Below are 144,179 nucleotides of genomic sequence, written 5' to 3'. Positions count from 1 at the left end.
ATTACTTTCAAAGACAAAAATTTCATTATTATCAAATCTGCTTCAGTCGTGGATGTTTGACTCTTTGTTTATTATCACATAAACAAAAGCTTTCTGAGTTATCCACTGAGATGATTTAATGGGGAAAAAATGTGCAGCTTTTTGGGGCTGAGCATATATACAGTACTAAGTCAAATGGAGTTCATGTTTTTTAAGCACTTTTTGTCATCTCTGGTGATGGATTATGCTTTCCAGGCTCGGTACATTTAAAGAAGAGAAGCACTGATCCGTGACCAACCAGTTGGAAACTCAAAAATCCCATCTTTTTCCAATCAGAAAATGTATCAGACTAATTAAAGTCACATTACCAACGATCTTTCTCCTGATAAAGGCACACAGCTAGAAGATTAAGTGATGTTTTTAAAATGAACTCAGTAAGAGCACACTGATGTAAAAAAATAAAAATAAAGATAAAAAAAAATCCTTAAAGGGAAGTTTTGTTTTTGCAATGTATAGACCTCTTGGCAATAAATAATAAAAAAGGAGAAGGATACAGCAAATCCATTTTACCATTTTAGAAATGCTGGTAGCCTATTGGAAATCTTGGAGTTAATGTAAAAATCTTCATCCTTTCAAAAATACATATATTTATAGGCAGCTGTTTTAGTACTACACATGATATGCGCTAAAATAGAGCACCAAAGACAGTTTAACTATTGGCAACTATTTGCAAATTTTACCAAATCTTAGAAAAAATACTTTTCTCTCTTGCGGGGCGATGTCAATTCTGCTCCAAAAACTTAAAAAGGATGGGTTTTCATGCCTTCAAAGCAGGTAAAACTCCTTTTTACAGCCTTTCTTGAAAGCTGTATTAGCATGTTTAAGCACACCGATAGAAACTCAACCTTAAAATTCTAATCAACATGTTGTCTATACTCCCCAACTATGTTTTGTCCTCCTTTATTTGATCAGTTCTTAGGTTGTGAGTAAAATCCTTTGACTGCGTTTGATCTCTTACTTGTCAAATACTCCAGGTGAGATTTCTATCTCACTGCTGTAACCCAGTCTGATGTGTTTCTTTGATGTTTTATTGATGCAACAAAGTGTGTCACATAACTCTGCAAGAGCTCTGATATTAATTATTAACATACTGATGCTAAGCCCTGACAACAATCCATATAAAGCTACATATGGTGGAAGCCAATCTTTATCAGCCACTTACATACAGACACATCATTCCTTCAGACTAAACACCAGCCTCCTGAATCTGGGGCAGCAAATTCTCCCATGATTCTCACATTTGCATACCAAAAACAAGAACAAACCCTCTTCCACCCCCTGTTTCTTTTTTTATGTGTGAACTGTTTTTGGCCCTGTGCCAGAGAGCGAAGATCTGCTTGCGCTTGTTGTGGCACATTTCCTCCTCAGCAGAGTGAACCCCCCACCCACCCACCAACCCACCCACAGACTCACCCAGCCTCATCCCATCATGCCCGTAAAGGGAAACAAAGCTGGCATATCTCTTTAATGAGGTGCAGAATTGGGGCTGTGTGGAAATGAGCTCTATTTTCTGCACACACACATTGAAATTTAGCCTTTTTCAATCTCAAAGGTCAAGCCTTATTTAACCCAAGTGCTTGAAATAATATATACAAAAAGGGAAACTTACAGAAAACAGAATCCTTCTTGGCGGTAAGGCACAGTGTAAAAACGATCTAGAAATAAGCAAAAATTTCTTAAATTAAGTGTATTTACTCTTAATTTGAGTGGGTAAATGAAATGCTTTGCCAATGGAATTAGTATTTTTACTTTTAAAAGAAAGATATTTAGATAAAATGCACTGGAAATAAGACAATGCAATTGTGTTTTCTTATTTTAAATGTAAATTGTCTTGTTCCATTGGCATAATGTGTCTTTTACCTGCTCAATCCAAGAACAAATGCACTTATTGTAGGAAAAATAACTTATCTAGATTTCCATTTTTTTCCAGTTTATCCAACATATTTTCTAGACTGAGTGGTAATGTGCTGATAAGAAAATTAACAACCCTTTTTCAAATGTGAGAATAGCAAAACCCAGAATCTAAGCTCCCTTGGGATCAGCCTCCCCCACCTGGGACCCAGGACCATTGCCATCCTCTCATGCACAGGGATAGCTCAGCAGGGATGCAACCAATGACACATACATCCCTGTTATACAGCCCGTCTCGTGTCTTTAAGAGAATAATCTCTTAACTTAATTACATTTCTGCATCAATGCATATAAATTCAGTAGGTACGAATTTCTCCAGGGACCCAAATTAATCTAAATATCCTCCAATGCTTTTTTTTTCCTCTTTTAAAATGAAGAAAATGTTACATATTTTCTCTAGCTTGTAAACGTACATTTTAATGCCTTTTTTGTGCCAAATGGCTGATTGCAGTTGTGAAGAAAGAAAAAAAACCCTCATAGCACTTGAAGACACAAGACCATCAAAGATCTAAAGAGCTAAAGAGATGGCCCATTTCAGTCTGGGAAAGTAGGTCTTCTGTAGCCTGCAGCGCCTCAATCACTGCTTCCACTCACAATGTGTGCAAGCTTAGATTTGGAAAAGAATAGAGCCCTGCGCTCCGTCCTTCCTCTGGGCACCAGCATTTTCACTGTGCCTCCAACTCCCTACATGTGTCCCTGTTAGAGAGGGCTGCAGTCTCTCTCTCTCTCCTTTTCTCTTTCTCTCTCTCTGTCTGCTGATGCTCTGTTCTTGAAACAATAAAAGAGAAGCTGCGCCTCAAGTTCTAGAATGCTGTGACTGAGACAAAGACACAATATGTTCTGCTTTTCCTGATATGCTTCTAAAACTCTAGTTGGAATCCGTATAATGTCTTGTAAATATATTTGCACAATTTAAACACTGCACTGCATTCAAGTCTTGTCTTTTAGTTCATCCTTCCTCATTTAGTTCATTTGAACTCATTTAAGACCATTCGGAAGAGAATTTGAAGGTTACTCCAACGCAGCAAGGAGTCTCAAGAGGTTCTGTGACATTCAAACAGCTAAAATAAAAAATAAAAACACTAAGAAATCCTCCGCTGAGCTCTGTAGTGTATTTGTTACCAAATGCATTCAAGTGAGCAAAAACCCCTCATCAAAGCTGCTTACTAATGATCCCACTCCTCTTTTTATAGACTGTGGTATGAATGTTCACAAAGAGTGCTCGGCTCAGGTACCCGACGACTGCAAGCCCAACCTGAGACACATCCGCAAGGTTTACAGCTGCGACCTCACAACATTGGTAAAGGCCTACAACACAGCCCGGCCCATGGTGGTGGACATGTGCATACGAGAAATCGAGTCCAGAGGTTAGTTTTTTGACTTTTTAAACACAGATTAGCATTTTCTCTTGAATATTAGCACAGTCATATCACATCTACAAACATTGAATTGTTTTAATTGGGATTTTTATGTTATGCTTACTTTTCAAGTGGAAGGGAAATTCAATACCCTACTTTTGTTCAACACCTCCTACTCTGAAAAACTAAATAAAAGCTTCCCCACAGGATCATCCTGACCCCAACATGTATATTTGAATTTACTGCATTGGCCAGAAAGTTAAATTTTGGTGTTTAGCTGACCACTTTCTCCAAATGGTATTTCCCCTATTAGGGATGTGGATTTTCTGAGCATGGTATGACTTGCGCCATTCAGACCTCTCTATCATTTAGGCTAGATTTGTCAAGCGCACACCTGATAGTTGCTAATGTATGTATTTATACCTAGATTTAATTATACCTAAGTCATCTCTTAAAGACTTATTTCAATTGAAGATGTATCAGAGGAAAGGGAAAAAGATCCCTGTGATCCATTGATGTTATAGTTTATTACAGTCTTAAAGCACCAAAGACTTGCTTTGAAAAGCAGTACAAAGACAAAAGAAATATATTTATTGTTGAAAAATTTGAATGAATCCCTATACCTGTAGAAATGCATCACATCTTAACATTTAATGTTTAAAAGCTTTTAGCCTCTGGGTAACTTTAAAGCTTTTGCTGCCTTGTGTTCATTTGCTATCAAACAGCTTTCTTTCAAGTGCAGTGTGTGTACCCTTTGGGTTGTAGTGTTTAAAGTCTGATTCAATTACCAACTAATTTGATGTTTTTGTTTGCAAGTGGAGGCAGAGAGGAGTGATGAGATTGCTGGTAATTGCAAATGTGTAATGAGGAAAATATTACTCTGTTTCCTGCTGCCTTAGCTGATTGCGTTTCAGTTAAATCATTCAGGGAAGTCACATTGTCTGCCCTCCAATGTCTGTCTGTAGCTAAGTTTGATTTATGTCTTTATTATTTTGCTCAGTGATGCAGAAAACTGTTTCCATGCAACCATGTTTTCTTCATTGCGCAACACTGAGGATGTTTTGTCTTTAATATTAGTTCCCAAATTAGACATGTGTGTTAGGAGTGTCTATGTCTCTCCTGTCGGTATGTCTGACAGTTAAAAGCTGTGCTTTTTTTCTGTGTTTTTTTTGTAAGGACTGAGATCAGAGGGCCTCTACAGGATATCTGGGTTCAGTGATTCAGTGGAAGAAGTCAAGATGGGATTTGATAAAGGTCTGTCTTCTTTGTTTTATATATCAAGTTTAAGTGTCAGGTCAAAGATGACACTTGAAGACTCTGCCTGTTTGCATGTCCATAGAAATCAGATCTCTATGGATTAAACATAAATTGACAGGATTAGTGTCCATCCAGAAGAGGAGATTCTGACATCTCCCTCTCACGCAGGATTTCACTGTGTGGACAGACGGGAGGGGGCCTTAGAGGGGTCACACTGTCTTAGCTGTGGGCGTGTTGGGATTCAGTCATCAACTTAGTGAGAATAAACCTGTCGTGGCTGAATGCAGTTTGAATTTTAACTGTTAGAAAAACCAAGCAGCAGCGGACTGAACCCAGAGCCAGATCGGCATGCAGGATATCATCCATGACAGAGTGTCATTCCAGCTCACAGCTCTGTGATGCTCAGTCTGCCAGCACAAGTAGGCCATGCTCTCCTCTGGAAAGCATACATAAATGAGCCAAAGTCAGAATTAAACAGGCCAAAGGGATGATAGCTGATACTTTGGAAGAAAAAAATAAGAGAGAGAGATGAAATTGGATTTCTTCCAGCAACCATAACACAGTTTCTTTACTCCTCAGTTCACCCTATGATGTGAAAGTGCTGATGTGAGCATTTGCAGAGCGAGCAATCTCGTTTTCTCACTTCCATCTACCTTGTCCTATCACACATCTCTGCAGATGGAGAGAAGACAGATATCTCAGTGAATGCCTATGAAGACATCAATATCATCACAAGTGCACTGAAGCTATATCTCAGGGATTTGCCTGTTCCTGTGATCTCCTACGACGCTTACCCCAGGTTCATCGAGGCCACAAGTATGTCACTGTTTAAGAAAAGCTGAAACACACAAACATTATCAACAAAGAAAGCTTTTATTTTCATTTTACATTTAATTTGCATAAGAATAAGTACAATCTTTGATAAACTGGCTTTAGGAAAAAACATTAGATGGGTGAAATAATCTGTTAACTAAGGAAATGTACTGGTATTGATTGATTTTATTACAGACTCAAGGTCCAATATACATTAAAAGAAACAGATACACCAAGAAAAAAAAAAGAATAAAAGTACAACAGAGAAGGCGCCTACCCCTTCAGGAGGCAATTATACTGGTAGATAGCAGAAAGGCAGAGCTTCCTTCCTAATAAATCTGTAATATTAGATTTCCTTGCTAAGATATTTGCTGCATTTCTATAAAAGAATTGCATTTATATCTATACTACAGGATGTACTGACAATAGACAGAACGCAGTTGATGTGTTGTACAGAACATTTACAGCTATTGGTAATTTTCAGCTCTAAATCCTTTGTTTGATTTTTTCCCTATAAGCAAAGTTAAATTTAAATGTGATCGACTAGATATAAAAATAGCAAATTACACAACAAAACACATAAATATTTAGAACAGTAAGTTAAAAAAAACTAAAATGATGCAAAAAATCTAAAATGAAAAACAAAAGCATACATCCCCAAATGGGACCTTTTTATCAGAACACAAGGCATTGCACGAAATGTGGTTGAATCAATGCATTTATTGCCTTTTCCTTTTCTTTTCAATAAATAATTAATGCTGACAATGCAAGTTGCATAATGGTGTTGGGCAGTAAAACCTGTCTTAACTTGCTCCAAACCAGCGGGCTCTTATTATATTTTCCACTCCTCTTTACAAATGCTTTAGGCGGACAACAGGAAGTACTTACATTCTTCACTGTTTCCACTGGGGTTAGAAAGTTATGTCTGGACATTTCAAACGCAATAAATTATTTAAAATGCAGGGTGCCTCAGTTACCAGGTGTCCTTTACTTTAGCTATTCATTCATGCCAAAAGATTATTTTTCCCTTTTTAGTTCTCCTTCCTATATACACTTTTCTTTGGGAGTGCTACATATGAAAATAGTCTAATTGCCACATATTTTGTTTATTGCATCCCATTTGTATTTTATTTTCAATCATACAACTCTTTCTATAGGTCTTAAGATTTCATAAAAAGCATGCAGAATTCAAACTAGTCAATTTGCAGAAACCCTTTAACAGCAGGATTTGGAGTTTTTTTAACCCTCTAAATAAATGAGCGTTGTCTTCGCTACATCGTCATTCCCAACACTGCATGCCCATGCAGGATAGAGCATTTCCTATTTTAAGTTTTGTGCATCCAAACTCTAAATGTTGATAGTATATCAGTCTGTTACAGGCAAACGGTCCTCAATAAAACACAAGTTCAAAATATTCTGATTTTGAATATAAATTGTTGACTATTTAGGGTTGTTATTTTTATACGTTCAACCACAAAAGTAACATCTGTACAAATAGGTGTTTGTCTGCCCTCTGTGAGTCGGTGTTTTACAGAGCATCACAACCTCAGGAGGGCCAAGTTCATTTGTTTATAATAGCAACTTTTATTTCATTTTATATGTGTTCAGCAGTATGAATTTTGAACAGATCTCTTACTTTCCTTGTCGAATATCTGATCGAATATCTGATTTTTGAGAATCCTGAAAATTTTTTTAAAGAGAAAGCATCACTAGGTTTCTGTGGTATCAAATCTGTTCCCCGGGCGAACAGAAAAAATAATTATTGATCAAATGTTTCTGTTCAAGGAAGGCAGGGTTTCATTTCTTTCATAGATTTTGTACTTTTCTAAATCAAAACTTCCTAAATTCAGATTTATTTCATTCATCAGTTTTAAATTGAAAGTTGAGTATTTAAAAATTAATGTCTGCTGTATTTTGATTCTTTTCCTTTTTTAGTATTCTACTATGGTTTAGCATGCCATTGTTGCGGCCTCTCTGTGGGTTTCTAAATGACTATCGGACAACATATCTCTTTAATTAAAACTATTATGTAGATGTTTTGAGCCACTTTACCCCTCGGGCCCCTGAGCTGCGCCCCTTGAGTCCCTTTCAATAATCTTTGCATGCTGATCACGTCATCCTCTCCATTTGGCAGAGTTCACAGATCCTGAAAAGAAGCTTGAGGCTTTCCGGGAGGCTCTCGCTCTGCTGCCACCATCACACAAGGAAACTCTCAAGTACCTCATGGCCCATTTAAAAAGGTGAGTTATGCAAGCACACCATGTTATAGCTAATAGACAGAATGAAGTAAAAAAAAAAAAAAAAGTTTAATTTCACTACCACTGACATGGAGGTGTATCTATGTCTATCTGAAATATTCCAGGGTTACACAGAATGAGAAATTTAACCTGATGAGTGCGGAAAACCTCGGTATTGTCTTTGGCCCCACTCTCATGCGTGCACCCAACCAGGATGCCATGACAGCACTGAACGACGTCCGCTACCAGAGGCAGGTGGTGGAGGTCCTCATCAAAAACGAAGATGTGCTCTTTTAAGCTCTAAACAGGACATTTGAGACAACATTTTGCAACTTCTCTTTTGTGTAAAGACTTATTTTGTATCATAGTGATGGGTACTTTTTGAAATGCCTTGCATATGGACTAACATCTGGTTGCAGATTATGCACACTACACCTATTTCCTGACTCCCCATTTTTGTCGGGGTTGCTTTAGAAGTTGATAGACCAGCATGCATGGTGCAAGGTCTCTTTTGACTTGTTGTAATTTAGCACGTGTTCAGACTGTGATTTTGCTTTAGTCGTGTAGTAAGTAATTATTATCCATGTTCCTTTTTACATACTTTGCAGTTATTTTTGTGAAACGTTATACATCTGGATGTATGAATAAGCTACTAAATTTTCTTAGGTGATTTTTTTATGATGCTGTATTTTTTTATCTCCTTGATCGTTTGTAAGTGATCCACAGTTCTTAGTTGAATCTACTTTTTGTCTGTAAACACTGGTGCATTTGCCTGACAGTTAACGGTGTTATTGTGCTATAAAAAAAAAAAAACTTTTTGTGAAATTAATTTTGTACTGTAATGTTTTCTATACAACCTTTGCATGATCACTTTAATTTATTAAACCACACTTTGACAAACTCCTCCTGAATTGTTGCCTTAATAAAGAATCATCACTTATTGTCAATAAAAGACATATTTGTTGTTTCTGTTTTTTTTTCTCTTTATGTTTTCCAAGTATTATATGTTGGTCTAATGTTTCTTTGATGAGAAAAAATACCCTGCTTAAGGAAAAGTTAGATTATGTGCATTTTTTTATCTATATGCCAATAGGTCACTCTGGTTCTGTCATGATGGGTTCACTAAAGGAGACCCAGTTATGCAGAACACCACTGACGGACACAAGGATGAAAAGTTGAACAGTTTATTAAAGCACTAACACACAGAATGTACTGATTCTGGTTCCAGTCTGGGTTCTGGTTCACCGGAGTCTGCGTGAGAGACAGCACAGTAAGTGACTGTTGACAGGGTTTGATTTCCACGGGTTTACTGTCTGTACCTTGAGGGTTCTTGAGGTTTACTTTGGGAGGGTCACTGTTGGTTCTGGAGAGGGGTTTGTCAGCAGAGTCCGTTTGCTGCTTCAGCGTCTCACGTCTTAGCTTGAACAGACCTTGGCTTGGTTTCCCAGCTCTAGTCCTGAGCTGCTTGGGAGTTCTCTGTGAGTCTTCAGGGTTTGGCTCAGAGGGTCGGCTCGGCAGGTTAGCTCTTCCTGAGCTTTCAAGGAGGAGACACAGGTTTCCTGGAAAACAGAGACAATAATTAGAATCCAGACTGGATTCAAAGTCATGGAGATGCACTGAGAATCTAGGCTTTAGCGCTGACCAACTGGAGCAACACTGCGGCGTTGAGGCAAGGTCTGAAGACAGCTTATATAGTGGATCCTCTGATGGTCTTGATGAGCTGCAGCTGTGCAGGAGGCTCCCTCAGAGGATCCACAGCGGACTCTGCTGGAGAAAGATGGAATCTTCTCCAGCTCCCAACAGTAACCCCCCCTTGACCGCCCCTTGGCGGTCCGGAAGAGGTTGATGGGCAGGAACGCTCGTACTCCTCGATGAGTGCTGGATCGAGGATGTACGAGCCTGGGACCCACTGGCGATCCTCCGGTCCGTAGCCCTCCCAGTCGACGAGGTACTGCCATCCGCGACCTCGTCGACGGGAGTCCACGATGCGGCGCACTGTGAAAGCCGGATGGCCATCGACCTCCAGGGCGGGTGGTGGGGAGTTGGACGGTGGGCACAGAGGGCTCGAAGAGACGGGCTTGATCTGGGACACATGGAAAGTGGGGTGGATCCGGAGGGACTGAGGTAACTGGAGACGAACAGCTGAGGGGTTGATTACACGAGAGATCCTAAAGGGTCCGATGAATCTTGGGGAGAGTTTTCGAGACATCCCCTTGAGAGGGATGTCTCGAGTGGAGAGCCACACCTCCTGGCCCTCAGCGTACTCGGGGGCGGGACGTCTCTTGGCGTCGGCGAAACGTTTTGCAGATGCTGATGACTGATTGAGTGTGGCAATGGTTTCCCTCCAGATCCTCTGGCAACGGCGAATGTGATGATTGACGGACAGCACCGATATCTCTCTCTCATCTGCGGGGAAAAGAGGTGGTTGATATCCGAGACTGACCTGAAACGGGGACTGTCCAGTTGATGCAGAACGGAGTGAGTTGTGGGCATATTCAATCCACGGAAGGTACTGACTCCAATCCACGGGGTTGTTGGAGGTGAGACAGCGGAGGGTGGATTCCAGTTGTTGGTTCATACGTTCAGTCTGGCCGTTAGATTGAGGGTGGTAACCTGACGTTAGAGATGGTTTGCAGCCGAGAGCTGAACAGAAAGCCTTCCATACCTGTGAGATGAATTGAGGTCCTCTGTCCGAGAGGATTTCCTGGGGTATACCATGAAGCCGGAAGACATGCTTAATGAGTAGCTGGGCTGTCTGGAAGGCCGTGGGGAGTTTCCTGAGGGGAACTAGGTGGCAGGACTTCGAGAAACGATCAACAATAGTAAGTATGGTGGACATACCTCTGGAGACAGGGAGACCGGTGACAAAATCTATGGCTATATGGGACCATGGACGCGAGGGAACAGGTAGAGGTTGAAGCAGGCCCGAAGGAGGTTGGTGTGAGGCTTTGTTGCGTGCGCATGTTGGGCAGGCCAACACATACTCCTTAACGTCCTTATGAAGCGTGGGCCACCAGAAGCGCCTGGAGATGAGAGCAACTGTCCTACTCACACCAGGATGAGCGGTGAATTTGGCGGCATGCATCCACTGGATTAGACGGGACCTGACGGAAGATGGGACAATTGTACGATTAGGCGGACCGGTACCTGGGTCTGGTTCAGTGGCTAGGGCAGAATTGATTAGATCCGTTATCTCCCAGTTGACCACTCCAATGGTGCATGATGCTGGGAGGACTGGTTCAGGAGTCTCAGGATGATCGACGGAGTAGAGACGAGAGAGAGAATCGGGCTTCACGTTCTTGGATCCGGGCCTGTATGAAATGATGAGATTGAAGCGAGAGAAGAAGATTGACCACCTGGACTGGCGAGGATTTGCCTGTTTGGTTGACTGGATGTAAGCAAGGTTCTTGTGGTCTTTCCACACGAGAACCGGATGCTCAGCTCCCTCCAGCCAATGCCTCCATTCCTCCAATGCCAGCTTAATAGCCAGGAGTTCACGGTCACCCACGTCGTAGTTCTGTTCGGCTGGAGATAGCCTACGGGAGAAGAAAGCACACGGGTGAATCCTTTGATCTGAGTCGAGCCTTTGAGAGAGAACAGCTCCAACCCTGGAGTCTGAAGCATCCACCTCTAGGATGAACTGTTTGGTTGGATCTGGTTGAATGAGAACAGGTGCTCTGGAAAACAAGGATTTTAGTTTTTCAAAAGCTGTTTGAGCCTTGGGGGTCCACTGAAAAGATCGTTTGATGGAGGTTAGTGAGGTTAAAGGAAGGGCGGTCTGACTGTAATTCCTTATGAACCGGCGATAGAAGTTGGCGAAACCTAAAAACCTCTGTAGCTGCTTTCGGTTCTCTGGAACTGGCCAGTCCAAGACAGCCTTTATTTTGTCTTCTGAAGGTTTTACCTGGCCGCCCTCGAGCACAAACCCCAAAAAGGTGACTGAAGGTTGATGGAACTCGCACTTCTCGGCTTTCACGAACAGTTTGTTTTCCAGTAGTCTCTGTAAGACAAGACGAACATGTTTCTTGTGTTCCTGGAGGTCCTTGGAATAAATGAGAATGTCATCAATGTACACAAAAACAAATACATTGAGGAAATCTCTGAGAACATCGTTAACCAAAGCCTGGAAGCAGGCAGGAGCGTTTGTTAAACCGAAGGGCATCACCAGATATTCGAATTGACCCAAGGGTGACTTAAAGGCAGTTTTCCATTCGTCGCCCTCACGTATCCTAAGGAGATGGTAGGCGTTTCTTAAATCCAGCTTGGAAAACACTGTTGCACCCTGTACAGGTTCAAAAGCAGAGGCGAGAAGAGGCAGTGGGTATTTATTTTTAACTGTGATCTGATTCAAACCTCGATAATCAATACAAGGTCTCAGGGAACCATCCTTCTTGCCCACGAAGAAGAAACCAGCGCCCAATGGAGAGGATGAAGGGCGAATTATTCCAGCAGCTAATGATTCGTTGATGTATTTTTCCATTGTTTCTCTTTCGGGCTTGGAAATGTTATACAATCTGCTGCTAGGAAGAGGTGCACCAGGTAAAAGTTCAATGGCGCAATCGTATGGTCTGTGTGGAGGTAGGGACGTCGCACTGACCTTACTGAAGACAGGGGCTAAGTCATGGTACTCGGAGGGAACTGAAGAAAGGTCAGGAGAGTCCATCTCCCCCCCACCACTAGGAGGCCCCACCATAGAGGCAGCAGAACGAAGGCAGGTTTCGTGGCACGTAGTGGACCATGATTCCAGAAGACGTTTAGTCCAATTAATGTGAGGGTTATGCTTCTCTAACCACTCGAACCCGAGGACCAGCGGGGAACATGCAGAGGGAAAAACAAAGAAAGTTATAGTCTCTCGGTGGTTACCTGACAGAAGTAGCTCGAGGGGCTGGGTTAGGTGGGTAACACGGTGGAGTCTTTTCCCGTCTATGGCGGACACACTGAGAGGCTGAGAGAGAGGAACGGTTTTAATCTGGAGTTGTTGGACGAGGTTAGAGTCGATTAGGTTACGCTCACAGCCTGAGTCGATGAAGGCGGAGAAAGAGAGACTTTGGTTATCACAGAAGAGGGTGGCAGGCAGCAACAAACGAGGAGATTTTATTGTATTTATTTGGCCCGCCAGACTCCTCAGATCCTCTGGCGGGCCCCGGCTTTTGATTTTGCCGGGCAGGAGGCGATGAAGTGTCCACTCTCGCCACAGTAGATACATAACTTACTTAGGAAACGCCTCTGTCTCTCCTCTGTAGTGAGCCTAGTGTGTCCCACCTGCATTGGTTCATAATCCCTTTCCCCCGAATGAGAGGCTTGAACAGGCAATGGTAGAGGCTGGGGCTTAGACCTCTGAGTGGGCATCTGCTCTGTAGAGGGAGAACACACAGTCACGTTAAGAGAGGCAGGAGAGAAATTACTCTGCTTCTTAGAACTGTTTCTGGCTCGAATCCTATTATCTAGTCTAATGGAGAGGCGAATTAAATCCTCGAGGGAAGCAGGCTCATCGAGGGTTGCTAGTTCATCCTTAATCTGTTCATTTAAGGCCATGAAGAAGGCTCCCTTCAAGGCGCTTTGGTTCCATCCGGAAGCTGCCGCCTTAACCCGGAAGTTTATTGAAAAATCGGCCACCGATGAATTTCCTTGTTTTAGGCTGAAAAGGGCTCTGGAATCAATAGCCTGGTCAGTTTCTTGATTAAATACCTGGTTAAATTCTGAGATGAAGTCTGAAAAATAGCAGTTTAAACTTTCGTCGGAAGCAAATCTGGCCTGAGCCCATTCCAGGGCTCTTCCTGTTAACTGAGAGAGAATAAATGTTATCTTCTTTAGGTCCGTGGGAAAACAACCAGGGGAGTTCATGAAAATCAGACGACACTGAAATAAAAATCCTTTGCAGTCTTTCATCTTGCCAGAGAATTTTTCTGGTAGACTAGGGCGGAACTCTGATGACGTCACTTCTGGTGACCTCGGAGGGGGAACTGGACCCGGAAATGGTTGTGGGGATGGGGTAATGTTAGCATTGTTCAATCGACTAGAGAAATTACGGACTAGATGATCTTGAAAATCAATTCGTGAATTTAACTCACTCAGAGTTTGAACTTGTCTGTGGATTTGGGCATCCCGCTCCTCCAGTAGTTGACGGAGATGTTCTGCTGGGCCTTGAGTTAGGCCGCAGTGTTCTGTCATGATGGGTTCACTAAAGGAGACCCAGTTATGCAGAACACCACTGACGGACACAAGGATGAAAAGTTGAACAGTTTATTAAAGCACTAACACACAGAATGTACTGATTCTGGTTCTGGTCTGGGTTCTGGTTCACCGGAGTCTGCGTGAGAGACAGCACAGTAAGTGACTGTTGACAGGGTTTGATTTCCACGGGTTTACTGTCTGTACCTTGAGGGTTCTTGAGGTTTACTTTGGGAGGGTCACTGTTGGTTCTGGAGAGGGGTTTGTCAGCAGAGTCCGTTTGCTGCTTCAGCGTCTCACGTCTTAGCTTGAACAGACCTTGGCTTGGTTTCCCAGCTCTAGTCCTGAGCTGCTTGGGAGTTCTCTGTGAGTCTTCAGGGTTTGGCTCAGAGGGTCGGCTCGGCAGGTTAGCTCTTCCTGAGCTTTCAAGGAGGAGACACAGGTTTCCTGGAAAACAGAGACAATAATTAGAATCCAGACTGGATTCAAAGTCATGGAGATGCACTGAGAATCTAGGCTTTAGCGCTGACCAACTGGAGCAACACTGCGGCGTTGAGGCAAGGTCTGAAGACAGCTTATATAGTGGATCCTCTGATGGTCTTGATGAGCTGCAGCTGTGCAGGAGGCTCCCTCAGAGGATCCACAGCGGACTCTGCTGGAGAAAGATGGAATCTTCTCCAGCTCCCAACAGGTTCTTACTAAAATATTACTGCGTCCTTGCTGAATCTGTGTTTTAGGCTTTCTTTTTGCTCAGTTCAGAGATATGATAATATGCATGTATTCAGCGGGTAAATTAGTAATCCAGACAAGCAAGTTACCAACTTACAGCAAAGTTGTACAAATTATGAAAAAAAGGCACAGATCCAGTGTGATGTGTAAAAAAAATGTTTACTTCCAATCGGGATAAGACTCAACTAGCGCTTGGAAAACAGTATGAATGCTGGTGTTTATTGTATCAGTATCTAAATTTGCAGAGGCATTCAGGTGTAGCTGCAGACTTGGATGTGTTAGGAAAAATCCCTATACTGATTCTAATGAGGGCAATACCTAGACTTGAAAGCTGAACTACAAGCAACATCAATAGATCAAATAGATTGATTAAAATAAACAGGGGGTAGTTATCTGTTAGCTGCTAAAAATCTGGAGGATTACTCAAGATCAGAATCAATACAGGGTTTATGAACTATCCCCTTACAGAAGAAATAGCAATTTAATCGGTTTAATTTGAGTTAATTCCAATGGAAAAGTTTTTAATTGATGACATGTTTTTCTAATTATTTGATTGAAAAACTTCTTACCTTGATGCTGTGTCCCTGTTCGCATTTGGAAGAAATGGGAAGTTTCTTTTTCCTCATCTTTTATAGCGCATGTGCACTTTAAGGCATATACACTATATTGCCAAAAGTATTTGCTCACCCATCCAAATTATTGGAATCAGGTGTTCCAATCACTTCCATGGCCACAGGTGTATAAATTCAAGCACCTAGGCATGCAGACTGTTTTTACAAACATTTGTGAAAGAATGGGTCGCTCTCAGGAGCTCAGTGAATTCCAGCGTGGAACTGTGATAGGATGCCACCTGTGCAACAAATCCAGTCGTGAAATTTCCTCGCTCCTAAATATTCCACAGTCAACTGTCAGCTGTATTATAAGAAAATGGAAGTGTTTGGGAACGACAGCAACTCAGCCACGAAGTGGTAGGCCACGTAAACTGACGGAGCGGGGTCAGCGGATGCTGACGCGCATAGTGCGAAGAGGTCGCCAACTTTCTGCAGAGTCAATCACTACAGACCTCCAAACTTCATGTGGCCTTCAGATTAGCTCAAGAACAGTGCGCAGAGAGCTTCATGGAATGGGTTTCCATGGTCGAGCAGCTGCATCCAAGCCATACATCACCAAGTGCAATGCAAAGCGTCGGATGCGGTGGTGTAAAGCACGCCGCCACTGGACTCTAGAGCAGTGGAGACGCGTTCTCTGGAGTGACGAATCGCGCTTCTCCATCTGGCAATCTGATGGACGGGTCTGGGTTTGGCGGTTGCCAGGAGAACGGTACTTGTCTGACTGCATTGTGCCAAGTGTAAAGTTTGTTGGAGGGGGGATTATGGTGTGGGGTTGTTTTTCAGGAGCTGGGCTTGGCCCCTTAGTTCCAGTGAAAGGAACTCTGAATGCTTCAGCATCCCAAGACATTTTGGACAATTCCATGCTCCCAACTTTGTGGGAACAGTTTGGAGCTGGCCCCTTCCTCTTCCAACATGACTGTGCACCAGTGCACAAAGCAAGGTCCATAAAGACATGGATGACAGAGTCTGGTGTGGATGAACTTGACTGGCCTGCACAGAGTCCTGACCTCAACCCGATAGAACACCTTTGGGATGAATTAGAGCGGAGACTGAGAGCCAGGCCTTCTCGTCCAACATCAGTGTGCAACCTCACAAATGCGCTTCTGGAAGAATGGTCAAAAATTCCCATAAACACACTCCTAAACCTTGTGGACAGCCTTCCCAGAAGAGTTGAAGCTGTTCTAGCTGCAAAGGGTGGACCGACGTCATATTGAACCCTATGGATTAGGAACGGGATGTCACTTAAGCTCATATGTGAGTCAAGGCAGGTGAGCAAATACTTTTGGCAATATAGTGTATCTGTGGTGAAGCTCAACTTTCTCACGGCTGTTTGTTGAAAATGACAGAGGATCGTAAGAGAGAAAGTTTTACAAAATTCATGAGATGACAAGAAAAGCCTCAGAAGAGGCAGATATATCCCGGGATGTTGTGCGCAGAGAAATCTCCTCGCAAAGCATTATGGGATTTGCTGTCACAGCGGCCGGTTGTCGGCAACTAATAACAAAGATGGCGCACGCACCGCACTCTGAAGGAGGAGTTACGTGACCAACGGGGAGCAAAAAGTAGTTATCATCTGTGTAAAATGGAGCCTAGGCAGAAGTTCAACTGGGGAAACTAATTGCTCGCCTATCCACCTATGACACAGCCAATCAGCTTTGAACCACACCTCCATGAAAGCCAATCGGCATCCAAAGTTCATCTTAAAAGGCTTTCGATCTGCAACTCGTCTGCTACCTAGTGCGCAGACGGCGGTTGAGCTGTGTGACTTCATTCAGATGACCACATTTCAACCCACCTCTAGCCAATCCTCCACCATCGTAGCTAAAACATCATCAGAGTTTCATTACTCCCGGACTTACTGCATTCCACATCTTATTTCAACTAGTCTAGCAGAAGGCCGCCATGCTGACCCTGGTTCTGCCAGAGGTTTCTTCCCAGTGGGGAGTTTTTCCTCTCCACTGTCACTACATGCTTGTTCATCATGGACAGGTTCTCTCAACCTGTGTTATCCAACTGGACTTCCATCTTCCAGGTCCCTGAGTGAAGCTCTAGTATCAGCTCAAGCAGTCCACTTGATCTCCCCATAAAGCTCATCATACCGTCTCGCTAACCAGCAGTCTACAGACTGACCAAATTTATCTATCTCCACTCCACCACCAGTTTCAGTCCTGGGGAGGAAACAGCCCTGCTCTTTACTCCTGTTCATGCATATCTATCAAAATTCAGCGTATGTTTCCTGCCGTGGTCTGAGCGCCAAAGACCAGCTAATTGTATCAAAAAAATTTCTTCTAATTGTCTGTCCTCTTTGTGTCAGTTTATCAGATCGAACTGTAATTTAACTGAGTTTGCTATTAAGTCCACAGTATATTTCCCGCTCTATATAGTGATAGAGGGATTTAGGGGTTAGGGTGGACATTCGGGCACAGTAAGCTTGTATTAGCTATGAGAACAGCAACTTTGAAACAGAGCGTGCACGAGGAGAAATGGGCGTGTGTATGCTCTCATGCGCATATTATTTTTAAAGTGGACAGGGCTGGTCTTTTAAAAAAATTGGTGTATGTTCAACAGATATCACAGATGAATGTTCATTGAATCATTAAAAGAGTTTGTATTGTGCTTTGGAGGCCCGTAAACATACCGAAACATATAGATAGATATAGATTATCACACACAGATCTGTGTTTCCAAGCAATCATTTCAGCACACTGATGAGATTTTTTAACTTTCAGCTAATAAAAAACAAAACAGTTCAGATCAAATATTTAAGTTAGACCAGTAAACACAATAACTACATGAATATGGGCTTATTGAATACTTAAAGTTGTTATATTCTAAATGTACTCTTAATCTCACATTGAGTCTGAATGGAACACATATCCTAATTTATTAAATAAATCCATAAGTTTCTGTTATTTATTTAATAGATTTACATAATGCATGGCAAACCCACTCAAGATAAATTTAAATCCAATTCATATTTAGTGTCACTATCTTTTGCATTTGGATAAGCATTGAGTCCTACAGGAACCCTTACAGAAAATCTTTGATTTTAAAGAACTGGTTAAAAATTCTGTGGATGGATGATACAAAAGATATATTTTTTTATTTTTTTGCAAAGCGTGTGTTCTCTTACTAGTCTAAAACTAATTTTGTATTTTGGAGAAAACTACACAGGAAATCAAAATGTCTGATGGTGTTGACATGATGATCTGAAGCCTCTTGCTGTGCCTTATGAAACCACTGAAACCCTTGGCTCACAAAGCAGGACAATGCAGGATGAACACTGGCTGCTGTATGAATAATAGGAAATCAGAACAGGGTTAGTTTAAAACAAATTTTTAACCTAAAGATCTACAGTAACCTATTGGTATTTCTAAAACTATTTATGCAGCATCTAAACACACAGGTATTATACTGAATATTTATAAATATAGCTTTCCAGAAGGTTTGTGTCTCAGAGGGGACTTTCAAACTGCTGGCAAATGCGACCCAAATCCAATTTTTTGGTCGACATATAAAATCTTTTCCCCTGCAAAAAAAATCTGATATGTGCTACTTCCATATGTTGCTCTAAATCGGATCTATATCTGATTTAATATTAAAGCTTTTGCAGTCTGCACTTTCATTTTGCATTTCATCTGACTTTAACCTTATAAACCAGGCTCTCATTCATACTGACTCCTCTCCATCACAGCAAGAAACACATTGTAACATATTTTAATAATCTTTTTAGGTTATGATTTGATCATAATACTGTTTACATCTTAAAATAACACAGAGATGATGATATCTGATATTACTTCTGTAAACAGTGCTCTGAGTTTTATCTGTGAAATACTCAGACTGTATTTAAATAGCAGTCTGAACGACTATGTAGAATAAAATCTGATATCATCAAAAAAATGTATCTGAGCATTAAGATTTGCAGTGTGGATGTAGCCAAGACGATCAGGTGCTTTGCTTACTATATATGTCTTCTCTGCAGCTTTGCCCCGCCCCGCTCCGTCAGGCCTGTGATGGGTCAAGCAACTCAATTTCCTCACGTCCCCAATCTTTTCAATCAGCCAGCCACTCAACCACAAGCCTCATTCATCTCACTTAGTGACAAATGACCATTTTGGCAACATTTGAATTAGAAAGACTTGGTTTCACCCCTCCCCCCCCCGTCCTTTCCAATCAACCACTCAGGTTACCTGAATTCACAGCATTTAAGGACCAGTTTTCTGAGTGTGCTTCATGTCTCACATTTTATTGTGCTCAGATGTTTGACACGTTTGGTGCTCTGATTAAAGCTGACTGAAAGCCCAGATGCACTGTTTCCACCCTCTGGAGGACTGTACCTCATGTGTTTACATCTGCCCTAGAAATGATTAAATGTTCAGTGAATCTAAATAGAAGCATCAATCTGCAGGGGGTTGATGAAAACTGGACCCATTAGAGGTTTAGGCCTCGATGGAGATTGGGAGGATTAAAGAGCTTTTGTATGGGATATTAAAATGTTCTTTAAACAATGTAAAAAACACAGCACTGTAACATAAATAAGTAGATTACAATTCTGTTCCTTTAGTTTCAAATATATATATTTTTTATAGTGAAGGTTTCCATCTTCAGTTCTTAACCGCCAGAGAGCGTTCCAGCTTCTGCAAAGCTCATGCAAACTGCTGATTAACCTCATCAACATGTCCCCTAGCTTTGCCATTAATAAACCACTCATTTAATTCAGGTGTGTGGATATATATCTAAAACGTGCAGGACTCCAGCCTTTGAGGACTAACTACTGACAGCACTGTGCTAGAATCAGAAATAATTCATAATTAACTATTGCAGTCTAACTTCTCTTTCTGCCCGGCCATGTGTAGCAATGTCTTGAAGCTCTCTTTCAGGGCTAAGCAATATTTTATTATCAAAGTAGAAGGGAGACTTGTAGTGTTTAGTATTGCCTCAATAAACCTTTGGCACCTACATTACATTAGTGCATTTAATAACAAATTAAAAATAAAACCTTCTGATTAAAAAGCTAAAACTCAATCATGATAAAAAGCATTTTGTGGCTGTTGTTGGGAAGAAATGTTTTTAGAGACATCTTGTTTTAACATAGAAACAATGCCGGTCTGCACCACCCCAAACTATTTGATAAAATATTTGATATTACTTACATTTGGTGGCTTTTACATTTATAGTTTATGTCAAAGCAGCCATTTGCCACTTTTTTTTTTAAATAACAGGAAGGCTCAACCCTCAATTGATTGCTTTTTGTTTGTTATATCTCCAAAAAAACACTGATTTGGTCTTCCCACCCGAACAAAAAATTCAACGCTGGCCTCTAAAATTATTTCAAGTAGAAAAGCAGCAAAACATATAAGTCCTAAATCTGATGATACAGAAAAATAAAAATTAAGGAAAATAATATTCGTTTACAATTTTTTTTTTTTTACAGACTAAAACAGTACGGTTGTGTATTGTTGTTCAGCATGAAGAATTTTAATAACATGGCAGCACTGTTGAATGCATTGAATAAAACAATCCATTATAATTTGACAGAATAAGAATCTTATTTTAATGAGCAGTAGGTCATGACATTTAGGTAAATGTTCTCATGGATCACAGGCTTTTATGTTTACTCTTTTTTTGCCATCTTGCCTTGAATAATGCACATTTAATGCACAGTATATTAAGAGACATGGAACCACAAGCCTGGGAGATGAAAGCCACTGATAGCTTTATTACCATGATTAGCCTCTTTTTGCATTTGAAGCGCATCTTGGATATAGACAGAATAAATTTAAAATAGATGGGGGAGGCTAAACGGCTGGATAAAAATCCAATTTTGCCACACAATCACCAGAGACATGCCAGGACTTGGCTCACGTTAACTCAATGTGATGTGGTCACAACACCAAAGTGATTAAATGTCAAGGCTTGATCCCTGTAGAAACTGGAAGCACTGAAATTTGAGGCTAAAATGTTGAGCAAAAGACAGTAAGAACAACCATCCATCTACCTATCCATCCATCCATCCATCCATCCATCCATCCATCCATCCATCCATCCATCCATCCATCCATCCATCCATCCATCCATCCATCTATCTATCTATATAGAACTAAAAGTTTATGTTTAATCTGTCCCCTCTGTGTTGCAAACACCCCCATCATCACCAGCTACACCATATGTTATCTCCAACACCACTGCTCTGCAAGAACATGTGCATTCCCTCTGGTCCTCAGGCACTGGTGTCTCTTTGCGTTAACATTTGAGTAACCTCTTGTTGACGGGTCTTCTGTTAATGCCTGCAGTGCCAGATCTGGCTTTGAAATTGTTCTTGTGATCAAATGAATGATGCTAAAAATCCACCAGGAATCTTGAAAAACTACTGGAAGATATATATATATATATATATATATATATATATATATATATATATATATATATATATATATATATATATATATATATATATATATATATATATATATATATATATATATACACTATATTGCCAAAAGTATTTGCTCACCCATCCAAATTATTGGAATCAGGTGTTCCAATCACTTCCATGGCCACAGGTGTATAAATTCAAGCACCTAGGCATGCAGACTGTTTTTACAAACATTTGTGAAAGAATGGGTCGCTCTCAGGAGCTCAGTGAATTCCAGCGTGGAACTGTGATAGGATGCCACCTGTGCAACAAATCCAGTCGTGAAATTTCCTCGCTCCTAAATATTCCACAGTCAACTGTCAGCTGTATTATAAGAAAATGGAAGTGTTTGGGAACGACAGCAACTCAGCCACGAAGTGGTAGGCCACGTAAACTGACGGAGCGGGGTCAGCGGATGCTGACGCGCATAGTGCGAAGAGGTCGCCAACTTTCTGCAGAGTCAATCACTACAGACCTCCAAACTTCATGTGGCCTTCAGATTAGCTCAAGAACAGTGCGCAGAGAGCTTCATGGAATGGGTTTCCATGGTCGAGCAGCTGCATCCAAGCCATACATCACCAAGTGCAATGCAAAGCGTCGGATGCGGTGGTGTAAAGCACGCCGCCACTGGACTCTAGAGCAGTGGAGATGCGTTCTCTGGAGTGACGAATCACGCCTCTCCATCTGGCAATCTGATGGACGGGTCTGGGTTTGGCGGTTGCCAGGAGAACGGTACTTGTCTGACTGCATTGTGCCAAGTGTAAAGTTTGGTGGAGGGGGGATTATGGTGTGAGGTTGTTTTTCAGGAGCTGGGCTTGGCCCCTTAGTTCCAGTGAAAGGAACTCTGAATGCTTCAGCATACCAAGACATTTTGGACAATTCCATGCTCCCAACTTTGTGGGAACAGTTTGGAGCTGGCCCCTTCCTCTTCCAACATGACTGTGCACCAGTGCACAAAGCAAGGTCCATAAAGACATGGATGACAGAGTCTGGTGTGGATGAACTTGACTGGCCTGCACAGAGTCCTGACCTCAACCCGATAGAACACCTTTGGGATGAATTAGAGCGGAGACTGAGAGCCAGGCCTTCTCGTCCAACATCAGTGTGCGACCTCACAAATGCGCTTCTGGAAGAATGGTCAAAAATTCCCATAAACACACTCCTAAACCTTGTGGACAGCCTTCCCAGAAGAGTTGAAGCTGTTCTAGCTGCAAAGGGTGGACCGACGTCATATTGAACCCTATGGATTAGGAACGGGATGTCACTTAAGCTCATATGTGAGTCAAGGCAGGTGAGCAAATACTTTTGGCAATATAGTGTATATATATATATATATATTATTTTTTTTTTTAACCTAACTTCAATTTTTTTTTTATCTAGACTATGGAAACTTGCCTGTTTTCAGTCCTCTGCATAATCACTTTCTTGCCATAAATCTATGTCAAGCATGTTTGTAAACATGAGATTTAATCCAGCTTTTCATAAATAGGTTAGAATAGAGAGAGAAATCCTGCATTTGTAAAGCTCTCTGGTTTGATAACACTCATCTCATTTTATCAACCACACACTTCATTTTTTTTACAGCTGTTGTTTTATAATGTTTTGAGGCTTCCTACAAGGTTCATCCAAATACTGAACCATTTAATTTCAAATGAGCTTTTATGAAAATAAATAAAACAAGAACAGTGACAAAGCTCGTATCTCCTGTTAAGAGGAGAATTATTAACCTGATTTGTGTGTCTAATTAATTTAGACAATGCGACCTTTGATTACTTATTACACAGATTTGTTATATGCAGATCAATGTATTTTGAGGATTTATTTTTCCTAATTTTTATAATTGTTTAAAGTAGACAGGACAAATCCAATTTCTCTGAAAATTTGAACCTAAAATAATCATCAAAAAAATATTTTTGATATAGAATGTAATATTATGGCCTACCATTAACTGTAGCTTTTCTGCCTGGCTGTGTGTGCCTTTTGTATCTCTGCTTCTTTCTGTATCTCTGTTTCTGTCTCCTTGAACCCCAGTCGGCCTTGTCAGGTGGCCGATCACACTGATCCTTGTTCTGCTGGAGGTTTCTTCCTGTTAAAAGGGAGTTTTTTGTCTCCACTGTTGCTACAAGCATGCTTGGTGTGAGGGATTGCCTTCGAGTCAATCAGTCAATGCAAACAACTGGTTTTCCTTAGAAAACTTTGAATCAATTTGACTGTATGTTATGGTTGAATTGTAAAGTGCCATGAGATGACATGCATTGTGAATTGGTGCTATTTAAATAAACTAAATTGAATTGAACTTAATCACAGGTGAGCCTGCTGACCCTACAGGTATTTAGTGAAAAATTAGTGAAACTCTCTGAAAGGAACGGGAGCTAGAAATATTGCCAACAAACCAGCTGGCTGTTGAGAGAGTGCAGTATCCAGGCATATTAATGGAAAGTTCACAAAAAAAAAAAAACGTGATGGAAAAATGTGCAAAAGCATCAGGGATAAATGCAGCCCTGTAAAGAATGTAAGGCAAGGAGTTCAGAAGACATTCAGTGTGAACTACAGCTGGAGTGATTTGTTTGAAAGCCACCACACTCTATTATCACACAGAGGTAATGTAGGGAGTATCTTATCTGGGCTTAGAAGAAAAAAAATCTAGCTTGTTTGTCTATGGCTAATCTAGGATATCATCTCCAAGTCAGAGCATCACATTAGAGAAAGAGATCATTTAATTTTCTTGAGGTTCTGTTTGACTTTTCCTCTTCTTCATCTTTCCTGTTAGAACTATCTTGTCCTACCAGCTCATATTGCAGGCCTGGTTGCTTTCTAGTTCAGTTGCAGACTTACCCTCCAACAGATGGATTTTATCAAGTCATTGCAGTCAGTGATGGTTTGAAGAGTCGTATCAGCTGCTCCTGTTGGTTCACTTTATGTCACAGTGCAAAGTCAGCACAGCTGTCAACCAGGACATTTCAAAGCACATCCATCCCTCTGCAGACAGGTTTTATAGAAAGGCAGATTTTATCTTAACAACTGTCCACATTGCCAGAGACATCAAAACATTCCTAATTAAATGTTACTATTAAAACCAGGGTAATACTGTGTATACTGGTCTGATCTAAACTGCATAGAGGACCTATTAGGAATCTACTGCTAAGATGAAACTTAGAGACACCTAACAATGCAGATGACCTGAAGGCCAAAGCAACTCAGACTTCCATTAAACCTCAGAAGAACCAAAGATTGATCTAAATAATGCGGCTACCTAAGTTTTGAAAAATAAGGTATTGAATGTTAATACTGTAGAGTGCATGGAAATAGTAATCTAATTTTTCTATGTTAAAATCTCATTTCTGTTGGCTTATTGTGCTTTTCTAAATTTTAAAGTGACTAAGTTGTTGTTGTTTTTTTAATTGAATCATAATCATTTCAATGAAAATAAAAAAGAATAAACAAAAACAACATTTGAAACATTAACACCTTCCATTGTCTAATGGAATGACACAAGAGGGAAAAAAAATCCTTCAGCATTAACCAACAAAAAAACAAGACATGTAAGTCTTTAGGTGCATAGAGCAGATAGCTTGCAATTAACTTCCTGGTTAACTTCATACAAATATGTCTGTTAAAAGAAATGGATGCCCAATGCACTAAATCTGCAGGTAAGCTTTTTTTTTAAAAGTTGATAAAAATGCAACTTTAATGCATTGTCTCCTCAAAGAAACAATGAAGCAAGAGGAACAACATATATTTACTTCAACAAATTTTCCATTTTGGTATTACTGTTAGGTCTCCTGCCAGATGGCAACAACTTGAAGACAATGAAGAGGATGAAAAAAGTTTTTGTAGACCTGAGGGGCTTTCTTGTGTATGATCTGTACAATTTCTAAAATGGGAGCTTTTTTCCCAAGCCGTTAATCTGACTGAGCTGATTGAAAAACAGAAAACATAAGCCGCTTGGGTAACTGTTAACATGTATTGTGCAAAAGTATGTTTTAGTGTTTTTTCTTTGTTCACAAAAGTCTTCAGTTTCAAATATTGTTATATAATATTCAAGATGTCTTCTTAGTCTTGTTTTTTAGGCTTTGTTTTTTAATTGTCAGTTGACTCTACATTTGGCTAATCCATGTATTCAATCCTGTTTATCAGACTAACTGTCCTTGCATCTGCTGCAGTAATTTCCAAGCTTATGTGCACATCTGGCAATGTTCCTGGTATGTAAGGCCCGCCTCATTACCCAGAGTCCCTCTGTGCTGTCATGTCTGAAAGCAAGCCTTAGCTTTAATGTATAATACATCACTCGGCCCCAGTCTCTGATATGGCTGCTGACGGGAAAGTGTGGAGGAGGTGCCAGCTCAAAAAGATGCTCTTACTTGGATAACAGCAAGACAACATGAGCACATCTAGGCAGGTTTTCCTGTGTAATATATATTCTCTTAAATGACTTTATTAAATCAAATAGTATTCTAATTCCTTGTTTGCAATTTTCTTATACAGGGAGAAAAGCACTGATTTTGTTTTATTAATTGTGGGTGTGTCAGTTTTTGGGGGGGGGAGTCTTGATTGCTGCGATCACAAAAAAATAAAGTAGAAAACATCTCCCCCTATTGGTCATTCAAAGACATTGCATGCTGTATTCTTAATATCAAGTCAAAATTGTTATTTTCCTTATAAATGTGTTGTCATATACATATTTTTTTTTTCAATTGGTAAAGTTGAAAAAATATTTGTATTCTTTAAATCCAAAGCTGCTATCTCCTCCTAGTGAAAACATAAATCTATGCCTCATGATCCCATTTTATTTATTTTTTTGTCATATTTTGTGGTTTTTCTTTTCTATAACATTATAGTACTTTTGTTATTTTTTTGGGATGTACCACATGATAATATTCAATTACTGAAGAAGACTGTCCAGCTACATGTATTTCTAAATGAGCTTGTAGAAATTATTTTGTGCTTCCTCTTTGACATGGACCTTTGGGCTGGGATCAACCATCTATGTCCTGTTCTGTAAATATGCACAGGTGCAGCTCAGTGCACGCTGTTAAAATAAGGTGTATTTATATCAATACTCAAGAGGCTTAATTCATCACAGTATGGGCCATATTAATTTGAAGAAAGTTATGTAATGACCATAGTCTTACACAATCAAGACTGCTGACATGTATACTTCCTATTTCACTTCTAGTGAAAAACATAGTCACTAACTGATGCTCTGGACCGCATGTTGAATTTGTAACAGAAAATACGAAGTTTGTACAAATAACAAGAGACAGATAGAACCAAATCAAACTTACCCTCAATATAGATTTTTTTCCTGCTACTTTTTGCTACCCTTTATTTCTCTGCCATCTAGTGGCCAACTCTCAAACATATCCGCCTTTGTGTTCAACTGTTTAGTCCTCCATATATTCTAATGGTAAGCATTGTTTTATATTGCCACTGAGTGTAAGACATCTGGAATAAGATCAAATGAAATAGTAATATCATATCTGTGATTTCTGGCGGTTTGTTGATTTTCTGGATCTCATTAGATATTTAGTTGAGTTGCATGTATTGTTAAACTAAGTGCAGAGGTCTGGATTATTCAGATGACATGCTATGTGGAGTTTTCTAATTTTTCATTAATTCATGTTTATAATAGGGAAAGGTTTAAATGTTTCTTATAGCAAATATTATAACTGAGGCACAATTTAAGTAGAATTCCAAAGTAGAAATCCAAAGCAACTCTTTCTTTCTTTCTTTTTCCTGTATCTATTTATATGGTGGTGTGTTTAGCCTTATATATTTACATAAACAATGAGTTGATGCAATCAGCTGGTTTTCCTTAGATAAAAAAACTTTGAATTAATTTGACTGTATGATCTGGTGAACTTTAAAGTGCCTTGAGATGAGTTGTGTATGTGTTGCCTTACACAACATGTGTTGTGTATTGGCGGTATACAAATAAACTGAATTGAATATTTAATTCAAGAGTAATTTTTTGATATACCAGAAAAAGGTGGATTAGATCACTAGTTAGTGAAATTAAGTCACTTTTTGTCTCACCAAAATTGCATGCTGGTTACATGATGATAATAAAGACTACTAATTCTTAATTATTGAAAACTTAGAAAGGAACTACTATCCAAATCGCATTTTAGCATAAAAAGGTGGTGCCCCAAAGGCTTAAAATATTTGCACAAATTATTTTGGGTATTTTATACTTTTACATTTTTTTATTGCTTATTATAGTTTGCTAAATAGTTTATTCGATGAATTTGTAATTCTAACTTTTTGTTTTAATATGTAACTTTCAAAAACCCTTTCAGAGAACTGAGTTCTTTTCATGCTCTGACTCTACTTCTTTTCTCAACCTCCACAACACTTCCCTTTTTAAGCACTGCACAATGTGCCATAAAAGGTTTTCCATGTTTAGCAAAACCTCACAGTCATCTGAGCACCAACCCATTTTTGCAAAGCTTCAAGCATGAAATTAGTCTTATACTTTTTGCAAAACCTTCCATGATAAAAAAATAAAAAAGTGTCTAATTTAGACAAAAAAATTACTCATAATTTTGATGTTTTTAACATTTAAGAGACACATTTCAAACAACTGCACCTATGACCCAACTGGTTAAGCATCCTTCAGATTTCAAAACATCCTCATCCAAAATGACAGATTGTGGGAAAGTCAGCAAAGGAAAAGAAAAAGCATAAAATGGATTCACTCAACACAGAGAAAGAGAAGATGCAGAAAGAAAAGGAACTAACTTCATCATGTGGAATAATTTCATCATATGATGAAGTAGGTATTATACTAAGAGAGACCTGACCTGCAGTGTTCCTTTAATTCTGGTCCTAAAACATTACATTAGCTATAAAAAAAACAACAAAGAAATAAAAATAAAAAAACTGGTTCAAATTACAAGTTTTACTGCAAGGTGCTGACTGGAACAGGAATTTTGAGAGATCTTCCTCATATTTTTTACTGTAGACTCACCTGATCCTAAACTTTACTGTTTGTTTCCTCAAATGTTTCCTGATTTCATTACAAAAACAAAACTTTAACGTATCTCACTGTAATGCCCATGCTGTCACACATGAGGACATGCTAAAAAATAGATATACTCATCAATTTGCAGCATTATTTGTAGATTGATGCACCGTTTTTGTGCATAAATCCAGTAGTCTTGAACAAAGTCAAAGAGCTGAATCTGTGTTTGATATGATAATGGAAAAAAGAAGTCTCTTTCATTTTGCAAAGGATTGGATGGGTTTTCAAAACTACACCTGAGAAAACATAATACAACTATATAGAACTAACATTACAAATTCAAGAGGTGAAACATTCACTTGTTAATACCAAACAGTACTAAAATGCTAATCACAGAAAAAAAAAGAGGATGCACACTTTTTCATTCTACTGTTATTCTCTCCATGTTGATATGTTATGATATAAGTTCAACTTCAATTCAATTCAGTTTATTTATATAGCGCCAAATTCACAACACATGTCATCTCAAGGCACTTTACAGTTCAACCAGATCATACAGTCAAATTGATACAAAGTTTTCTATCTAAGGAAACCAGTTGATTGCATTGACTCATTGACTCAAATACAATCCCTCACACTAAGCACGATTGTAGCGACAGTGGAGAGGAAGAACTAGGCTCAGTGTGAGCGGCCATCTGCCGAGGCCGACTGGGTTTCAAGGAGACAGAAGCAGAGATACAAAAAGCAGCTGTAAAAGGCGGCCCCGTCCAGGAAACACACAGCCAGGCAGACGAGCCCAGAGCCAGCTCCCATGCCAGAGGACGAAGGGAGCTCATCCACTCAGTCACGGTCAGAGAAACAGGACTACACTGGAAAACAGGCCGATCTCCAGCATCTATAAACAAGGGTGTTGATGGAAGCAGCATAGCTGATGTTTCTTTCCAGGATGCCGTCACAGCCAAACAGTAACAGACGAGGCAAAGCTACTCTGAGGAAAAGCAGAGAGAGCAGAACGTTAGAGATTGAACTAACAGATTCTGCAGAATAGGAGATAGAGAGAGAATGAAGCAGAATGATGAAATGGGGGTCCCTATGTCCTCCAGAAGTCTAAGCCTATAGCAGCATAACTATAGAGATAGCTCTGGATAACCTGAGCCACCCTAACTATAAGCGTTATCAAAAAGGAAAGTTTTAAGTCTAGCCTTAAAAGTAGACAGGGTGTCTGCCTCACAGACTAAAACTGGTAGTTGGTTCCACAGGAGAGGAGCCTGATAACTAAAAGATCTGCCTCCCATTCTATTTTTAGAAATTCTAGGAACCACTAGTAAACCTGCAGATTGAGAGCGAAGTGCTCTGTTAGGAACATAAGGAACAATCAGATCTCTGATATAAGATGGAGCTTGGCCATTTAAGGCTTTATATGTGAGAAGGAGGATTTTAAATTCTATTCTTGATTTAACAGGAAGCAAATGAAGAGAAGCCAGGATAGGAGAGATATGATCTCTCTTTTTAATTTTCATCAGAACTCTGGCTGCAGCATTTTGGATCAGCTGAAGGCTTTTAACTACAGCTTGTGGACTTCCTGATAGTAAAGAATTACAATAGTCCAGCCTTGAAGTAACAAATGCATGGACTAGTTTCTCAGCATCACCCCTGGACAGGAGATATAAGTGGTTGAAAGTGAACATAAAAGTCAATTTCTTGGACTCAAAATTGGCCAATAAAGTTGATCCTGCTTTTAATTACACTTTTCTGGATAATTTCCACACATTAACTGAAAACATGCCTCATATTCTCAAAATTCTACATACAATTCCAAAAACATGCACATAATCTTCCAAACTCACCAGTTCTCCTGCAAATTTACATTTATTTTTATTTATTTTTTTTTTATTTAATTTTTTTTTATTCATTCATTTCATTGAATACAAAAAACAGCCTATCAAATTTTTGATATACTAAAAAATAAAAAATACACCTACATATCCATCTGTATACATTACATACATATATACACACAGACATACTACATATGTATTTCAAAATTTTAAAACAAAATGAAATGAAAGGCAGCAGAAAGAAGAAAAAAAATCTTATAATATCTGCCCCTTTTTTTCTCAGCTCTGAAACTAAACAGGGAAAAAAAATGGTTATCTTCTGCAACAAAAACAAAGTCAGTCGTCAATCTCAACTAAACAACGATAGTATGAGCTCTCTTTATACTATTTCATACTTCTTCAAGAATCCAGTCTTTAACATTCTCTTAAACATGTGCAGTGATTTGACATTTTTAACATCATTTTGTAGTTCGTTCCACAGTTTGACTCCTTGTATCGAGGTACATCGTTCTTTCAAACTGGTTCTGAATTTGGGTTTCTTAAAAATCTGTGTCCCCTTAAGGTTATAACTGCTCTCTCTCTTTGCAAAGATGTTTTGAATGTTTGAGGGTAATGTATTTAGGTGTGCCTTATACATAACTAACAAAATATTATAATCAACTAAATCATAGAATTTTAATAACCTCAATTTACAAAACAATATATTGGAAATTTCACTTTCAAAACAAAATACATTTCCAATCATCAAATGAATGTACATTTGTAAGAACTGTTTGAACACTGATGAGCTAGGAATAAATCACTGTGAGGAATGTAAATCAAGAAATTGACCTTTTCATTTCAGGGTTATGTTTTGTGCAGACCGTACATTAGTGCTGTAAAAAATATTCACATTTTTTTTTTTTTATTATACTCCCAAACTCAAAAGACACAAAAACAGAATAGGTTAGGGGGTTGGTGCACTAGTTACATTGTGACTGTCCGTTCATTGTGCCTGAAGTACCAGTTCATGTGTGTGAACAAATGAAAAATACAGTGAAACCGAAGGCCTCACATCCTCATGAAAACTGTGCTAAATGCTTAAGATTTTTGTGAAGTGTTTTAAGAGGAGAGCAGGAATTTAAGGGGGTGAGAAAAACCGTAAAATGCCATGATCTGTCTTTCTCCAACACCTTTGGTAAATAATAATACCGGAAAGAAGTGATTTTAACCAGACTTAAGCTTCTGACAATCAATAACAAGGTATTCCTTTTACTGCATTTTAAATTTTACTGAAAAGAAAAAGAAAATAGAAAAAGAAGAAAGGAAAAACATTATTTAATGTAACAGAGAAAACAAGATAGTCAACCAAATAATGGGAAGATTACACAAGGACAAATATGAGAGGTGTAGATCTATTCACACATGGAAATTATTGTTATTTATTCATTTATTATTTATTGTATGGATCTTTTAACTTAGGTTACAACTTTTTGCAAAGGAGAGTTGGTAAGAAATACAAAATTAAACGTAATAACCCAATGAAATCTGGTCAGTAATTTTAATTAGATTTATTTTATTTATTTTAGATTTAATTAGATCAGAGCATTAAGGTTTATCAGTATAGTTTGAGGTTTTAGACACTTTCTATAGTTGTCAAACTAAAAGTAAGATGCTATAACCTGTCTTCTTGTTATCTTAAACTAATTTCTTATCAAGCATATTTTACTTTCAGCTTTCCAGTCATCTTGGTTGGTCTGTCAACACTTTGTATATTTTAGGTAATTTTGGCAATTTTATACTTTTAAATAGTTCATTGCTTGTTGTAATGAACCATTAAGTCGTTTTTTCAAATTATTTTTAAAGAACTTTTTTTTATCAACTTCGTTTTTTTAGATGTGCTATTTAAATGTATTTTGTCATTGACAAATCCATGTCTAATTAAGAGGCTGCTTTATTTGACTCTAGGTTAAGAATTCAAGAAGAGAGTCTTTAGTTCATTTAAATATATATATTAAGGTATAATTTTAAGGGTGAAATTAAGAAGGAAATCCATTTTGAGGTTTCACGCTGGATCTGAAATAAAGGTTTACCGGATCATAATGATGCATCTTTTGGTGATTTGCAGTTTTCAATTTAAAAGTTTAAGTAGAAGCGCACCCTCATGCAACCACGTTTTGCAGCTTCCTGATGTTTATGTTTTACTATTGATTTTAAGAGCAGAACTAGGTAAGATATGCCTTATTAAAGATTTAAATAATAATAATAATCTAACATGATAGTTTTCTAGATCTCAAAAACCTCGAATTGCAAAAGTTTCTTGTTTCTGCAAGTTTTTCCTCCACCTCAATCAGCTCTTTCCTCATTCATCCACTTCCTTCTCTCACTGTCCAGCCAAGCCCTGTCATCTTCATGTTCTTCAGAATCGCTCTGTTATTATTTGTTACCCGATGAACTCAGGTAAAATCACGTGTTAGCACACCCTGCAGCTGCACCTAACCAGGTGATTCATAGGTGTGGTCGAAAGTTATAAAAAAATATATATTTTTTTACTTATTTTTTTTAAACATAGCGACGTGTATTTATATACAGTTTTATTATTATTTTTTTTATTTATTATTTTACCTGACATTTTTTTTTTTAGATGATTTGAAAACAGCTATTTGTCTGTAATGCTCCTTGTTTTCCAAGCGCTGTCTATCAATAGTTTTATAACCAACTATGATAACACATAACAGGTTACATTGGTTAAGCCCCGCCCCTCTCACCCTCTGCGGAACCTGATTGGTTAAACTATGTTGACAAATCAGAGATTACGAAAAGCTCAGGCAGTGACGTCTACTAGTGACTCTGTATTTAACGGTGTAACCACGCTAGTTTGCTTGCTTTTACCCACTTTGCTAAAGGACTTTAGTAATTCAGCTCTGTTTTGTGTATTTTGGCTCTTCGGGGAAACATTAACCGTTAGTTGTAACTCTAACACGGCTGTAATATGTAGCATGGGGAACATAAAGGGCAAAGCAGCTGTCAAAACGGTAAGAGTGGGAACACCCAACGGTTGAAATAATCTCACAGATGTACAGCGTCGCTTTATTTGTTGGTATTAAACGTGCAAAGATGAAGCGCTACGCAAAATGCGGTTAAATAGATTTAAATATGATTTAGGGAGAAGTTTAAAGTGCCCTCATCTTTCTTTCTTCCGCTTTCAGTGTCAGACGGTGCTAATGTGTGACCCACTCCTCACTCGCATGACCACGGATCAGTCCTAGTGGAAGACAGACCATCATCATCATCAGTGTGATGGAGTTAGCAGGCGGATTTAGCGTGGAGGGGAGCTCCAGTCCCCCCGCTGTGCCCTCCACCATGTCCATAGACAGGCTGCTGCCTGCTCTCCTGGAGTGCTTTGGGATCATCCTGTGCGGGTACATCGCAGGCAGGGCTAATATCATCACCTCTACTCAGGCCAAAGGTTTGGGAAACTTTGTGTCAAAGTTCGCGCTCCCCGCGCTGCTGTTTAAGAACATGGTGCTGTTGGACTTCGGTCACGTCATCTGGCCCTTCCTGTGGGGCATCCTAGTGGCCAAAGTGTCTGTGTTTTGCATCGTCGGTGTCCTCACCCTGATAGTGTCCAGTCCTGATAGTCGCTACAGCAAAGCGGGTCTCTTCTCAATATTTGCAACCCAAAGCAATGACTTTGCTTTGGGCTATCCCATAGGTAAGTGCTTTTTTCTTGTATTAATATGAACCTTATATTAATTTATTTCTCATTCTAAAGAAACAAACAAACAAAAAATTCAGTCAAATAAAGACAATGATTCAAGTAAACAAAGTTAACTAGAAATTTTAAATTAGCCCCTAACATGATGCAGCCACTACCATGCATGGCAGTCAAAACAGTTGTTTAACATTTAAAAGTTGTGACTACTTTTAGTAAAACTCATTATTGTGGTCAAGTAACTCAGTGTTTCCATTATCTGCACATTTCCATATTTTTGCTTAAAAGGCATATGGCATGTGTGCACAGTTGTAAATGTCCCTTTGCCAGCTGCCGGTTGTATAGATGCACAGTGTAAAATTACTGGACTGATGAGGAGTTGGTTTTAAATTCTTCCCCCAAAATAAACGGGAACGGTTTGAAACTTTTCCACCAGACATTAAATTAAAACAACTGATAAGCTCAAAGCAATTAAAATGGCTCAAAGCATTTTAAAGGAGCTAAAGCAGTGATATTCATGTCATTAAAGGATGTATTCTAACTCCTCACCTTTACTGCAGATGTCATTTTTAAACGCAAAATAATTGTGTAAATGAAACAATTCAAGTAAACAAAGTGTCATCTAATGTAATAATTGAGCCTATGTTTGCCTGACAGAAAAACAGAAAATACGTGGCCTTTTTTTTCTGCAGGTTGTGACTCAGTTTAACAGTTGGAGCAGGATAAACCTGTTTTCAGTTCTTATTTAAAGTTGAGGCAATATTTCCATACAATGTCAGTTTTTTTTTTTTTTGTTGCCAGTGGCTAATGCTTCTGTTTCATTTATTGCTTTCAAACTACTTCTAAAATGACATTTGTTTGCTTTACGTCTCATGGATTCTCCATGTTTCATTCTAATACATATATTGAAGTCATTAATATGGGAGAGTCGCATGAAGGGCTTTGTTCATTATGATTTTTATTATTGTCGGTAAGAATTGCTAGTAGATAAAAGGTTTAGGAAGGGAATAACTTTGAAAGTGGCTGGTAAAAATAAAAAAAGCTTTTTTTTTTTTGCACACTTAATCACTTTTCTTTCTTATTTGAAGTTATTTTTCCCAGTTATTATCATAGTTACAATCAGTAAGCGGTATTTGTCCTTATGTCCTTCAATAGGAATGTCCCAGTCATAATGTATATCCTGAATATATAGAGACTGAAATGATTAAAATCAGACTACACATATGGAAGATTACTGTTTAAAGTGCAATTAACAACAGTACATCTGATCAGTATTTTGGTCAACAATATGTTTTTTTGTGTTTTTACCAAAATAACCCAAAAGGCAGTGTCAATAGATGTTTAATTGTCTATTTGCACAAAGATAAGTTACTGTTTTTGCTTCATAAAAGGAACTTTTTCTCTGGGTTTGTCTAGTTTCATGATACTTATTACTGTTCTTCTCCTTGCTGGTGTTTTGATCATACCAGGTCCAACAGTCTTTCTAAAATAAGGAATGTGCATTAACGATATCATACAGTTTTGTAAGCCATATACATTCAAAGTGACCTTACAGAAATTGGCTATACAAATTGCAAACATGATGCTAATCCTTTCTGATTTGAATAAAATAGCTTGCCATTTGAGAATAAAATGTATTCAAATGACTCCCAACCCCTGACCAATCAGCTTTATTTTATATTTATTTGGGTCTTGAATTGGGCATCATTACTTTCCACTTTAAGGTCAGCAGTGATCTTGCTCTTTTTCTTGTTAAATGTTTTTCTTTTTCTAGGCAGATGTGTACTGATGTGGATTGTGTCTTTAATATGCTGTATTCTTTACTATACTTTTTAACTAAAAATAACAGAAAATATTAGTGAAACTATTGTTTTACCTTATTTCTTGACTCATATGCCTTAATCTCTGTCCACAGTTGAAGCCCTCTATCAAAGTACATACCCAGAGTACCTGCAGTATATCTACCTGGTTGCACCAGTGTCCCTGATGATCCTAAATCCCATCGGCTTTGCCCTATGTGAGATCCAAAAGATGAAGAACCAAGGAAACCGCCAGCAGAGAAAGCTGGTGATCGTGGGACATGTAATCTTTCAGGTCTTAAAGAATCCCATTGTATTCATGGTCATCGTAGGAATCATCGCCCACTTTGTCCTGCACCAGAGAATCCCTGCTTTCATGGCTGAGTTCATAGATGGCTTGGCCAACTCTTTTGGTGGAGCAGCTTTGTTCTATTTGGGTCTGACCATGGTGGGCCAATTAAGGAAGCTGACCAGATCCACTGTTGTGATGCTGATTTTGCTCATTACAGCAAAACTGTGAGTGGAATTTGATGGACCTTTTGAAAAAGTAGTACTGCATAGTGTTTCAGGGCGAGTGAAGTAAAGTGCTTCAAATGTGTTCTGCTGTTATAACGGGAGGAATGACTCAGGAGTTTTTCAGACCACAAGTAATTACAAAACTTCATGTTGTGGTCTAGGAGCATGTAGCTTCTTGTCATCTGGTGTATATGAGTTGCTTAGCTCCCCTCACTACACTATTTATTTATTTTTTATCAATTTATTTTTTGGACTTCCAGGTTGGTAATGCCACTCATCTGTAAAACTATGGTGGATCTTCTGGATAACACCAGCAACACCACAAACCACTCCAGCCTCTCAGATTATGCCTTTCTTTACGGAGTCTTCCCCACCGCACCAAGCGTGGCCATCTATGCTGTCTACTATAACACAGAACTAGAAGTTGTGAGTAACTTACTATATGAACAGCAGCTTTTTTCTTATTTTTCTTGTTTGCTTTTTTCCTCTGCTCAGTAGTTTTCTGAACATGTGCTTTGTTGTGGCAGGTGACTGCTGGGATGGTGATCAGCACTTTTCTCTCAGCTCCCATAATGTACGTCTCAGCCTGGCTGCTTACCATTCATTTAATGGATCCCCAGTCTTTGATGAATTCCCTTGAGACGGTCAGCTTTAACATGAGCATAGTGAGCTTAGTGGCTCTGGTAAGTCATTGTGTAACATGCACAGACTTATTCATACACTGCTTTTCACCAGACTTTCTTCAGTTTGATCTTAGTTTTTGTAATGGATAATAAAGTTGGTTTAATAATTAGACCCAGTTTACTGTATCCATCCATTTCTCCTCTTCATCCACAGTAGCTTCCTTTTAAAAGACGTGATGGATATTTATAAAACATGTCTTTTTTAAGCTTTAAAAGACTAACCGATCTGTCTCTAAACGGCTCAGCTGTTCAGAGGGTGAGTTGCTTCTCTGATGGTTCACTGAGTCAGACCAACTTCCCTATTCTCACTTTCAGTGCCACATTTAAGGAACTACAAATATTGCCCTCAGTGGTGAAAGCTGGCTTTGTGTTTTGCCTCTGTGTATAATTTCACTGTTCCACTGTTATCAGAAAAGGCTTATTTCCTTATTTCAATTGGTTCAAAATGGATACTTTATCTCCAATATATTAGAAGAAAGCTTTAAAACTTAGGAATTGGAAATTGCGGGGAAAAAAAGAACAGATAATAAAGCCAAAGACTGGGGATGTGTGGAACTATGTACTTAAGCAAAAGGGCTGAACATTGTGACAGAATGTGATGATTTCTAAAGATTTCTGTAGATTATCGGAGGAATTCAATGTCATCACCAGACGGTAGTATGTTAGATACCTAGCAGACCAGCACCCTAGAAGGAGTTTATATGTACTATGTAATGCCACCCTGTCTCCACATTGGAGAGCGTCTGCTTCAGGTAAATGTATAAATCTAAAAATAAATACAAAAACTGGCAGCAGTAGGTAGATTATGTGATTCATACACATATTCTTACAAGCACTGGCATTAAAACTAGCTTTTTTTAAGCAACAATTACATCAGAGTGAGCTGTCTATTGTTTTTGTTAAACAATATACAGTGATTGAAACCAAAAGTCTCAATTTTCCACCACTCTGTTCTTTTTTTTTTACTGTACCTGGCACAAAGCAGTTAAAATAGAGGCCCCACCAAATAGTTGTTTTTTTTTTAAACCTTTCTTTAGCATATGTGGTATTTGGCTGTACAATATAATTTCTAGCCAATGTACTGTAGGTGATGACAGCATCAGAGCTGCTGCAAGTAAGTCAAATAATGAAATGTAATTTGTTCATATGGCTCAGGCACTGAGGGGAACAATGGCCACTTAATCTAATTGTTGCTTTTAGACATTAATGATGTATTTTATGAGGTAAAAGTTTCCTCTTGTAGTTCAGTAATGTGATCTTATGGGGCCTGTGAATGTTTGCTACACACAGAGGGGACTAAAGTAAAGACCGGCGTACTAGAGAAACTTTATGTTCACAAATGACGCCTACAGTGGCCATGATGGCCTGGCTACTGACTGTGGGACAGGAGTTTGTCTTCCTGTGGCATGAACTTCTTTGTGTCTTCTATCAGTAGCTTAGGGTGGTCCATCCCCTTAAGTAAAATTAATTAACCAGCGCTAATCTCTTCAGGTTGTGAGTTTAACAAATATTGCTCACTTAGAGTGTCTTTTGGTGAAAATGATTCAATCCTGCATTCATGGAAGCCTCTTTCTATTTTAAAGCGGCAAAGCTCTAAAGGCTCTTTTATTTTTTAATAATTCTTTTATAAATTGGAAATTGTATAACATTTCTATGAAATGCAATGTTTTGAATCCAGCAGAAAACAATTTAGTGAGTGTAAACGTCTGTGTATAGCTAATTAGAATATTTACTTGTCCATTTGTTCCCCCCACCAGTTGTGGACAGTTGCTGTCATGTTTTTAAGTAAAAAGTTTAGACGGCTACCTCACGTGTTTACAGTCAACCTGTTCCTGGCACAGGTAAGCTTGCTACTAAGCAGTATTAGTTTTATTTGTGTTTCCCTCTGAAATAAACCAACTTAATAACAGCAGATGTCTTTAACAAAGTCTTTAACTGCATGGTTGGTGCTGTGGTTTTCTAGCTGTTAAGCTGCATTGGGATGATTCTGTGGAACTTTGTGGTGAAGGAAGACAACTTCATCGCACAGGTCTTCACTTTCACACTGCTGTCTACGTCACTCTACAGTAGTTTCCTGTGGCCAGGTAAGCCCACAGCACATTTGGGTATATGCAGAATCCTTTCCACTCCCGAATTAGAATTTGTTTGTTTTGTAATGTAAATTTTCTTTGGTTTTAGGCTTAATAGCACTCTCGATTGTTCTCTTGAAAAAGTATGAGGATCTGAAAGGAGCATCTGGTGGCCTGGTCATTGCGGGCTGGGGGTGAGTCACTTCTCATTCTCAGGAAATCCGAGCTTTATATCAAAATATGACAGAGTATGGTTTATAAAACATGATCGTACAAGCGTGTGTTTTCTCAACCTCTAGTTGATCTATACTCTATAAAGAAAACAGGCCTAAATCCATTAGGTTATATAAAAGGGATGTAGAAAATGTGGCAAAAACCCATCTGTCATCCAATTAAAAAGAAAATGTAAAAAAAAAAAAAAAGATGTTGGGGAAAAAATTTAAGATGGAGGACTCCTGGTGGTGACATGTAGGGAGAGGACGCACATGTGGAGGATTCCGTTTAAACTTTATTCATCATTGGTTTTTGAGTTTTTATTTTCCAGCCAAAATTTCAGCATTATCCCCTTTGCTTGTTTGCATTTGCAATGAAATGAGCAACTTTAAAGGTTCTAAAACATCCAACACTGTGCAAACTGCGGTAACACCTGCAGCTGGGCAGCTAGTATCATTTGCACCTATCAACCAAACACCTGAAAAGACGGCTGTAACTCCTGCAACACCTGTAACTATGGACCAACTGTCACCTTAATTTGCAAACCAGAGAGCCTTGCTCAGGGAGGATTTTTTTTTTCTCTAATTCAAAACACGGTTAGACCAATACAAGGTTCCCTGGATTTACTGCAGTCAATTATCAACTCATTCTAGAGCCGTCTTACCACTGTGAAGTTGTTACACTTCTGTATTTGTTCAAATACATGCTTTGAGTCACTCGTGCTCAATCGAAAAAATAAATAAATATGTATATATACATACTTAAAGATAAAATCCTTTCACAGGATCCCTTGTTTGGTGACATCTATGCTTCTGCTCTTTGGTGAAAAAAGGCCTGACGCTATTGATTTCTCCTTCTTCTATGGGAAACTACAGGTACAAAAGGCAGAAACAAATGCGTAATAATTTTTTTTGTAATTATAGCAATTTTCATGAGCTCTCAATGTTGTTTGTTAGATAATCTGCACCACAGTAGTGATCAGCTTCAGCATGCTTCTGGGAGGAGGCTCTTTGGTGTGTCTCAGCAGAGGAAGCTGGACCCAAGATGAACAAAACCAGGCAGGAAACTCTTCATCTGAAGCTACACAGGATCAGGTGACCGAGGCAGAACCAGATGCTCGGACTCTCATAGAGGCAGGAAATGGAGCCGGTGGAGGAGGTACTTTCTATTGTGAAAAGGTTTACAATTCTTTATTTATACAAGTCATCATTTAAATGTCTGAATGGCTACTTGCCATTGTCCCAGCAGGTAGATTAAGTGCTATGACTGAAAATATGTAAACAGTCCCCTGACCATTAATGGAAAGCAAATGGCCAAAAATATAGATATGATGGGTACTAATTGAATCCAATCCATTAACAAAAAAAAAAAAAGGAAAAAAAAGCAGTTTGATTATTTTATCATCATCTGCCGTGCAGTATTTGAGCATATGACATTTTGGTTGCTATGTATTTAAATCAAGTTCAGTGAACACAAAGATAGGACAAACATTATGATGGTAGTAAAAGAGAGAGCAGGGAGGAAAATTATTAATCACATAAGCAAATATTTAACAATATTGTCATGTTTTTTTGTACCATGGAGCCTTACAGTGTTTGTTTTTTCAATGCAAAGTAGTTCATGATGGTGAAGTAGAAGAGGGACTGTTTTCATATAAAAAAGTATGGCAGTTGTGTTAAACCCTCTTTACTCTAAAGCTCCTAAATAAATGAAAACCTGCTCCTAGCCATCATATCTCCCTGTGGACCACAAAACCATAGTCGAGGATGAAGTTGTGAAGAAAATTAAAGCAGGGTTCACAACAGAGTGCATAAATCACTTTCCTAAAAATATATAAATAAATTATTTTTTGGGTGTGTGTTTTGGACTGTTAAACGGGAAAGATGTCTGGTTGCTGTAAACAATGTTTGTACTGTTTTTTGTTAGTAATACAGACATGAATAGAAAAATTTTTTGTGTTTTGATTGCTCTATCAGAGTGTGTCAGATGTGCCTGTGCTGTAGCCACGCCCATGCCTGACATGATCATCAGCACCAATATGAACAACACCCCAGCATCACTCTCAGGTATTTTGTACTGACTATTTTAAATGCACCAGCTCTCCACAGGGAGGCATTTCAGACCTAAATCAAATATTTCTAATATATTTTATGAACTGTTAATGCACATTTAGGGCAGCCTTCTCTAGTGAGTGGCAATGACAGGTTATGTTCCTGTGCTGCCCTCTGCAGGTCAGTGTGAGAATGGTTGTGCATCAACAGACTGCCTCCTTGCTCGCATGGATGAGCTCCAAGAGGTTGCAGATAGGCAAGTGGTCCGACATGTGCTCCTGTGTCTCCTCCTGACAGTCTTCCTTCTGGCTGTAAGTTAAACAACCAGATCCTCACCAACCAGACAAACAAATGTGCATTTTCGATCTCTTTTCAGAGGAATGCCTTAATTTTAAAACCAAAATAAAAATTCTTATTTTTTTTTTATCCATTTCTTTTGGGTCAGTAAAAAAGTAACTGGTTACTAGTTAGAAGTGTTTCAGTCATGGAAATAAAAATAGGATCTAAACTTGGTAAAATGGAACATTTGACTCGGATTATGGGATTCCTTTCAGCCGGATCTGTATACATATCTGTACCAGATAAAGCAAGTGATCAGCAGATTTTTAACATTTGTCATGTTCTCCATATAACAGAACTTTTCCAGCTGTCTGTGGTTGCTTTACAACAACCTTCATGGGAGACTCTACTTGGAGCTTCAGTTCTTCTGTGCCATAGCCAACTATGGACAGGTTAGTCTCATCCATAAAGAGTAAATCTGTCGATCATGTAGATTGATTCTCTCATAGAAGAAATAATACTGCTTCTTGTTGTTAACAGGGATTTATCTCCTTTGCTCTTTTTGGGCTGGACAAGCATTTTATTTTACCACCATTGAAGAGGTAATGTATACAATAATGCCTTTTTTTTGTATTTTTTATTTATTCTTTTTAAGAAAGTTACCCTTCTTATATTAAGCAGAAGTTTCCAACTAATGTAAGACTTTAATGAATTAGTTTGAAAGATTCTTTAAACAGGTTTGAGTGATTTTATTTATTTATTTTTTAACATACCCCTGTACAGATAAAAAAGAAAGATGTTACCTTTACACCTTACAGGGTCCAAATTATTCACATACTAAAATATATACATACACACTCCCATTTGAGGAAAAGTCAAGCTGGAAATGGATCATTCTCGTTTTGTAGCCACCCATGATGTACTGCAATAATTCCTTCCGATATTTTGCTGCTGTCTTTATTAAAAATGTTGTAGATTATTTCAGTCAGTTTCATGGTACAGCTAATAGTTTTTAATGGAGTTCACATCTTGGCTTAAACAGACCTAGTCACATATAAAACTACTTACCGGTAAATAAGCTTATATTAACAAATGCATTTTAATCTCCAAATTAGATTATGTAAGCCAAGCTTTCATCCTCGGTGTTTACTTGGTCCTTTTTGAGCATGAAAACAATTTTGTGCACTGCGACTGATGATAATATATAAATATTGCTGTAAACCATCCGTCAGCAGTACCTACTCATGCAACCATCAACCTAAAAATGTTTTCCAAATGCTCCCACAGCATCTCCCCCCACTTCATTGAACACCAACATTAACCTTGTACTCCAAGTGCTTCTTCTGACTTATCCCTCTTGGCATCCATTATTGTTTTCTACTTTTTTTACACTTGATCTTTTTCACACCTTTGCTGGGAGTTTCCAACTCACTTGGCTCCATCACTTTCTTGTTTACTCATTGTACCTCCAGTTACTGTAGGTAGTCCTGTTATGGTAAATTCACCAAAATCATTCACTGTTTGTTTAATATATGGAGTAAGGAAACTGACTAAAACACAGAACATTTAATAATTTGTATGTGGAGTATGTAACTAGACCCCTTTTTAATTTAACTGTATTTCATTTACACTAAAAGTGGTTTTGATGCATGTCTTGAATCGTTTGCCTGTTGGAAGGATCTCCTGATTGATTGATCTCAAATAATAAGTTAAATACAGTGTTGGACAAAATACTCAACAATTTTACTTGAGTAGAAGTATTCATACTCGTAGTCAAATTTTTTATTTACTACAAGTAAAAGTTACTCGCTCAAATATCTACTCAAAGTATTGAAGTACTCACTTTTGAAAATACTTAACTTTTCAAAAGTACTTTTATCTAGAAGTGCTCAACAATTCAAAAACGCAAATTGTTTTTTTCCCCCCTAATCTCTACATTTCTGTATTAACTGAGTAATTTAAAGAACCTTGTAACTTTCAGAAACTACTTGATGTATTGTAGTGTAGCACTACTCTGCTACAGATTCTACACTACTTGTAACAAAGGATGAAAATGCCACAAAAAAGAACAGCCAATTTAATTATTATTTAAAAAAAAAAAAAAAAGTTTTATCATGACTCTCCTCACACTTTCACTATGGAATAAAAGGTTAAGGTTGAATCTATTACCAAAAAGAAACCACAACTTGGATTTGAGAACTCTTCCTATTGAACAACTTGGCCACATGGCAACAACTCGAGGCTTGATATTACCAATATGTCTGCCTTGAGTTTCACATTTGTGGAACATCATTAAATATCTTAAACAGTGGTGTCCAAATTCAGTCCAAAGGGCTACTATCGTGCATGCTGAAACTGCATTTCAGGAAAGAAAAAGGGCAACAGTGGATTACAAAGCTCAGCTGAGCCAAAAGGAACAAGGAACTAGCAGCATGTAGTGGAGTAGAAAGTACAAAATTTCACTTTGAAAAGTAGTGGAGTGAAAGTTATAAGTTCCCAAAAACCAAAAAATAAAGATAGTCAAAGAAAATGACTTAAGAACAATAATCAAGTAAATTTACGTTACTTCCCACCACTTGTTAAATGTCACAAGTAATGCACCTAGTTCATTCTTTTGCCCACTTTGTTAGATGCACTATCACCACAAGGAGCTAGCTGGGCTCTCAGCATGATGCTACCGCTATCGTACTTTACAGTTGAAAAGAGGTTTTGGTTTAAAAGCTTCATCTTGTCCTCTCTAAACATACTTCTTGAAATTAGGACCTTATAGATTAAACGTAGTCCTGTCTGACCATAAATGTAAAAAGTTGATAAATAAATAAAAAACCGGCCAATTGGATCTAAAGGGGCTGAATTTGAGGCCGGTGACACTATATATCTGAATAAATAACTCTGGCTCACCATAGATGGTAACACAGCATCTTCCTGTTGATGACAGAGCCAGCCTTCTGTGGTTTCTGAACATCCTGACCAATGGTGATAATTTCAGTGGGAGGGTTAAAATTTTAAAACAATCTCTTAGGATAATGGAGATTCATGATTACTTTGCATGACTTATTTCTTCATTTAAAAAAAGTGCCTTCTTTTAAAACGAGTCAATGTATCTTCCAGTGTTTGGTGTGATAGTTTAAAATGAGCATGATTGTTTTGTAAATTGGGGTGCTTGTACTTGATGCCAGAGAAAACAAACAATGATTTACAGTCATTGCCAATCACTGATTGCCAAAGTTATATAGGAAAAAAAAACTTTAAAGTAGAAAGATTAAGTAAATGTAAATATATCAATGTTTAAAACTTGAATTTCTTTATAAAGTTTAATAAGTGATGTTTTTAATAAAAAGATGAGCCCATGTATTTATCTTTTTAACTGCATTTACAAAAGCACATGAACGTTTAAGAAAAATGCTTGAAATAAAACCGCAAATCAGGTAACATATCATTTAGATGAACATATTCCAAAAGTATTCATAACAATGTTGGTATTTCAGTGTGTATTTATATAATTTACAGTAGCTCTACTTCAGTGAAGTGTGGGGATACAGGGGATACTAAGGGGATATACATTGACCAGTTCAATGTTTTTCCATGGTGTTATCATTTACCTTGTCTGCCATGAAGTCGGAGCACCCATCAATGTCAAATTAAGTTTTTTTTAGTCTAATGAACACCCAAAAATCTGCTTAGACTTCCCTGTAAATCTTAGCATCTACTTTTCAAACAAGTAGTTGCTACGTTTGTGTTGAATCTGTCCTGTGGTGGCTTTTAAATTGGGCCATCCAGGGAGTTTCCTAGGGCAGCATTAGAGAGGAGAGCAAAGGAGCACTAGACAAACACAAAATGTACAAAATTTGGTCTCATGCTTAAACAGTATTTTGCTGCATTTTAATCTTATTTCAAATGTTTTTTTCAGATGCTTGCAAGATAAGTAGTGCTAATGTAAATTTAGTGGTCCCATCCAGGCCAAAACAAAATTGATTAAAGGCCCAAAAATTACTACAGACGTTCTTGCCACTGATATATGTATACATCTGATGGGAATGGTCTTATATATATGTATTATGTGTACATTAGGAGGCTGCCTTTAAAAAAAAAAATTTATTCTTTCAATTGTTACTAAGGTTATACAGTCGCTTGTATGGGAAGAAGAAGCGGGAAGAGCCGGAGCAAGACTTACCAGATGAAATCAGGACGACCTGTCTTCAGTTCACCAAATACCACAAACAGCAGTGTTGTCATGATATTGTTAAAAAGAGAAGGTGAGAGCTGCCTTTTTCTGAGGTTGACTGAAAACCATAAATGCATGTGGTCTCTGGTGTGTGTTTATGAGACATCATTGGTGGTTCTCTCCAAATCCCAGTAAAAGCATCCCTAAATACTGATTCTCAGACAGCGCTTCTAGAGTGTTTATGATCACTTGGCTCCTCCTGTGTCTGTTCAAAGCAGCAGCCCTACAGCTGACCACTTTTTTTTTTTTTATTGTTCCAGGTGTGGAGTGATGACCAGGCTGGACTGTTTCCTCGGCTGTGAGATGGTGGATTGGCTTCAGCAGGTGGGCTTGGCGCAGGACCGTGGCGAGGCGGTTCTCTACGGGACACAGCTGCAGCAGGGCGGCGTGCTTCAGCACATCAAAGAGGAGTACAGCTTCGAAGATAGCCAGCTTCATTACTACTTCACTACATAAAACCAAAGCATGGCAGTTGACTCCGATTTTATTCCCAAAGAGCGACATTTCAGTCAGATGGAAACGTCTGCTTAGTTTGCACACTGTACAAAGCAACTGTGATATTTCAAATGTGTTTAATGCTTTGGTGGAGATATAAAAAAAAAAAAAGGGATACATTAAATAAGGGGAATTTTATTTCTAACCAGCTCAGGTGTTTTATCTAACATTTCTAAAACAGATTTTCAGCTGCGTTATTTAACTTTGTCTCAGTTCAGACGCTTATGTTTTCTGATCTTAGTTGCTCAGTAAGCCCTTTTAGTGGACATGATCAAAACCCCTTATTTGGAGGTGAAACTGGATGTGCATGCACTGTAATTATTGCAGTTATCCTTGGTTGTGTGGGAATTACTTGGTTTTTAGGGGCTTACCAGTCTGTGAAGAAGAGCACAAAATCCCTTGGTATATTTTCATTTAATATTTATGCAGTTGTTGCATATCTCTTACCACTGTGACTAATGATGCACAAAAAAGCTAAGCTTTCATTGCAGGTAAAAATGCTGCTATCAGCTGAATGTATTCAACGTAAAAACCTATGCAGACATTGTTGCTCCTATATAAAAACCAACCATAAAAGCCACTTGTTGGTCCTCGGGCCCTCTAAAGTGCCTCTTACTTAAAGTTAAAAAATGAAATAGAAATGAACCAAAAAAGGAAAGCAATACCAAAGGGATATTTTTAGGTTCTGCAGACATTTTCATAACATATTTACTGATTGTCGTGACGTCTTATGAATCCTTTTATGCGGTTCTGCTGCACATTATCTGCTTCATTTTATTTTTGATTGCCTGAATCTAAATAGAAATAATTCTATCCTCAAAAAATGTTTTTGTTCAGAAACTTTTTTTTTTTTTTAAGAAGCAAGGTCAAAAGGGTCTGAAATATAAAGGCTGCTGACCCCGTCCTAAAGGGAAAATAAGTTTAACTGTCCAACATTTAACTACTAATTTTAATTTTTATTACCAAATGAAATGCGGGTATTGCTGCTTAAAAATCTGCCTTCTCTCATGACTGTGGGAAGAGTTTACTAGTAATATTGCCAGTATCTGAAAATGTACTTTTGTAGTGTTTTACAGGCCATGTTAGCAGTGTTAATAAAAGTTAAATATTTACTATATTAAACTTTTTTATAGTTGGACATAAACCGGACCTGGCAACATTACAGAATGCACTGAAAGTCTTTCATTTTGCACAGTTTAAACCACTGGAACATAAGAAAATTGGTCCTTACTAATTCAGTATAATCTTACAGATGTTAAGTTTGACCATAACATGCTTGTATGTGTTAATATAAGCAATATAAGTGTTAAATATTTCATTAAAAGGGATATAAATCTTTTTTTTCTTTTTCACATTATGCATTGGTTTTGCTGTATTTCTTTTAGCACATGTTTGCAAAGTCTTCATATTTGTGCTAAATTGTGCTAAGCTCCCGGTCTGTGTTTGTGATTAAATGTCTGGTGATTTAATTTAAAGACCTGGATTGATTTAAGCTGAAGACCAAAGACGATCAATGTCTGAACGGACGATCTGTGATAATTGTTACCTGGTAGAAAAAGGCTTTGAAAATGCTTGACTAACCTCCATTAAATAATAAAATGTTAATTAAAAGGTTATTGATGCCATTTTATTTAGGAATTTCAAATACAAAGATTTGTGTTAAATTGTCCTTTATTAATTGTTTTGTTGGAAGTTGTTTACAAATCCTTAATAAAACTTCCAGTTAAACCTGGCGTGTTTTTTTTCCCCCACATCTGCAATGCAATAATTACCTTAAATTACCTAAAATATACATGTTTTTATCTATACAATTAGAACCACAGGTTTACTAAAAGTATTTGTTTTACAGTGCAGGATTTATGTTCATCTCTGTACAGTGATTTTACTTAGTTCATCCTAAAGGGCCTACAGGAATCGGCAGAGGGCTGCTGCCGTTCGTCATGCAGCCCTCAACTTTTGCTGTAAACACTCATCTCCTTCAGCACACATCCAGGGAACAGGTTCACCAACATATCAGGCTGCTCTATCCCCACCTGGAGAATATTCTCCATCTCCTCAACCTTCTCTTTCTCAAGCTGCCTCAAACCTTCAGTGATCTTCTGTCCTCTCTCCTAAAAAGAAAAAGGATATATTGTAAACAAACCTCTCTTTGGTAAAGAATAAGGTCAGATTGTTTTGTCAGAATTATTTAGGGTGTTGAACCTTGTAAGATTCCATGATGGCGGCGATCGGTTCGTGCTTGACAAACAATGGATGTTTGCGATCCGGTTTGCTCTGGAAGCGTGGCTTCTTCTTTGCTGGATCATCTGGACCAAAGCTTGGGGATGACGTCTCCCCCAGCTCGTGAACGTTCTTCACAAACACGAACGGCTTGAAAACTGACCTGTTGAGGAAAGGAGGGACAGTAAATCTTCTGTAGCTGCAGTGTTTTCTCCGGATGAGCTGCAGCCTGCCACCTCTCAGGGTCCGGAGTTGCGGTGAAGTAGTGAACCCCTGGCAGAGCCGGATCCCTGGGTACCACAGACACCATGCTCCCTGTTGTCATGAACATGCCCTCCATGTTGATCCCACTCTCTTTATCTCGCAGAATATCCATCATTGCTTCTGCGGTTATATGGCCTTGGAAAAAGAAAATTACACTGAAACGTTTTTTTCCCTGTCACACATTTTACCTTACCTTAGTGACTTTTAGAAAAACCAACCATTTCTCTTTTCCAGCAATCTTTTCCCCTCACAGTAGCGAGTCCCAGCAGACTCTATCCTGGCCGTGGTCAGAAAGGAGTAGACTGTAGCAAAGTTGAACTCTGATTCCCCGTCCCACCAGCCTTTGCTTCGAGCATATTCCCTCATTTCTGGATGCTCCTTGTCTATCTTTGTGGTTATTCCATACTGGTTGGAGATGTTCCGATATCCACCTGGAAAAAGGCATAAAGAGATATTTGCACCACTGAGGATACAGTTACAGGTTCTTGCAGGAAAATAAAACCGTATTCCTTAAAGATTATATCTGTGAGATGAATATAAGTGCTTGCAAGAGCATCCAGTTTTTTATCTTTTGGAACATATTTCTACTAAGCCTTTATAGAACCTTAATCAAGTAGTTTGTCATGTGTTACCTTACAAAGAGACCTTTTTTTTTTATTTAAAACCACACACCTGATGGTATTCTAATGGGATTTAAGTACTGGACCAATCAAAGTTTCAAGGTTTGCACATCTAAAGGGCAAATTGTTACAAATAAAGTTCTACCACAGATTCTCATTTGTATTTAGGTCCAGACTTTGACTAGAAAATGTTAACTCATGAATACCATATAATCTAAACTATTCACCAGAGACTTTTTGCAGGTTTCTTTCCAGGACTGTTCTGTATTTACATTACCTTCCACTCTCTCGGCTGCCCAGTACTTCCCAGATGTTTCCAGCAGCCAGGCCTCTTTCCTGTCTGAGATGAGGAAGCTGTTGTGGTAGGTGAATCCACACTGATCCTCCAGACATGGGCCTCCCTGACCGTACTTCTCCAGCAGCTCGGCGATAACGTCAACAGCTTTCTCAGCCGTGTCAGCTCGTTCAAGACCAAGTCTGTAAAACAGCAGAACCACAAATCCGTCTTCTACCCATTGTTTCAAAAACCTGACAAGAATGAGTTGAACACCTGTGTCATTTTACCGTCTTCATTAGAGCTATTAAAGCTACTCAATGCTCTTAGGCTGTGAGCACCAATTTGGTCAAATAGTCAGGAATCTTGTCTTAGCTGCAGAGAGATTGTTTATCTTTGGTGTTTTTCAGCTCTTAAGTTGAAAGGAACAGCAGTTCCCAGTGAATAAGGAATGCTTAATAACAACTTTTACCATTAGGAATGGTGTTATGTTAAGCATTTTCTCATAGGCTGAGAAGAGTTTGCAAAGGTTGTGAATTATTGTGGACAAGCCCGTTCTTTTCAAATGTGAATAAAAGCAGACAAATATTTTATCCACAATGACACCTCTTGCAAATCGTCTCATTTTCATTTTAGAGAAGCTTATGTCATTGCTGGTGTAGGAGCCTGAATTTATACTTTGCGATTTTCTTGGTATGCGTTGTGGTTAATGTTTTGTATTTTGTTTTTCTTGCTAAATTAACTTTTCTTGAGATTATTAAATATTTTTGGGAATTCATATTAATTTGGGGAATTTGGGTATTTAGCTATTGTTGTTATATTGTTATTGCTTTCATTACTTCTTTGGTTTAAGATTCAAACGTGTCACTTTTTAAAGATGATGCATCATGGGAGTTTGGTGGTTGTGTATCTCACAGATTGTCGCCCTTATTTTTTGTAATCATGTCTGGCACCCCTTTATCCTATCTACTCACTAAAAAATGTTTAAATGCAATTACGTCTCTGTGGATTTCTTGGACAAATCATCTCGACATCTTGTCTTTGGAAATGTTAATGGCGCAGCGAGTCAGGCCGGCTTCACTTATTTTTGAACCCTAGAGCTGGTATAAAACACATTTTCACTTTGAATAAAAGTAGATAACCATTTGCCAGGGGTATTCACTGCTCGGGATCGGAGAATCTGCGAACAGGGCAGCTTATTTTTCTTTAACACAGTAAGAAAAAAATAAAACAATGTTTATTTTTTCTTTGCCTTCACAATTATGCAGTACTTTGAATATTATTGTGACAAACTCATCACATTTAATTGATAAAAGAAGCAAAGAAAGGGATAAGACTAATAAAAATATTTGCATGGTTCTACTGTACAACTAAGTTCCTGACAAAGAGCTGAAGAGATTATTCATTTTACCTGACAAGGTCCATTCCCAGCAGAGCCTCCTCACCATCAGCGCTCTCTCTGCCCCAAACTGCCTCATTCCCAATGCACACCTGATGCTCGTTTGCACCCATCTCAGCCCCCCACAACCATGCTGGCTTGCTCAGCACAACTGCATAGGTATGGGATGCCTGGTCGATCTGGATGTATGTGCACTTAAAAAAATAGCATGAGGTTAAATAAAACATGTCTGATACTCAGTAAGTAGCAGCCATGAGAAACCGCATGTCTCCTACCTCGACCTTCTCATCTGGACCATAGTCCATGGGAGGGAAATAGACAACCTCCTGGACTTCATCACAGGGTCTGTCTGAGTTCTTCCCGAAAATGATGCGCTGCCCCTCAGTGGAAGGAGGCAGAGCCACGAAGGTGTCACAGGAGGATGGAAGCATTTCAATCACAGACTAGTTGGAAAAATTGTTACATTTATCACAGAGCCATCCTATCAACATTTAAACAAACACAATCACTTAGGAAAGGCAAACGGAGACTCCATAATACCTGGTCGGTTGTCTGGCAGCTGTCAGTATCGGTTTCTATTCTTGCTTTGCTGCAGGATTTCAGGTTAAAGCTCCAGGCGTTGACACGGAAACAACACGGTCACGTGACTAAAACACGAAGTTAGGCTTAGGATCGCAGTACCTTCACGGAGCCCAGATCTACCGGAGATTTTCATTTGAACATGTAATTAGTGTTCTGAACAATAGTAACAAACAGAGATAGCTAATAAAACAGACTGCTATAATTATAAGCTAAGATTACTTAATTAAAATTTGGTTAATAATTGATATATAAAAAATATATATAATACATTTACATTTTAATTAATTATATTTTCCCGTCATACCTTATATTAAGTTGAAGATATTAAAAAAAAATATCACAAGCCATATCACCAGCCATATTGTAATGGCACGTGTTGATGACGTATTTTGTATGAGACGCTCTCTCACCCTGAAACGAACTTCATTTTAGCTTTGCGGGTTTGTTTATAACCGAAGGGAAGCTAAGCTGTTTGCGACTCCTATAGCTCAAAGTAACGAAAAGGTTTTCGTATTCTGGTGTTGAACAGCAACCATGGGGAAGTCATTTGCTAACTTTATGTGTAAAAAGGATTTTCATCCTGCTTCGAAGTCGAATATTAAAAAGGTATTCGCTGTTTTACCCTAAACGTTAGCATTATGAGGCTACATAACGTTAGCTTAGCTGTAAACGTTTCACTTAACAGCTATAATAAAGTTAAAAATAAGTACGCACTAGTTACTGGTCTATATTTAATGATAGTGATTATAAACCGGAATTATCTACTGATATTTGGTGTCAATTTGATGTTATATTAGTTTTAGGAATAATGGAAGAGGTCCGTGTTACAGCAGATGATGAACATTTTCTTCGTAGCTTTTAATACAGACACTATTTGAGTCGATTTCAAAAGTAGAGAAACTATGTAACACTAAAATTATATTTCGAATTTTGTAATTACCTGATATTTATAACAGTGGCTAATCAACCATGATTATAAAAATAAATATAGGCCTAGTTGAGTTGTACATTTTGATTTATTTAATTTTTTTAAGAAATTGACCCTCCAAATTCACACTTTCATAGGTGAAATAAGAAAGTTCTTTTTTTTATAGAGTTCCTTTTCAAGGATCTGTTTTTCTTGTAGGTATGGATGGCCGAACAGAAATTAACTTTCGATAAGAAGAAGCAGGAAGATCTCATGCAAGCATATTTAAAAGAACAGGATACCTACAACAACAGGTTAGTTGTGGTCTTAAAAAAGATAAGTGGAAATAAAAACCTCCAACTTTGTATTTCCAATACCTTGGTTTTTGCTCTTAAAATAACCTACTGCACTGTTTCTCCTTTTTTAACCTGCAGGCTGTTGATGGGAGATGATCGTGTTAAAAATGGACTCAACTTCATGTATGAAGCTCCGCCTGGAGCATCAAAAGGTAAACTATTTGCTCTGGGAAGCTCTTTGCTAAGTTATGAACTGCTTTACTGTTAAGGTAAAACTGTGTCTAATGTGTTTTCTTCTTTCTTTACTTCTCCATAACTTGCTGACCTGCAGAGGAGAAGAAAGAGGTACATAATAAAAGAAAATACCTAAAAGTTAATGTTAAAACTAAGCCAGAAACTGGTTAGCATACATATGCATGTGTTGATATACTTATGTCACTGTGTTTTCATTACTTCTAAATAAGTATTATAATCATAACCTCTGTGATACACTTTTGACAAGCAGCAGTTTAGCTAAAATCCTTCCATCAAAAATCCTACAGACTATTGTCTTCTTTGCAGTCCTATACATTTTCAGTTTATAAAGAAAATTCCTATAGGTCCTGCCTATTAAAGTACTTTCTACTGGTAAAATTAAATCATATCTGTTCAGAAAAAAGTAATACAGAAGGGTTTTTCTTCTTAGGAAGGTGAGGAGGAGTGCAAATTTGAATGGCAGAAGGTGGCTCCTCGAGAAAAGTAAGTACTAGTTTCTGATATTTGAAATTTAAATGGTAGAGAGTCAGCATTTATAACTTTTAGAATTGATCTTGTCTTGTTTTTTTCTCCTAGGTATGCGAAAGATGACATGAATATCAGAGATCAGCCATTTGGTATCCAGGTAAGAGAGTTTTCTTATTTTAAGTAGATTCACTCAAATGATTATTCATATAATTTTATAGCAGCTAGATGTCTTGGGAAACATTTTAATAACTTCTTTTTATTATCAGGTTATACATACGTTTGTAAAGAGAAAAAAAAAAATCTCAGAGCTCAAACCAGAACTAAAAATGAAAAAAAAAAACAATAGCAGAGTTTGAGAAAAGGCTAATGGAGGCAAATTAAAAGGGGTCCAAACCAATGACATTTTGTAGGTTCTGCTGTTATCTTTTATTTGTAAATAAGACAGTTTTAACTTTGAAGAGATCTTAGAAAAGGAAACCAGTAACATTACATTTATTTTTATCACAGTAGATGCATCCCAAACACAGACCACCCCTAAAAACCTGCACACACACAACCCTTTTCCATTGTCTGCCCTTATTCCGTTGGATCGGCTTCAGCACAGTCAAAGGCTACGTTCACACTGCAACCTGAAATGACCCAAATCCGATTTTTTTTTTTGCCCATATGCGACCTGGATCTGATCTTTTCGTTGCAGTCTGAACAGCACAGAACCGATTTTTTTCCAATCCGACCCAGGCCACTTGGCTATGTGGTCCTGAATCTGATACAAATCTGATCTTTTCAAATGCGACCTGTGTTTGAACGGCCAGGTCATCCGACCTGAACGGCATTAGTAACCGACTTAGGACGATATTCTGCTTCTTGCTACACAGAAGCGGCAAGAAAAGCAAATACCATGGCGGACGTTGATGCAGAGAGCAGTGTTTTTTTAACCATCTAGACAAGATCGAGGTGTTAAGGTTTTGAAAGATCGCTAGATGCTCTACAGCACAATATCCATGTCTAATTCCGTAAACACGAAGCGCGCTGGCTTGTGACGTCATTGTGTTCTCTGCTGTGCATGTGGAACACTTAAGCTGTATGAATGTAGTTCACACTGGAGATCACATACAAGTCGCATATATTTGAAAATGTGAACGGCTACGCAAAAAAAAAATCGGATTTCACAAAAAAAATTGGAATTTGGCATCAAGGTCTGCAGTGTAAACGTTGCCAGAGTTACCAGGGGCAAACTGACCTGACTGAGTGTAAGTATAAAGAGCAGGAAAAGGGTGTTGGGCAGCACAGATCCTTAAGCGGTATTCATTTTTTTCCCCCTCTTTCATCCTTTGACGCAGGATCAACACGAGTCACTGAGAATGTCAGTTAATTATGAAAAGCAATGATACCTCAATTGCGCTTTGGTCCTGGTGCAGGTGCATTCTGTGGGCTTAGAATAGTCAGAACCAATACATTTTTACTTGTTAGCTTTTTATTGTGTTTTTGACAATAACCAAAGTAAAACACCTTTTTTGTGTTGTTGATTTAGGGAAAATATGACAGTTGTACACATGTCTAGTTACTACCACCTCTGCATACACATGAATAAGTCTGTTTGTTGAAGATAAAAAAAATAAATTACAGCATTATCTCTCCTGCCTTAGACTAACAAGTCATCCTCGAACTATAAATAAGAAAAAAACAAATTTTTTTGTGCTTTTAAGTTTATTTAATAGAGAGATGGTGCTTGGTTGAAGCAGGTTTAGTGGGCCTTTTAGAAATAACATGAAGTCAATCTGCACTAGAATCTGAAAGCATATTTGGTATTTGTGTGCGTCGTTTTTTAAGATACACTAATTTGACAGAGACTTGATTTAATAAATTTTCCTTTGATCGCCCCTAATAAAAAATTTTAATACCTCCTAAAAATATAAAACTTGAAATACCCTAAGACGATTGTCTCCCAGACACGGCAACATACTCATATCAGCGCAGAGTGTAGGAACAGAGAGAGGTCAGGGGTTTAAGCTTTGAAGTAAAGATGGACATGATCTTTTAATTATTTGATTTTGGTTTGGGTTAAAAATTTGAATTTTTTTTAGAGCTTCTGCAGCACATCACACCAGCAAGAAATCAGAAAAGCCCTGATCCTAATCCTCTACTTTTTTATTTAGAAGATGGATTTACTGGAAGGAGCTAATTTATTCAGACACGCTCAGATTTTTGGAAGTTGTTTTTGTATAAAACTAAAGTCTTCACTCTGTTCTATTGTGCTTTACAGGGAGAGCTTTTCTCCTGTTCTATCACGCTATAATTAGAATATAATTGGATTGTTTCTTCTTAATCTTAATCTGACAATAAGATCAGTCAGTATTAGAGTTAACTGGATTCATTTCAATTAAATTTAGACTTTTTTAAAAATAAAGTGTAACTGTTTGTGTTATCAAATGCTTTAAGGTGACAATTGCTGCTATGTAAATGAACTAAATATGATACTTTGTTGGTGAAGGTGCGCAACGTGAGATGCATCAAATGTCACAAATGGGGTCATGTGAACACTGACAGAGAGTGCCCGCTGTTTGGACTGTCAGGGATCAATGCCAGCTCAGTGGCCACAGACGACGCTGCAGGTATTTAATCAAGGTTTAAATGTCCTCGAAAGATCTTGTTGTTGTTTTTCTAAATAAGCATGCTTTGGAAGAATTCAGGCCACTGTAAGCTTTATTTTTACCTAAAAGATGACGGCACAAGTATAGGCTGGTAGGGAAGAGTTTAGTTTGGCTGTAAGAATGAGAAGCCTGATCATGGACTAGCCTTTTCACCCTGAAGGAGCTTTTGTCTGTCTGGCTTCTTGCTGCACTTTCCTCCTCGCCTCCAGCTCCAGCTTTCCTGCCTTGGGCTGATTCTGAGTTCTGCAATCAGCGAGTTGAGTTGTAGAGTAATAATGTTTACCCTAGGAGAGTCCAGTCAGTAGGGCTGATGGCGGAGTGCTGTAATGGTCCCCCTCCTGTGCCAGGAGAAAAAAAATGTAATTATTGTGTATTCTCATTCCCTTAACTGCTGCTTTGGCAGAGAATGATATTGTATGATTTGCTTAGCCGGAAGTGGAGTGAGTTGATTTGATGTCCCATTCTGTTAACAAAGCCTTCCCTGAAATTCACACTGGGGAGATATCGGACTGTATGCGTTCCCACATCAATGAGACTCTGAGGATGTGATTTGTGCCTACAGGCCCGTCGATGCACCCCTCCGAGTTAATGGCCGAGATGCGAAACAGCGGCTTTGCCCTGAAAAAATGTGTCCTTGATAGGAGTTCCACTATTTGTGATCCATCACAGGTAATCGTCTCATCTTGGGGTGCACAAGACAACACACACACACATACACAGTTGTACACCCTCAAGAGGGACAGAAATGTGTAGTTCAGTTTACTGCAGGTGTATTTATAAACCTTGAATCTTTACCAACTTTGTAGCTTTTAATCTACAAACTTCCAATCTATTTTAGAGGGATTTTTATAGAGATCAACACAAAGGGATGAAATGGAGGTTTTTAAAAGTTTTTTTTACAATTAAAAGCAAAGAAATTTGCCCAGTATCCCTCTTTACTCTGACATTCCTGTAGGATTCATCTCATTTATAAACGGAGTCTGTGATTTTAATTTTGGTGAAAATCCAAATGTTCTGTGTAGGCTTCAAACAGCTTTATGACCACCACCAAATGAATCAGACAAGTCGATGAGAAAGCTGTGGAGAAATCTAAAGCACGATTATAGTATAAGACAATCTCCTAAGCTGCAACATGTCGCAGTAATGATTTAAAACTGGAGAGACTGCTGTTAGCTCAAACTGGCCAGCCGGGTTTAATTTAAAAAAGAAATGGACAAGAGGCATTCCACTTGCTCAGGTGGGAAAATATGTTAACAGGACATTTCTTTTCTTATTGGTCAAGAACCATTGATTACTGAAGTAAAACCATATTCCTGTTTGTGCTGTGGTATTTAGGTGACACTCCCCGTATTTACTGCTATAAACTTAAGCTAAGAGACACATTTTCACACATTTTCTGTAATTGTGTGTCAATTTATCCCTTAATGTATCTAGAATATGTGTAACTTTGTGGTTGTAACATCTGATGATGCTTTTGGAAGTTATCCTTACTTTTACTTAAATTCTGCTGAAATATCCACAAAAAATGTGTTTGATATTTTTTAGATTTAATCCCTACATCTACAGTTAGATTAAAATGCTTTTACTTCCACAGGAATATGTTGCCAGTGATGAAGAAGAGGACCCTGAGGTGGAATTTCTAAAGTCTTTAACAACGAAGCAGAAACAGAAACTGCTCAGGTGACAACAATTTAAAATTTCATTTGCCGTTTCCCTAAACCTTTGAAAATATGTGATAAATATATAATAAAAGATGAATAACAACCTTACATTTTCCCTTCAGTATAGTCCAATCAACCGTAAGCTTATATTAAAAAGATGTATTCACTATTAACCAGATTTCTTTTGGGGGGAGAAATAGATTTTGACTTTGCTGTGTTTTATTTTTTGTTAACTTTGAAAGTATTAGGTAGAATGGTTAGATTTTTTTCTAATACATATTAACTTTTCTAAAGCTTCAAATTGAACGTCTGCTTTTTCACACATTTTACAGAAAACTTGACCGGTTGGAAAAAAAGAAGTCCAAGAAAAAGAAGAGCAAAAAACAGAAGAAGAAAAGCAAAAAAAAGCATAAGAAAAAGCAAGATAGCAGCGACAGCTCCGATAACTCCTCCAGCAGCAGTAGTGACAGCGACTCAGGTTCAGACAGTCAGGGCAAGTCCAAGGGCCAAATGAAGAAGAGGAAGAAGAAAGAAGAGTCCCGGCGGGATGACAGTGAACAGAACGAGCGAAGAGTCAAGAGTCAGAAAAAGGCCTCCTGTCACAGAAGCAGGTCATCGAGCCCCCACACTGGACAGAAGAGGGCTAAAGAGGACTCTGGAGATTATACACAAAGAAGGACAGAGAGGGGAAGGAGCAGGAGTCGCAATCGCAGCCCCGACAACAAGATCAAGCTGGAGGGAGGTCAAGAGAGAAGGAGGCACAACAGCAGGGACAGACAGGAAGTCAGCATCTCTATGGCTGGATTGGAAAGAAGTAGAAGCCGTGATAGAGGCAGGGAGGACAGGGGTAAGGACAGACGTCACAGTGGAGACGGCGAGAGGAGCAGAAGAGGCACAGACGGAAACAAAGGCAGAACAGCTGATAGGAGGAGCAGAAGCAGAGAGAGGAGAGAAGAAAGAGAGGGTCGAGGAAGAACCAGGAGTAGGAGTAGGGACAGGCGGGAGAGAAGCAGAGATAGAATTAAAAGGAAATATTAACATGCAAATTCCGATTTTTTTCCCCCACATTTTTAAAAGCAAAGATATGCTTTTTTTCTTTACATGACTGTAAAATTTTGGAGTTCCTGTAGGATCCTCGTTTGAAATGTATTGTGCGCAAACTGCGCTTTCGATTTCCTCCACTAGGGGGAAGCCATGAACAGAAAATTACATTAAGCGACCCATCGCGCTCTCATGGTGTTTTAAATAAAAAGCGACACATTATTCACTGGTGCAAATAGCTCTATTTGTGAAGATTTGTTGGATTTAGTTTTTATCACGTGTCCAACAGGAAAGACGCCTTTCTGTGATCTATTCTGTGCTGTTTTTTCTTTTATTTCTCACCCATATGTAATAATTAGACGGCTGTTATTTCCTCGAAAATAAAAATACATTTGAAAAAGTAGACTCTTAATTCTTATTCTGTTATGTTGTTTACAAATCAAATAATGTTATCAGAAAATTTAGGATAAGTTATATTATTAAATAGCAGGTAACTGACATCAAATCAACTTATAAATACATTATAGTCTTCGAAATAAAGAATTTTATTCGTTTTGATTTACTATTTGACGCTTTTTTTTTTTTTTTTTTTTTTTGCGTGGAACAATATTTTTTTCCCCCATCTGGACTTGCTCTAAAAGAAAAAAAAAAATACAACAAAGGTTGTAGATTTTATGTTGAGGTCATAAGATTATTTTATATAGTCTTTTTAGCCTATTTATTTTTGAATTGAAAGAGCTTCAAAAATATTTTCACTCTTAAGAAATCATTTAGTTTTTAATCACTTCCCGTTGTCAAAATTATACAATGTAGGCCTACTTTTCAAAAAATTTGTGTGTCTGTTATTTTATGTATTTTTGATAAAAAAAATAAATTGAATGCCTAATGTCATGGTTTTACAATCTGGCCCTCTTCCTTTAAAAATCGCAGTTCCACAAAAGGAAATGAAAATAATTTCCCTCCCTATTGCCTTCTGCTCAATTTAACATCCTACTTAGGGGGGTAAAAAATTGAGGCTTGTCTGGGTGAGATGCTCTTCCATGATGTATTCCCAGTCCTGGATTCATGCTGTAATTATTCCCCGTCTCTCTCTCTCTTTTTTTTATTCCCCCGTTTTTTTCTTTGGGAGTCGGACGCTGCACTGGGTAAGCACAAAGAAGTCAGGGAGCATCCTTGAACCTTTTCAGCGAGGGGCCACTGATATTCAAATAACACGCAGGGGCCATTTGACTGCGGCGCGCAGAAAGCATTTAAAATGCAACATTTGCATTTGACTTTTTGCCCCCTTTTTTAGTCCCTTTAGTAAAAAAAAAAAAAAAAAAAAACATTCCCATTACATTTTCCTTTCAAAAATAAAATATAGGATACAGCCATAATTCTCAGTAGCCTATTATCGATTACTATGCAAATTAAAGCAGTTAATTTGCACAATTAAAATAGAAAAAAATTAAATAAATCGTGGACTTTTGTCAGTCAAGCCCCCCGATACAGTAAAAATTAACAAAAGAAGTCTCGGAGATTAATTAGATATTTGATAAGACATGCATCCCCTAATGGTAAATACAAGACACGTGCTCCAAGTCATGATTAATACCATTTAACAAGATTTTCATTTGGCCATGAAATGTCTTTTCCGCAGCATTAAACATTAATTTATTCCATAGGGAAAACATGGGAATAAAGCATGTTTTAACAGCTGCTAAAAAAATTGTTTGTAATAAATCCTAACAAATAATAAATATAAACTCTGCATCACACGGCATGTTTTAAACATGTTTTAATTACGATAAATGAAGGTCTTATACGTGTGACTTTATACAGGTAAACATTTATATATAGATAATTATTTTTTTTAGCAAAGAAATAAAAAAAGATGATTAACAGAAGTTTTAAAAAGCTGTGTTAACATACATATCCACAAAAGTGCGTCGAAAAGTAAAACTCCCTGATTTCCAGGATAACAACACGAAGAAAACAACCAGAGCTTATAACATTTACATGAAAAATAACACACTTTTTTTAGTTTTTTTTTTTAGTTTTGTTTTTTTAGTCTTCAATATACAACACTGTCCAGGCAAAGTTCAAACAGGGTTTGGCGCAACCTTTTTTTGTTGGTTAATTTTTTCCCCCTCCAATATTCCTACAGTAAATTATTTTTTTCTTAAGGATGAATTTACTAAAGACAAACTCATCACGCCAGAGAAGAATATATATATATGTATATATATTTAAATTTTTGCAGTTGCTCCTGGAAATATTTTTGTCCTCCCTTTTTTTTTTTTTATTGGACCCGTTTTCATTGTGCAGTTTATTTAATAAGCTGCTGTCGTTTTTGTTTGTTTTGGAGAATCAAGCCCTCATGGTTCATCATGAGGAGACGGATCCTTAACTGTGATTCTGGGGTTCACTCCCTCTAAAATAAGTTCTGGAGATTCGGACCTTGGGGTTTCCAGGTTACTGGTGTCGGTGTCACTGTCGCTGCCCTTTTTGCCCCCTCCGCCCGCCGTGTGCGTTTTGATGTGCTTGCTCAAATGGTCACTGCGCATAAAGCGCTTGTTGCACACCGGACAGGCGAACCGTTTCTCACCGGTGTGGGTGCGCAGGTGTCTCTGCAGCTCGTCGGACCGAGTGAACCTTTTGCCGCAGAAAAGCCAGTTGCACACAAAAGGCCGCTCGCCGGTGTGCCACCTCAAATGCGCCTTCAAGTGGGATGTTTTCCCGTAGACTTTACCGCAGCCCGGGATGTGGCAGCTGTGCAGTCCTTTCCTCCGCAGGCTGGCCCCGGCGGGCCCCAGCCGCTCGGCTTCCTGGCAGTTCGGACAGTCACATGTTGCTCTACCGGAGTACCGCCTGGAGGACCGGGATGAGCTACTTATTCCTGAAGTGCCGCCCGAGATCATGGCGTTTGCGGCGGAAGCGTCTGTGTAAGTGGGGATGACTGTCTTGAAGCCGTCCTGCGTTAACAGGTGCTGGCTGGTGGACAGAAGGTGAGACGCGGACGGGCTGATTCCGGTGGAGCTGAAGGCGGAGTGCGTCAGGGAGGAGAAGTCCGGGTTGTAGCCGCTGAGCTGGGAGTGGATGGCCTGGGGCGTCCCGGAGTGCAGCGAGGTCTGGAGGGTACCGGTCGGATTCTGCACGTCCAGCCACGAGCCGGGGTTGCCGTGGACATCCCACCACGAGGACGCGCCGTTGGCGACGTCGCCGGAAATGGTGGAGTGGAAGCCGGACTTGTACCAGGATTCGTACGGGTGCGCCATCCCTACCCGCGGGTACAGCGTCTCCGCCGATGTGTGAACTTTGGAGATGAAGGCGGACTGGCCGGACTCCTGCGTCGTGACGCAGGTGGAGTTGGAGAACAAGCCGCTGTACTCGGTGGAAAACGCGGAGGAAGTCGGCGAGGTGGAGGCGAGGCAGAAGGCGCTGTTGCCCGCGCCGCTGGTCGGAGTCAGTCCCGTGGAGGCTCGGCTCGTCGCCACCGTGAAACCGGGCAGGCTGGAGCCCAGGTTGCAGCTGGAGGAGGATCTTTTCCAAGGATGAAATCCGCCTTTGGAGAACGCACTGGAGTCTGGCAAAGTTGTCAGAGGGCTGGTGTTGCCGATTTTATTGCAGGTTGCAGCTAACATAGCAAGAGGTGTAGTTCCAAAGCGTGGTTCTTCCTGGGATGACACAGAGAAAGTTTGTTTTAGAAAAACGATAAGCTGCAAATACGAATAAACTCATTTTATCCAGAAGCCCACATAGGTTTCAGTTATGAGCAGCAGAACTCAAAGTTTCCTACACACAAAAAAAATATATAAATAAAATAAAACTACTTCAAAGTTTTTGTTTGGAGACACTTTGTTTCAAAACTTTGCTTTTTCATTATAAGGATCTGATCAAACAAGTTATAAAAAGGCGTGTTTCTGTAATCTGTGCAACTAGAAACAGTTTTATAAAGTTTCTTAAAACTAATTTCATATATGAATACCCAGAAAAACAAGTCAAATATTTAAAGGTGACAACAGAGAGAAATGTTTACCAAAAAGCAAGAATGTTTTTCTTTTCGTTTCTGGATCAAAATAACTTTTAAAGTCCAACTCACCCCAAGTATAGACGTAGCCATATCCGGGCTCTGCGCAGCGCCGAGAGTCTCCGCGGCGTCCAAGCTATATGACTCCAATGTGATTGAGATTTCACCGCGTTGTGACTCGGGTCACACGGGTTTGTTTCTCTCTCTTGGCTCGCAGCTACTCCGACACTACCTAGTTGTAGCGAGCGTCTTCTTTGAAGTACAGCTGGAGAGGACGCGCAGCCAATCTCCCAGCCGCATTCTTAACCGGGGGCTCGTGTTCAGCCAATGAGAAGCCCGACCGCAGACAGAAACACCAAAAAACCCCGCCGTCAATCAAGTGTTGCGCTGCCTCTTGCCTCAAGACTGTCACCCAAAGAAGCGATTTGATCTAATTTTTTTTTTAATGCACGCAGTTTATTTTTACGCATTCTCACACGAAGGGCGCAATGTCGACTCTCTTTTTGATTGCAGAATTGAGTTCGCGCGTCAGATCTCCGGGAGGTAAGCGTTTCGCTCGTTTTATTATAAGCGTTTGTCCGTTCTGCTCTGTACTTCCATGATTATTTTCCATATTCAGATCATGCGCAATAGGACGTTTCAAATAATTTGGTTTAACTTGAAGATCACTTTATCAAAATAAACCGGCTGGCAGCTTGCATTGGGGAAAATAAGCTGATCCAAGAGGCTTTTATTTATCTTAATAACTTGATAAGTTACAGTGGAAGGATAAGAGGGTGAAGGATAAAGTTTGAAGAGGGCCTGCTGTGGAACGGAATGCGTAAAACTGCATTTAAATCCAAAAAGATGTGGAGACACTCCTTAATGGGTCAGCTTTGCAATAATTTTGTCAACTCTTAGGTTGGACAGGCTTTGAGCTTTTAGGGTCAGCGCACTTGTAGGAGAGCACCTGTTAGAGACTGATCTAAAACTCTCATCTTGTTCAAATAAATAAAAAAAAAGCAATAATATAAATAAAATGCATGCGTAAAGGACAAAGTGCGCATGCACCTGACATGCATCCCCAGTCTAACTGAGTTTGCGATTAAATATGCAAATAAGTAGCTGTGTTTCTTTTTGTTTTTTGTTTTTTTGTTTGGTTTTTTAACTATATGCTTGCAATTAACTTGTCAACAAGCACACATATAGAAGCTCGTTAAAACGCCCGGAGATAATGGCACAATGTAAAATTGACCTGCTCTGATGTGATCCATCTTTTCTCCTTTTTTTTCTTCTTTTTTTTTTTTAAGTTAAAGCAATTTTCCGGTGGGAGGAAAAAAAACAGCTTGACCGAAGGATGTTCATCACCGTATTCAAAAACGGGCAAATAATGCTCTATTATGTGGTGTGAATACTGCCAGTAAACACAGGCGCAATTTGTTCAAATGCTCTTCCTTTTCTCCAGCTTTAAAGCTCACATACAGCTTTGGAGGGGATTAATAAATATCTGTCTCATCAGCAAGCGGACGCTGCCAAGATTTTTATTTTATTTTATTATAACAATCATGACAATTTTATACTTGGATGTTGTTAACTTTATTATAAAGCCAATTTGACGTTTTTTTGTTTTTGTTTTAGAAATATATGTTTAAATGTTTTTTTATTATTATTCTGTAATATATAATTCCATCAAACCAAATTAAAAAACACACTTAAAAATATCCTTATATTATGTCTGTTCTAAAAAGTTTTTGATCAGATTTATGAAATGTTTAATAAATAAATGCACACATTTCAGAAAGTATTAAAGGAAAAACAATGAATTAATTTATTTGCAGAATAAAGACAGCATATTTTTTTCTTTTATGGGACAAGAGGACTGAACACACTCTTTCCTTGTCACTCGAGTGAAAGCTCAGAGTTGAATCTGTAATACCGCGCTGCATTCGTGAGCACTTAGGAGCCCATTACAAGCCATTAGATTGATCAATGTACCTTAAACAATGGGAATGATTTATTTGGTCGAACAAAACGCTCTGCATCTATTGTGACGAGTCTAAGTGGGGGTGCATCCATCAACAAAAGATAAATGATTAATTCAGATCTATTCATTTCTGAATTCTTCCCTGCAAAAACGCGCGGCCCCCCTGCACTTTGCCTCGAATCCAGATTATTAGAGGCTCATTTTCTGCATGTTAAACCCAGGCAGGCTTTTCTGGATTGGGCCAGGACTCTCTGGTTGTGCCCGCTTTAATTTGCGCGTCTGCAGAGGGAAGTTTATTTGAGGATGTTTAACTAATTGTTGCAATTTCGTGCGCTCATGTGGCTACACCTGTTCCTCTCTAAGGGGTCTGGGTAAACTGTGCGTGAAAGGATTTTGTGCTGTGAATCTGTGCTGCTTCCTATCTCACAGCTTCATCTAGTCCAGCGGAAAGTATCTTTCTTGAAGATTGTTTCCCCCCACCAAATTATTTATTCTTTCTTCATAAATCTAAATTTATTTTTCTTTGTCTATAGTCAGAAAATGGTTTTCTTTCTTTATGCATTAAGATTTGTACATGACTTGCAGGAAGTTTTCCAGCTTTTAAATTCTGTCATTTAGTAGATTAAATAAGGTCACAGTAGGTAAACACATTGTCATCCTGCAAAAAGCTTAGTATTTCTACTAAGATACCACTAAAGATTGATGAATAACACCTTTCCTCAACTTTAAAAAAAATAGTTTTCTTCAGCTTAAGCAAATAGTATATGGCAGGTTTGGTTGCCCTGCAGAGTTGGAGCAGATTTATTCTGGGATATTTTCTCTGTATTTTTGTATTCTTTAAATGAAAAGCACAATATAATCAGTCAAAAAATATTCTAAGAACAAAAACAAAAAACAACAAAAGAGAAAGTGAAACCATAAATCTTCTAACATAGCACATACATCTGCTAAGCCTCTAACCAGGTATAAGGGGGATTTTTCACACATGCATAGGGTGGATTTAATAGAAGCTCATTAACTCACAGGGATACTATCGACAGCTAAATATGGAGGTGCAGGTCAGCTCGCCAGCTTACAGTGTCAACTTACATCCCCACATGCTGCATGTTGCTATTTTGAGCACATGCAGAAGAGTTCAAGCTGAAGCGCTTACAGTCAGCCTGGTTATGTTCAAGTACTGAATGAATATGCTTTTCTGAGTGTGTCACCTGCATTAGAAGTCGATTCAGGATTTAAGAGTGAGAGACATGGCTCCAAAAAAGGTGTGTTTTATGAAAGAAGAAGGGTTTGATTTTAAAGGGAGCAAGAATCAGGGTTTATATGTAACGGTAAGTTTTGATTTTGAATACAGAAATTTACATGCTGTCTTCATTAGGCCAAAGGAGATGATGCACCAAAGCCACCACCGCTGATTGGAAGGTTTGGAACTTCTCTGAAGATAGGGATTGTCGGTTTGCCCAATGTTGGGTAAGATATAATGACATGCTCTCTACGTTACCATTAAATTATTTTCTATAATAGTAAAATATAAAGATTCGTCAATCAGAATATTAAAGGAATTCTTCATTTATTTCTAGAGTAAAGCTTAAAATAGTTAAAGCTTTTGGGAAGAAATGTTTTTCAAAACAATGCATGCCCTTTCACAAATACAACAAGAAAGAATTGCACCTCATATTGTTGACAATGTTCCCTTAGTCCTTCAAAACTACAGCATTAAAAAGGCTAGTAAACATCAGAAGCCATGTGTTGCCCCAGCACATGTCTCTCCTTTCCTGAATACTAGATTCCTTGCTCTCCTGAACTGATTTTTTTGGCCACATGTGCTCCCTTCTTTGTTCAAATAAGATATCAAAGAGGTAACTCTAATAATATTTAGGATTATTTGGCAGGATTTTTGCAGCAGGTTTTCCTGATAGTATTTCTTGATTTCTAGTAAACAATCACATTAACCCGCAGCATGCACTTACACAGCATGCAAATATCTACTTCTGAGCTTGATACTTTATTGTTAACTTTATTGTTTAATGTCTCTTTTTCTGTTCCAAAACCTGCCTGTATCAAAGTCAGTGCAGCAATGTGTCCTGACAAAAAGAAATTTAAATTGGTCAAGATTGGAATCAGAAGATAAGACCAAAGAAACTTTAACCTAATCGTATTGAACAGGAAAAAAAGTATTGTTTCATTACAGATTAGATGTTTTATTTGTTTTAGAAAACAATGTAAAAAATATAGTTTCTTTTGAATATGTTACTGTTACTATTTGTGGGATGCTGCTGTAAAAGGTTCAGCAAAAATTCAAAAAGGTATTTAAGGTAGGGGCTATCTACTATAGGAGCTTTCTGCATTCAAAACAGCAGCGCCACCGTTGCCCATATTTGCCATTAATACAGGTGCACTGGGGAGCTCACATGATTTGGGTCTAAATGTGCACTAATGCAGAGGATTTTGTTTAATTTGTAATCTAGTAATTTTGATTAAATTAGCTTTAACAGCTTGTGCATTGCACTTTAGGGCTGAGAAATTCACAGTAAGAATAGAATTGTATTGCTCTAGGAGTGTCCCCAAGTTTTAAAATGAATAGAGGAATGCATTGGCAAAGACAGAACTTTGGATAGCATAGCATGGGATTAGGTGCAACTACTTTGTAATTGCTACCTTCAATTTTTGAGTCTCATCTCCAATGATTTTGTACTGTCAACAGTCATGAGTGCAATGAATTTTTAAGCTGTGGTAGACAGCCTAGCTTACCTGCTGGTCAAATTGTCTGTGTGTTTCAAGTGTTACAAGCATAATTAATCAGTGGCATTCTGCCTTTATATGGCACAAAAAATAAAGCAAAGTTTGATGGGATATAAGGTTAGAGTTGTGGCCATAACATCGATGTTTTCTATTGGTTTTGCAGAGGTCATCTACAAAGAAATATAGATAAAACACCTCGCAAAGAGACACGCCTAGATTTAATTAAACATGTTCAAATTGCATAGCTTGGGGCCCTTTAACCATCAGGGGCCCAAACTACTGTCCATGTTAACCATCAGTAAGGTCTTCCCAAGTGTGTGACCATCTTTGCAGGCAAGGATAGAGTCTCAGCTGCATTTTTTTCTTTGACTACAGGTCGGTCAGCTTTTAATCAGCTGATGGGATAAAAGGTTGTGTTTTTTTTTTTTATACAGAAAGAAGCTCAAAGTAAAAATAGTGTTAGTTTGAAGGTTCTTTATAGAACGACCTAAGTCACTACGACTTTTTAAAACAAGAATTTGACAGGTCAAGGGTGTGCTTTTGCAGTCATTTAACTCTGGTTTGGATAGTGGTTTCCAGCGGAGGGAAATATTACATACAGCTCCTGTTTCCTACAGATGTCTGTTCATGCGGTGTAAGTTGGTAGCATGCAAAGTTTAGGAGGTTTTGCAAACAGATCCCTCTGCAGTGCTCAGTGTTTTCATTTCTCACTCAAGCAAAACCTATATTCCTCATGTAAGATGTAAAAGTTGAGAAGTTGTGGCCTGCCACTACATATTTCTGTCAAAGTAGAAGCCGTCCACCCTCCGACTTTCTCTTCATGAATGAACTGTGTTCAGATCCAAACCAGCTGTTTGTTGGGTGTAATTTAACATGCCTCACACTTAGGAAACTGTCTGACTTTATATTTCATGAGCTGGAATAACTCTATTCCCGTCTATCTTGCTCTTATAGAACACAAATACCAAACTGCTTTAACTCTCTCTGCTACATGAGCTCAGAAAGATAGTGATAATTTTCTTTTGGTTAAGCGTCAGTTTTATTTGACACATACAATGTCACATTGGTGAAGGATTTCTAATGTATCCTCCTAAAATAAATTACTTATGAGAAGTCTTCTAAACTAATATTTTTTTATTAAAAACATTAATAAAGAGAAAGCACAACTTAAACTAGTTGCTTTTTCACAGGATAACAAAACAGTGAAATAATATAAATCGATATATTGTGATATTTGCAAATGTTACCATTCTGATTTCCATTGGTTAATTTAGATTGGAAGTTGTTAATTTGAGAAAGATAACAAGTAACTCCTTAAATTATGACATTTTCAGTTAAGAGATGCAGTTATGAAATGTGAATCTCAGGCTGTTTAGGCAAATAATCCATGCATCATCTACTTAAACATGTTCGTTTACTTTAGCACAGTTGTTTAATATTAAAAGGGAAGGACATGAAACAATTGTGTTAAAGTAACTAAATATGCTTATGTAGATGCAAAAGATGCATGAATTATTTTGCTCTGTGGCCAGGACTAGTTAGACCTGGGTCGACATAGCCGCACGTGGAGCCTGGCTTAGTTTTTGTGGAACAGATGTAGCCAGGGTGGACCCCTAACGCTAGGTCCAGTCTGGATTTATCTCTTATCCTGGAATTTCTGAATTCAGCTTTTGTGAAACAGACCCCAGCATTCTTCAAGAGACAAAGAGGTCGATCACAGATTAATTGATTCAGAAAACAATAGGGGTTTGACTATTGACCTAAAAAAAACAGTGGAAGCTGAAATATACATATCTTGAGGTTAATAGATTTATATTCCTTTTTTATCCTAGCATTCAGTCTCTCTTTGGTGAGGTAGTTTAACTAATTTGCTTCAAAGTGTTAGACTTTGGATCAATACTGGGGTACATAAAAATCACATCTGTTCTAGAATTTCTTTTTGGATATAAAGCCTTATTCATCTGGCATGCAACATTGTAGAATCCCTCCTTGATGTAGTTCCTTCTTCTGCAGCCTGGGTTTTCAGCATCTCCAACTGCTTGCAGGAACATACCAATTATAGAAAATCTGAGCCCATTAATGTTCATGTATGTAACATTCAGGGCACGGCTCCGTTCTGTGCGGTGCTGAACTGGGACTCAGCAGTCTTCCCAAGCAGCAAATGCCGTCCCAAGTAAGCAGTAACGAGGTTAATTACCATGTAAAATTCAGTTAAGAGAAGTGGTAAGGAAATCTAAAGATATTAAGGGATTTAACTGATGGGCCGTTGTTTGGTACATCAGTTGGTCTGTGATCAACCAGTCTTTTAAAGAAAGCTGGGGATTTGCGTTCATCAAAACCTGCTGCTTGTTGAGCCTGGCTAAGCCTTTGTGAAATAGCTAAAGACAGGAGGCACTAATCCTGCTAAGTCAAGCCTGGATTTATCTCTTATCCTTGATTTCTAAATTCTGCTTTTGTAAAACATCCCACTGGACTGCACTTTGAATAAAAACAACAATAATAGCAAAAACGCTGTGTAAGAATGGTCAACTTCTTCCCATACTTGGGTTAAAACCATAATGATGTCATTATGGTTTTAATAATGAATTAATGTTCTAGGTATAACAGCGCTTTTATCATAATCATTACTTCAGTTAATATTTGAAATAATTTCATTGCTTTAAATAACAGTTTAAAAAAATATAGAAAATCAAAAATAAAATAGGTGATGTGCCATTACCTGTATTTTATCCAGAGAAGCCAGAAAACAAGAGCAGCAATCAAACCTGATTTGAATTGCGTTTCAAGTACTCTAAATGTCACATTGTTATTGTATTTGAAAATGCTCATTCCTAAGAATCACATCATAAAAGTTTACATTCAGTTGATCCCAGTAAGGATTGTCTTGAATGTGGAAGTACATTAAGAGGTAAAATTGAGGGATTGTTATGAACGAGTTTGGTTTTTAGTTTATAAGAAAAAGGTAGTTTTGCATTTCACCATTTCATCTTCTTTCTACCGTTGATGGTCCAACTTTTTCAGATGTCCTGACCTCAGGGCTGTTGTTGTTTTCAGGAAGTCAACCTTTTTCAACGTGCTGACAAAGAGTCAGGCTGCAGCAGAAAATTTCCCCTTCTGCACCATTGACCCAAATGAAAGCAGAGTGCCCATTCCAGATGAACGCTATGATTTCCTCTGCCAATTCCACAAACCTCCCAGGTATGGGGTCTCATCCTTCACGCATTATTCACACCTCACATTTGTAGCCGCTAAGGGCCACTATGCTATAGGTATGAAAAATCACACAACAGTGTTGTTGATATGTAGCTATATGATGTCCTCTGCGAGATATTAAATTTATGCTATTCTATTCTCCTCTCAAAGAAAAGAAAAATCAAAGGACTCGTCACAAAGCACATCTATAGAGGCTGTTTAAGCAGATAGATTTCAGTTATTCAGGCTACAACATGATCTAGGCAACATATAAGATACATGATAAATTGTACGTCGTAAGCATCATATCTGAAGAGCTTTGGAAAAAAAAGTTTCTCAAAAGCTATCAGCCTATCTACAGCATCCTACAATAGAATATTGGTAGTATTTTATATATTTATATATATATATATATATATATATATATATATATATATATATATATATATATATATATATATATATATGTATATATATATATATATATATATATATATATATATATATATATATATATATATATATATATATATATATATATATATATATATATATATATATATATATATATATATATATATATATATATATATATACATACATATATATATATATACATATATATATATATATATATATATATATATATACATATATATATATATATATATATATATGTATATATAAAATACTACCAATACATATATACCAATACATATACATATACATATATATATAATATATATATATATATATATATATATATATATATATATATATATATATATATATATATATATATATATATATATATATGTGTGTGTATATCAGGGTAAATGAATATTTAATAAATCAATATTTAAAAAAACTTTATAAAAAAAAAAAAACAGATTTAGAAATGATATGAGTTTATTCAACTTTGGGTTCATCTAAAGATAACATATTCTCCCAGTATTTTACGTGCATGTCTAGATTTTCTGCAGCAGACTTCAAACGCTTCAACCTACTTCCTCTTCAGCAGTGGAGGCTCGTGAGCAAGGGTGCAAAGAAAGCATTACAATGGGAAAATGTTACAATTTTTTTCAGGGCTTCTTAGAAAAGTCTTTTGATTATATTTTGTCTAATCAGAGTTAATAAGAGCGACATGACTGGTTCATTGTGAAATATTGTTCTTCTCTCTTCTGGATTATTACTCAAACAGTGTTAGCACAAAGAGGTGCAGCTGTTACTACTTGCTTTACTATGTTTTGCAATGTAAAGGTTTTTATGTATCCCCGACAAATCGATTGAGTAAACGTGCACCTGTTTTTAAATTGCTGGTGAAGCAAAATCATTCACAACTCCTTCAAATTGGATTATACAATATTTCATTTCATTTAAGAGGTTTGTTTTATGTAGTAAATGATTTAGGATGTTAAATCAAGGAAATAAACATTAAGTCTAAAAAAAGTCACATACCTACTTTGCAGCACGTAGGTGGAGGTATCATGCTTTAGATTCTTTGCTGTGGCAGGTTCTGGACATCTCCTAAATAATTCCACTACGTGCAGAGGTGGGCGGAGTACCTCAAATTTGTACTCAAGTAAAATTAACACTACTTTATCATATTTTTACTCAAGTAAAAGTAAAAAGGATTCGTCCAATAAAGTACTCAGGAGTAAAAAAGTATTTAGTGAAATGGATGCTGTAGCGCTAACTGATCAGAACATCCGATTTAATGTTTTTAAAACGATGTAATTTTAAAAAACATATGAAATTATTTGCAAAATTTTGAAAATGAGATAATTTATTTCATTCCTACTGTGTCATTTGGAGGTCAAGTGAAAATACAGAAAACAGTTCACTGTATAACGTTACAGGAAGTAACTTACCCCTATTTTACCCCATATACATAAAACTAAATAAATATAAATATATATTCATATTTACTTAGTTTTATCATAAAATCTGAGATCATGAAATAGGTACAAAGATCAAAAAAGCAGAAATGTAGGAAGTGATTAAACTGTGAAAGATATTGTAAGAGAGGAATCTACATAGCACTTTTTTTGAGAGAACGTTAAACAGATGTGGAGAAGTTCATCTTTTTTCCTTTATTTTTGTGTTTTAGTAAAATCCCAGCATTTCTCAATGTTGTGGACATTGCTGGTCTGGTGAAAGGTGCCCATGTTGGCCAAGGGCTGGGAAATGCCTTCCTATCCCACATCAGCGCCTGCGATGGCATCTTCCACCTGACACGTGAGTCACACTTTACTTCATTATACAAGACCTCACATAATCAGAAATAACACATATATAAGAGTATTTAGAAAGCTTGTAGCCATACCAACCAACCTATCAGCAGCAAAATGTTCATGGAAGCTAACTTTAATTTAGTCCTATAACTTTTTAAATGTTATAGGACTAACAATCTTAAATGCATAGGAAGGTCTGTACTAAAGCAGCCTTTCATATTTCACTGCAGGTTTGCAAAGCTGTTATCAAGTAAGCTCAATCACAGTCTTATAAGGTTGAAAAATACCATCAGTAACAAGTAAGAGATATTTTTGGGTAAAGTAAATGATTTTGTTTCTTTTTTTTTTTTCCATTGTCACTTTTTCAAATCATTCTGATGAATATTTTCGTAATTGACTTTTGGTTTATGCTTCTCCTTAACCCTTGAAGTTATGATTAAGAAGTAACATTTTTAAACCTGCTGTATTTAGTTCTAAATGAGAGCAGAGGATGTAAGTGCTTGATCATATTGTGATTTTTTTTCCATTTATCTCTCTAACAATTCTAACATCCACTTTTATTTACTTTGTTTGCAAATATTGCTTTCTGCTGTGGCAGACTTAAAATCATTTTTCGGTGTTTGTTCTCAGCCTCTACCTCTTGTTTGTGTTCCAATTAAAGTGTTACGAGCTAGAGCAATTCACATTAGAGAGAGTAAAATGAAGAAGAAGGTCCTTTTAGAAAGACATCACAGAATTTGTTTACTGATTGTATTGACTTCCCTCCTGCATGAAAAGAGCTCTGATTGGAGCTGGTGAGACAGCAAACGTAGAAAAATGTTTAAGATGCAGTCATTGTTCTGCTTAGGCTATCACAGACATATTGCATCTATTGCAGTAAAATTATCTTGTTTTTTTATTCGTCCTCACATTTTCAGATACTAATTTATAAAAGGAGTACAAGATTTAATAACGAATTACAGGGTCTGTCAGGTGAGATTAACTGGTGCCCCTTGAGTTGACAATGATGTTTCCTGTCATAAAAGTCACACAATAGAATTCATGTTTTTTTAATTATACTTAATCATAAGCAGATGCCAAAAATATGATTGACTTAACAACTTAATAACTTAGCTATGATGTCTGTGGCTTTTTGGGTCACTTTTAGGTCCTTTTGCTCATCCATGAAACACAGCAACCATGAATGAATGAGTAAACAGCACAGCCAGGGTTTCTACAGAATGATTTATGGTATTGCTCTGTCATAAAACCGAAGAGTTATTATTTAACTTAAAAAGAGAGAAAAAAATCAGAGCTTCCCTGTTGCCTGAGAATGTTAGGTTATGCAGTCACAAGAAAAAAAGAGTGCATCCTCTTTATGTTCTAGGTTACTGTTGTACCAATTATTCAACCCATATTATGCTTGTTAGGATTTTTGACATAAACCAGAATTACCAAAATGTTACCAATTAACAAAAGTTTAAAAAGTAAAAAAAAAAAACTATGCTTTTTTAAATCCAAATCCGGCACGATGATCTCAGGTGAACTTGATACATAACACCTCTAATGTCAGGGCTGCTGACGTATGGCAGTCAGGAGAAATTTCTAAAAGTTTAAATTGGCCTTGTACACACAGAAGAAAATTTCAGCAGAGGACTTGTTAGCACCTTCTGAAAATGATCATAAAATTCCATAACTTTGGGTTACTTCCCTGATAACAGGTAGATGAGCTCCTGATTACCTGTGTGGTTAAACATATTATTTAAAGCCTGACTTCCAGCAAAAAAACAAACAAACAAAAAATCTACAGGCCCAATTAGACAATGGGTTTATATTTTAAAAAAAGGCCTAGAAGTGTTGAAGTAGAGAAGTCAATATATTGGGGGTTTTCAGTGTAACAATCTTATGGAATAAGGTGATTTATGGATCATAGTAATGACAAATATCACTGCCAGAGAACCTGGATAAAAAGGCATCCATTAATCACTGAATAAATGAACAAATAAAACATTTATTAGGTGAATCTCATGGAAAGTGATGTTGAATTGTGTGTTAAACCAATTGGAAAAATTAAACAGTCTAAAAGCTTTTAAAGTTACAGAACATGACAGTCCAGTCATCTTCTATAGTTCAAACTGTGCTCCTGAGCATGCTCAGCTGACCCAGAGTATTGATTCAAAGAATAAAGGCAACAGTTGCTTCTAAGAGCCTTTTATTTACTTTATGCTACGTTCAGACCGCAAGCGCTGGAAGCAGCAAAAAAGCCTCTGCTTCATTTTTGATGCTTGTACACATGGAAGAAATTTTGATTTCAGAAATTGGGGGGATGATATATATACATATAAATATATATTTCTAAGTTCAGCATGTTTCACTATCCAATCACAGATCAGATTCAGTGCTGCATCAGATGTTTGTAAAGTGAGTTTCTCATTAGTGACAGCGGTGACACCCAATTACACAAGAAAAGACATTCGGCCAATCAGGAGCTTTTGGGCGGTTTTAAACTCCGGGAGGCGGGCTGCAGCTTAAGCTGCGATTTTCCGCTTGGTGCTAGTGCTCACTGAATGTCTGTGTACTGTAGTGTAACATTGTTTTTGGACTGTAAAATGTCCAGGGGACCAAAACGGAAAAACACGTAGCCTACCCCTGGTCCCCTCCCAATATTACGTCCATGCTTGTACACATTAAGGTCAGACGCGCGTAGGGAGCAGTTTTGATATTCCTGAGGATTGTCCAGTTAAGTGTGTCCAGATGCGTCTGATGCTCCTGCGTTCAATTTCAGACAGGGGTTTTGCTATATTTGCTGTTATAAGTGGGTAAAAAGTAGTTTTGATATGTTTTTAAGTGAGAAAGTCCACCTGAAAACTTCATCTGTGCAGTCAGTTTATCAAGATAATCCTGCTTTTAATTATTATTTCGCTATTGGAGCCGCTCAGACACCCATACAATGGTGGTGCTGTGTCCTAGGAAATCCCGATCAACGGCAGCCTGTTATCCAAACTGCAGGCACCAGAATAATAAAATCTAGCATATTTTCCGGCAGGTTTTGACATTTTAAGTTAATTTAGGCGTTAATAAACGGTTTTGTAGGAGTGATCATAGTGCTCTGCATTAGCAGTGCTGTGTCTTTCACCCTGCCAGCCTCAAATCAGCTTCTCTGATTGGTTGTATGGCGCATTGAGCAGCAAAAGTTACATTTTCCCAACTCCAACAGCTGCTGCTTTTGCAGCGCGTCCCGCGTTTCACATATTCAGAAACTCCAATGCGCTGCTCCTGCTGCTAAAAATGCACTGCAGGACCTTTTGCTGTGCCTTGATGGACGTCAACCGTTGACCTTGCATGTAATCCAGCTGCTTCCGGTGCCTCTAGGGCGGGCAGTCTGAATGTAGCATACAACTTAATCCTTTAACAAAGAGAATCTCTACAGCTTTCCATACTAGTCTTTTATTTTCTGAACACATCATCTCTGATACCATAACCTATACCTCTAAGCAAATCTCGATTTGTTTTTATGTAGGTAATATTCAAAGTCAGTTTAAAGATATGATAATTGTGCAATGAAAGATTCAACTGAAAGGACTCACTTCATAGCTCTTTTTCAGCAAGGAAAAGGCTGTTAAGATATTACTGCTTCCAAATGAGAACATATTTTTACCACACATGAAATTATAGTTTACTTATTGTTGTTTTATATTTGATCAGGGTCTTTTTCTGGTAAGAAATACTCTTTCTAATTGGTTTCAAACTTTCCTTTGTTTGCATCCCAGTTACTATACAAAGTTGATCTTCTTGATTGATATTATGGTATGCATTACAGTCTATACAGTAGCATTACTTAAGTTGAGTTATGGATATTTTATATCCTCTATTGTAAATGCGGTCAGAAGGACCCAGTTTGTTTTTGAGTTTTTTTTGACCGAGGGACAAATGTATATGCCAGATCCTCACCCCAAAACCAACTCTTTTGTTTCCTCTCACTCCAAGATGGCAAACAAACCGATCAGAAATAGAAATCGAAAGCTTCTTATGTGCAGTTATCTGCTCTGGCATGCTATTGTTTCCACACTTGTCAAGTCTTTAGAAACGACGCGGTTTGTTTCACAAGTTAAACATTCAACAACGCAGCTTTGGGTTTGTAATTATATCTGTCTGTGCAGAGTGCTGCACTGAAGCCTCTCCTTTTATATAGCTTGATTATATGCCTCAGAGAATCACACTTCTTGTCTCTTGAGTGTTTTTGTGTTAGTTGTTTTGTTTTTTGCAGAAACATTTACATGTTATAGAGTTTTATTCGAAGCTCATCTCTATTATCTGACAGTTTTTACAGAAGTTAAATTATATTGACCTGTAACTCTAAAAAAGATCTATGTATGAAAGAAGTCACATTACTTTATTTAATAGTTGTTTTATGTTAATATAAATAAAAGAGCATTTAATAGGAGCAAATGTTTTGTTGCTCCAGACCAGGACTGTGTATTTTAGGTACATGTTTTTCCCCTATCTTTAAATTAAAAAAAATGTAACCAGAAAAAACATTTCACGAAAGAATAGACGAAAGAATTAAACACATCCCTCAGACTCCCTCACCCAGCAAAACTTTAATCAAAGTGAAAACCATTACATCTTGGTGTGTCTTCAGTTCAATCAGCCTATTAGCCTATACCTCAAAGTTATTATATGTTCAAGTATTAATCCTTTGTGGTTCTAAATAGTACAACTAATCGTAGACCCACACTGACTTTATACACCATTTTTGTCAGTTTTGTAACAACTTCTCTTAGAGTTTATCATATTTAGCAGTTTATAATTTTCGTAGTGTATGATTGAGGTATATTTTGTATTTCTTTTTATCTATTCTACATTTGTCAGTTTCCTAGTTTATTCCATGTTCTTTGTAAATTAGGGTTTTCTTTTGTTTGATTTTTTTTTGTTTGAGGTCTCCACTGGTTTTGCTGTTAGATCTTTACAGTTTCATTAAGTTATTAGTTTATCTGTCGGTATGCTGATGAAGATTCTCAGTCATCCAGGTCATAGTCATTCCGTAAAAGTTCAAAAATATCCACTGGACTTGGTTTCCAAGATTTGAAGATGTTTCGCCACCTCTCCAGGAAGCTTTCTCAATTCAAATGTCTGTGAGTTTGAGTCTTAAATAGACAAGGCCATGTATTGCTTGGAAACATGCAAATGGTAACTGATGAGTGGGTAAAAAAAGTTTATCTTGTCACACTGCAAACAAACTTATTCCACCTACCTGCTGCTGGCCCATTAGACTCATGATCTCCACCTGTTTCTCACCAAGCTGCTCCTCTTTATGTGTCCATTTTGGGTCCAAGAGTTCTCCTTCAACTAACAAAGATCAAAAACCTAGATACTTTTTTTTGTAGTTTTTATGTTATATACTATATAATTTATTTTTGAACAATTATATTAGAGTTTTATTGTATTGATCTTACTATTATACAGGGGAAATTTTTTTTCTAAAGGAATTTCATAAGCAACTGGCTCCTTTGTGGCAGATATCAAAACACTTAAACCTTAATGGGGAGTAGATATTCTGGATTTTCTCTTGATCCATTTCTCCTGTAACAGAGACATTGTTTCAACCCCAATAACCTTAACAAGACACTAAAAATGGGATTTCTCTTCTGTGATGAACATGTGCAACCCTATTCTACTAAACTGATACGTTTTTGCACTCCCCAGCAGAACTAGTTACTGGGATAAATCTTACCAGTTTCTCTGCAGTGACTGGAAACCAATTGTAACCAAGCAGTCTTTGACAAGATGGAGACATGTTCTACTTCATCTCCTCCTCTGTTTCAAGCTCATGACTCTGCCAGTTTACCTGGCTTTATTCCCAGATGTTTGCTTTCCAGCAATTAGATGTTTGAACGCTCACATAGTGCCTCCCCCCCACCATCATCACTGCTGGAAGCATGGAGTTCAGTGCTAACAAGGACTTATTTATGGCTACATGATACTCAGTAAGAATCTAGCCTTAAGATACCAATGTTATAGCACTCTTAATCTTAAGGGACCCTCTGTGGTTTTTGGTCGACCAAGTGGAAAATAGCTGTTATATTTGGCAAAGACGTTTCTCCTACTGTGATCTTCATACTGTCAACGCCTGAATGCCCAGTTTAGTTAAAGCTCTTTTATCCTTTCATTCTGCTGCATAGAGGTAGCGGTTAAACGTTTTAAAGGACCTGTATTTGGGTTCTTCTTTAGAGCTTCACATTTTAGTCTAAAAGTCTTTAAATTCTTTGCTCCCCAAACTAAGGGGTAAGCTTAATAATTCATTAAAATGGATTTACTGAATGACAAAAAAACTCTTATTGGTGGATCTGATAATACATGTTTGAAAGTATTATCCACCTTTATGAGATAAAGCACAACCCTAAGCTCGTAAAAACAAGGTGCTTTAGGAGCTTAGGGCCCCTGATTAAAAATTCATCGTGACATGTGACACCTCCAACCACCCTACTGGATTTCTGGTTTGTTTGCCACATGATACCTTCTCCAGCTCCTCTGGGGGAAACTCAAGATGTCCCCAGGTCATCTGAGAGATAAAACCTCTCCAGAACCCAGCCCAACTCATGTTGGACCACGCCTGGAACACCTACTGTACCAGCAGTGTTGGGCACGTTACTTTGAAAAAGTAATTAGTTATAGTTACTAGTTACTTCTCCCAAAAAGTAACTGAGTTACTGAGTTACTCCACAATAAAAGTAACTAGTTACTAGTAAAAGTAACTATTGCGTTACTTTTGCGTTTCTCGCCCCCGTAACCCTCACCAACCAGCCCCCACCTTCTCGCCGTGTGTTTCTAAAGCCATCTGAATAGAGTGGACGACAAAGACAAGTACCTGCAGAGAGTTTAGCATTTATTGCAACTCAACGTAAATGACATCAGGGGGGAACGCGATGTGAAGTTTTTTAACAGGGCGTTCAGATCTGCTGAGTATATGAAATTAATAACTGGGGATGTCTAATTCTGAAATCCTGTGTGTTTGGGTTGTTATAGATACTGCAACATCTATCTATCCATCTATCTATCTAGATGTATACTCTGTGTGTGACATAAAATATGGATCTCCATCCCTGCCACAAAGGCCATCAAATAATGTTTAAAATAAAAAATACAGTAGGTTGAAAAGGCAGAGTATCCATCCATCCATCCATCCATCCATCCATCCATCCATCCATCCATCCATCCATCCATCCATCCATCCATCCATCCATCCATCCAGATTTCTCCCTTTCTCCATATAGGCCATCATTTGATCGTTCATGCTCTCCATAGTTCTCCTGTGGCGCGAGCACAGGGCGACTGTTGCGCGTTTCCTGTCGCTTGTGCTGTGAATCGTGCCGCCTGCGTATGTGATGGGAAATGCAGCTCATGCATGCAGCTCATGCATGCTGGAGTCATCCTCACTCTCCATCTCTCTGTGTGTGCTGTACGTTAACACCCACCAGCAGAAACACCCACCTACCCAACTGACAGACGGAATCTCACTATACATCAGCCAATCTCTTCCTCCCCTCTCTCATGACAAGGCGCGCAGGAGTCCTATCATGAAAAAAAGGTTAACTGTGCGACCTGAGTAATGCGCAGTAACGGGGTGTCTGCAATTAAAACTGCGTTATAGTTACAGTCAAAGTAATTAGTAAGATTACTCGTTACTCAAACAAGGTAACAGCGTTAGTAACGCCGTTACTTTGAACGCCGTTAGTCCCATCACTGTGTACCAGTCCCACAGGAGTCCCACCCCCGAGTGGTGAGCTCCTCACCCTATCTCTGAAGAAGCTCCAGACGAACCTGTGGAGGAAGCTCTGTTTAACTGCTTGTATCTTTAATCTCGTTCTTCCAGTCATGATCTAAATGTTATGACCTTAGGAGAGGGTAGGAACATAGACAAACCTGGAAATCCGGAGCTTTGCCTTTTGATCCGTCTCTCATCATTACAATGAAGAAGTCTGTGTGAATACACTCCATTCTCCCTTCACTCATGAACCTGGAACTCATTCAGCTGTTCTCACCACCACTACAAACAGTGCATGCTCAGGTTTTGGCGAGAAGGAGCCCATGTCCTGCAAACCAGACCTCCACCAAAGCCTTATTAGGCTCACCTGAACAGCTCAGTTAAGTTTCTGACACCCATAAAAGCTTTTTGCATTCATTTCTCTGGGCAACTGTAGATAAATAAGCGAAATATACATCAAGTAGATGATTATGCATTCCTACTAAAATATCTTCAGAATCATCTTTCTGGTCAAACCGAAGTGTTGCCAAGAGGCAATACATGATACATTACAATTTCCGCAAATAAAGAAATCTAAGAGTATTTACTCAATAAACAGAAAAAAATTTCACATGCTCTCCAAACTCAGATTTTAGTGATCACAGACTTATCCTCAATCCTTTATAGGGATTTTTTTTATTTAAAAAATTTAAAGGGATGGTGTCTGAGCCAGAAGCTTCCTGAGGCCCACACCACGAGATAGAAGGGCTAAAAGTTTGATGCATCTTGTCTGGCGATGGGCTGACATCACAAATAGTGAGAATGAAAAAGAAAATGGACTGTATATGAATTACATATTTGGATTTTTTTGAGAAGGCTTCTAATATTTTTAGACAGAAAAAAAAAACACTTTTATAATCATTATTTTTCTTGTTCTCTGAGTTTGGTTTATCACCCTAAAGGTGTGTCAAAGTAATATGACTTTATGCTGTCTGAAGGGCTCACTAAAAAAAAAAGTAAAGTACATATTATCTCAGCCACGGGTGTTACAGACAAACTCAACTGACTATTCAGGCTGGGTTGATTTATAGCTGGCCTGCCTCCCGACTGACGCCAGTAATGGCTGCTCTCCGGGCATTCTGCCTTATCACTCATCAACTCACAGATTCTCTAACTTGTCAATGGTCCAGGGCGCCTCCGTCAGCCCAATGAGCTCAGCAATAAGTAAATATTTCAACTGCTTCACAGCTTAAACAATAATCATTGGCCTTTGTGTTTGTTTTGTCACTAATAATATAATAGAGTTTTGTGGTATAAACTTATGTCAACAAATAAAGATAAAATATGCACATACATTAATAGGCACATAGTTGTTCTTTTCTTTTTTACTTATGTTTTTGCATACACCAATTTAGTTTATTCTCTGCTTTTATAATGAGACTTGACAATTATGACTTTAGAGCTTAAGGAAACAAACTTTTTTTCCGTCAGGAATATCGTTGTTGAGAAATCATTGTTTTTCTGCAACTCATTTTAATACAGTATCAGCAAAGTAACCCCAGACCATTGATTAACCATAGATTGTAGTACCTGTACTGCATTCACACCTTTTGAAAAATGTCCCCTTTTGACTCACAGAGATAAATTTTGGGAATCAGGCAGAGAGGACGCTGGCGTTGGCTGTTCGCCGCTTCTCTGCAAATCCGTCAAAATCTGTCCTTTTCTGCAAAATCCATCCTACTGTACCGTATTCTGGGAACTCAGTTACTACAGTAAGAGACAGATTATTTTGTAGTACACACCGAATTTGTTGTGGTACCCTGGACTTACCTGTCACTACGCTGGACGCTGCTTGCTAAGTGAATCGTCCTTTTCTCTGGGCTTCAAATCCCCCAATCCTGCTGCTTCCTTTTGTTTCCATCAAACTGGATTATTCCTACGGAGATGTCTAAGTGCTTCATGCCCTCCCTGGATTATCTCTGCACGTCGGCCTGTTAGCCCGTGGCAACTTGTTTGGGTTGGCTACGCTAACAGAGTTAGCCGGAGCAACTCTTCTGTTTACAGAGTCCTATCAGCACCATCAGTCTTCATAAATCTTCCAGTGCCTCCGCCTTCCAGCGGAGGTCTGTGAATGGAACACCACCTCTGTTGAAGCTGTGGATCATCCTTCTGGGTATGGCTTTTTTCCACCGCTGCTCACCTGGATCCTGGCTAACTGTTAGCACCGGCACACCATCACGCCACTTGTTGCCCATCGACACCACGATACAACCACTTCGGATTCTCAACATCAACAGAGCTCCATTGGATCTTCCACGTCGACCCCGTTACATCCACCGGGGATCCGGGCGCCGCCTTGTAATGTCCAAACGCGGTGACCACAGCTCCATCGCATCCTTCTGGTCGGCATCACGTCCTGTCGCGCAACAGGTACGTCACCATCTGCGTCATCTGAGCGCCGCTATGCCTACCCCAGATATGGCTGAGTTGGACCGGCGAACTGGAAGACCTGGAGTGGATTTCAGCGTTCTCCGCTCTCTGCATAAACTGGACTCAAATTCCCACATCACAATGGAACAGCTTAATGTGCAGTCACTGTCAAAGAAATCCGGATTCATCCACGATCACATTCTGGACAAAGAAATAGACATTCTCTGCCTCACAGAGACTTGGCAACAGCCCGGTGTCTACAGCTCCCTGAATGAGGCCTGCCCACAAGGGTACTCATACCTGGACAAAGCCCGCACAACTGGGCGGGGTGGGGGCCTTGCTGTTTTATTTCGCAGCTACTTTGCAGTGTCCCTCCTGTCTGTACCCTGTGCTTCCTCCTTTGAAAGCCTTGTTTTTAAATGCAATAATCCTTTCTCTGCTACAGTAGCTGTCATATATCGCCCCCCTAAACCACAACCAACTTTCATTTCTGACATTCATCAGTTCCTAATCTCTCTCTGCACAGCACACTCAAATATTCTTGTAATTGGTGATCTCAATATACACATGGACTCACACACTTCCCGTCTAGCTGCCGAATTCAAACAGGTTTTGGACTGTCTAAATCTTCAACAGCTGACAGATGGCCCCACCCACAGCAAAGGGCATACTCTGGACCTTGTTATAACTGACTCCCTTCCACTCACCAGCATCAACATATACGATGTTGGTGTCTCAGATCACCTGGCAGTTACATTTAGACTCCCAATAACCATTTTCACCAAACCAAAACGCCATATCACTTTCAGAAACATCAAAAACATTGATTCCTCATCCTTCAGCTCACATCTTCAGCATCTTTCCCCCTCTCCACTCTCATCAGCCAGTGACTTAATGGACTTCTACAACACAAGCCTCAACTCCATCCTGGATACTCATGCTCCTGTAATAACCCGGACTGTCACATTCACACGTTCCGCTCCTTGGTTCACCAAAGAGCTAAGGCAAATGAAGAGGTCTGGCCGTGTCCTGGAGCGGGCATATAAAACATCTGGCCTGACGGTGCATAAATTGGCCTACCGGGAACATCGCAGAAATTATGCAACAGCCCTCTCCAAGGCCAGGTCCAATTACTACTCCTCGCTCATCAACAATAACCCAGGTAATTCCAGAAAACTCTTTTCCACAATCAGCCATATTCTCAAACCACAGGTCTCCTCATTCTACAACCACACAGATATAAACTGCAACCGGTTTCTGGACTTCTTCATATCAAAAATAGACAGCATCCGCTCTTCACTTTCACCTTCAAACAGCACCACTATTGATACCCCTGAGACATCTCCCACACAACTCCTATCACACTTCTCTCTGCCAACGCAGCAGGAGGTCGAGAACATCATCCGCAAATCTAAATCATCCACCTGCTCTTTAGATCCCCTCCCATCCCCTCTGCTCAAAACTCACCATCAATCCATTAGTCATCTCATAACCAAAATAATAGCCAGTTCGCTGGAAACGGGTACCGTCCCATCTACCCTTAAAACTGCCCTCATTAAACCCCTCCTAAAAAAACCCACCTTGGACCCTGAACCTCTGTCAAACTAAAGACCCATTTCAAACCTCCCATTCATCTCCAAACTCCTAGAAAAAGTTGTTTCCACCCAGCTCCACAACCACCTTAAATGCAATAATCTGTATGAAAAATTCCAATCTGGTTTTCGCCCCTCCCACAGCACAGAAACAGCTCTCATCAGAGTCACCAGCGATCTGCTGATGGCCTCTGATTCCGGTTTCACGTCCCTCCTCATTCTTCTTGACCTGTCTGCTGCGTTTGACACAGTAGATCACCACATCCTCCTCCACCGCCTCCAGCATTTCATTGGTCTCTCTGGCACTGCCCTCCACTGGTTTCACTCCTACCTCACTGACAGGACCGAGTACGTGGCCCTGGGGGAGGCAAAATCCAGACCTCACACTGTCACCTGTGGGGTCCCCCAGGGCTCCGTGCTCGGCCCTACCCTGTTCACCATCTACATGCTCCCCCTTAGTTGTGTCGTCGGCAGGCATGGGGTCAACTTCCATTGCTATGCTGACGACACACAACTTTACATTAAAATGACTCCTCCCAGCTCCCCCGCCAACTCTGTCACCCGCCTCAGCTCCTGCCTGGAGGATATAAAGGCGTGGATGAGTCAAAACTTCCTGCAGCTTAATGCCTCAAAAACAGAAGCCATCCAAACTGGTACTCCTCATCAACTCCGTTCCTCTCCTCTCATCTCTGTTTCATTCTGTGGTCATACCATTCCCCTCTCTCCCTCTGTTACAAGCCTTGGGGTCAAGCTTGACCCCCACCTCTCCTTTGACAATCATATCACCTCCATCTGCAAAACGTCCTTCTTTCACCTCCGTAATATCTCTAAACTCCGTCCCTCCCTATCCCTCCCTGCTGCAGAGAAGCTCGTCCACGCCTTCGTCTCCTCCAGGCTGGATTACTGCAACGCTCTCCTCGTCGGGATCTCTGGCAGGAGCCTTCAGAAGCTCCAGTATGTACAGAATAGCGCTGCCAGGGTCCTGATGAGGGTGAGGAAACACCAGCACATCACTCCCATCCTTCACACTTTACACTGGCTGCCCATTCACGCCCGTATAGAGTACAAGATTCTTCTGCACACCCATCACTGTGTGCACGGTGCGGCCCCCATGTATCTCACTGAACTGCTCACACCACACACCTCTTCCCGGACCCGGTCAGGCCAACAGCACCGTCTGGCCCCACCCAGGACACGGCTAAAAACAATGGGCGACAGGGCCTTCGAAGCCGCAGCTCCCCGTCTGTGGAATGCCCTCCCAGACCACCTTAGGGCCCCACAGACGGTGGATTGTTTTAAGAAAGGACTAAAAACTTTCCTTTTTAGAAATTCCTACAATTGTTGATTTTAGATTTTCTTTAATAGGCTACGTATGCCTTTTAATGTATTGATTTTAATGACTGTCTTTTTACTCTGTTTTTAATGTTATGGTCTTTTAAACTTGTTTTGTAGCACTTTGAGATTTGAAATCAAATGTAAAGTGCATGATAAATAAAATTCATTATTATTATTATTATCACAGGTCCACAAAATTATTTCCCAAAATGTTTTGAGGATCATCAAGGTGTGAGATGGGGTTTCTAATCATTTTCTGGTCACCATTGGTTAAAAAATAGCTTAAGTGATCTTTGGTCCTAGAGGTCAGACAGTAATCAGGCCAGGCTGTTGCTAGAGAAACCCAATAAACCAAAATATATTTAATACATACCCATTATACTAACATGCTACAAGGTTGCTTTGAATATTTTTTTTTTTATGAAATTGTTTTCTGAAAACTGTATTGTGTTTTATTTTAGAATAGAATAAAATAAATTACAAACTACTGTAACTTTCTTATACTTAGCCTACTCAGCTTGTTTTTGCCGACTATTATAATTTGTTTGACAAGCTAAAACATTTAATTCTTTTTTCAAGAGGAAAACAGTTTTTTCATGTTCCTGTATTCTCTAGTAGACTATTTTATTTCCTTTATACATTGTGGCCAGTTTAACCAGATAACAAGGATTACTGAGACTTTGCTAAATTCTTTCCAATGGTAATAGTTTCAGTTGCTTTCCTTTCATTGTCTTGTGAACCTTCTTTAGCACAAACAGCAACACTGCTTTATAAACAGGTCAAAAAAAAATTCCGCCTCCCCGAGCGTCATGTGGTTCTTTGTTTATGTCGGTTCCTGCTTTAAGCAATATTCCGACTGTAAAGTCTCAATCACATGTCTGCGGTGGATCTTCCTCCTTTTGTGTGTGTGTTTCCAGGCTGCGTTGAGGTGCTGTCACAGCATTTAAATGAGCATTTTGCTTTTCCGAGAATGAAGAGTTTTTTTCAGCCTCCACTCATCGAGGATGATTAGAGAAAAATGTCTCCCCATCTTGACTGGAGATCGCCACAGCTCCAGATAACATGCCCAGTGATTGAAGGTCGCAATATTTTGAATTCTAATGGGCCCGCAAGATGAATTGCCTGAAATAGACTGTAGAATCTTCCCGCTTCCTCTTCACACCCCCTCCGCCTGTCCGCCGTGAAAAGAACCACTGGCGATGGCGAGGCCCGATGATCATAGAATTATTGGACGGTGATTCTACACCCTTCAAAAGGGAGTTGCTATGGAGATCTCGTTCCAAACTGTGAAATGATTCACCTTTGAAAGACTGGAGGGCCTGAAAGCTGAACACATCATTGTTCAGGTGGCAGTTGGTTAGGAAATTGCCGGTGTCTGTGCAATCAGCAGCCCTGTAGTAGTTAGGGATCTGAAAAGGTTTGTTCTTTGAATGATGTGGGACAACATGATTCTCTGCATATGATGCTTCCTTTCAAGCAAGGCAGGCTCATGTTTATAGGTTTAACAAACTAAATGGGTGCACAGAGGTTAAGCTAATGAAAAGGAAATTAATACAGCTGTTTTTCCTGTTTCAGGTTGACGGGAAATCACAGACTTCCTTGGAGTTTTAGCTAAACGTGGCTCAGACATGACAGTACATGTTTATGCCCCAACCAGCACCTTTTCTCTTTGCTCTCTTAGATTTATATGAAGCATGTCAGCAATGTGCACCTATAAAATTCAGTCTGGTAAAAAATATTAGATACACTTTTTTATCCGGAACTTTTTATACACATAGGTGCAACACAAAGCCTAGAAACAGAGCTCAAAAACAGGCAAACTCAAATGAAACATGATCAAATCATAAGGGAATCGAAATCATAGATGTCCCTATCAGTTATTGATATTGGAAATATATCTCTTTCTGTATATTGGACTGCATCTAAAATCTTTAAAAACTAACATGCTGATAAAAGAACTCCGCCCCATCAAATGGTCAGTTTCAGCGTTTCTAGCCGGCAGCAATTGATTCCAGAACACAGAGCACCATGTGATCATCCCAGCAGCTGCTGTGTGCCAAACTTGTCAGGATCTATTTTTTTCTTTTTATCTTATTAAATTGTATAATATTACCATGTTTAAGTGTAAAGTGTATATAACCAATTTATTTAGAATAAAAATAATCAGTTGTTCTCATACCTGTTGCTCACAATTGCTCTCTTTTTGAGTAATATTTGATTATGCCTTTTCTAGCAACACACCTAAAAATAAGTATTTTAAATATGTTTGATTAATGCCGATATCCTATTGGGCCATTATTGGTATCGGCCAATGTTCAAAGCTGGAATATTGGTATTGTATCGAAAATTTAAAAAGTTGTACCCATTAAATCTGACACAAAGGACAAAAACTGGGATGTTGGTTTTCGTCATTTTTTTGCTTAGTTGCTCATTTTAATAATACTTTAGAGAAATTTATTGGAAAGAGCAAATACTAGTTTATCATAGTAATCGTTTATGTAAGTTCAAGAGGTGTGTACTAAAATCTCTACAGATAAAACAATTTTTCTTCTAAAATGTTTGATAAGCTGTAAAGGTATCTCTAAAATACAGTAAAAATGTGTATCAGTCTTGGGTTTTCCATAAGCAGGGCGACATTGAGCTGCTGGTCATTAGCTTGGCTATGCAAATTCTTGAAATGTGTCATGATGATAATGGTATAAAATGGTAATTTATAGAGTTGGGGGCCTGAAACTTAAACTTGAGGTACTCTTTCCTAAAGGTTATAAAATCGTGATTGGCAGTCAGAGGGATATGAGTTGAACTTCTTAAGGAGCAATTCCTCTGATTTTAATCTATTTGCAGCTGTAAAAATTGATGAGATGGCAGCTGATGAAACCACTTAATGAAACCATGTATGAATTAAAAATGTAAAGTTTTGGAGAGATATTTCTATACATTACTTTAGAATATTTCCTTAATCCATCCATCCATTTTCTCGTGCTTCATCCATCAGGGTTGTGGTGGTGTTGGTGCCTATCTCCAGCAGTCTATGGGTGGAAGGAAAGCTACACACCGGACAGGTTGTTAGTACGATTCCCGTAATGTTAAAGTAATTTGCTATCAGTGATGTTCAATGCTTACAAAAAAAATATGATGAATTTGTTCCTTTTCTAGAAAAGACAAAAGCAAGAAAGAAGTTTGCTTTCCCTTATTTATACTCCGAGTAAAGCTCAGCTGTCAAATTTATAGAAAGTCCTGTCCGCTGTAGCCCATGTGACAGCCTGAAGTGAAAACACAACAGCAATACAGTGACAGAGGAGGAATTTTTAATTTATAAGAAGGAGGGGGAGGAAAAAATGCTTACCGGTACTATTATTTAGGAGACCAATCATGCAAATGATTGTATGTTGTTCATACATTTGTTTATCACCTCTGCCAGCAGATCCTCAAATTTTCCATTACATAACTGATCACTGTATAGATTTCTACACCTGAAATAAAGAGGGAGATTTACAACCCAAAAACAAAAGGGGAAAATCATCTAAATTGTTACTTTACAACATCTATCCAAATCCTGACCAGTGCTGCTCATACATGTGGAGAACAACCTGAGAAACCCACCAAGATGGGGGTGATGAACACAATCACACCATTGTGTTCATCACCCCCATCATGGAGTATTTAGCCACCTTTTATTGAATTACTAAAGTGTTACTCTGCTTGATGTAAGAGCATAACCAGGCCCCCAGACAAAGTTAACAAAATGCCATTAAAGTGGTCAGTGCCAAGATACTCCTGCTGTATGGGACTATGTGTGGGGATTGGTAGTGGAAGGCAAGACTGGGTCACATGGGTTGTGTCCGACTCTGCCATCTGCCGTTTTCAAATCTTTTTAAATAAACGCTGATCCAACTTGAGGGGAACGCGAAGGAAGTAGACAGGGTTCAACTCTTCTCATCATTCTTTAACCTTGCAACCAAATAAAGCAAAATTTGTTTTTAATAGAATTAATTGCAATCAATGAAACTAAAACCTTAGCTATCTGCAGGTTAAATCTCACATTAACATTTTGGTAGCAAAATAATGCTTTAAACGATTTTACCCATATGTGGCAAAAATCACTATTAAAATAAACCAAACAAAAGGCTGTATAAAATTAACTCCGATTTCAACAGGCCTATTAAATTAACCCACACTATTTGTTCACTGCAAAACACTTCTGACCATAAATCCAACTTAAAATTAAAGAACCATACCAGACTTCTAAGCAGTTTAATAAATTTACTTCACTAGAAATGAAGTCCATGTCTACACTTCTCTCCAGCATTGATTCAAACAAAGGATGCACACCAGCTTTTAAAACCCAATTAGTGCCAGAAGCCACATGTGCAGCCCCCTGCTGTCTGAACCAGGTAAATAAAATGGATCAAAAAATGATTTACCAAAACAGGCAGATCTGCCATTTGACGCAAGAGCCATGATTTTTTTTTTTCTTGTCACACTGCCTGCATTGCTTATAGAGGGGCTCCTACCGGGCATAGGGAACAGAACACCTACCAGGCAGGACCGTGCCACATTTCCACCCCTGTCCTGGTGTCCTTCTGTCCCCCTGGTTCTTCTCGTTGGAGCTACACAAGCACAGTTGCAGAGAATCCTGTGCGGTCAGACCAGCCCTTTGTATTGTCAATGACCTCTAAGTGCTATGACCTCATTGATTGATTGGCTTTATTGATCTCACAGTGGAAAAATTTGATCTGATTACAATTTTCTGTTTGATCGGATTCTAAAACGTGTCCAGTTTGTTTAGCCCTTCAAGAGGAGATGTGATCAGGGCAGGGGAAAGTGGCAGCTAACTTAATTTGACATATTGAAGGAGAGTGAAAGCAGAGGGACGCTTGTAGTTATCATTAAGGTTTAGCCCAATGTCCAATGAGATGCTTTTATACCTGAACCAAAGCTATGAAGACAAAAGTATGTACCATCTGAACCAATAGGAAAATCAAACTGCAATACCCTCTGTTCAACCCTAAGAGGGCAGAACTAAGATGGTTTCGGACTTAAATTGCAAGATTTACATGGAAATGTAACAACAATGCACAGTAGCATCAAAATAGAAACTCTAGGCCGAGCCTATATAGTTTATCTGCAAAAACAAGTTGATTTTGAGTAAGTAACCCTTTGAGAATAGGTCCATCAATTTTAGTCTGTGTGAACCAAACAGTAAAATCATATGAGAAATGAAACAAAACCTTTGCTCAGGGCTAACACTACTTATACAGTTTGTTTTGATCCATGTTGCATTTGGGAAAAATCTTGAGAAGCTGGGTTTATGTACAAAGATTGGATTTAAACTCTGGCTATACAGAAATGCTCTGAAAGTTCCAGTTTCTCTAAAATTGGATAAAGGATAACTAGAAGTTGATTAAAATGATTGGGGGTTATTCCTCTTCAGATTGGGTTACATAGCTTTTTAAAAAGTAAAAAATTGGAGTATGTTACGATAAAGAAAGTAATTTTCTGCATATCCTCCATGAATTAGGAAGAATCTACATTCTGCTGATGACTACTGTGGTTCATAGTGATACGTTTTGAGAGATTAAGTAATGAAAACATCAGTGCATCTCTGAAGGAGTAATACCATCTTTTGACGTCTAAAAGCCTGTTAGTAGCCAGTTTAGTTGCTGTTGCTGATTTACTGTAACAAACAAGACTAAATCTTTTACAAAATTAGTTATAGAAGCAGAATTGCCATCAAAATACTGTATCTAAATAAAACCGACTGAGTAAAGGAGGTTCCTGAATGAACGTAAATAGCCTCATGTATATGGCTTGTGTTTTTTGTGCTTGAAAGCTGTCCATAATGTGCTTTCCCGTGACAAACTCATAAAATTGCTTTTACTGCCCTGAATGCCAGGAGGATTGCGGCGCTGACTTTGCATGAACAATTTTAAAAGCAGTGTCAGGAATGCACGTTCTTTAGATGTGCTCTTACCCATCTTGCATGTGAAAACACGCACAGGAAGTAAGAAGTCAATGAATACTGTAATTTACCTGAATTATGTTGACCACATATCCTCCCAAAGCAAGAAGGAGCTTCAGAGGAGGAACCTCAATCAGTATTGATCTTCCCTTTACATGGAGAACCGCCTGGCCTGTGTGCTTTACAGAAAAGCAATGATTTCAGATAACTTAAGATTACTTGATGTTTTTTTTTTTTTTTTGTTAAACTCATCCACACTCTAAATGAGGAGACCTTTTTTTTATTTTGCAGGGAACATAATAGAGTTAATGTATAATCATGAGCCTTCTTTGTTTTTGTTTTTCCTTTTAAAATCATTCTCATTTGTAAATGTCAGAATAAGTTATTTCTTCCTAAGCTACATCTGCCTGTGATGCTGCTGTAATTTTGAGCAGCTTAGCCTGATCCCTAATCAGGCCATTGAACACAACTCGCTCTCCAGAGAATAATCCCATTGTTCAGTCAGCAGAGGAGCACCTGTTAATAGTGTCTTTATGCTTGTCTACATACACTGCTTGAACTGAGGCAGTAAAAAAATTAATAGTGAGGCCGCACTGATTCCTAAAGCCCCTTTTAACGTCTTCTCTTGTTCTGTTATGTTTTTATTGTCCTACATGCCGGTTTGTGTGGCGGCGCCGTTTCATAAACCTGTCTTCATTGCCCTGACCCAGTTGTTAAAAGGACTAATTGTGGCCCATCAGATTTTCCTTCTCCTTCGTGCATTTGTTGTCCAGCTCTAAGCCCTGAATAGGAAGGTGGTTAAAGTGGATGTGAATGTTAAATTAGGCGAAATGAATTGAGGAAAATTACTCTGGAATGAGAGGACTAAATATTGAGTGGTCAGGTGCGCTTGCTCTTTAAAAGCCTGCTTGAATTTTTGATTTAGGATTTTCTTTTATCAAAATAAATTGTTGCAAAGTAATAATTTTTATCCTTCAATAAAAAAGTCCTTTATTTAGAAATATTAAATAAGGAGATTTCTTTCTGTCTGAAATACAGTGCCCCCAAACTGTACATCCTAATTTTTATAATGTATGTATATTCCTGCAGCCGACAAAATGATTACTTTGCATTATATTTCCAGAGTTTATGCAGACACAATGGAAAATTTTTGTTCCAATCAGTGCTAAACAGCGAGCTGCTAAATTGGAGCAGCAAAACAATAATTCCACTGATTAGCCCCTTTCTGTGTGGCGTAAGTGAACTGTTTATACTGTGGAGTACCTCTGCAAGAGGAGAGGAACCAAAACAGCCTGATTAGGCAAAGAGTAATTGAATAAGTTCATTTTACCATGAGGACAACGCACAGGATGACAGCTTGCACCAAAGTCTGAAGCTTCTGTTGACTCGCATGAGTAATAAGGTGTTGGATGTTGGGATGTTTGACACTTTGATGTTAATTGGGAATGCTGTCTGGAGGACCTTTTGAAAAAAAAAAAAATCAGGTGTTTAGCAATCCTTCAACCAGCAGAATGGATAATTTAGTTATTGGAAAGAGATATGAAGATTCAACATGGCTGAATATCTTAGATCATAAATTATGCAGCAATTGGTAAATTCTTTTAACTGTGTATGTTACTAAAAGACAAATGCCACTTTTGAAATTGTGAAACTGTTTTCCAGATATGCAAACTTGTAAGTAGGATTGGTGGTCATGTTGTTTTATAGAAGAGTTTAAACACAAAAAAATATTGAAGTGGCTAATTCCTAATGTCTGGGCTACCAAATAAGGTTCTAAGAATATTCCATTATCCTTTTTTACTGTGCAGGTAGTGTTTTTATGTTTTCAGATAAACTTAATGTTTTTTTACTCCTAGTCTAATTCTAATACTATTTAATACTAATTACCTATAGAGAAAAACCTCACATTTAAACATTTAAGCTGAAACTTTAAGGTCAAGCTATGGCATAATAAAAAAAACATAACAAAACAGTAAAAGCATTACAGATTGAGGCATTATTCAAATGTATGCTTAATATAATAACAAATATGACCATATGACCATTCTATATATTAATAAAGTACATTGAAAAAAAACTTCAAGCCTTTAGATCGATCGATCTATCGATCTATCTATCTATCTATCTATCTATCTATCTATCTATCTATCTATCTATCTATCTATCTATCTATCTATCTATCTATCTATCTATCTATCTATCTATCTATCTATCTATCTATCTATCTATCTATCTATCTTGTTGCCTTTAATAATAGGTAAGTGCCAGTTATTCAGATATACTTGCCATAAAAAGCACAACGCATTTTTCCCATGTGAAAAATACATTTTTATTTAATCCTTAAAAACAGGGCATATATCTGTCATTGACATTTATAGTCTTTAAAAAACACATAAAGCATGCCATATAGCCACTAAAAATACACTTAATTTACAGACTTAAAGTAGAGTTTTTGGTGCAAATGTTTTTATATATACATATATACATGTCTGTGCATCATATGTAATGGTAAATCCATCTAGAATTTGTTTTATAGAAATATGCTGCCATGTTTTAAATCATGTTGATTACCTGCGGCTTGCTGGTACACGTCTGGTTACGTACTTCACCAACAGGTTCATGACACGATTTATTGTACTTCGCTTGTTGCCTGTAGCTTATTTTTCCCAGAATCCCCTCAAGCCTGTATGTCTCTTACCACTCATGCCCCACTGAGCACTAGACCTTATTTCAACATAGAGGCCACACTTGACAATAGACTAGACATGAGTCAAAGTCAAACTCCGTGCATCACTTTGACTTAGACATATATATTTTGTGTAGGTTTAGGCAAAAAAAATAAAAAATACTTGGTGAAGAGTTCTGAACTCAGACTTATAATTAAGAATCTGTATGATTCACAAACAGGTCTGAAAATGCTAAACTAAATTCCGTTTTGTAAACACTATGCAAAATAACAATAAAGTTTGTCTAAGTCTTCTATGAATATGTTGGCACAGAGTCTGTACTTCTGTTTATGTCAGAGCTCAAAGATGAGAGAATATTGGCACATTAGTCAACATTTTTAAATGGAAACGTCAGATGTTTTAATCTTAAAGGAGAATTCCGGTTTTTAACACTTTTAGCCCATTTTCTGTAGTGTCCAGGATGAAATCGAATGATCGACACCAAAATTTTGACAATTGGTCCTGTCTCTGCTTTTTGGCTCATGCAGAATCACCCCCTGGCTGCTTCAGAATGGCTTTCATAGTGCATGTCCGATAATGTCCTTAAAACAACCTTAAACGTTCTTTTTTTAAAATATGCTACTCACCGGGTCGTCAGCGCTGTTCAATGACGTTCCAAAAAACGTTTCGTAAAGAAAAAACGTTCCTGTAGTGTTTTATTTAGCATTTTGTAAATCCCATTGAGTTCTGTTGGAATAGTCAATATTCCCCTGCCACCGGAAACGGAAATGGGGCCTGTTTACACAATTGTAGTCTTTTCGCTTCACTCTGTGTACTCCGACGTCGAGAATCAAGAATCCACCTTTCGTATTCCATTTTCAGAGTTTTTTAAAGTGTTTAACAGAGACGTTAGCACCTCGACGTCGGAGTACACAGAGTGAAGCGAAAAGACTACAACTGTGTAAACAGGCCCCATTTCCGTTTCCGGTGGCAGGGGAATATTGACTATTCCAACAGAACTCAATGGGATTTACAAAATGCTGAATAAAACACTACAGGATCGTTTTTTCTTTACGAAACTTTTTTTGGAACGTCATTGAACAGCGCTGACGACCCGGTGAGTAGCATATTTTAAAAAAAGAACGTTTAAGGTTGTTTTAAGGACATTATCGGACATGCACTATGAACGCCATTCTGAAGCAGCCAGGGGTGGATTCTAAATGAGCCAAAAAGCAGAGACAGGACCAATTGTCAAAATTTTGGTGTCGATCATTCGATTTCATCCTGGACACTACAGAAAATGGGCTAAAAGTGTTAAAAAGTGATGCTTGCTCATCATGGACAGGTTCAAGCATTCTGGGCTTATCCAAGCTGGACTTCCATCTTGCCAGGTCCCTGAGTGAAGGGAGTATCAGCTCACACAGTGTGCTGGATCTCACCAATACAGCTCAAGCACAACTGGTCTCGCCAACTAGCAGTCTATAAACCGAACCAACTTCATCTCTCTCCTCTCCACCACCAGTTTCAGGTCTGGTGGAGGAAACATCCCTGTTCTTACCGCTTATGCAATGTCAAAGCTAAATTCAGCACTAATGTTTCCTGCTGAGGTCTGAGCGCTAAAGACTTAAGTAATTGTGTCAATAAAAATCTTCTAATTGTCTTTTTCTTTCCTTGTGAGTTTTTAAGATTGAAATAGTATCTACTATTATGAGAGTCATGCACAGCTCAGCATCTTTACTATTTCCTATATGTGTCACTGCCAAATCTTGTGTAGAGGTAGCGGCCTTACCTGTCAACACCTCTGCACAAACTCAGGTGTTAACACATAACTATGGATTTATTGACTCCAGCATTCACATTCCAAACTTTATGTCCGTCAGCTAAAGGCAGACCATCATTCAACCTGACATCCACTTCCTTGTCATGACACAACCAACTCATTACGCAGCACTGTCAAACTTATCCCGCTGTTTCCTGTTTTACAGCAAAGCTTACATTTCAATTCTATCTCTTTGCAAACCAGTATCATGATGTTAGAGAAGGAAACATGTTTTGTGGTATAACAAAATATTTATATGGTCATTTATCTATTCTTGAACTACCTTAAAGTGACTTCTTTTATACAATACATTAACAATCTGAAGGGTCATGTGTTAATTCTCAGGAAGTGATAGCTCTTGAGATTATGGTTCACACCTGAGGGCTTCTTAGCCTAGGAGACACATTGGTCACATTGGGAATGCAAGGAAAAACGTTAGCTGTTAGTAGTAAGCACGATTTCTATGGCCTGTGTACATGATCTGTTCTTTAGCAATGTGCAAACTTGCATCTGATTCATAACTAAATTACAAAACAACAAAAATGTCAAGGAATCTGTATTCAATTGTCCCATCTCAATATCTATTAGTTTTTACCCAAAAAAGGTTTATTATTTAGGGATTCCCCAAAAATATGATGGATGGATGGATGGATGGATGGATGGATGGATGGATGGATGGATGGATGGATGGATGGATGGATGGATGGATGGATGGATGGATGGATGGATGGATGGATGGATGGATGGATGGATGGATGGATTTAAAGCCAATTACCTTACTGATTGTAAGCTAACCAAATTGTACAAACAAACCATCGTACAAACAAAAACATACTTTTTTGTGAGGAATAAAAATGTCAGTCAGAGCTTTGAAAAATCTTTTTTAAACTTAAAATTAATGTGGCTCAGCATTACTAAAAGCAGTCAAATAGGAAGCTAACTTAGCCAGTTACTTGTTGTTACGTAAGATGGTAAATTAAAACAACACAATCTTAGAATATGTGGCTTCTTATTGCTACTTTGAACTATGCAAAATTTTTTTTTTTTTTTACGATTAAAATGTTGTTATAACTTGTTTTCAAAGTGAATGAATGTAGTTAGGCTACCCGGTGGACAACATTTTTTACAGTGGTTGGCTCTGTCAACACAACATCACTGCAAAAAATATAAATCTCAATAAGTTATTTTTTCTTAAAATAAGTGTGTTTTTCCTTGATTTGAGGAGATAAGTAAAACACTTTGCCAATGGAACAAGACAATTTCCTTTTAAAATAAGAAAAAACTATTTTATCGTCTTATTTCAAGTAAATATTATCTAACTATCTTATTTTAAGAGTGAAAATACTCATTCCATTGGCAAATCATCTTATTTACCTGCTCAAATTAAGGCTAAATATACTTAATTTAAGCCATTTTTTACTTCTTTCTGGATTGTTTTTGCAGTGATAACAACAAGTCAAGAGCAACTTCTTTTAGAGCAAGAATTAAAATTAGATACAGCAGAATGTAAAACATGAAGCATTCAGATCCATATCTAGGCCCCATAATAATAGCTTAGATTTATTTCTCCAGATAAAACCATGTTGACGCATGTTGGATAGCATTTTGAGAGACAGAATTTTCATCATTAGAAATGTTGCATCTGAAGGTTTCACACCTGTCCTACAGATTTAATTTTTATCTATAGACTGTGTATATCTAAAGAAAGAAAGAAAAACAAACATAAAATTTCACTCAAAAAATTGTTCTTGCTTCATATATTTCTAATAGTTAACATGAAAAAGTAGCTTTTCTATAATATGGGATCAGTCTGAGAAGCTGGTGAGTTCTGAGACAGCTTTTATGAGTTTTAGAGGTAAATTAAATCAGATTTTAAACTTAAATGGATCACAGTGCTTAAGTTTAACAGTTTGAATAGGTTTTAGAAAGCGTAACCCACTGTTAATGTTAAAGGCTGCCGCTCTTGTGTGGCAGATGCACTACTCGCTATCCCCCCTCATCACCTGCTCCCACCCGTGCCAGAGATTCAGAAGGAGTCCTGAGAGCCTGCTGCTGGCTAAATGGTCTGCTTCAGAGCCTCATTACCTAATCACCAGCAACGCCACCCTTAAGATGCACATGATTAGGAGATTAGGACTCTCCTCCTTTCTTTTATGAATGATGACATGCTTTTTTTTTTTTAAACGAAGCTACATTTTTCTGCTGTATTTTCAAACTGCATGGCTGCTTTCACATAATAGTTTGCCTGATTTGCTTCTCTTAAGGCCTGTACTCCAGAACTTAGTTTCTAACATCTTTTATACTTTAAGACTGAAAAAATAAGCATTTCTAAACTGCTGATTATGTTTGTCATGCCTTTTCTGAGTCTCCCACTGGGATGTATATCTGGATGTCTATTTTTCCCACATTCTCTGCGTCAACTAATGATTTTTCTTTTCTTTCTGGGCTGAATCACATCACTTTTTCACATTTGATTCCAGAAAGTCAATGTCATTGATTTTGCTGTTCTGATCTTTTGCTTTGTATTACATGTTATTCACATAAATCAAAGGTATTGTTATTGAGATAAAGGATATTTTTTTTTATTTCTCTGTGTGTGTTTGTGTCCTTTCCCAACAGGGGCTTTTGAGGATGAGGATATCATCCATGTGGAGGGGACTGTGGACCCTGTTCGAGATATGGAGATCATCCATGAGGAGCTGAGGCTGAAGGATGTGGAGATGATCGTCCCCATTATCGACAAGCTGGAGAAGACGGCCATTAGAGGCGGTGACAAGAAACTCAAACCAGAATATGTGAGTCAATGTCCCAGCAGGCCCTTTGCTCCCCCTCACAGCAAGGCACAAATAATAACCCTCCCACACACACGGCCGTGCAGAAAAAAGTATGTTTTTTTTTTTTTTTTTATCTCCCTCCAATAGGTTCTCCCCCTCCCCCTGGCCCATTTTTCCCTCTCTGCGATTGAAAGTGATCAGGGGTCAGGGGTTTTCTGCTGTAGAAATCATTAATAGAGTGTTACTTATTCAGCTGCCGACCCTGGGTCACAGCACTGGGCTAATGAAAGTGTTTCCACACAGCTCTTTTCATCTAAAGTAATACTCAAATCATGGCGCCGCTCTTGCTCGTGCTTATCCTCCTACAGCAGCTTGGGAAATTGTTTAAGGCCATACAGTGGCTGACACATATGCCTATACCAGGTTATGAATACGGTAAATGTTTAGAATAATCCTTGACAGTTTGTCAGAGGTGCAGAGTAAAAAAACAAAACAAAAAAATGCAGGTTAGACCAAGGAAATGTAGATCTGCATCCTGGATGTCAGATAAAGCTAAGCGTGGAATCACATGTGCTCGGATTGTTTTATTGTTGGGAGTAATGAGGCCGGGAGGGCAACCTCAGTGAGGATTTAAAGCTGACCTATCATTGGACCAGGAATGAACAGACTGGTTGGTAAGGAATATATTTGGCTGTTCTCTCACAGTGGTGCTTCCCAATCTTAGATCTGACCACTCATTACACTAACGAGGGGGGCTATTTCACCTGCTGCAGACACCCCTTTAACTGGTTGGTTTTGCTACAGACAACCCAACCCCGCCCCCCACCACCACCTCCCTCCCGCCTTCCTTACCCACAACCACCATCCTTCCTCTTTCAGCCAGCAGCCCTCCCCAACGCCCCACAGACAGGAGCCATTCAGGCTGGGCAGGTGGCCGCTTACTGACATAATTGCTAACAATTTTAGGCAATGAATAAAAATAATCTACATTACTTGTCAAAGGTTGTGCACGCGTCGGCAACTGAGAATCTATAGAAGAACCTCTCTAGACGGGCTGAAGAATGGCGACCATCAAAGAGCTGAAGCAAGCTTTCAGGCAGGAGGGGGATTGTGTGATTGCCTTGCAGGCTGAGTCCAAGGTTTGACGAGCTGGGCGCAGGATCACACCCATGTGTTTATGTTGCTCCACATAAACAGAGCATCAAAACTGTGTAGAAGAAAAAAAAGAGGAAAATAACCTCAGTTTTTAAAATTCTCCCAAGCAATTAAAAAGTAAAGTTGTTTAGTGTCATGAAATTATAAATAACATGATTTGCTTTGTCCCAGTAAATTTAATAATATTGTGTGAATTTAAAAGAATATGCACTCAGCTTCCCTTAATTATAGAACCACCCCTTTACCAAAATGAAAGTTTTTTGTGTTATTTTTTGTTTCTCCTGGCTTTGTTTATCTATAATACAATTTCTTCTTGTTATTATATCTTTCCATCAGTGAGATTGGCTGGAAAGATAGAGAACTGTAATTTTCAGTCTTGACTTAGATTTTCAATTAGATTTAGGTCTGGCTTTGAGGGGGCTCATTTTAAAACATCAATATTCATTGCATGGTAGCTCTGGCAGTATGTTTAGTATCCTCATACTTTCTTAAAATTGACCTTCTACCCCAGTTTCACAGGTTTCCTTGCAGGATTTCCCTGTATTTCATACAAACCCAAATCCCATCTGCTCTGATTATCTTCCCCATCTCTGCTTAGGATCGGTAGACCCACAGTATGAGGCTGTGACCACCATGATAAGATAAGATAAGATAAGATAAGATAAGATAAGATAAGATAAGATAAGATAAGATAAGATAAGATAACATAAGATAACATAAGATAACATAAGATAACATAAGATAAGAAAAGCATTTCCTAATCCTGACCTATCTGAGGGGAGCTGCCTCTTCTACAGGCTTTTTATTTCAGCTCTAAAATCTGCATGACTACTAGCTATTGTGTCAACAGATTATCTGCACACTATAGCTGTGAATCATTGCTTCTGATCTAGAGCAACTATTGGGGCCCACAGCTCCTTAATAACGCTCTCCTTGTCTGGCCTGTCAGTGTAGTTGAATTACCATGTCTTGCTAGGTTTGCAGTCATGTCATATTGTTTTCTTAGTTTGGGATAATAGACTGAAAAATAGGCTGCTCTGTGAGATGTCAAACACTGGATATCCTTATATAACCTAACCCTCCTTTTAACTTTTCATCAACCTTCTCCCTGCCCTGTTGTATGGCCTTCATGGTCTCTTACTGACTTTTACTGACAAATCTCTGAGGCCTTCAAACTGCTGCTTTATATTAAGATTACAAAATGATAAACTGCATTTACCAATACAGACTTTTTATGGCACTTATAAGGGTGTGCAAGCAAAGGGGTTATGTCGTTTCCTTAAAAAATGATATGTTAGTTGGCACTAATTAATCACCTCACATCCAAAAAAGGTTTTGTGGATATAATGTCACAAATGTGATAATATTCAATGGATAAGAATACGCTGAACATAAGAAACACACTCTATTTCACTACTTCTGTCTGTTATTATCGTAGATATAAATGTATTTTTTTAAGATAGTAACTTAAAACAATACAATCTTAGAATATGTGGATTCTTATACAGATTGTTAAAAACCTGGAGAATCTTTTCTGAAGCATTTAGAAATAGGCAAAGTAGGGACTGGTGGAACATTTTAATATTCCCATTGAGGATATAAAAGCATTAAAATCTATGGAAGTTGGATGGGATCATATATTGCTCAAGATACACAAAACTACAATACATTTATAATTTTCAACCCTATCAAGAGCATTTTATGCAAAAACAGAGGGAGAAAACAGCTTAAGGATTTGATTATAAAGCCAGGAAACATGTTTTTAAAGAAAACCTGTGGATGTTTTTTTTTAAGAGATTTCATACATTTAGTTATAGAGTAGTGGAGAAAAATCTAATATTTGCTATTATGATAAAATAATAGATTTTCCTCTGGGATGAGTCAAAGATAAATGCACTTGCATACAGGAACACATAGCTCATATATATGCATTGTTGTAAATCCATTTTTGGCTGCGCTGTGTTTACAAAAACAACTTTCCATCATTTTCAGTCCACATGGATCCTCAAAAATCCCTCTCCTCCGCAAAACAATAATAAGAAACCGGCCCTCCAGCGGCGCTCCATGGTGGCAAGCGTATGTGTTTGACCCCTGTGGGACCTATATGCCTTTTATTAACACCTGCCTGTTAGAGGAGTGCTGCAAGGCGGCTGCGAGCTGATGAGGTAATCCTGGAGCGGGTTCAGCCCGTGTCACCGGCCGTTTGCTGTTTCCATTTCACAGATGATTAATCTCTCTGTGAAGACTTGGGCCGGCGCGGGCGGAGTGTATGCAGCTCTTCCTGCGCTCTCTCCCGCTGGCTGCACTCTGGCTGCCTGACTAAAAGGCCTTTAGAATTCCTGCAGAGAGAGATGTGCAGAGAGTGAATGCAGCTGGCTGGGGGTCAGTGTGTGGAGCTTTTTCTGCCATTGTGTAATTGAGGCTCTGGCAGGATTTTTTTCCTCAGTTCTTTCAAAAGAGAGTATGATTGTGAAGTGCTGCAAGGGTTCGGGGAGGGAAGAAGGAGGCAGGGAGAGTGTTGCAGGGGGTGGGGGAGTTTTTATATGAAGGGGGAGGTCAAGTTGACAGGAACAAAAAGAGTGTGTTCCGCTAATTTCTGCGGGGCTGGATCAACGATAATAGGCTCAATTTCTTTATTACAAATTTTATAACTGCCCCCTCCCATTTTCCCACCCCTTTCCGCTTCCAGATCCTGTCAAGACCCAGTCTCGCCTGTGGTCTCAGCCCACAAGTGCGTCAGTAATGAATGCGGTGTACGTAGCGGTAAATGCTCAATATTTTCAGAAACAGTGAATAATTAGCGCCTCACCTCACAAGTGCTTATTCAGTATGACTGCGCTCTGTAAAGTGCCCGAGGAAGGACCAATAATTTACACCTTTACTAACCAACTCCCAATTAGTTCCTCTGCTCTTTCCAATTTTGTCTTTCCTTTTCATTAAACAGTCCCGGTGGAGCTGAGACACCCCAGAAGGCATTTTGTCAGGCCTTAAAGGAAGGGGTCTTGTTCCTGCCTTCCCCTGTCTAAGCAAGGCCACTCCTGCCTGAATGCGAGCTCAAGCCATTGTTCCCTTTGGCATCAGGATGCCATGCATTTAGGAAATAATTACCCCATACCCTGCTGGGTTTATTCTGTTTCATCTCCTTTAATGGCTTCTTGTTCATTCTGTTTCAACCCCAAACAGGACGTTATGTGCAAAGTAAAGAGCTGGGTTGTGGATGAAAAGAAGCATGTTCGTTACTATCATGACTGGAACGATAAGGAGGTAAGACTTTGATGCAAACGTTCAATTTATTAAAGTGATTTATCTTGAAGATCCTTTTATGTGACCTGAAAGTAAATCTGCTACATTCATGTTCTTATTCTTTTCTGTTAAATCTAACTTTTATACAAGCTAATGACATCTGGCCAGTCTGATCTTGATTTAGTTTTTTTCCTAGCCGCCCCCTGCAGAGCTTATAATTTCATTTGGCTTCATTTGTCCATGTCTGTGCTCCCCTCAAAGACCACTTTTGGAAAGTTTTCGGTTCTCAGAACTCGTCTTTCTTCCCCCCACAGATTGAAGTGTTGAACAAATACTTGTTTTTGACATCCAAACCAATGATCTACCTCGTTAATCTGTCTGAGAAAGACTACATAAGGAGGAAGAACAAATGGTAAGTGCTTAGAAGAAGGGTGTGGGCATACTAGCTGCACTGACTAATCACCACCAAAGAGTTCTTTTTTTTAAATCTTCTTCTTATGTAAGAAATTGCATTCATTTTAACTAACTTTTCACTGATTGTGCGGTCAGCAGTAGAACATGCATGGGTCCCCCCTCTGCGTGCATCCATTTGCAGATGCATGAGGCCGACTGTAGTCTCCTGCTGGTGCAAACGGTCACATCTTTGAAAGAGATTCTGCCGGGAGGTGGCAATGAGTAAAACTCGCAACACAACATCCAGCCCTGCAGACTGTAACCACAGCCCCCAGACTGTGCACTTCATTAAAAGCGCACAAGCATATGGTCCTTGTTTTACATCAAAATTTCTCATTTCCATGCGATATCAAAGCAGGAGGAGGTGCTTCCAGTGACAAAACAAGCATGTGTACATTTAAAGCCAAAACTAGTGATTAATATCATCTGGAGGCGAAGTGATGAATCATAGTGACACAAATTAACAGAAGTTTTTTTTTTTTTTTTGCTCCAAATAGTTGGGTTTGTCTTCACATGTTGTCTCTCTTGCTTTACAAGCATTTTTTTATGCCTATGAAACTCCCACGCCTCAACACAACAACTCAGGCGGCCACGATGAACAGATGAATGCATCCTTTTATTTCTAATAAACTTTTTATTAAACACAGCTATGTACAACTTGCTTTGCAGTAGGGTGGTCATGTTGACAGACTGAGGATAAGATTTCACACCGCAATATAAACTACAAGTCTAGTTTATATAGTTAGAAGAGAGGTGAGAAGAGATTCTCAGCTGGGGGTAGTTTCACACAAATCACACAAATTCTTAGGTTGGTTAAAAGTTGCAAAAAATGTATAAGAACCTTCTGTTACACAGTTTTTTATACATAGATTTTTTTCAGTGAGGAGAAAGAGATGGGTCAAAATAATTATCTCTGCCCTGTAGCATAGTTGTTGCCCTCACCATCGAGCTAGCTGAGCACACGTTCTGACATTTTTTCTTTCCTTTAAGATGAACTAATTTAACTATTTGGAAGTACTTTCAGTCACTATAAACATGGACATTCATGCTGTGGTTATTAAAGGAGCACCATTTATCAGTCTTATACATGTAACTGGTTAAAAATGTCAGTTGGATCACAAATATCTTGACTAATTAACAAGTTACTATAAATGTATTACCCCTCATTATTTTAACCTTTTCAGAATGACAGACATGTTTTAACTTTCTGTGCAATAAGCACTTAAAACTACAACAAGGTTTTGTTGTGGCTTATTCCATATTTTTTTACCATATTATCATATCCTGAAAGTGTCCTATCAGTCCATGTCTTGTTTTATTTTATTCCAAAACAGGATCAGAAATAATGTACTGAGATTTGTAGTCATAATTTCTACAGTTAATTTAAACAATAACAAACTTTTAGTAGTTTAATATAAAGAAAAGCAAACAAATTATATAATGGAGATACAACATTGGACATGATATGGATGTAAAGAAAATAATGCATGGATTTTTACAATAGTGAGCAATAAAATGAATAGTGCACCATTATTAAATTGCTACATTAATGTTAGTCTGAATGTGTCAGTGTGCAACTCAATCGTAGATGTTCAAGCATCTGCATGAAAATGGGTCATTTTAAGTTGTGTAACTTTTAAACATTTTGATTTCATTTATGGATATTCTATTTATTTAGAAATTTTAAAAGTTACAAACCCCTTAAACAAAATGTAAAACCAAAGAGGAAACATCAAAATATCCAAATGTTTGGTATAGGTCTTGTTTAATTGGTGGAGATATTTTGCTTAGATGCTTTTACAGAAAATGTTTGTGAAAACTCACAAAAGTGAATCTGGATCTGGGAGGACTTTTTCTGAATATTGCCAAAACTCATTTGGCACCTTGCAAAACTCTAAGGGGTTATGACAAAATGTAAGTTGGAATGCTACAAAGAATTCAGCACATAGCCAAATATTCATGAAATGTCACAAAAAGAAATTCACAATCTGTTAAAAACTGTGTAGAATATTGTTTATTAATTCTGTTTCTGGCAAAGCTTTGGCAGAAACTATGCAGAAGAAAATTACATTTCTTAGCAGGATTTTGTAAAAGTTGTGAAGCAGGTAGGAAAACTTATAATGATTGTTTAAAGTTATTTGCAATCTTTTAAAACTTCTATCAGATCTCGCAAACTCTACCTGTGACCTATGAAAAACTTTGCAGGACATTGCAGAATTATTTCCAGATCAAGTTAAACTTTTACAGGATCGTTACAAAAGATATATGGAATCAGAATGTTGCAAATACCTTGTTTGATATCACAAGATTTACCTAAAAATCTAAAAAAGCTCTGTGACCTCTAATTCACAGGTTTTGAGATCATGTTAAATTTCTCATGTCTGCATTATCTTCAGTTTGGTGTCTCTAGCCGGGCTTAGTGGAGGTTACCTTTCAAACAAAATCAACAGGTGGATTTGTGCAATTTTACAAACAGAAGTGAACAAGCTTCTTTTGGTGGGAGGCCTGTGCTTCTAGTGGATTTTCTTCCTATATTCTGCAGTTAGATGATTTTCCAAAAACTCTTCAGAACTCTTGTAAAACATTGATACGGAAAATGTATTTGACTCTCCTGTAATGTTGCAGAAGGTAAAAAAAAAGCATCAGGCACTTGTGAATAATTTTTAATCATAATATTTCTTGCAAAACTTTTTTTTTTGTGAACTTGTAAGATTATCTATCCTAAATGTTTAATGCACACTGCTTGGCTAAGTATGGAGGGCTACCTCTCTAAATAACAGCTGTTTTGTCCCCAGTACCAAATCAGTGAATTGTTATCACACTTTTCCATCTTGCCTCCAGCCTTCTGTCAGGTTTTACGAATAAAGAAAAAGAGATTATTTATGGAGCTTTACTTGACGGCATTGTAACTCAAGAGAAGTTGTTTATCTATGACTGTTTGTTAAAATGTTCCTGTCAGAAATGTAAACCTGTCAGAAAGGGGGAGGAGGAAGAGCTCATAAATCAAATGATTCATGACAAGAGGAACATCCGTTGTCAGGGGGAAAATAGTTTTCTTTTTCCTTTTTTTTGTGTTTTTTTTTTTTAAGGTGTGAAGCACCGTAAATATTTGAACGCTTTAAACAGCTAAACAGTAGCACTCCCCAAGGGCTCTGCAATGAACAATGCTGACATCAAAGTGTTGACGTTTGACATGATGAGTCACTTCCCTTGTCCAGAGAGGAGCTCACACCTGTATGGAGATGATTACAGGTAGATCTCGCTGGCCCTAATTGTACAATAAATGCTGCTCTCAGCCCTAATGGCAGCTAGTCTGCTGCAGAGACGCCAGACTGCCATTTGCCTGTCGCCATGCACCCGTGTTTTTCCACCACCGCAGTTGAGATGATGATACGGTTAAGAACTATTCAAAGCAAACAGCAAGACAAACTGCAATCTTATCTTTAATGTGCAGAGGAAGACGGCGGATCGTAGAATTAGGCAAATTTTATCCGTGACTTTTTGGGACGCCCATTCAGGCCATTCCCCAGGTTCACGTCTTTCTTCAAGAGCTGTTTTTATTTGAAGTGCGTCTTTGAGTGCATGCTAACCAGTGAGATTTAGGTCAATATTAGCAACATACCCCAGGAAACATGTTTTGGTTTTTTTTTTTTGCTCATAATGTTGCCTCCATCGACCATTTAGCCATGTTTAATGCATACATTAACGTATTAACAAGTTGCTCCGCTAGAGCCATGTTAGATCATTGCTTTGGAGTATGGGAACCACATACCAAGCTGCCCTTGTTTAGACAAGAATACACAGTATTAGTGTTAGCAAGCCATCATTAATGAAGGGATCAGACGAGGAGCAAGGCCTCCTTTCATCCTCAGGTTCTCTGCTGGAGACAGAACATCATTTACTGTCGAGAGGAGCACATGGCTCGAATCCTATACAGTTCCTGTGCATGAGAATGCGTACATGCCCATGTTTGAAGTCTGTTTCAGAGGCGACTCCACGCTCATTTGGATGCTGGTGTAATTGCGGTGCGGAGATCAAAGGCACGCTGGCCGAGTGATGTTCCAGTGGAGACTTTAGCACACAGCCCTCTCCTCTGTGCAGAGGGGGCCGCCTGCTGCTCGCAGCTCCCCTCTCCCCTCTAGCCATGCGCTGCCCCCTGCACATCCCCGCTCGTAAAAAATGATTAAGGCTGCATTTGTCATGTGTTTATGACTGAGAGGCATTGCGTGATAGGGAAAGGCATCTACAAGAGTCTGTCAAGAGGCCTTCTCCTCTTTCCCCCACTGTCGGTGAGCTGTTCGGAAGACTATTTCCCTACTGCACTTACTGAAGTTTGTTTTGTAAAGAAGGTCATTAGAGCACTGCTGATGATGTGGTAACTGGACTCTGCCCTATCATCTAAGACATTGCTTATTTTAAAACCATGTGGCCATCTTTATCATTCTTTATTTCTTTCGAAATCAAATATTTATTCAGTCGTCCTCTGAGAACAAAGAGCAGTTGTAGTTGGAAGAGAAAAGGACACACTTGAGAATATTCCAGCTATATGCTGTGGTGTTTTTTTTTTTTTCTTGTCATTTCCTTTTCTTTCTGCTTTTATTTTTTTTTTCTTCTTTTGGACAATGTGCATTAAAGTAAATTGGAGCCTCTTAAGTAGATGAGTTGACCTTTAAGGAAACCAGCAAGCGTGACCTGTCTGTGAGTGCCTCTGCCGAGTGGTTTCTCCCTGGTGAGTGGAAGAACTGCAGGGTACCATCGCAAAGGAGCTTTTATTAACTCTGTTAGTCCGGCTCTGTTTTTCTTTTCTCTATTTCTATATGCCAGTCTTTACATGTGTGCGTTTGTGTGTTTCAGATGAAAGTGTGTATTTTCCTTGGTTTACTACTTCTTACTTTTCTTCAGTCTTGTGTGTTAATGTATTTTGTGAAGAGTATTTGCCCCTCAGTCTGTGTTGTGCCACCAAGCCACAAGAGTCACATACCACAGCCTATGATCCCCCTCATCATTCTTTAATCAAACACAAATATTTTTAGGTTTATTTTTCCCCACAATAAGTCTGGTTTGTAATTCATCTTTAAAGATTCAGTAGATGAAATTAGGATGTTTAAAAAAGTGATTTTCAGATTGTCACATTATTTGGACTTGTGTGACCAGTTTATCGATTTAAAACTTAACGAGCTTTCAACTGACTTGGAACTCAACTCAGACATCTCAGCAACCACTCACGACTTTATATGGTCTTGAGCTTTATGGTGTAAATATATTTGAATTTATAAAGATTTCTTGACCTAACCTAATTAATTTCTAGTTTACACTAGTTGTAAAACACAGCATTTAATTAAGATACAGAAGAGAAGCATGAAGAATAATGGTAACCCTTCTGAAAACCAGTCAAGAGGAATAATAAGTCAGTCTTTTTACTTTTCCCAGTGTTAACATGAAATAAACTGTTGCAAAATGTTACGGATCAAGAGAAATTGATTGTCTCAATAACTGATTGTTGTTGAGATACACTGTTGTAGCAAAGGTTGTCACCCTTCAAACGATTTATTCAATTAATGGATTACAAAAATATTTTAGAAAAGGCAAAAACAGTAAACTGAGCTGGTTCTTATGTTCATAGAGAGCACATGACATTAGTAACCGGGTAAGCTGAGCCCCCAGCTTTGTCTATTAGAGAAGCAAGAATAAAAACTGAAAAACAAAAAAACAAAAACACTGAAAGTATTTGACAGCAGCCCAGCTGATGCATGTCTGAGGATGGTGTCCCAGTTAAACAGGGCGCCAGATGCAGATACTATGATAAGAGAAATCTGAGGGAACATAAAGTTAGAGAAGTCAATTTAACAAATAATGCAGAACTGCAAAGTGCTCTGCTAGATGAATCTTTGCTTATCTGGGGCTATATAGATGAGTTGGACTTTAAATTGTCTTCTGAATTTAACACGACACCCTTGAAGGGAAGCTAAGAAAGGGCAAATATGATCACTCTGTTTCATTTTTAACAGAACTCTAGCTGCCATGCTTTGGATCTGCTGAAGGCTTTTAAATCAATTTCCTGATCATAAAGAATTACAAATTCTTTATGATCAAATTAATTCTTACAAATAACATTTGAAGTAAAAAATGCATGGACTAGTTTCTCAGCATTCCCCCTGGAAAGATATTTCTGATCTTTAGAGATGCACTAGAATCGAATATCGGCTCCAATATCGACTAATTAGCTGGATTGAATATTGAATGAATGACACGATCCAGCATTCTGATGCACTCGTTTCTATTCATATTGACATTATATACAGCAAAGCAGTTAAAGCAATCAAGTGTTTTTAAATTTTATGGTTGTGAAGTACACACACAGCAGCTAGTGATGATTTATATCTGTATTAAATTGTTAGTCTTTTTAACAATGTTAGTGTGATGCCTTGACATACATACGGTTCATTAATTCAACACAAGTATGGATCGCTATTAAGTACCAACCAATACACTTAGCCCATAGATTGGATGGATATTAGTTTGGATTGTAAAAAAAATGGATCAGTGTACCCCTTTTATTTTTTTTCAATATTCTGAAGATTTAAGAGGGAAATTCTAGAAACCTGTTTAATATGGGCTTTAAATGAGAAGTTCTAAACAGTCCAAAAACAGCAATCAAACAATGGGATTTAGATCACTATTTTTTTTTTAATACTTGCAGTATTAGCCATGTTTAATGAACCGTTTAATTGTTGTCGTAGAGTCAGTTTTATTGTCAAAATCAGTGCATTAATGTTATAATATTTCCAATGACAGTTTGGTTTTAAGAAGACTAATACTCAGGCCAGCTGAATGCTTTGGCTTGGCCTGGCAAATGATATTTGATTCTTATTGTGTCTATATATATAAATACACTATATTGCCAAAAGTATTTGCTCACCTGCCTTGACTCACATATGAGCTTAAGTGACATCCCGTTCCTAATCCATAGGGTTCAATATGACGTCGGTCCACCCTTTGCAGCTAGAACAGCTTCAACTCTTCTGGGAAGGCTGTCCACAAGGTTTAGGAGTGTGTTTATGGGAATTTTTGACCATTCTTCCAGAAGCGCATTTGTGAGGTCGCACACTGATGTTGGACGAGAAGGCCTGGCTCTCAGTCTCCGCTCTAATTCATCCCAAAGGTGTTCTATCGGGTTGAGGTCAGGACTCTGTGCAGGCCAGTCAAGTTCATCCACACCAGACTCTGTCATCCATGTCTTTATGGACCTTGCTTTGTGCACTGGTGCACAGTCATGTTGGAAGAGGAAGGGGCCAGCTCCAAACTGTTCCCACAAAGTTGGGAGCATGGAATTGTCCAAAATGTCTTGGTATGCTGAAGCATTCAGAGTTCCTTTCACTGGAACTAAGGGGCCAAGCCCAGCTCCTGAAAAACAACCTCACACCATAATCCCCCCTCCACCAAACTTTACACTTGGCACAATGCAGTCAGACAAGTACCGTTCTCCTGGCAACCGCCAAACCCAGACCCGTCCATCAGATTGCCAGATGGAGAAGCGCGATTCGTCACTCCAGAGAACGCGTCTCCACTGCTCTAGAGTCCAGTGGCGGCGTGCTTTACACCACCGCATCCGACGCTTTGCATTGCACTTGGTGATGTATGGCTTGGATGCAGCTGCTCGACCATGGAAACCCATTCCATGAAGCTCTCTGCGCACTGTTCTTGAGCTAATCTGAAGGCCACATGAAGTTTGGAGGTCTGTAGTGATTGACTCTGCAGAAAGTTGGCGACCTCTTCGCACTATGCGCGTCAGCATCCGCTGACCCCGCTCCGTCAGTTTACGTGGCCTACCACTTCGTGGCTGAGTTGCTGTCGTTCCCAAACACTTCCATTTTCTTATAATACAGCTGACAGTTGACTGTGGAATATTTAGGAGCGAGGAAATTTCACGACTGGATTTGTTGCACAGGTGGCATCCTATCACAGTTCCACGCTGGAATTCACTGAGCTCCTGAGAGCGACCCATTCTTTCACAAATGTTTGTAAAAACAGTCTGCATGCCTAGGTGCTTGAATTTATACACCTGTGGCCATGGAAGTGATTGGAACACCTGATTCCAATAATTTGGATGGGTGAGCAAATACTTTTGGCAATATAGTGTATATATATATATATATATATATATATATATATATATATATATATATATATATATATATATATATATATATATATATATGTGTGTGTGTGTGTGTGTGTGTGTGTGTATATGTGTATGTATATATATATATATATATATATATATATATATATATATATATATATATATATATAAAATATTATAATATATTTATATATTATAAATATATATATATTTATATAAAAAAATATTTATATAATGCATGCATTCCTAGTAACATTGACATGTTTACATTTACAAATATAAATCTTGCCACTTTTTAAACTATTGAATATGTGGCAGTTTCAGCTTTCCATACCTGCTCCAGACACTGTTGATTCCATTTACAGACTTCTGCTTGTGTTTAGATTTGAGCACAAACTTTTATGGTCAAAATCTTTCTTCAGCAGTTGAGGCTGTACAGCAAGAAAGTCTATTTATTGTCCTCCACAGCAGCAGCACCTGCCTGATAGAGCCCTGGACAAACCTACTAGTCACGTCAGTCAAATTCAATACATTGTAGCTTCTTAACAATACCTGTTGGTCCAGTCGTAGTTACAACTTCACCTAGCAAAGATAGAGAACAAATCACAGACAGAAACTGGTGAGAATGTTAGAGTAATTAGAGCACTTTTAAGGTGTGACTGCCTAAACATACAGCAGACTTTTTACAGGGGACAGAGATCCAAAGTTAAGCTGTTCCTGTGACTTTGCTGTAGGCGTGCTCCTCAGGTGAGAGCTGCCATACCATTTCTTAATGGTGGAAAAATTTTGGCCAAAGATGGAGGAGGCTGTTTCAGGGCTGCCCCATAACCTGCCCCATAACCTGGGTCTGAGTCAACTGTCCTGGTTGAACCCCCCCCACCACCACCCCCCACCCCCCCCCCCCCCCCCCCCCCCCCCCCGTCAGCAGGCTTGCTAATGCTATATCTGATATATTCCATTGTAAGAACATTTTCATTTTGCTGCATTTTTTTCTTTTTTACCATAGATAGAAATAAACATACATCTGCACCTGAACCACCTGTGCCTTATGACAAAACTTTAAAAGTCTTTGAATTAAAGCAGAGGCCCGAAAATTCAGTCAAGGGCTACAACTGGCCCCTTGGCCAGTGTCTAAGACTCTGTACAGACTCCTCGTCTAAACAGTCTTACACAATGACAGTTTATTAGTCATTTAAAAGGGGGTTCCTTATTGCAGAGCTATACTGTATACATAACAGCAGTTTGCCTCTCAGCCTTTTTATACCATCCTGCATCTGTAGAAACTTGTGGACTCTGAATTAGGTGAAAACATTGTTTACAAAAATAACCGTTCACATGTCACTAAGCAGTTGTTGATAATTGTAAGTAGGGTTTTTTTAAATCTCATATCGACTTCTAAATAATACAGCGGTGAATTTTGATTTGCAGTAAAGATAATTGGATTAGCACCAACTACAGAACTGGACAGAGTCCACCATCAGTGTTACCACTCTGCCAGAAAAATGAGAGAAAGGTTCAATTTTTTAACAGGTAATTTAGTCAGTAGATTATTAATTAACCAACCTAGCATCAATCAGTTTCATGGTTTAAATAAGAATGTTCAGATTTATTTGGGACATTGGGGAGTGCTGTGCATCTAAGAGCTTTAATGTGACACAATAAGACCTGTGTGATGTCAGAGAGCAGTTTGGTTAAAAAAAAAAAAAATAATAATAATAATCGCTTATTTCTGAATCCTTCCCATTTAATCACACCTTAGTGTAAAGGGAGACAGAGTGGGTCCCCTGCAGTTCATTATGCTTTTAGACACCTGTGCAGTAACGGCATCCTTACTCTCTTTTGAAGGCACCCTGGGAATTACTCACCTGTAAAGCCAAACGTTTGACATTTTACAGACAAAAGAAATGTCGGTGAGAGTCAACTTTTCCTAATGAAAGAGTCCTATTGCTCCCGTTTTGCTGCACGGTGCTTTTTATTTTATTTTTTTGTCTGATAAAGTTAAGAGCAAACAGGCATGCCACAGAGAGTCTCCTGCAGCCTCAGTCCCCTTAATGAGACAAATAAATGAATTTAGTGTTGCCACATAGAGCTCCTGAAAGCTTATTATCAAGATTTTTATTTAACTGTTATGAATGGTGGAAAAAAAAAAAAAAAAAGATGTTGGACTGTAAGCAGGGGGGCATGATGGGCTGATGCTACATATGTCCTTGATTACCTTCCTTCGGCTTTTATTCTAATAAGTGGCATTCTTTGTACTCCCTGGGACAGCTAGACAGTCTGACACACGATGAGAATAAATATTGCATGTGGTAGACATTAAGCTGTCATCCTGAAGAAGGAAAAAAAAAAAAGGAGACAAGATGGAGAAATCTGTGTGGTGTTCGTCGGCGCTACACTTTGCCTGCTCTTGTCACAATTGTCACATCTTGATGACCCCCCCCTCTCTACCCCAGCCCCCTTATTTTCTCTCGCCCAGTCAACCGCCATAAATGACAGCATGGATACCCCATATAGAGAAAAAATTTGGTGATGCAGATTGTACTCTTTCGGGGTTGAATTCATAATGTTTGCCTTCTCCTTATTCTCACCCACTTATAAACACCCCTAAACTGTGATCTAGCTCTGAAAATGTTGCTTCGACAACCATTTTGAAGACAACAACTGGAACCAGCGGTTTGTTAGGCCTTTTGTAGTGTGGTTGGATATTAAAGTTTGGAAATTTAATGGCTGCAAATATCAAAGAAAATAAAGTTCCTTTTAAAAAAGCTTGTTACCAGCACACCCTCAAGGTTTGTTAGAAATATGATGCTCTTAATTAAAGCTGCTCCCATTGTGCGTGCACCTTGTTCTCTCCCTTCAGCCTAGCATTGCTTTGAAGGCTGAAAGAAGTTGATAATATTGGGGATAAAGTGCTTGTGTGTATGTGTGTTGCTCAGAGGCTGATGTCTTATGTTTTTTCTGTGCAACTATGGCCACAGGGAGTAAAAAGCGTGTGCACTCTTGTCGCTCAGGAGCTCACCACTGGGAGGATGAAAAGCATCCCACAGAGACTCTGACTTCCCAGCCTCAAAAGCTGCCATGAGCTCATGCCTCTCATTTCTGTCTTCCTAAACAGAGCAAACAGAGGAGGAGATAGCACACTGCAAAATCCTTACAGCATAAATGACTCAAATTTGTCAACCTGAGGCCAAAAGAATAGAGGACTTTTAGTTTATGTGTAAATTGCTCAGATTTAGGTGCTGGAACCTTCACCTGCAGGCACGGACCAGATTACTTTTTTGGCCTCTCAGCATTCAGATGCATTTGAAAGAAAAACTCAAACTGGAGGTGGTGACCCACCTCTTAGTGGCTTAACTGGTGCCTCTCGTTAATAAAGTCTACCTGTGTACAGATGCAGGTTATTGTCTCAGGTAGAGCTTTGCCTGTACTTAAAAAAAAAGTGCCATTGTTTTCCCCTCCTGAGCCGTTTAAGCAGATCAAAGCTGGGACAAAGCCAAGGAAAGCCCCGGGCATACAGAGAGACAGGCATTATCCCCCCTTAGGATTCCCACACAAAGAATGACAAATAAGCTCCAGAGGGTGGCCCCCTGTGGGACGTCACTATTCACAGCCAATCTGTTGTGGATGGTTAAATTGTTTGTTTTTTCCCCTCATTATTTGCAATGTTGTGTTTTAGCATGGGAGCACTGTAAATGAAACAGCCATTAAATCAATAGCTGTTTGTTTTTGATATGCAGAGCCTTGCAAAAATATTCATAACTTTTGAATTTCTTTCACATTTCCACATTACAACCAGAAATCTCGATGTACAACATTGTGTTTTATGTTATGGACAACCATGTTAGGAAGACAAAAAAGTTTGTTTACCATGCCCCCTGTATATGGCTTGGAGAAGACTGCAAATAGGGTTTCTCTCTCTATTTCTAAAAGGGTATTTCAAAACTAACACTGCTTTTACACCAAACCTTTGGAACAAATTTAAAGCTCTGCTGTGTAATATTTACAGGGATTTGCTGACAGAAATATTATTCAAATGTAATTTATTTTTATCTTGTAACTGAAAGTCTTTATGTTTGCGTTGCCTTAGAAATTGCTGTTCATAATTATATAGGAGCAGGTGGTATTTGTATGGAGGCAGACATATTAGCTTTACGGCAGCACCTAGGTGACAAACTAGTTACTGTAGAGATTACAATTACACCCGAATGTGAATACGACAAGTTAGCCTGTATAAAATTTATATCCTGCTCAGACTCTCCATCCATACATCCATTTTCCGTCACGCTTGTCCCAAGTGGGGTCGCAAGAGATGCTGGTGCCTATCTCCAGCTATTTACGGTCGAGAGGCGGGGTCCACCCAGGACGGATCGCCAGTCCATCGCAGGACAACACAGAGACAGGACAAACCACGATTCATGCACACACTCACACCTAAGGAGAATTTAGAGAAACCAATTTACCTAAATCATGTTTTTGGACTGTGGGAGGGAGCTGGAGTACCAAGAGAGAACCCACACATGCTCAGGGAGAGTCAGATTTCCAGAACTAATCACACGACTGTGAGCCCAATCCAGGACCCTGAAATGGACCCTGGCACAGTTACAAATGCCGGTCCCGCCACCGTCTATATCGGTCCTGGGACAGTTTGTTTGTAGAGTGAATGCCTGTCTTTCTCGGGGGTACCAAAAGATTGAAGAGGATATGAGAGCAGCACATTTAAACAGAAGAAAATGAGGGAAAAATAAATAAATTATTGGAGCCATTTTTAACGTTTTAAACACCTCTCTTAAAATGTTTTAAAATCTCTCCTGGGGCTATATGGAACAGTAAAGAAATATAGGTGCACATCTACATTTTAACAGAAAAGTAGCCACAGGGACCAGTTAAACTGATTTTCTTCTTTGTCTTTTTGTCTTCTTGTACATCACAGAGCAAAAGCAATACTGCTTCTGAAACCTAAAAGTGTAAATTTCCTAATTTTCAACCGTTTGCACCCTGCAGTTGCTCTCCAACCTGAGTTGTGAGTCTTTGCAGTTCCTCTGGAGTTGCCATAGTCAAGAATGCTACTTGGTTCTTCTTTGGTCTTCATGATGCCCTTTGTTCACTTATGTTTTTTAGCAAACCTCTGAGTTCTTTGCAGAACAGCTGGATTTATACTTAGAATCAATAAAGTTAGATAACTTAGCTGAACTGTATTATAATGATGTGGTACTGTGTTTTGGGCCCTCACCAAATTTTTGTGTGGAAAAGTTGAGGGTGTATGAGTGTTTTTACAAGGTACTTCCAGATTAACACAAGGTTTTCATATGGACCTGTTTCCCTTGTTTGAAAAAAAAATGCATGCATGGGGAATATTTCAGAAAAGTTTGAGTTAAATGTGGGCAGCAAAGCTAGTATTCTCTCTGTAATCCAAAGGAAAAAGAGGCAAACATGGCGTGCGCCTTTGCCTTGTTTGAAGACTTCATGTCGCTGAATGATTAGCAGAAATAATGTCCCTGTCACCCTTAATCACATTAAAACGTGGTTAACATTTAATTTTTCCCACTTGATATGCAAAAATTTCCACTTGATTTGCAGCCAAGGCCATTGAAGTTCCATTATAAAGAGAATAAAAATTTCAGGCATCATTTGTTCAGAGGGGGATATCAGGACCAGAAAGTGCTGAATCTGTCTATTAGCAGAGCAGTGAGAGATGGCACTCAGCATTGGAACATAATGGGAGACTGACAAGAGACACTTACTCTCAAACAGTCCTTCTTCAGAGTTGTAAAAGCTTTCAAAAGTGAATCTAACTAAAGGAATTGGTTATTCATAGCTTTTGTTGTTGGGTTTATACATTCTAACTAAAAGAGAAGAAAGTAGTTTGGAAATCTCCACAAAAACACATAAAATGGAAACGAAAGCAGGGTTTACATAAATATTTCATCAATTTTGAACATACACATAAATAATTGGAAGCCGCATAAATACACATAGTAAAGTAAGACCAGGATGTCGTGGCGATGCTGACAGAAGTGCTTTCTGGTGCAGTGTTGACCGTGCATCAAAGCTCTTAATTGACAGCGCTTTGTTTCTGGAGTTGAGGCAAGGGGGTGTTTCATGTTCCCTCATGGCAAGGTGTTTGTCTGCTCCTATGTCACTCAGTGTAAGGACCCAGAGACCCCCGGTGCTCATTTGCGGCTCACATTCTCTGTCTCGGCTTCACATTATTAAAATCATCCCTCAGCCCTCCACCAATAGGCTCTTTGTTCCCCGGCCGACTCGGCTCAGCTCTGTCAAAGTCTTCACCAATTACAGTCCCAGGTACAATGGTCTATTCAAAGGATCACAGCTCTTGACTGGTGTGGAGAGAGTGATTTGTGAATCGTTATTCAAACTGCCTGTAGAGAAAGCAATACCTGAGGAATGCAAATAACGTGCCACCAAATAGACAGCTGTGCAGCTAAAAGTGACAAACTACAGCTGTTATTATCTCAGATTGGATTTTTCCCCCCTCAAGGTGCAGCCCTCCATCTCCTGTGTTTTTAGGCTTTTTGGCTTTTTTCTTGCTATCCTCCGAGACTTTGGTTGCCACCTTTATTTAAAATGCAGAAAGAAAAGGGAAATATTGGGTTATTGCTTTTAATAGCTGTGCATGTAAACTGAGAAACGAACTGACACTTAAACAGCATTCAGTCAAAGCAAACTGCGTTCTCCCATGTGTTATGTGTTGTATATTGATCATCATCAGTTAGAAGTAGTGATCTGGTGCTGCAGGCGATATTTCCGAAGACATTGTTATGAGAACAGATCTGATATTGAGGCCCCAGTCTTTGATTCCTTATGGGGCCTTTAAACAGGAAACCAGGATTACTCATAATGACAGGGACCCCCTTAGAATCAATCTGGGAGCCAACGTGTGAAAATGGATTTGTGCGATGCTGCTCTTTGCGATCCATCCAATCCCAGCCTCGAAGCTTGCGGGGCTAATCTCATAATTGCCCTTACCCCCTTGTATTGTTCTGACTGAGGGTTGCCATTAAATGTGAGGAAATCTTTGTCCTGCAATGTCAGGTGTCCTGCTGGAACAGGGAGACAAAAAAATGAAGTGACAAAGACCTTTAAAAGTAAGGAAATCTAAGTGCTTATATGTTCTTTTCCCTCCAGGCTCTGTGTTAATGTTTATTTAACACCCTGCAGATAAATTCAATTTCCTCTGTAGTAATCTGTTTGGCTTCATTGTTATCTATTGAAATATTGTCCCTTTTAGCTGAATTTCAGTAGGATATTTAGTTACAATGGATTTTTTAATAGATATTTATCACTCTCAGCTATAAAATCACACCCCTTATTGATACCTGCCATATTTATTCACCTCCTATCCCATCCTCATCTTTATGCCTTCTGGCAAGAGTAACTTGGTTTCTTGCCAAGCCTTGTTAGTCACAGTTTAAGCTGTTTAGGCTCTGACTGTATTCTAAAGCAGGTTTAAATCAGAAGTTGTTTTCATGTTGCCTCGGATTCATTAATATCTGCTTACATTCAGTTTATTTATTTTATTTCAAACTGCCTTGTCCACTCACAGTAGAACATGAGATATGACTAGAGTTTTGTTTGCACTGTTATAGACAGAATAATTTAATTGTAAAACAAGCTGTAGCATACAGTCCTGAGCTGTGAGCTGCGTAAACAGAGGATTTGATGCCATACACATCACACGGAAGTAGACGTGGTTTTAACACAGTTCAGTGTGTATCAGATACATTCTGTCAACCTCTCTCTACTGTATGTTGCCGGCTTGTTTCTTCTATATTTTGTATTTGATTTGATTGGGCAACATCTTTCTACTTCTAAAGCAAAACTGTGACATGTGACATATTTCAGCAGAGATAGAAAAATCTAATGCAACATGAATGCTCCGGTTTTGGTCGGATAGGAACACAGCAGATATGTATCAGATTTAGAACTTCATTTTAAAGTCTGGGGGTCTGATTTGAAGAGGGAAAAAAAATTGTTCCATCCAAAAATTATCTGAAGGTCACGTAATGGCAAACAAGTTCAAATTAAGCCTCTTGTGTCTACAGGACATAGATGGTCTCTTTGAAAGGTTCAATTTTTAATATGCTCAGTTTAACAATTGGGCCCAAGACTGACTTGATACTCAAACTGAAAGTTTTTTTTCTTTCTTTTTTTGCAGTTTGGGATTTCTATAATTGTTGTACTTATGCCCATGAGAGAACAAGGTGATAGGTCTGTATTCAGACACTGAAGAGACATGTTTACTAAGCCGTATTGGACTCTGTGTAGCTCAATGCACCATTATTTTATGGGAAAATGTGCCATAAGAAGTGTGAAAGCATAGTTCAGGTTTGCAATGTAACTTATGTTATCTAGACATCACACAACAGCTATACTAATCCAGAGTTTCTTCTCACTTAATCTCTTCCTGCCCATTGTTGCCAATATGCAACAAAACCTTCGTATTATGTACGCAGTCAAGGTAGCCCACGCAGTCCCCCAGTGCCAATTATTGCACATTCACTGAGGACCTTGGAACCTTTGGAAAGCTCATGTTTCTGTTACAACTGGTGCCTAAAGCTTTATGTTATCATTGATAGTTATAAATTTCATCTTTTTTATTTATAATACATCAATATTGCTATTCATTTTTTTTTTTATCAAACATGATTCAGCAGTTCAACTTAGAGAATTAAATCAATATCTGAGAGACATTTATTAAACAATTATATTTTATTTTTTAACCATTTTACACAGTTGTTTTTGTTAATGCTTATGGCTTATTTCTAAGGAAGTTTTACTAACAAATGTATCAAATTATTGTTCTATTTCTCTAATCAGTAATTTGTAAAAGGCAGATGTTTCTGTACGCTGTAATAAAAAGTCGAAAAAAAATATATAAATTCTCTTTTTATTCTAATATCGTGTGATGTACCCTTATTTCTAGCAAAGATTTGTGCAAAGCCAGATTGCAAATATGCCTCATTGCAAAAATTTATTGTAGAGCCCTAGTTTAGCAGGTAGTCATTTGTCCAGCAGAGCTGCAGCAGGCAACGTACTTCGAACTGAATAAGAGAGTATTTGAAAAAAAAATTATAATGAATAATATTCTTAAATTAAAGGTTGGATTTTTTTTCCATTGTACGTTTTATTTATTTAATCAAAATCATATATTTTTACGCCCCTTCATAGATGTTTTTATATGTATCAACAAATGAAAGGATCTTTATAATAAACTCTTAGCTTTTCGGTGCAACTTACAAGTGGAGAAAATATCCTCTGAATCAATAGATTATATCAATATATATAATCAATATATGTCATGCCATATTAAGCAGATTTAAGTTCGTTACATGGATCCATTTTTCATAAGAATCACATGTATTGAAATACATTTTTTTACTTAAACCTAACCTAAGCAGTGGGCTCATGATTAAATTAGAAACAATGATCAATTACTAACAATGATTAAGTGATGATGATGATGATGATGATGATGATGATGATGATGATGATGATGATGATGATGATGATGATGATGATGATGATGATGATGATGATGATGATGATGATGATGATGATAGGGTAATTAAGCTAATATGTATTATTACATATCTACAAATGCAAAAAAAAATCTTTTTCTATGCAAAAAGTTTTGGTTTCAATGAAAGCTAATACTTATAATACTGTATGTTTAATCCTTGTACTCTCAACATATTTAGGTGTCTTTTAATGTGCACATCTAAATAAAAAGAGATCATGTTATCACTTTCTTTCCTCTAGTATCTTCATTAAAAAAAAATATTTCTAATCTCTCTGAAAGATGGCCTCCTAAAAATATACATTCCTATTCTCTGCTCCTTTCTCCAATGTGCATTTCTGAGCCCATAAAAAATAATTCCCTCTCATTGTGGCTGATGTTTCTCCATCAGGCTGGTGAAAATCAAGGAGTGGGTGGACAGTCACGACCCCGGAGCCTTGGTCATCCCCTTCAGCGGCAACCTGGAGAGTCGACTACAGGACTTTAACGAAGAAGAGAGACTGAAATACTGCAAAGAGCACAAGACGCAGAGGTTAATTAGCATTCAGTCTCCCTACACTTTATTATCAGCTGTGTCCTCCATGCACTCCTTTAATTGCATGTGCTGATAGAATAATAAATGGCAGAGTAATTACCATTATAAAGCAAAGGATCCCTCTTCTTCCTGAACAACTCAGTCAAAGGGTTTTCCTCCAAATTAAGTTTTTAACTGTCATCTGTCATCTGTAGGTATAATTATAACTTGGTGCATTTTGGGTTTATTGTTCTCATCTGAAAACCTCTATGGAGAGAAAAATTGTGACAGCGGAGACATTTTTTTCCCTTCTCTTTTTCTCAGCTAACACCGAGGTGTCGAGTTGAATTCTTAAAAATGTTAAATGGGACTACAAGTATTCTAATTAATCATGCAAACCATTGGAGAGTTGAATGTCTCATGTGAAATGAAGTGACCCATCTTTAATGAGTTTGTATTAAACGTTGCTTTGCCACTGGAGCTAACTTTGCCTAGACATCAGCGTCAGTGAAGTATAATGAAACAATTCAGAGCCTTTGATTCAGGCTTAAATTTCTCTCCATCAGTGCCCTAAGCAAGATCATCAAGGCTGGCTACGCAGCCCTGCAGCTTGAGTACTTCTTCACCGCTGGCCCAGATGAGGTTCGCGCCTGGACCATCCGGGTAAGCGCCGCGGTGTGAACACGCACACAGCATCCCGCGTTCCACCCTGCTGGCACCCTCACTGATATCACACACTTCCAACTTTGTCATGGTCGTGCTTTAGCTAGTCATTACAGGCCGAGGATAACTTCAATTACTGGTGAGCTGGTGAACGGTGAAAGTGGGGGCCCACATTGATTGAGGAGGACAACAATTGATTTTGCCCATTACGTCCATGAGAATGTTTCCATCCTGTGCAGATCTGCCTGCCCTCCTCCTGCCGCTGGAGATAAGGAGGCCTTGCATTGTGCCTGCCTAATCTGTGTGACGGAGGGTGTCTGTGCCAAAATTGATGTCGCTTTTCATCCGACTGTTTGCGGGCCTTGCTGGGGGCTCCTCCTCCGTGTGTGTCTCAGTTTACAGAGTCCTGCCCGCCAAGAGATCTGCGTAATGGGATCACAGGATGTACATCAATACAGATGTTGGATTTGCATGTTGGCATTGTGTGTTTTCTCTGCTTTTTTTCCTTTAAGAGAATCACATTTTAGATTTTAAAAGCCAGCATAAAAATATTTAAAAAAAAATTAGTATTTTATAATTTTTTCTTTAAAATTCAAAATTCAAGTATATTTAAAGCAGATTGAATTAATCTCAGAATGGATACATATAACAGACTTTCATTTAAAATAAACTCTTATATTGCACAGATCATAACCTAGGAGATAAGATTTTTTTATTTTGTTTTTTGTGCTGACATTTTTTAAATCTCCTCATGGGTTTGCTGTATTTTCATTATTTTTAACTTTCGGATATTTCAAATTCCTTTTTTAAGTGTAAACCTAAGCAAAGTGTACCTTGTTAGTTCACATTTTGAACAAAGATATAAAAGAAATTAGGTTGTTTCATACATTTGTGCTGTCATGCAAATCTGAAAGACTGTTTTGCACCTATATATTCATCCCCACAGAAACAACCTTTTACTTTTAACTGACTAATTATAAAATGCTTAAGCTCAGTCAGGTTGGATAAATATCATCGAGCAACCACTTTTAGGGTTCTTTTCCTGCTTGGAGGTGAACATCCACCCAAATATAAAGTGTTTTGCCTCCTCTACATTTAGCAGGTGTTCTTCAGGATTCTCCTGTAACCAGCAGCTAGACAAGCTTCAATGTCCCTGCTTAAGAAAAGAAATCCCACAGCATAAAGCTGCCACCACTTTACCATAATTACAGTAGGTTCAGGGTGAGTTGCAGTTTTAATATTTGCCAAACTGAGCACCTTCTTTCATGCTTGCTGTGCTCCCTTAATGTCTGTAAACACAGCTTAATATGACATGTGCAAGGCTGTTTGTTTACTAGAGTTCTAACAGACCTCTTGGCCCTTCAATGAACAGAACAGATCAGACATTTGCTGAGACTATATAGCCCACAGACAAGCTACATTCAATCATTTGATGACTTCTGAAGTCACTCCCACTGTTTTATGTAATGGTGTCAATTAGAGGTTATCTTTACACCTTCAGTCCCAATAATACCAACTTTTGGATTACATAAAAATGTGAGAAATGAATGCATATGACAGAGTATATGCCAATATTGTGTTCTACAGTTATTTTTGGAAGTTGTTTTTGTTGTTGCAAACGTAAAGTGCTTCATCAGATATCAGCAAAGCAGATCCAAGCTAAGGGCCATAAGAGCATTCTGATTTTAGTTGCAATTATACAAAACAAAACCTGTAAGATTTATTTTTCAGGTTTTAGATGTAAAATAGAAGAGAAATGAAAATCAAATACAAAGTTTGAAAAAAAAATATTTTTTAGATGTAGCTTCAGGATATTGCTGTACCATAACATTTTGAAATTTGAACAAACACCCCACCCCCCGCCCCCCAATCCACGCCCCTAGTTGTACAGATGCTTCCCTCTTATGTGTAATTTAGTGAAGACTCTTAAACTGTGCACAGGCCTGAGGTAAAGGTGAGCTCACTTCCTGTTTTTTTACTCAGCACTGCTTATGGCTCAGTCAGATGACATCACCAAATTTATCTCATGATGACTGATGTCCTTGCTATTTACAATAAAAGCCCCCGAATGCTTCAAAGGTATCCTTAAAAAACAGGCGTATGTTTGCTCGGTGTAAGTAATTACAGCCAACCTTGATTTGTGTGTGAGGGGCATTCAGTCAGGTAAGCATCAGTGAGTAACTATATTAAGCCAATACATCTTGTATTGTAAAAACTACACTCAGTAATGTCATGTTCCTAAGTTCTTTAACATGCTTTATTAGGCAGCCTCGAGGTGACCATTATCTATCAGCCTGCTCTGCATAGCTCTTAACTAGGACAATGTGGCTCTCCTGTAAAGCCTCGGATAAAAAAAAAAAACCTTGATGCTGATTAATGGTAGTTAAACACACAAGTACTTCGTCAGTAAGATTGCAAATAGATGGTAATGTATTAGAGTCATTAAATACGCATCATTCTTGTGGCATGAAATATGTTGACCCCAACCTGATTATATACATAATTAAAACCACTCAACAGCTCCTGAGCACGGAGCTGTGGAGCGACTCGACAGGCAGGACTCACGATGATGCACGGCAGCCATGTCACTTATTTGGCTCATTTGTCATTTCCGCGCATCATTTCATGGCATATAAATGGCACATTTCATCATTCAGCACTTGTGTCTGGGAGCCAGATTTTTACAAAACTTTTCAACTCATACAGAATTAGCTTAAAATATTTTGTGGAGAATAAAACTACCACTAGATTCTGACTTTTCATCTTAAAGTTTCTCGCTCACTTCACCTAATCTCCCAAAGTTGTGTAGTCAAAACAACTGTCAAAATAATACGCTTATTCCTAAAAAAAAATCGATTTTACCTTGTAAGCAGAGACCCCTACCAGCTTCCACTGTGAAGAGAAACACTTTAGTTAAGACAATTATTCACAATATGCTCACAGCAAAACTAGTCAAATCCACATAAACAGTCCACTTACAGACAAGATCACTTCTGATCAACAGAAAAAGAAGGAGCCTGAGATCTCTGGTATGAAGCTCTTTATGGGATGGCTGACGAGCTCCAACACGTTGCACCTGTGCCAGACGGGTTGACCTGAAACCCAAAGAGAGAGCTCTCTCATGAAGAGAGCCCCTAGAGGTCAGTGACGGTAACAAGCAGACTAAGTGAAAAGTCGTAAATTATACAATTAACACTGTTCAGTATCATACCAATGGTAACATGGGATTGGTTCAGTAAAACCAACTGTAAACACTTGTAAAATTACTACATAGAAAACAGCATAAATTATTACCTTTAGAATAGAATAGAAATTCCGATTATTGTCCAACAATGGGGTAATTCTCATGTTTACAGCAGCAAAAAAATTATAGAAAACATTGGTCACACAAATGTGGAATTAAAAGATAAACAATAAAATATTGTACTGTAAAATGTTTTAACAATATAAATACTATGCCCCTGGAGAATACATAACCAATATACAGCTATGGACATTTTCACAGTAATGGATATTTGAAAATAGCAACAACATCAGAGATGTGCAAAATGACAGCAGCATGTTATTTAACTGACTAATGTAGAAACTGCAAAATCAGCATGAATGTAGCAACTTCTTGAGGTTGTTGGGAACAGTGGTGGTTTTAGAGTCTTCCAGCTGCTGGGAGGAAGGATCTGTGATAACGCTCCCTGGTGCATTTAGGGTGCAGCAGTCTGTCACAGAAGGAGCTCTCCAGTTCTGCAACAGCTTCATGCATGAGTTGGGAGACATTATCCAATAGAGATGTTAATTTAGTCAGGATCCTTTATTTACTATAGATGTTTAGTGGAAACTGAGTCACTTTTATTTTTTGAATGAATAAGTCATTGATCAACGCAAATGGGCCTCAAAAGCACCCTTTAATAATCAGCTAATTTTTTTCTGTAGCATTGTGGGTCCACTTTGGCCCTTTTCTAAACATACACTTTGCTCACCGCTGACCATGAGTGATTCCACTGATTTGACCAGCTAATCATTCTCCTGATATAATTAGCAATTCAAAAGCAGTATTTTTTAAGATTTCTGCGGTCAAACAGGAGATTTGGAAATGCCACATTTGACTGCAACATGAGTGTAATATCTCTGAGCGGTAAACATGAATTTGAAACTCTGGTGTCTTTCAATAGTTTGACTCGATAGAGTGAGGTCTATACCACCTTAGCCTCTGACTGCAACACTGGTTCTTGTTGCTGTCATGACCAGAGAGCTGAGCAGCGACCCACAATGAGACAAGATTGCTTGGACAGAAATCAATACAGCTGAGGAATGGGAATCAGAAGGCATTGATAGCAGCGCTAAGTCCTTATCGGTGTCCAGGCTGCCCTAGCAGGCTACAGCCGACTGAGTGGAAAGCTATCCAGAAATCTGGACAGAGGCAAGAATACCCCTTAAAAAACACCCCCGGAGTCATTACACTGCTATCACCCTATCAAACACCATGTCCCTCGCATGCTGTAATCCATCTTCTCCAAAACAATTCATTTGTCCTCTCTTCTCCTCTCTCTGTGACAGAAAGGAACTAAGGCTCCACAGGCTGCAGGGAAGATCCACACGGACTTCGAGAGGGGCTTCATTATGGCAGAAGTAATGAAATTCCAGGATTTTAAAGAAGAGGGCAGCGAGAGCGCTGTCAAGGTGAGCAGTTAGTGTGCCGGAGGAGATGAGGGGAAGTCTCCCGTGATCAGTGGAGCTGACAGTCGCCACGCAGCTCCGACTGAAAACTCTTCTTCACCTTTACTCAGGGGAAGAAATTACTGCACACATTCAGGCACCACCAGTGACAAGCCAGCTGATTGTGGCTCTAAACACTGCCATTGTGCTCCAGCTGTGCATATCTTTATCACAATGTGTTCTAACTGGCTGATGGTAGCTCTTGCTTTTGGCTCGGCATAGACACTCAGAGTAAGCACTTCTTCAGCGCGCCAGGCGTCTATCAGATCTGTACGGAGTACCGTGAGCTTAGAGCTCTACCTCACTAAGTCCCCACTGTAGACATGTGACAGTGATATAAAGTGGCAAGTTAAATAAAGTGTAAAATTCCTCAAATAAGGACTGCTTCATGCATGGGTAGCACAAAAATTTGACTTGCATGTCTTAGTTACATGTTTTCTAGGTGATCTTTTGGCTCTTCTTGTGCAGCATCATGATAAATTCAATAACATATAGTAAACAATGCTTCTTTGAGATTAAATTTGATAGACCTGTTTGAAATATAACTATACTATTATTTATTCCACATCACTTGTGATGAATAACCTGATCATTATTTCACTCATTAAAATAAATAGGTGTCCCAGATATTTTGCCTCCCTTTGATTCTGATTCCAATAAACTGAACATTTTTAAGCCTCAGACATAAACATACCCGCAGCAACATGCTACCAGCACCATGTGTCACCATGATGATGGTATGTCCAGGGTGATGCGTGAGAAAGTATTTGCATGTAGGCCAAAGTTACAATTTTTGTGTCCTCTGACCAGAGCTCCTTCATCCCTTATGTTTTTTGCAATTTGGGGTAAATGGCATTTTGTTCAGTTTGCAACTATGCCATATTATGTGACTTTGTCAAATTTATAAACTAACCCTGCTTTAAAGTTGTTCACAACTGATTCCCACGCTTTTTGATGCGTTTCCTGGTCTTTTTGATGCTGTTGTGCTCTACTAGACTTTAATAACTAATTTGAGACTTTTGAAGGCAGTTGGTGGCCCTGGATTTTATTTAGAGGTTTCAGAGAGAAGGGTATTAAAGACACTTTTTTCACAGATTTCCAATGGTTGAAAACATTGAAATTCTCCTTTTCTTCCACTTTTAGAATTAGGCTATTTGTTGGACTATCACACATAGTGATGGTTGCAATGTGATTGTCATATAATTGCTAATAATTTTATAGCACACTGTATTTCATGGCCTTTTTTTAAGAATTGCATCTGCTGTTTTGTTTTTTAAAAAGTCAGAACGGTTCCGAAGTTGGGCTCTGCCATTAGTTTTTAATCAGCAACCTGAACAGTGCCACAAGGAAGAGTTGTGATTAAACAAGCGCCATTAAATTTGTGTTTCATTAAACGAAAACTAACATGACTTGCTTCACTTTTGTACACCTTGTGATCAGTAGCCGTAAGCCATGCTGGTGCGATCTTTTTATCCTCAGCATCGACTCCATGTGCCCACTTACAAACTCAGCTAATGTAATTATGGTTGCACAAAAGACCCGTGGCGACCCGTGAGGAAGGAAGCACTAAAAAAACATTTAAACCTCTTTAATATTCAAGCCCCTTTTTAAAACATTTTTTATTATTTAATGCAGTGGCAGTGCATTGTTCCCACCCCCCATAAGCTGCTGACAGAGAGTGAGTCGTGTTGGTCTCTGGGGGGGTCTCACCATTGTTATCCAGGGTTGAGATCTGAGTGTCAGGTCCTCAATGCTTGCTCTCTCTTTAATCTCTTTTTGAGCCTCAGAAGAACATGGAGCGTCTCTGACTGTGGCATTAAAGTCTGTGCTATTTAATGCCAGTTGTGGGAATAGGCTGCATGAATAGGGCCAGAGTACGGGGATATCACATTATTAGTAATCATATCTGCTTAAGCCAAGCTTGCTGCTCCAGATGGCTGCTTTCAAGTGCAAATGAACCAGTTAGATGTGTCGGGTTTAATACGTACTCAGGAATCACAAATAGCCATTGATTTTTTTCTCTGTCTGCCTCTCCATCCTGTGTTTCTGGTGGTATTGAGCTTGGATTAAATTGTCTCCTGAGCCTTTTAAAGAGACATTGATTCCTCTAATTAATTGTGCACCGTGCAGAACCAGAATGCATTTAAACCTGTCTGTGTTAGCACTTCAAGTCAATTATTTTTAGTTTGCCAGGACGGAGAACAAACACTTACAGTATACAAAAGAAATGCTAGAACTTATTTAGTTTCCTTGAGAAGTTTCACATTGCTGTAATCAAAGACTTATTAACATTTTGTGTCTGTGCACACGAAGCTCAAATGGACAGACGAGAGGATTACTCACTCAGTGGGAATTCAGGCACCCTAGAGAGAAAAGAACACTCACGCATTTCTGTGTGTTTGATTCAGTGTGTGTGTTCGCCTCTTCCATGTATGCAAGTCACAGTGGCACCACCAAAGGGCATGAACAGGTGCAATGGCCACCCCAATAAATCTGATGACCACCAACTGCCCCGTACCCCCTCCCTGACCAGAAAAACTTGTTATGTTATGCTGAGTTATTGGAGAAAAAACGTTTGAATAAGTTGCAATATCAATTTATTCAATCTTTCATGCATCTGTCAGTTTTTCTCCCCTTAGTGTGCCAATTATTTTTCATTTTATTTTTTCCTTTCCCAAGATTAAAAGTGGGAACTTTGGCTATTGCTTTAAAAGCTTTCTAGAAGCACAGCACCCCTGCGATTGCAGCATATTACTACAATTTATAATGTATTAACCCAAATAGTTAATGTTATTAGTATATTGTAATCATAAAGCAATGCCGGTTCTATTTTCTGTTATTCCATTAAATCTTTTTTTTTGGTTTCTTACAGGCAGCTGGGAAATACCGACAGCAAGGAAGAAACTACACGGTTGAGGATGGAGACATCATCTTTTTCAAATTCAATGCACCAAACGCACCAAAGAAGAAGTGACTTAGGAGGAATATTGTTGTTTACACAGCTGACTTTATTTTTTTCATTATTTTTGGCAATGGATATACGAGTATTCACACCCCTTCGTTTTTTCCAAATTTCACAATGTAACGGGTTTATTCTGAAACTGTTAATTTATTTATTTATTTATTTATTTATTTTTTACAAGATAACTAGCCTATAAAGAGAAAGAAAAATGAAAAACCTGTTAAGTATGTATGTAGTCACACCTTTTTAATTTTTCACTGTTTCTTATATATTTCTGAAACTTGACAGGTTTTTTCCCTTATGGAAATTTAAAATTATGGAACTTAAAACTGCAGAGGAATACAAAAATATATCTACCAAATATCCTGAAAAGTACTTTTGTCTGCAGAACCCTATGTAGATTTAAATGATGGTGCGGATTGATCAGGATCAATGGTCAGTTAGTATATTCTTTTCAGTAAAGAACCATCCAGAAGGTTGCCTTTTGCTAGCACTATTTGTGAGTCAGATCTCTATGGCAGCAGGGGAAGCACCAGAAGCTGCTCACTAAAACACAATTGGTGGCCGGCTTGAATTTTGCAAAAACATATCCTAGATTTTTAAGGCTAATAATCTTCATAATTTAGAAGCTTTTGTGCTGGAACTCACTGCAGTCTCTCTTGTCAAGCACGGTGATAGCAACATCATGCTAGGGCAGTGTTATTTAACTAAGGGGATTGGTAGATACTCTTAGTAGGTGTTCCAAGCTCGTAAGCAACGACCCAAGAACACTTATGTCCGGCCAAAGATGCTATAAAGAATTATATCGAGCCATGGATGTGTTACATTAATAATTTTCACATCCCACTAAAAAGCTTTTTTGATATTACAGAGTTCTGTTCATAAATAGGTGTGATGGCAAATCCTCAGATGTATTTTAGAAAAAGTAACACAAAATGGAGAAAAAACAAAGGGGTGTGAATAATTTCTGGTGGTAGTGTGAAGGATCCAGAGCAAAATATGCTTCTATTAACTCTGACAGTCTTTCTGTTTGAGATCGGGATTGAGGATCACAGCAGCATTTTAAGGAGCATATCACTCCCCTGTTACTTCATTAATCTCCATCACAGATGCCAGCAGTGACACGGCTGACAGAGGAGACAATACCACCTGCTCTGCTCTCCCTCCTGCAGATAATGCATGTTTTACAGTAGGCCAGATGTCTACACTCAATAAAACATTTGACAAAAAAACAGCCTGTGTGTGTTCAGGGATGTCTGTATTGAGTAGAGAGCTGCATGGGCACAGTGATAGTGGTCCTGCAGACCACTGATTAGAGAATTAAAAGACACAGCTGACGTTGACTGTAGTGTAGAGGGGACAATTATAATTAAGTCAGTTAAGTGATGCTGATTTCCGAAGGGCACATGGAGGATGCAGGTGTGTTTTGCCAAAGGGAAGTGGTCATTTTGAGTTATATTTTTCCAAACAGATTGAGTTAACCTTTCATTGAATGTTTTCTCCCCTGAATATAAAGCTAGACTAAAGCATAAGTTAACCAAACAGCTGATATTTAAGGCTCCAAGGCCAGCAGGTTGAGCCCTAAGAGGGACTTGATCTTAACACTGAAAACACAAATTTTACTTAAGTCGAAGACACAACCCTACTTTATAAACGGCTCCTTTGATGGCTGAATTATAAATTATATTTAAACACAATTTTTTTTTTTTTATTAACTATTGGAATTTCAAATGACATTTTTTTTTAAATGTCAAATTCAATTCAGTTCATGTTATTTCTACAGCATAAATGTACAATATATGGTACCTCAAGGCTTAACATATAGCAGTCTTTGAAGGATGAGGATTGTAAACAAATATTCATGACAAAATTACATTAAAAGAACAATAATGTGCATTTGATCTATTTTTCTTGTCACTGGCTTGGAAAGTTTATTTTTTATTCTACTTATTTTTTAACATTATTTTCCCCAAATAGTACAAAAGAAAATCCACTCTTCCTGTTTATGAAATTTTTTCCTTTTCCTTATTCTAAAACCCTAAAAGCACATGGCATTAGATTTCGTGTAGTAGATATTTAACAAAATAAGTGTTTTATTAAAAAGTTATCTAATATATGTGGCTCAATGAGACTTTTATTTAGTTGAGCTGGGGGTAAAATGGCTCTTTGGATTTTAAAACTTGAAGACCCCTGGTTGAAACAGACAGATGGCCTAGAACCCACTTGTTCCTAGTTACCAAACAGTACAGTACAGCATCATATTATTAAATAAAAGGGTGATATATTTTCAAAGGAATCCCGGCCGATTATAATGACTTTCAGAATTCACCTCTATTTGATGATAACGTAGCAACAGTGTACAAACATTTGCATTTATTGTCAACTTTACATCAATGGTGTAGCGACAATGGAAAAGTAAACTCCCCTTTTACAAGAAAAAACCTCCAGCACAACATGGTTCAGTGTGAACACCTATCAGACCTTAGAGGTTTGTAAACAAGGACAAATATAAAAGTTTTACAAAACTCTTACATCCAATTAGTATAATTCTTATAATGTGTCATAGTTCAAATATACTCCTTTAAAGCCTTGTAAGGGTTTAACTATATATTTTTTTCAAAATTTTAGCTGTTTTTCAAAGATTTCTGGCAAACAATAGGTTACGTTTCTTAAAAAGACACCCTTAAAAACTTAAAAGCTGTGCTTGAAGGTTTACATACCCTTCCATTAAAGACAGAAAAGAAATAGCTGCCAGTGAATTCAATTGTGATTGACAAAAGTAACAAAAAAATAAGAATACATGCAAAAGGACTTCGCAGCGCTTCACTGCTTGGGCCTAATAAAAATGGAAATCATGAAATTGATTTATATATATATATATATATATATATATATATATACATACACTATATTGCCAAAAGTATTTGCTCACCCATCCAAATTATTGGAATCAGGTGTTCCAATCACTTCCATGGCCACAGGTGTATAAATTCAAGCACCTAGGCATGCAGACTGTTTTTACAAACATTTGTGAAAGAATGGGTCGCTCTCAGGAGCTCAGTGAATTCCAGCGTGGAACTGTGATAGGATGCCACCTGTGCAACAAATCCAGTCGTGAAATTTCCTCGCTCCTAAATATTCCACAGTCAACTGTCAGCTGTATTATAAGAAAATGGAAGTGTTTGGGAACGACAGCAACTCAGCCACGAAGTGGTAGGCCACGTAAACTGACGGAGCGGGGTCAGCGGATGCTGACGCGCATAGTGCGAAGAGGTCGCCAACTTTCTGCAGAGTCAATCACTACAGACCTCCAAACTTCATGTGGCCTTCAGATTAGCTCAAGAACAGTGCGCAGAGAGCTTCATGGAATGGGTTTCCATGGTCGAGCAGCTGCATCCAAGCCATACATCACCAAGTGCAATGCAAAGCGTCGGATGCGGTGGTGTAAAGCACGCCGCCACTGGACTCTAGAGCAGTGGAGACGCGTTCTCTGGAGTGACGAATCGCGCTTCTCCATCTGGCAATCTGATGGACGGGTCTGGGTTTGGCGGTTGCCAGGAGAACGGTACTTGTCTGACTGCATTGTGCCAAGTGTAAAGTTTGGTGGAGGGGGGATTATGGTGTGGGGTTGTTTTTCAGGAGCTGGGCTTGGCCCCTTAGTTCCAGTGAAAGGAACTCTGAATGCTTCAGCATACCAAGACATTTTGGACAATTCCATGCTCCCAACTTTGTGGGAACAGTTTGGAGCTCGCCCCTTCCTCTTCCAACATGACTGTGCACCAGTGCACAAAGCAAGGTCCATAAAGACATGGATGACAGAGTCTGGTGTGGATGAACTTGACTGGCCTGCACAGAGTCCTGACCTCAACCCGATAGAACACCTTTGGGATGAATTAGAGCGGAGACTGAGAGCCAGGCCTTCTCGTCCAACATCAGTGTGCGACCTCACAAATGCGCTTCTGGAAGAATGGTCAAAAATTCCCATAAACACACTCCTAAACCTTGTGGACAGCCTTCCCAGAAGAGTTGAAGCTGTTCTAGCTGCAAAGGGTGGACCGACGTCATATTGAACCCTATGGATTAGGAACGGGATGTCACTTAAGCTCATATGTGAGTCAAGGCAGGTGAGCAAATACTTTTGGCAATATAGTGTACATATGTATTTTAATAGATTAAAAAAAGGAAACAAGCATTATGAAGCTCCAGAACTAAACTTGTATTGAGAAACCCTTGGAGGCAATCACGGATGATTGATGAAATCATGTTTTTTCTGTAATGTTCAGGAAACATTCAGTCAGACTTGTGCACCTGTTCATGTTGGCTCACTGTTCATCAGCAAGGTACTTTAATTTGTCTGGGACAGTTTGTTTTTTAGAATTTTTTTTTTAAATCAAAATGAATGAAATCTTCATTTAGTACATTTTTATTAATGCGGGGGTTTTTTTTCGGTCTTGTGTTATTTGAATTACCTGTGTGAATTTATAATTTTCTTTAACGGGAGCACAACTGTATATTGTTGTGCTTTACACTAAACACATTTAGGGCAAATAACTGAGTCAGTAAAATTACTTATCTTTTCAATTTATTTACAATCAGCACTTTCTTACCCTCATTTATACTAACAATTGTGTTTCTAAGCAGAGTTGACGCTATCTCTAAAAGCTTTGGTTAAGAACTGAGCTACTGATATATTCACTAGATGACAGAAGTTCATTCGTTTCATTTATTTAATAACTTCTATCATCCAGTGAATATATAAGCAGCCAAAGCATCTAAATACAGTGTCAAACTGCTTAGAAACACAATTACATCTGAGGCTTTTGGACATAAACATTTGTTGTATAAGTAAATCCAAAAGTACTTGTTGCTATAAAAGAATATAAATGCTCGAACTGCACAACATGTAAACAGCCGAGCCTGGTAAATCTGAAGAGGTTGTTTGTTAGGTAGTAACTGTTACGGGGTGGTTAAAATGAAATTCTGCTAAGTATTAGCAACAGTATTCTAAGACTCAGTTATTTGATTTAGGTAAATCAACATGGACTTGCCTATGTCTTATTTTAAAGGCAGATTCAACTGACCTGATTAGGATAAACCTGAATGTCGCGCCAACTGGGACACTGCTGTTATTTATAATGTCATAAAATAATTAGAGCTGTCTACCTAGTTTATGAGGGAGGAGAAAAGTACATTCTGTAGGTTTTGGCAGATTTTAGTAAGTGGAACTGCACAGAAAAAAAAGAAAAAGTGGTTGATGAGTCATATCAAAACAGAGAACGGTAGCCTTGCACCTCCTTATGCAAAAGTGAGTCAGACTCATCTTTAAGGATGACTTTTAGCAATAAAATTACCCACATAAGAAACGCTTTAGGAAATGATTTTAAAGGGTTTTGGGTGGAGTTTCTTAGAACATTTCAGCGTCATAAAAAAAATAATAATTATAAAAAAAAAAACAATACAAGTATTGAAATAGAGAAGACTGGTTGGAAAAACCAAGACCAAACACACAAAAAAACCGTATTTAACCTGATGGTAGGAGAGTGTGGTAGACCCCACCTATAATGTTACTAAATAATAAATAACACTGAAGAAATGCAGCATAAATTGTAGCTTTATAGAACAAATACAAACGATATCTTATAAATGTTCTTGGTTGTTCGGGCTGCTTTGTATCGCCCTCAAACTGTATAATTAATCTCTCTGACCGTTATTTCATTACTTATTATTTATTTCATTACTTCACTATGTGCAATAACACAGTCATGCAATAATTGCAATTTGGAACTGAGCAGCATTGCAAACTGTAAATAATGCTGATTGTATAAACTGTGATCCTTATTTTATCTATCAATATTTATTTTATTCTTATATTCTATTTTACACTGTTTATATGGAAAGGGTGTAATTTTACTGTGTGATTTGTAATTTTACTAGTTTTACCTATTTTACTTATTGTACTTTTATCTTATTGTTCTATATTTTATTTTGCTCTATTGTACTTACAATCTAATTTTCTCTCTTCTGTAAACGACTGCACTGCAAGAAAAGAATTTCCAGCGGAGGATTAATTAAGTAATAATGATTCTAATGTCCATGCATGTATGTCCATGCAGAGCTCTTTAAAATAAATAATTTTATACCAGCTTGAAACCTTGGTACTACTGTGTACTTTTGGACTTTAAGTTTTAGGTTGAATAAAGTTTGAGGAAAAATGGCTTAATTAATCTGCTTAAAACACTTAACAGTAAAAAGGTCACAAACAAACACTTGCTGGGATAAAGCTGCATTTCTTTTCGCTTTGACTAAATAAAAAGAAAATCCTCATCAGTGCTTCTTCTGAGCATTTGACCATAACCAGGAGATAGATTTGGACCTTTGAACACAATGTTTAAGAACCCCTTTTTTTCCGGAATAACGGCGTTTGGTTGGTTTATGGCTCTTTCTTTTTTCCTGTCTGCGCATTAGACCCAAAGGCATATTAATAAAATGAAAAGAAGCATTATTTCACTGTGCATTTTCTTGGGATAAAACTTCACATCTCAGGACACTCAGTTCAGGTATAGCATGAAAATAGAAATCTGCACAATCTGGTGGTGCAGCCAGAAAACGATTCCTGAAGTAGTGTTTTTCTCACCCCTATACTTTGTTTGTAAGTGTTTGTGAAGCATTTATGCTGATGGAATTGCGCCTCTGCAGCCCAAGCTACTTCGGCGCAAGATTGTGTTCTCGGCAGGAGTCCAGATAAAAGAGCTGTAGATCAGCAGCGCTTTGCTGAATATCTCGTAAGCATTAAGAGTGCAGCAAAAGAAAATGGCCATTTGATGGGTACGAAAAGATTGAATAAAAATGGTCATTTTCCAGGGGGAAAAAAAGTGTTGCATATCCAACTTTTGGATGGGATGTTTTTGCGGAGGCTGCAGAAAGCATGGTGTTTGTCATGGAAATAAGGTGGATTACAGTCTTTGAGGTCTGAGATCAGTGGCAAAATATAGGCGGGAGTTCATTGTGCTTATTTAAAAACTATCATGGAGGAACATATGTGTATCATAAACCGCTGGGCTTATTTTGCTTTGTGTTAACCACCGATTTTAATCACTCAACCTCCATGCAGTACACAAAGGAGGGACTCAGCACTTAGAGGCCTCGTATATACTCCTTCATCGAGCTGCAGCTGACAGTTTTTAAGTGAAACCATTCAGAATCCTCTGGAGATCACAATGGGGGCTTGAGACGAAAACTGCTTTTGCATTCTTCTTGGGATGGCAGTGGTGTTGGCCAACCTAAACCCCACACAGAAGATCATTCATCTGCTGCAATTTTGAGGCTCGGGGATTGATGAGTTCTTCCCAGTGGTCTGGTTTGAAGAGAATTTTGTTTTTCATAAAGTGCCAATAAATCTCTTCGGTGCAAGTAATAAAGCTATTTAGAATCCAAACATCACGCAAAAAAAAATCTCTTGTTCTATCCCCAACATGATGTTTCAGGCTTTGATAGCAGCAATTTTGCTGTCACATGAAAGGGAAGATTTAAGGATTCAGAAGAGGATTTAGTGTCCTTCTTCTTATGACATCATTCCTCTTATTTCAAATCAACCTTCGAAAGTGACACCATAAGAAAGCAGCACATTGCTGTTCGTAGCCACCATTAGGTGGATTTTAAAAAAATGCCCTGCACGAATCATTAACCAAAAACGTGATAGGATCTCTGCAAAATCTTCTGTGAGTGCTATCAATCAAGTGGTGCCACTCTGGCCCGAGGGTAACCACAATAGCATCAAATCATGAAGAGCAAAGAGTGGGAAGCTTGCTTTTAAAATACACACCCAACAAAACAGACTGTGACCCACTGTCATAAATCATGCTGCGCTCTCACCAACAACCTTTGAAGAATAGAAAAAAAGGATGTATGAGTTTTAACAAATAAACATGCGGCATTTTTCAGAGCTGTAACTATGCACAGGGGATTGTGTTGGGAAATCTGATGGTTATAGCAAATACACTGCAGTGTATCATTACAAAGAAGAAATCATCTCTATTTTAGATGACAATAAGGGCCATGTTTGTAATTGTTGTTATTGTGTGATTTCCTGCCTGATGCTATATACTGCACATAGTCGAAACGGCACCATGTTGTGACAAAAATAACAGTAAAATGTTCATATGTGAGGGTTTATGCAGCAATTTCCGATCCCTTATGTTGTGCCACCATGATACAGCAAACTGATTTGATTTATTGCTAAAGCTATCAAGAGGAAACTATTGATGCAGCGCTGAGTGAAAAGAATGACATAAACAGCTGAGCTTGGCAAGGAGTCATGAGATTTTACACTATTCAGTTTCTACTTTTTACTATTTATTCTATCTACAATGTTATCAGTGTTTATATAGGTTTTAATTATGTAAGCTGACATTTTACACCATTCTTATTTGAATGTATTGCTTAGATTGATGATGACAAAAAAAAACTTTATATTACTCTCAGAGTTAGCAGGATGAGAACATAATATCTTTCTGAACTTAAACGGATGGTTTCTTCAAGTTTTGTTTTGAGCTGCGATTTACATTCTTGTTGTCTGACTTTATAATACTTTCCTTTAAAATTAACTGTGTATGCTAAATGCCACAATATTGAGTGATTACATTTTTAAAAGGTTTAAGTAAAACTTTTTCCAAACTCATATGTTTAAAAAAAACATGCAAGGAAAGATGAGAAAATTATTATTATTTTCGAATGATGATTCCAAAAAAACCCTGATAGTGTTGCACGCTTCAATTATTCTTCAACGCACCTTAAAGACAAAATACCTTTCTGCAGTCCTAACTATTTAATATTAGCTCAAATGAGTTTACCTAGCATTCAACACAAGATACAGCAGCAACATTAATATTTTGATCTGGACAGACAATTGAATTTCAGCATATAAATACAGCCTTGTGAACTTAGAAGACAGAATTAAAAATCCAAGAAAAACTCAATAGAAATGATCATTTTAACAGTACTTAAATAGATACTAAAAAGGTGAGATTGTAGCAGCGATGAATCAGGAGCAAAAGTCCCCACCTGCAAACTTAAAAGGCTGACAGATAAAGTAATATGATGCAGTCTTGAGCAAGGCACTAAACTGGCCATCTGTAAACTATTAAGTAGTATGTATATCTTAATATGCCTTATAATGGCGTGAGACATTGCTTTCCAGTCAATGCAATCAGCTGGTTTTCTTTAGATAGAAAACATTGAACCAAGCTGACTGTATGATCTGGTTGAATTGTCTCTGTAAAGTGCCTTGAATTACATGTGTTGTGAATTGGTGCTATATAAATAAAGTGAAATGAATTGAATAATCGAAAAGTACCTCGGGTTATCAACACAGTTAGAAAAGCTTTAAAGACAATTTGGTTATTTACTGTTTTACATAACAAGGCCAAAGTAGCCTACTTAATGGAGAAAATAAAGTAGGCTATTTATAACAATTATCTACCTTTTTGAAGGAAAGAGCATTTTTTCATTATATATATGCACACATTATTCATTCAAATTCATTACATTAATTTTCTTCCACTTAATCCACTGCCGGGTCACAGAGGCAGAAGTCTAAGCAGAGATTCCCAGACTTCCTGATCCACACACACCTCCTCCAGCTGCTCTGGGGAGACCCCAAGGTGACACCAGGCCAGCTCAGAGACATAGTCCCTCCAGCGTGTCCTGGACCTTCCACGAGGCCTCCTCCCAATAGGACATGCCTGGTACACCTCCTGAGATTGGCGATCAGGACGCATCTGGAACAGATGCCCGAGCCACCTCAGCTGGCTCAATTCGATGTGGAGGAGCAATGACTCTACTCTGAGCTCCTCTAGGGTAACTGAGTTCCTCACGCAATCTCGAAGGGTGTGCCCAGACACCCTGCGAAAGAAACTCATTTCGGCTGCCTGTATTCACGATCTTGTCCTTTCAATCATCACCCAGATCTCATGGGGTGGGAATGTATATCAATCGGTAAATCGATAGCTTTGTCCCCCGACTCAGCTCCCTCTTCACCACGACAGTCCGATACAGTGAGCGTATTACTGCCGACACAATCCATCTATCGATCTCACGCTGCATCCGTCCCACACTCGTGAACAAGACTCCAAGATACTTGAACTCCTCCTCTTGAGACAAGGACTCAAGTGGCCTCGGATTTGGAGGTGCTGATCCTCATCCCGGCCACTTCACACTCGGCTGCAAACCACCCCAGTGTACACCAAAGGTCCTGGTTGATGAGGCCAACAGGACAACATCAGCTGAAAATGACATCCTGAGGTTCCCAAACTGGACACCCTGTGGTCCCTGGCTGTACCTAGAAATTCTGTACATAAATGTAATGAACAGAACCAGTGACAAAAGGGCAGCCCTGGCGGAGACCAACATGAACCGGGAACAGGTCTGACTTACTGCTGGCAATGTGAACCAAGCTCCTGCCGTGGTCATACAGAGAATGGGCCCCGTAACTCATACGTGGTGGGGTTGTTTAGAGTGTCCGAATTATCCTAGGAGCTACTGTATGTTGTCCGGAGAGTTATGCACCTGGTAGGGTCTCCCATGGAAAAAGATCCTAGGTGATGGATCAGACTAAGAGCAGCTAAGAAGACCCTTATTTAAAGAACAAAATCAAGGACCCAGTATGGCGCAGCCGGGGCCCCACCTTGGAGCCAGGCCTGGGGTTGGAGCTTGTATACGAGCACCTGGTGGCCAGGCCTTTGCCCAGCTTGAACGGACAACAAGGGCCAGCCCTCATGTTAACCCACCACCCGCAGAGGGATCCGCAGGGATTCGTAGGGATCCTACTCTAAGTTGAACCCAAGCACATATTTTCATGACACAATTGTCATTTTATTGGAAATGTATATGATAGCCTAACTCAAAAAGATGTAAAAAATAAGTGGAAAGAATATCATGCATGATTTTCAATATATTTTTTTTACAAGGAAATGGGTAGTGGGGATTTATCTTCAGCCTTCCTGGGTAAGTGCTTTCAGCAGATATAAAGGCAAGTCTTTTGGGGTATGTTAGTGACAGCTTCAAGGATGTACACCATGATATTTTTGACCATTCTTCTTTGCACTCTAGGAATAACATTACTAAATTTAACATTTTGCAACAATACTCAAAAGGATTTAAGTTGGACTTTGACTGGGTCACCTGAAAAGTTAAATTGACATTCTAGCTGTATGATAAGGTTTGTTGCCCTAGGATTGTCCTCTTCTTAGCTACTTCCCCTTACCATCAACTATGTCCAGCTTCCCTGTCTGTGCAAAAGAAACCTTCCCCACAATCTCATGCTGCCATCCCCATGTTTCCCTTTGGGGCCAGCGGGATCAGGGAAATCTTCAGAAATCTTTGCACAGGTTACTTTATAAATGTTGTTGTTTTTTTTAACTTTAAGTGTCCGTTCAAGACAGCAAACACAATTTTCTTGTACTTGTTTCCACTGTTCCATAGTGAGCAAGTCCTTTTGGCTGCTTTGCTTAGAGGTCACCACAGAGGGTTATTTTAAGTTGAGCTTGATGTTTACATAAAAAAAACATCAGTTTTTAAATCAAATACCCTTCCTGTTGCAAGTGGGACTCAAACCCAAGTCAGATTTAGCCTCTTGACCACGGAGCGGCACTCCTTTTCATCTATCCTTTAACAATTAAAGAAGTGCCCGAATAACAGTTATCCTGTTAACAGATTCTTTTAAGTGAACTGTGGATTTCTCTTCCCTCTTAACTGCTTAACCCCCCCACCCCCCCACCCCACACACACACACACACCCATATCTTGGAAGGTTTGCAGTTTCTCTCACCACAATTTTCATCCTTTGGATTTTCACAACTCAAGTCCATCTAATGAAATCCTAATAAAGATAAGGGATGAAGAAATTTGTATAAATATGGAAACACCCCAATAATAGGTATAAAAATGGCATATGTTACTCTGACAAAATGAAAGTATTTTGAGGTCCATGTTTAGAAATGTAAGGATATGTGAATTGTTCAACTACTATTGTGGTAATGTGGCCTTTTTGTTAAGTTGTTGCATGTTTTCTAATTTTGGATTTTCTTTATTTTTGAACTTGTTTGCTTGTTTTCAATTTTGTGTGTTGCATGTTTTTTTGGATTTTGTTTGGAGGCCACATTGCCACACACACCTGGACACGCCCACAACGGCACAGGTGTTCCCAATCAACTAAGCAGCGTGCCGACTGGGACGCTGATTTTAAAAAGGGCAGCTGCTTGGTTGGAGGGACAGACACCGGACATGGGAAGGTTTGGTTGGGGAAGGCCGATCTTGGAGGGAGCCGGACGGAGCGAGTGAGAGGGAAGCAGCGGGAGAGCCTTGGGGACTGACGGCAGGAGGCCCGCCGGAGCGAGGTGGAGAGACGCGCACCGGAGAGAGAGACGCGCACCGGAGAGACGCGCACCGGAGAGAGAGACGCGCACCGGAGAGAGAGACGCGCACCGGAGAGGGAGACGCGCGCCGGAGAGGAGCGCGCCGGAGAGAGAGACGCGCACCGGAGAGACGCGCACCGGACAGAGAGACGCGCACCGGAGAGGAGCGCGCCGGAGAGACGCGCACCGGAGCGAGCGAGGTGCAGGGACGCGCACCGGAGCAAGGTGCAAGGACGCACGCCGGAGAGACGCTCACCGGAGCGGGGTGCAGAGAGGCCCGTCATGGAGCGAGGCGCAGAGGCACGCTGGCGAGAGGCGCGTGTTGGAGGAGACCTCGCAGGCCAGCTACGCTGGAGAGGCCCACACGCGCAGCGTGCCGAAACGAGGACCCAGCGCTGGGGTGGACGGTGCCCTCCATTATACCCGCCAAGTGCGCGTCTTTTAACAGACTTCCCCATTGACTCTGCTGCTCTCCACCATCTGGATTTTTATCTTTCTTTTTAATCTTTTCTATTTTATCTATCTTTTTTTTATCTTTTTCCTTTTAACGTATTTTATTGAACACTTTTAGCGAGCTCGTCTTTTTACGTAAATTATTGAACTTTTAATCTATTAAACTTTTTAAGGCCCTGCTCACAATCGCCGCAGTCTGTTTGGTTTTTATGTTTTTTTAAAGATGATCGCACCTCTCGGGTGCCACACTATCAGTACTTTAACACACAAAGCTATTTCAAATTTTGGTAATGTATGATGACAATCCTCATGCAGCATTTAAATACATGAGACTATATACTGTCCGTGACTTAAACAACAGATCAGGCTTTTAATGGATATATCTGTAACAGCAAATGTTTACAGAAGCACTGAAAATGCAACAGAGAAATAACTGTCAACTTCAGATTCCTTTCATGCAGTGAATACAAGGTCTGTCAATACATTTTC

General features: G+C 38.6%; 6 protein-coding genes across 6 annotated transcripts in view; 4 read left to right on the top strand and 2 right to left on the bottom strand.

The window, feature by feature from the left end:
- Positions 1 to 8,518, top strand: part of chn1 (chimerin 1) — an 11,280-nt gene extending 2,762 nt beyond the window's left edge. Inside the window, exons 3-7 of the mRNA XM_038306656.1 lie at positions 3,144 to 3,317; positions 4,485 to 4,562; positions 5,244 to 5,381; positions 7,513 to 7,618; positions 7,741 to 8,518. Coding sequence (XP_038162584.1) covers positions 3,144 to 3,317; positions 4,485 to 4,562; positions 5,244 to 5,381; positions 7,513 to 7,618; positions 7,741 to 7,912 — 668 coding nt within the window. The 3' untranslated portion in view covers positions 7,913 to 8,518. The remainder of the gene's footprint in view (positions 1 to 3,143; positions 3,318 to 4,484; positions 4,563 to 5,243; positions 5,382 to 7,512; positions 7,619 to 7,740) is intronic.
- A 24,636-nt stretch (positions 8,519 to 33,154) lies between these two features.
- Positions 33,155 to 47,028, top strand: gpr155a (G protein-coupled receptor 155a). Its single transcript, XM_038306640.1, has 16 exons — positions 33,155 to 33,360; positions 33,535 to 34,040; positions 35,956 to 36,355; positions 36,616 to 36,781; positions 36,883 to 37,038; positions 38,796 to 38,879; positions 39,002 to 39,122; positions 39,217 to 39,301; positions 40,105 to 40,195; positions 40,277 to 40,478; positions 41,297 to 41,386; positions 41,552 to 41,682; positions 42,007 to 42,102; positions 42,191 to 42,252; positions 45,769 to 45,906; positions 46,136 to 47,028. The coding sequence occupies exons 2-16, from the start codon at positions 33,626 to 33,628 to the stop codon at positions 46,329 to 46,331; spliced, it is 2,433 nt and encodes an 810-aa protein (XP_038162568.1). The 5' UTR covers positions 33,155 to 33,360; positions 33,535 to 33,625; the 3' UTR covers positions 46,332 to 47,028.
- Positions 47,029 to 48,023: 995 nt separating this feature from the next.
- On the bottom strand, positions 48,024 to 52,084 carry scrn3 (secernin 3). The gene is made up of 9 exons (XM_038306643.1): positions 52,034 to 52,084; positions 51,688 to 51,845; positions 51,423 to 51,590; positions 51,160 to 51,341; positions 49,752 to 49,951; positions 49,073 to 49,285; positions 48,827 to 48,989; positions 48,573 to 48,753; positions 48,024 to 48,481 (listed from the first exon to the last, which is right to left on the bottom strand). The coding sequence occupies exons 3-9, from the start codon at positions 51,576 to 51,578 to the stop codon at positions 48,320 to 48,322; spliced, it is 1,257 nt and encodes a 418-aa protein (XP_038162571.1). The 5' UTR covers positions 51,579 to 51,590; positions 51,688 to 51,845; positions 52,034 to 52,084; the 3' UTR covers positions 48,024 to 48,319.
- A 53-nt stretch (positions 52,085 to 52,137) lies between these two features.
- cir1 (corepressor interacting with RBPJ, CIR1) lies at positions 52,138 to 59,411 on the top strand. The gene is made up of 10 exons (XM_038306641.1): positions 52,138 to 52,335; positions 52,856 to 52,950; positions 53,071 to 53,144; positions 53,264 to 53,277; positions 53,618 to 53,670; positions 53,764 to 53,812; positions 56,147 to 56,267; positions 56,869 to 56,975; positions 57,901 to 57,986; positions 58,300 to 59,411. Exons 1-10 carry the CDS (start codon positions 52,264 to 52,266, stop codon positions 59,003 to 59,005), a joined length of 1,377 nt encoding a protein of 458 aa, XP_038162569.1. The 5' UTR covers positions 52,138 to 52,263; the 3' UTR covers positions 59,006 to 59,411.
- Positions 59,412 to 61,031: 1,620 nt separating this feature from the next.
- Positions 61,032 to 63,269, bottom strand: sp9 (sp9 transcription factor). Its single transcript, XM_038306642.1, has 2 exons — positions 63,090 to 63,269; positions 61,032 to 62,664 (listed from the first exon to the last, which is right to left on the bottom strand). Exons 1-2 carry the CDS (start codon positions 63,108 to 63,110, stop codon positions 61,366 to 61,368), a joined length of 1,320 nt encoding a protein of 439 aa, XP_038162570.1. The 5' UTR covers positions 63,111 to 63,269; the 3' UTR covers positions 61,032 to 61,365.
- A 2,815-nt stretch (positions 63,270 to 66,084) lies between these two features.
- On the top strand, positions 66,085 to 132,062 carry LOC119797534 (obg-like ATPase 1). Its single transcript, XM_038306644.1, has 11 exons — positions 66,085 to 66,242; positions 66,356 to 66,447; positions 70,774 to 70,917; positions 73,022 to 73,149; positions 99,292 to 99,467; positions 103,785 to 103,865; positions 104,159 to 104,256; positions 122,370 to 122,510; positions 123,059 to 123,155; positions 127,707 to 127,829; positions 130,738 to 132,062. Exons 1-11 carry the CDS (start codon positions 66,228 to 66,230, stop codon positions 130,837 to 130,839), a joined length of 1,197 nt encoding a protein of 398 aa, XP_038162572.1. The 5' UTR covers positions 66,085 to 66,227; the 3' UTR covers positions 130,840 to 132,062.
- The last annotated feature ends 12,117 nt before the right edge of the window (positions 132,063 to 144,179 follow it).

The sequence above is a fragment of the Cyprinodon tularosa genome, unplaced genomic scaffold, assembly GCF_016077235.1.
Source record: "Cyprinodon tularosa strain WSP-4 unplaced genomic scaffold, ASM1607723v1 ctg588, whole genome shotgun sequence".
Taxonomy (NCBI): domain Eukaryota; kingdom Metazoa; phylum Chordata; class Actinopteri; order Cyprinodontiformes; family Cyprinodontidae; genus Cyprinodon; species Cyprinodon tularosa.
This window is presented reverse-complemented; position numbering and strand designations above follow the sequence as displayed.

Coding starts and splice junctions, on each gene's coding strand:
- gpr155a (XM_038306640.1), top strand. CDS start 33,626: ATGGAGTTAGCAGGCGGATTTAGCGTGGAGGGGAGCTCCAGTCCCCCC. Junction 38,880..39,001: donor TCAACCTGTTCCTGGCACAG/GTAAGCTTGCTA, acceptor GTGGTTTTCTAG/CTGTTAAGCTGCATTGGGAT. Junction 39,123..39,216: donor CAGTAGTTTCCTGTGGCCAG/GTAAGCCCACAG, acceptor CTTTGGTTTTAG/GCTTAATAGCACTCTCGATT.
- LOC119797534 (XM_038306644.1), top strand. Junction 103,866..104,158: donor ATGACTGGAACGATAAGGAG/GTAAGACTTTGA, acceptor TTCCCCCCACAG/ATTGAAGTGTTGAACAAATA. Junction 123,156..127,706: donor TTCGCGCCTGGACCATCCGG/GTAAGCGCCGCG, acceptor TCTCTGTGACAG/AAAGGAACTAAGGCTCCACA.
- scrn3 (XM_038306643.1), bottom strand. CDS start 51,578: ATGCTTCCATCCTCCTGTGACACCTTCGTGGCTCTGCCTCCTTCCACT. Junction 48,990..49,072: donor ATTGCTGGAAAAGAGAAATG/GTTGGTTTTTCT, acceptor TCTTTTTCCAAG/GCCATATAACCGCAGAAGCA. Junction 48,754..48,826: donor GCAACTCCGGACCCTGAGAG/GTGGCAGGCTGC, acceptor TTTCCTCAACAG/GTCAGTTTTCAAGCCGTTCG.
- sp9 (XM_038306642.1), bottom strand. CDS start 63,110: ATGGCTACGTCTATACTTGGG. Junction 62,665..63,089: donor TGGCTACGTCTATACTTGGG/GTGAGTTGGACT, acceptor GTGTCATCCCAG/GAAGAACCACGCTTTGGAAC.
- cir1 (XM_038306641.1), top strand. CDS start 52,264: ATGGGGAAGTCATTTGCTAACTTTATGTGTAAAAAGGATTTTCATCCT. Junction 52,951..53,070: donor CAGGATACCTACAACAACAG/GTTAGTTGTGGT, acceptor TTTAACCTGCAG/GCTGTTGATGGGAGATGATC. Junction 56,976..57,900: donor CTATTTGTGATCCATCACAG/GTAATCGTCTCA, acceptor TTACTTCCACAG/GAATATGTTGCCAGTGATGA.